General features: G+C 36.6%; 11 protein-coding genes, 1 long non-coding RNA gene and 1 pseudogene across 17 annotated transcripts; 9 read left to right on the plus strand and 4 right to left on the minus strand.

Annotated features, from left to right (window-relative positions):
• The first annotated feature begins 7,368 nt into the window (after nucleotides 1-7,368).
• On the plus strand, nucleotides 7,369-8,210 carry LOC121243296. Its single transcript, XM_041141394.1, has one exon. It carries the CDS (start codon nucleotides 7,522-7,524, stop codon nucleotides 8,098-8,100), a length of 579 nt encoding a protein of 192 aa, XP_040997328.1. The 5' UTR covers nucleotides 7,369-7,521; the 3' UTR covers nucleotides 8,101-8,210.
• A 4,460-nt stretch (nucleotides 8,211-12,670) lies between these two features.
• LOC121243294 (pentatricopeptide repeat-containing protein At1g77405) lies at nucleotides 12,671-15,134 on the plus strand. Of its 2 annotated transcripts, XR_005936099.1 has the most exons (2): nucleotides 12,671-14,186; nucleotides 15,074-15,134. XR_005936099.1 is itself a non-coding variant. In XM_041141393.1 (1 exon), the coding sequence occupies exon 1, from the start codon at nucleotides 12,748-12,750 to the stop codon at nucleotides 14,095-14,097; it is 1,350 nt and encodes a 449-aa protein (XP_040997327.1). In that variant the 5' UTR covers nucleotides 12,671-12,747; the 3' UTR covers nucleotides 14,098-14,305. The 2 variants fall into 2 exon arrangements, 1 of the variants encoding a protein (XP_040997327.1); XM_041141393.1 differs by lacking the exon at nucleotides 15,074-15,134 and having other exon boundaries at nucleotides 12,671-14,305.
• Nucleotides 15,135-20,078: 4,944 nt separating this feature from the next.
• LOC121243293 (metal transporter Nramp5-like) lies at nucleotides 20,079-27,232 on the plus strand. Its single transcript, XM_041141392.1, has 13 exons — nucleotides 20,079-20,440; nucleotides 20,639-20,717; nucleotides 20,810-20,850; nucleotides 21,041-21,119; nucleotides 21,213-21,317; nucleotides 21,520-21,629; nucleotides 24,069-24,250; nucleotides 24,607-24,676; nucleotides 24,991-25,164; nucleotides 25,274-25,378; nucleotides 26,071-26,202; nucleotides 26,294-26,389; nucleotides 26,641-27,232. The coding sequence occupies exons 1-13, from the start codon at nucleotides 20,255-20,257 to the stop codon at nucleotides 26,965-26,967; spliced, it is 1,686 nt and encodes a 561-aa protein (XP_040997326.1). The 5' UTR covers nucleotides 20,079-20,254; the 3' UTR covers nucleotides 26,968-27,232.
• A 1,328-nt stretch (nucleotides 27,233-28,560) lies between these two features.
• Nucleotides 28,561-35,167, minus strand: LOC121243297 (SWI/SNF complex subunit SWI3C-like). The gene is given in 10 exon segments (XM_041141395.1): nucleotides 28,561-29,300; nucleotides 30,135-30,271; nucleotides 30,274-30,315; nucleotides 30,440-30,513; nucleotides 30,916-31,055; nucleotides 31,502-31,575; nucleotides 31,654-32,011; nucleotides 32,987-33,522; nucleotides 34,328-34,861; nucleotides 34,973-35,167. Coding segments are annotated over 10 exon segments (2,370 nt in total). The 5' UTR covers nucleotides 35,001-35,167; the 3' UTR covers nucleotides 28,561-28,853.
• Nucleotides 35,168-47,854: 12,687 nt separating this feature from the next.
• On the plus strand, nucleotides 47,855-62,282 carry LOC121243299 (N-glycosylase/DNA lyase OGG1). Of its 5 annotated transcripts, none has more exons than XR_005936101.1 (5): nucleotides 47,855-48,680; nucleotides 59,506-59,716; nucleotides 60,289-60,527; nucleotides 60,694-60,952; nucleotides 61,649-61,890. XR_005936101.1 is itself a non-coding variant. In XM_041141399.1 (4 exons), the coding sequence occupies exons 1-3, from the start codon at nucleotides 48,007-48,009 to the stop codon at nucleotides 60,523-60,525; spliced, it is 1,122 nt and encodes a 373-aa protein (XP_040997333.1). In that variant the 5' UTR covers nucleotides 47,855-48,006; the 3' UTR covers nucleotides 60,526-60,527; nucleotides 61,941-62,282. The 5 variants fall into 5 exon arrangements, 3 of the variants coding, with proteins under 3 accessions (XP_040997333.1, XP_040997331.1, XP_040997332.1); XR_005936102.1 differs by having other exon boundaries at nucleotides 60,694-60,822; XM_041141399.1 differs by lacking the exons at nucleotides 60,694-60,952; nucleotides 61,649-61,890 and adding an exon at nucleotides 61,941-62,282.
• Nucleotides 62,283-62,562: 280 nt separating this feature from the next.
• On the minus strand, nucleotides 62,563-73,951 carry LOC121243298 (beta-galactosidase 16-like). Its single transcript, XM_041141396.1, has 20 exons — nucleotides 73,826-73,951; nucleotides 73,016-73,107; nucleotides 72,815-72,931; nucleotides 72,586-72,652; nucleotides 71,570-71,662; nucleotides 71,341-71,484; nucleotides 70,738-70,832; nucleotides 70,267-70,372; nucleotides 70,063-70,095; nucleotides 67,259-67,319; nucleotides 67,059-67,177; nucleotides 66,808-66,972; nucleotides 66,429-66,610; nucleotides 66,192-66,283; nucleotides 65,397-65,506; nucleotides 64,803-64,907; nucleotides 64,094-64,201; nucleotides 63,834-63,979; nucleotides 63,017-63,362; nucleotides 62,563-62,888 (listed from the first exon to the last, which is right to left on the minus strand). Exons 1-20 carry the CDS (start codon nucleotides 73,949-73,951, stop codon nucleotides 62,778-62,780), a joined length of 2,418 nt encoding a protein of 805 aa, XP_040997330.1. The 3' UTR covers nucleotides 62,563-62,777.
• Nucleotides 73,952-75,045: 1,094 nt separating this feature from the next.
• Nucleotides 75,046-78,375, plus strand: LOC121243302 (annotated as a pseudogene).
• Nucleotides 78,376-81,035: 2,660 nt separating this feature from the next.
• LOC121243301 (E3 ubiquitin ligase BIG BROTHER-related) lies at nucleotides 81,036-82,005 on the plus strand. Its single transcript, XM_041141400.1, has one exon. The coding sequence runs from the start codon at nucleotides 81,289-81,291 to the stop codon at nucleotides 81,886-81,888; it is 600 nt and encodes a 199-aa protein (XP_040997334.1). The 5' UTR covers nucleotides 81,036-81,288; the 3' UTR covers nucleotides 81,889-82,005.
• A 7,781-nt stretch (nucleotides 82,006-89,786) lies between these two features.
• LOC121243303 (NAC domain-containing protein 2-like) lies at nucleotides 89,787-91,727 on the plus strand. Its single transcript, XM_041141401.1, has 3 exons — nucleotides 89,787-90,053; nucleotides 90,153-90,424; nucleotides 90,877-91,727. The coding sequence occupies exons 1-3, from the start codon at nucleotides 89,894-89,896 to the stop codon at nucleotides 91,321-91,323; spliced, it is 879 nt and encodes a 292-aa protein (XP_040997335.1). The 5' UTR covers nucleotides 89,787-89,893; the 3' UTR covers nucleotides 91,324-91,727.
• A 10,744-nt stretch (nucleotides 91,728-102,471) lies between these two features.
• Nucleotides 102,472-114,859, plus strand: LOC121243304 (protein CELLULOSE SYNTHASE INTERACTIVE 3). Its single transcript, XM_041141402.1, has 8 exons — nucleotides 102,472-102,634; nucleotides 102,979-103,112; nucleotides 104,013-104,110; nucleotides 104,471-107,531; nucleotides 108,391-110,935; nucleotides 112,191-112,645; nucleotides 113,818-113,934; nucleotides 114,228-114,859. Exons 3-8 carry the CDS (start codon nucleotides 104,049-104,051, stop codon nucleotides 114,387-114,389), a joined length of 6,402 nt encoding a protein of 2,133 aa, XP_040997336.1. The 5' UTR covers nucleotides 102,472-102,634; nucleotides 102,979-103,112; nucleotides 104,013-104,048; the 3' UTR covers nucleotides 114,390-114,859.
• A 726-nt stretch (nucleotides 114,860-115,585) lies between these two features.
• On the minus strand, nucleotides 115,586-120,096 carry LOC121243305 (protein PLASTID MOVEMENT IMPAIRED 1-RELATED 1-like). The gene is given in 4 exon segments (XM_041141403.1): nucleotides 115,586-117,076; nucleotides 117,272-118,913; nucleotides 118,916-119,667; nucleotides 119,912-120,096. Coding segments are annotated over 3 exon segments (3,393 nt in total). The 5' UTR covers nucleotides 119,556-119,667; nucleotides 119,912-120,096; the 3' UTR covers nucleotides 115,586-115,965.
• A 1,675-nt stretch (nucleotides 120,097-121,771) lies between these two features.
• Nucleotides 121,772-125,115, plus strand: LOC121243306 ((S)-coclaurine N-methyltransferase-like). Its single transcript, XM_041141404.1, has 8 exons — nucleotides 121,772-122,060; nucleotides 122,156-122,264; nucleotides 122,374-122,598; nucleotides 122,757-122,856; nucleotides 122,948-123,058; nucleotides 123,179-123,262; nucleotides 124,564-124,622; nucleotides 124,722-125,115. Exons 1-8 carry the CDS (start codon nucleotides 121,871-121,873, stop codon nucleotides 124,912-124,914), a joined length of 1,071 nt encoding a protein of 356 aa, XP_040997338.1. The 5' UTR covers nucleotides 121,772-121,870; the 3' UTR covers nucleotides 124,915-125,115.
• On the minus strand, nucleotides 123,296-127,336 carry LOC121243307. The gene is made up of 3 exons (XR_005936104.1): nucleotides 127,089-127,336; nucleotides 126,856-126,995; nucleotides 123,296-123,306 (listed from the first exon to the last, which is right to left on the minus strand). It is a non-coding gene; the product is annotated as an uncharacterized LOC121243307 (long non-coding RNA).
• Between the last annotated feature and the right edge of the window lie 16,843 nt (nucleotides 127,337-144,179).

Here is a 144,179-nt window from a genome sequence, read left to right on the forward strand (position 1 = left end):
CACCTTAACATCTAAACAAACTTAAAACTCATCTTAAATGGGATCCACAAAACTCACTCAACCATCTCAACTCACTACTATTCATAAAAAACTCAGCTCAGCTCAATATCTAAACGCAGCCTTAGTATGTCCTGTATCACCACAATGGGTACACACACGTTATGATCATGCAACTCTTACTTAATAGCTAATATTTTGTGATCCAGGTTACCAATTTTGGTCAGTGGTATGATTCGATGGACCGGATACTCGATCTGGTTTAGGAATGGCTTGCAATTGTTGAGAATCTCACATTGGATTTGTGCAAGTTCTGCATCTTGCCTATTCAGGAAGATGTGCACACCAATCCTTCAACTGATTTTTTATAGGCGATATCATCATCGGGATCTTGCATTACAATCCTATCGCGATGATCCAGCTCTTGGAAGATTTCTACAAGATCACCATAATAAGTTGATAGAGGGCGACCAACCTGTTTGGTAGAAAAGGCTCGCTGATTCAGCTTAAAGAGTTGTGATTTATATGACCCATCATAGAAATATTTAGCAAGAGCATTCCAGATTTCACATGTGGTGTGCAATCGAATATATTGCTTCATAATCTCTAGCAACATAGAAGTCAAAACCCACCCCTTTACCTTTTGATTTTCGACATACCACTTCGCATAGGAAGCATCAGTAGCCTGTGAAGGGGATGTTTTGCCCATAATGTACTCAAGCTTCTCATGTCCTGCAATCTGCATTTCCATAATTTGGGACCATATATCATAGTTGATTTCAGTAAGAACAATGCTGGCTATGAAACGGAGTTTTCTGATTCAACATATATAACTGGTACTGAGGATGATTCTGGTGTAAATGATTCAGGTTTGTCATTGGTCATAGTGCAAAGAATATGAGGATTCGGGCTTTGATGATATGGTACGGGTGAGATGAGCCAAGCTTTGATACCAAGTCAAAAAGAGGTTATGATACTTTTCTCTTCTAAATGATGGCATTAAATAGCCATTGCACGAATGTCAGATTCTAAAGTTTAGGATCATGATAGACTAATCTATGAAAGCAATAACTACCTAGATACAAACTAAGAATTACAGGGATCCTAGTCTATTCTGTACAGCAAACAATATAGACAAATGTGGAGTTTGGAGTCTGGACAGTAGAGCACAATCTTGGAGATAATTACCCCAGTTGTCAATAACTAGAACACTAGGCCCTTTTTGAATAGTGAAAGTGTTTCATATCATCTCATCATTACAGCTTTTTCAAATTTTTACATAAAATATATTAAATAATTCAACTTTTTCAAATCTCAAAACAATAATAATATTAAAAAATAATATTCTGATAATAATTTATTCAACTTTTATCTCAACTAACTAACCAAACGGCACCTATGATAGAAATAGTCCCAAACTTTACTTGTCATTCAAAAACTACAAGAAACCTATTTATTTATTGTCTGATATTTCCTACTAAAATGAATATTTCTTATCAAAATAAGTCTATTCTCGTAATAAATAGTCATTTTGTCGCAAATAACTCGTTATAAATACTCATTTTTCTTGCAGTAACGACATCAAAGATTTTTCTATTATGGCTGTAGGTTCTGGTCTGCATCAAGGGTGTGTGCCTAATATTGTAACTGTTGCTATTCCCAGTTTGGTTTACATTTTCTTCTGTATATGCCTCCTTTTTTGTATGATACTTCATGGTTTATCCATGTCCACTATACAAAATCATAATTTTAGATGAGGCAGACTCAATGACTGAAGAAGTTGAGGCGTATTTGTAAACTATGTTTTCTTAGTTTCATTTAGTGAAATATATTGAGGGTGCCACACCACTTATATTCAATTGTATATAATGTCTTGAGTTGCACTATGGAAACTTACTTCAAAGTTACTAGATTCTTTATTATATGTAATTAATTTGTTTTATGTCCTGTTTGAATGGATTTGGTATGAAACTTAATAGTACCCTGACTAGACTAACTAATCAAGGTAAAAAAAAAAATGTTATTCTTAGGCATGAAAGCGTATGAAGTTGCAATAAATATATATTCTTGATGTTCGAGACTAGGAGTAGGACTGTTCATCCGAATTTCGACCAGAAAACTCGGGTATACTGGGACCAAAACCCAGGTTTCAAACCCGGGTTGGAATCCAGACCGAGTTAGCCCTAGTTAAACCATGGCTGGAACCTGGATGAATCCAGGTTTTTTAAAACTTGGATTCTGGGTTGAATATGGTTTTTTTTTTTTTTTAAACCTGGTTCTTTCACAGGTTGTCCAATAGTTTTTGTCTCGGCCAAGGTTGTTCAAGCACTGAACTTGAACTTCGATGACATTAGTGGTTACGCTCAACCACTCTTCAACGCAAGCTTTACCTTTGACCACAATAATCCAATTTTTTTATGTAACTGATCTTTTGGAATAAGATCGAAATCTTAATGACCTGTCACTCTACTTTGCATGTCTTAAGCTCTATTTTCTCTTGTACATTGCATTAAGTCCCGGGCAAATGTCTTCTTGTTGCATCAAAGACGAAGTTTAGGTCCGAAGGGGTCACTAAATCATGAAATACGCCTTCCTCAAGATTGGACACATTGACCCTATAGTTAGTCCTATGTTTCTCATTGATAGGGTTGTCTTATCGGACACAACAAGATAAGCAGTAGTCCAAATGTAGTAGGTTGTGATAGGATATATGGGTATTGTGGTTTTGTAGCAACAAAATCGAAGAACTGAAGTGCAATTGTTTCAGTGCAATTAAATATCCAGCTTTTTTTAGGACATTGCCAAGTGAGAAAATGTTATGAAGAAAGGAAACATCAAAATTTTTAAACTGAAAAAAAAGGGTACTGGGTTGTTCGGACTGGGTGTACCCGGATTTTGTAACCCAAGTTCCGAACCAAACTTGGAAAAAACCTTGCCCCGATGAACAGTCCTAACTGGGAGTGAGATGTTTGAAGTTGCATCTGTGAATTTCACACTTGGACTTCCTCTAATGCTAATATTTTGCAATTCCATGTTTTGCTGTAACTGTAACTTAACAGCAAGCTAGTGAAGAAAATACTATGCACTCTACATACAATGACTTATTACTTCATGATACGCAACATGAAGATTGCAGAGGGATATCCAATCTCTCATATGCTTCTCAGGTCTCAAAACCCCACTTTATTTGCTGGTGTTTACTATTATGAGTTGGTAGATAAGTATGTAATTAATTTAATAGAGTGCTTTTTGTCCCCAGCTACTCGAGGTAATTTTTGAGGCAGATGACATATGAGAAGGCCAAAATTTGCAAGAAATTGGCATAGTTATTTCTTTTTCATTGATCTCAGTGTCTTGTTGATGGTGCGGAGGAGTACCTGCAGCTACTTCATGATATAGCAATTAGTATGATGCGAGCTCTTTGTAACATGCAGCAAGAATTTTGCAATGAGAGCTAGGTACGTAGTTTGGAACCCTGATCTAGATACACTTTGTTGTTATCACATCAAGCATATGAAGATGATAGATCCAGCTTTGTAGGGATGTTAAATCTATAAAACGGACCAATCTTTTTTGCAACCAGATACTGATAGGAAATTTGGCCCTTACGCCTATGAGTCGTGGAGTACTCATCTTGTCAAAAGCTCCAACTTGGGAAGAGTTGTAAAGCTTAAAATTCTTCTATTTATAAGTTGGTGTGAAAGACACATCTTCCATGTCGATTATATGGCAAACATTGCAAGAGATATAAATTTTAAACTTCTCTTGTTGATCAAATCATACCAAGTCAACAGCATGGAGAACATGACTTGCAAATTGAATTTTTCTAAACTTAAAACATCCTGGGTTTGGTTTTGAGGATCTTATGTTGGTGAGTTCCATGACATTCTAAAATGAAAAAAAAAAAAAAAAAAAAAAAAAACCTCTTGAGTAACTATAGGGTGAGGAGTAATTATTTTGTGCTCTTGAAGAGTAAAAACGTTGTTCTCCTATCATATTATAAGATGTCATGTCAATTAAAGTAGAGACAATATTAATTACATGCATCTAGTAATAGGATAAGAGTACCAAATCCTTTTCCATAAAAATTTTTTTAAAAAAAAAAGGGTACCAAATCCTTCATGTACATCAAGACACCTAATAATTTTCTTAGGGTGAGGGTCATTTTCAATTGAGTGGTGGCAACACCCTTCACTCAAGGGTGTAGTTCGAGGTTGAGTCTCGAAAAGATCATTTGACATTTATATTTTTTTATTTTTTATTTTTTTATACCATTAAATATTTAAAAAAAATTATAATATCATTAAAAAAATACATTTTTAATCACTAAATAATAATAAATAAATAAAAAGGTCGAGAACCATCCTCGGGAGAACAAGCATTTACCTTGCATTAACATCAAGTTCAGGAGATGGAAACAGCCCAATCTCCCAAAAAAGGAACTAATCTTGAGGCAATTTGCTTGGGCGCTACTTTTCAAATCCACAAAGCCTTCTCACGCCTCAGAGGCAGTGTCATGCCATAATCAATTATTCAAGAACGCAGTCTATGTTTTGTGTTAGACATGATACATAATTGAAAACCAGCAGCAATATTCACTCTTGAGGCTGGCATTGAAACTACTTGTATTCATGAAAATAAAAGAGCGTTTAACTTTAAAAAGCATGCTAAAACTTAATAACTTGTAATTGCATCATCTACAAGTAGTAGTATTTATTCGAGAAAAATGATAAGGTTTCCCATTCTTTGTCACACTCTGCATGATGGCAAGAAAATGATATATATACGTTTATAGTCACACTCGTTCACGTCAGTATCATCAACCCACAACTTAAATTGATTCAAATATTCATCCTTAGATTGCGGATTAATTTAATCACAGTTTGGCCTTGAAAAAAGGACAAGAAAGAAAAGCACAAGTTGAATTTGATCATTTAGGAGCCAAATTTTATTCAAATTATTTAATTTATTTCTGATAATTATATATGATTCAAAACTTTTCTTTAATTAATGATTATCACATTCACTGTCAGGAAATTTAATGGGATTAATTTGTGTGACAGCTAGTACGACAAAATAAGAGTCCTTAAATAATTATTCACATTTCAAGCATTAAACACTTTTTTTTTTTTCAAATACCCAAACAAGGGTGAAGGAGGCCGTCGGGCATCCATTTCTCATGTCATCCGGTATCGTTTGGGTACAGAAATTATTTCAATTCATCTTATTTTATTATTATAATTTTTTTTAAATTTTTATATAAAATATAATAAATAATTTAATTTTTTCAAATCTTAAAATATTAATAATATTAAAAAATCATATTCTAGTAATATTTTATTTAACTCATCTAAAATTATCTCATCTCATCTCACTATCCAAATCAATGTTACGAGTTACAATATATATGTGATAAATGCATGGTAACTAAATACAAATACTAATGATTTAAGTAAAACAAACGAAAAAAATCTATATAAAAGCTTTACACCACACAGTTATATTTAATTAATATGTGATTTATTATTTTTGTCATTCTATCTTAATATTTAAATATGCGTGTATTTAAATAGAAAAACAAAAATGACAAATCACATATTGATTAAGTATAAGTGTCTAGTGTAAGATTTTTATGTAGTATTTCTCAAAACAATATTAAATATTTGTAATGTTGTACAAACAACTAAATTTTGTTAAAGAAATTCTATTTGCAGATCCTCCTTGGAGACTGCAAGTGCAGACCCATTATTAAATGAGAAAAAATATTATTTTAAGAGAGATAGTTTTGTAATTTTAAAAAATTTTAAAAATAAAATTATTTAAACTTACATTACAGTCTTCAAATAAGGACTATACGTAGTATTGCCCATAATGTTAAGGATATTGGAATGAGTGCTTGCACCTAGTTAGTGTGGAACAAGTTTAATTGTAAATCACATACCTTCTATATCATTGACATTGACTTATAAATTTTTTAACATGACATATAAACTATATGGAGGCTATTAAACCTCAAGGGGATGGCATAATCGTATTAGGGTGAGTTGTATAAAACGGATGAAATTTGGGGCTCGAAATTCTACTTTCACATTCTGTAAAATGGATGCGCTCAAAATTTTACATTTAGATTTTTAAGTTTGCGTTTAGATAATAAAATATTATTAAAATATTATTTTTTAATATTATTATTATTTTAAAATTTAAAAAAGTTAAATTGTTTATTATATTTTATATTGAGATTTAAAAAAATTATAATGATGAATTGAAATGAATTGAAATAATTTTAATTACCGAATGAAGCTTCAAGACTATCGAATTAGGAGAATTTTATTTTAAATTATTCAAAGTAGGAAACTCATTCCCAAGAGTATGTGCAACCCGGAGAGATTAGTGGAAACTTTGTCCTGAACAATCATAATCAATCAACTATATGGGGGCCATGTCATGTTCCAAATAAGATTTTTCTTCCAAAAAATAGTACTTCCTTAAGGATTAGTTGAGTAGTGGAGTATTTTCTCGTAATACTTTATTATTATTTATTATTTTATTATTAATTAAATAATATTAGAATCTTGCTGGGGATCTCGCTGATGTCCCTCTCATTTTTTTTTTTGGTTTTTTTTTACATAGTGATTAAGATAATATTATTTAATAATATTTTAAATTTTTTACTTTTTTAAAAAATATTTAAAAGTGTAAAAAATTGATGTGACAAAAAATATCCACATCATTTTTTAACACTTTTAATTTTTTTTTTTCACATCATTTTTTTTAATACTTAAAATTTTTTTTCACATCATTTTTTTAATACTTTTAATATTTAAAAAAATAAAAAAATTCATAATATTATTAAACAACATTTTCTTAATCACTATATAAAAAAAAAAAAAAAAAAAAAAAAGACAAACAAAACAGGTGTGAGCGGGACATCGAGATCCACCAGTGGGATTTTTATCATTTTTCTAATTAGTTTTCACATATTTTTTAATACTATTTATTATTTTATTATTATTTTATTATTATTATTCATAAAATCTGAATTTATCTCCCTATCGAAACGCAGTGTAAGGTGACATGGAAGCCACCGCTCTATTCTATGACTCAAAGTAACCTCTAAAAAAGACAATAATTTGAATCTTCCACTACAAAGACAACATATTACTTCCTTGCTTTGATCTCCACTGCATCATTGAGTCATGAATTCTTTGGCATTCTTCTAACCCCCAAAAAGTCAAAGCGCATGACTCGAACCCATCAACTGTCTCCTCTCTCTCACTCTCTTGGCCCACCAACCCTCACTTCTTGCCTCCAATCTCGCCATGACCACACTCCATGCATTCATTTTCTTCATCCTCTCCACACCTATATATATTTCAGACACTTCGGGCTGCAGTTAAAGAATGCCAACAGCCTGATCAAAGCAGCAAGAGTACTGAATCTTCATCATGCATGCATGCTAAAACTAGACGTTCAGGTTGATATTAGTTCTGTTATCAGAGAGTTTCTTTTTCTCGGGAAAGAAAAATGACTGTAGATGAGTCTTTCAAGAAACCAGGAGCAGTGCCATTCAAGTGGGAGATCAAGCCCGGTGTTCCAAAGCTCCAGCACCAGCAAAAACAGCCGGTGGTGTTATCTCCGCCGCCTCTGCCGCAGCCTCGTAACTATCACCGTACAGTACTTCGCACGCCACAGCAGAAGCTTCGGCCACCGCCGTCGTCTGGGTCGGTTTACTTTGTGCCTCCGTTGGAGTCCCCGTCCCGGGTCCGCTCTTTCCGGTCGTCCCCAAGGACCCGGTCTGAGCGCTGGAGGTTCGACCGACAAACCACCGCCCTGGTTAGGCCCGAAGTGGTTTCGCCTGGATGCTTCCTGTCGTCTTTTCTAAAGAGGAGCAAACCGGGAAAACAGAGGCTCCAGAAGCCCGGACCCGCTTCCGAACCAGACTACAGCTCTGATCTCGAGACGCTGGCCCGGTGGTCAGTGTCAAGCCGGAAGTCGCTCTCGCCATTCTCTGAATCTCCGTCGACGTCGTCCTTTTCGTCGTCATACCCTTCATCGCCCCGACCCGTGGGTGATGCCGAGTGGGCCGGGTTCGGACTTTTCTGAATGATACTATTGGGGCTTCGATTGTGTGGACTTTTTTTTTTTGGTCGCATAGTAAAATCGTAAAGAGCTCATTATATATAATATATTCATATTTTTAATTTTGATGCAAATGTTACTCTTTTTAGATTTTTTTATGATATATTTTAAGTAATTTTATCATTTCTATTTTAAAAATAATATAATATGTCATTTTAAATTTTAGGTTAACGAATATGATTGAAGACAATAAAATCTAAAATTGTTATTAGGAATCGAGTAAGCCTAACTAAACCAAACCTATATGAGGGCCCAAAACCAGGAGTGCTTCAGGCGACAGTAGTCGGTAGGCCGCCGAAGTACACATTCAAATAAATGTAATTTGAATTTAAAGATGAGTTGAGATGAGTTGAAATTGATTATGAATAATAATGAAATGAGTTATGAATAATAGTGAGATTTGTGAGTTAAAATTGATGAATAATAGTAAAATGAATTGAGATGAATTACGAATACAAATCGAGCCTAATAAGTACTCGCTGGAAGTGAATTCCACCCAAAAGTACTTGCCAGGTGTATGCATTCACGGACAAGGATTTGTACCTTGAAATACCCATATTAAGATTTGGTTTAGACGTGAAGTTGAGTTGAATTGAATTGATTTTTATGAATAGTAATAAATTTAATAGGTGAAATGAGTTATGTGAGATCTTTCTAAAATATGTTTAGATGTTAAGATGAATTTAGTATTATTTATAGAAAATTGAAAAAAATTGTACATTTTACGTATAAAGATGTGTTGAGTTAAAAAAGATTACAGTTCTATGTATAAGGAAGTTTTGAGTTGAGATGAGTTTAATAATTTAAAATTTTAATGTTTAGATGTTAGACTTAACTTAAAATTAGATTAAATTAAATTGATCTCAGTTAAATCTTGCAACCAAAACTTCCCCCATGTGAGAACTAGGAAGGGAAGCTCAGTGTCCAGCGACTCATAGCTTGGTTCTTAACAAGTGAGACAGATAAAGAAGAGAGACATTTAATGCAGAAATGTCCTGATGGCCGAAATGAGTACAGACATAAAAATTGCTAAAAATGAAAGCACAAATCGGACTGACCAGAAGCACGTAGAACAAAGATGGCGATAGTAACTCCTGTCTAGAATACGGGAGCATTTAAGGATGTCTTTAACCTTAACTCTATGCAACTGTTTCCATCCAAACCCCAAACGGAACGTTCAGTCTATGTAGCTTAGCATCACCGGGAAAGAGTTCATAACAAACAGAAAGGGGAAAGTCTAATATCTTGTTGGGGGAGTCGAAAACTGTATCAACACCAATCATGTTGGCTATATGTAGTTTTTGTCTTTATATTTGGGAAATGAGTGGCAATCTCTTTCAAATTTCGAAAAAGTAGAGGCCATGATTTTAGTGTTAGGTAGTATGTATCAGTTTAACAGGCAATTTTAGTCCAAAATCTACGCTTCTTATTTTGTCCTTTTGACTTTTCACACATGTATGCTTAAAATTTCATAAAATGTCATTTTTCTTCCGTGGTGAATATGATGTCTCGGTTTGGATATAAAAATTATTTTATTTTATTATTATAATTTTTTTAAAATTTTTATATAAAATATAATAAATAATTTAATTTTTTTAAATTTTTAAATAATAATAATATTAAAAAATAATATTCTAACAATATTTTATTTAATTTTTAATTTTCATCTCAACTTACTATTCCTACATGCAATTCCATGATCAACTGTGCTTAATTTATTTGATTTAATAAATTTAACAGAGCTTGCAATAAAATAATAGAAATATGAGAATTATTTTTTATATTTTTATTTATTTATCATTATCATCATTATCTTAGGAGATCCAAAAAGTTCTTTGCACATCAAAATTCTCCCTGAATTAATGTGAGATTTTGTAGCCCATTGGACCGACCAATTCGGGCATTGCATCGGCTATAGTCAATGGAATATCAAGCAATAAGAAAATTAATATATATTCCAACCAAAATTTTTCTAAATATTTTTTTATCAGAAAATAGAAAACTACATATATAATAGCAATTTTCCTTTCCCACCTACAAGGATCTTACTTTAAACCTCTCTCCTATCATCCTTCGAGTACATGTAGTTTTATAAAGATCCGTGGCTTCAGTTATTCAACTCGTTATTTTTTCATGAGGAGGTCCGAATTAAGCATGCATGGCAATTCTCTCTAGATTTACCTCATGAGAAGTATGACAAATATCATCAAACTTATGACCATGAAAAAAAATTCAACTCAATTTAAAACTTATAAGTTTTTTTTTTTTTTTTTTTTTATCATAACAAATTCTAGGGTGCTGTTGTTAGTTAATTCTTGGGTATATGTAATATTATAATATATATATAAATACCATGCCATAATAATAATAATAATAACATAAATGAGTTTCAATATAATGCATTTGGATATGAACTTATTAGGGTAAATACTCATTTGGTCTTCGATTTTTCAGTTTTTTTGGGGGGGGGGGGGGGGGGGGAAACCCTTTGAACTTTGAATCAAAATGATTTTATTTTTTATTTTGTTCTAAAATGTTGTTGTTGACTTTAATAATGAACCAACTTATTAACCTGTTGATGTCGTGTTTTGCAGTCTGAGAAACTTCACGGAGGCTCAATCTGTTCACCTGCAACTAGAGAGAAATGAGAGTTTCGAGGTGGTAGGGGACATCTCCAATGCTAAAGTAAGTATGAGTTCTTTAGGAGAATAATGAATTGAAGTGTTAAAGTGTTTGAATCCCTCCCCTGACTGAGGGAGTGGGTATATATACTTGGTCGGGACAAGCCTTGGGAAGGAGATGGTGGGTGTGCCGCTCTGTACTGGGATCGAGTGTCTCTACCATCTCTCTGCTGTGCAATAGACTTGTCAGACCTGATTGCGGCTGTTACTAACATCCCAGGAGGCACGTCATGGCGTGCCCAACCTTGGGATGTATTAAATGTGGCGTGACTCCATGTTATGACGTGCCCGTTTCTGTCCTATTAAATGTGACGTGACTCCAGTCAGATGTGTCCATCCTTTTAGTCTGTCTGGATGCAGAGTTCATGGATAGCAACTATCCCTGAATGTCGGTCATTAGTGGTGTCAGACAGTGTCTTGCCTTCCGTTCTCTAGTCAGCATGTGTGACTACTTCCCTTCTCGAGCCCCTTGGGCCGACCTCGCCCAGCCAACCCTTATCCTCGATCCCCAAGACTCTCGAGCCTTGTGGGCTAGGCTTACTCCCCCTGGCCCGGCCTTGAGGAATACTCCCCTCACATAACCCAATAATGTTTTTGCTTAAAGTGTAAAAAATCCAAGGATTAAATGATTATTAATTAACCAAATTAAGGAGGAGATTATAAGAGAGATATAATTTGTTGATATCCAACAAGTGTCCTGAGATGCAGTTGGGAGTCGTAGTTAGTAAAGATATAGTCGACGATTGAAGATCGACGGCTAGAAACCTTCCAAATGGAGGGTCTGTGCTACTAATATGGTCAAAAAGCAACCAATGTGAAAATTATTCTATATTTGTATTGTTGTAAGAACAATGTTACGTATAGACGTACACGTCGTACAGTATCTGAACTTCGCGTGTTTTATGAAAGGTTTTTACTTATTATCTTTATACATTACATACTATACATATTTTTATTTTATTTAATTTTTTTAAACTAATTGAATTCTTCTACTCATAATCCATATATAACATATTTAATAAGAAAAAAAAATTAAAAATTAAAAATTATATATGGTGTGTGATGTAACTTATAAGGTTAATGATTAGAATTTTTCTTTAGAAAAAAAAGAGGGATTGATTTTTAAAAATAATTTTTTATATGAATTTCAAATTTACCAATTTTCTTAAAGAAAAAGTACATGATTTGGCTACATTTGAATGTTGAGTTGAATTCAGCTGAATTGAGTTCTTAATAAATAATAGTGAGTTGAGTAGTAGAGAGAGTTATGTGGGGCCTATCTAAACTGAGTTTAAAGTGTGTTTGAATGTTAAGATGAATTTAATACTTTTGATGAGAAATTAAAAAAAGTTGTAAATCTAACGTATAAAAATATTTTATGTTAAAAAAAGTTATGGGTCCCATCTGTAATAAAGTTTTGAGTTAGAATGAGTTTAATAATTTGAGAGTTAAGTGTTTAAATATTATACCCATCTTAAAATTAAATTAAACTCAACTGAGTTTAGGAACCAAATGCAGCATTAGACACCCTAAAATTATACAAATCATTCCGACTCATGTGATATCACTCAGTCAATCAAATATTTTATTCTTTTAAAAAGAAATATTACTTACAAAAAAATTCACAAATTAATATAAATTTATAAGATATATTATATCTATTTTATAATAAAAATAATTTTATAATATAACGTAAGTTTGAGAATGAATATGAGCTAAAAGATCTCTTTTTGGTGAAAGAGCTTGTTTTTTATTTTTATTTTTGGTTTTATTCGTTTTGAATTAAGTGAGTTATTCTGCTCTTTATTTATACACTAAATATTTAATAAGATAAAAAATAAAAAATTCTGTACAATAGTGATGAATACCAGAATTTTTCTCCCTGTAAAGGCATAAATAAAACCAACGGTATCGTTAATTTTCCATAGAGATGATCACGTCGAGGCCTACACACTGCAATCGCACTTCCCTTGTGGACCAGGTATTGGCGGCTATAATCCAGAACCGACCCTTTGACGCTCGGCTTGCTGCCTCAGCCACAGCCGGTCAATCTGTATGGACCGTAGAGTCAGTTTCCGAAGTCTTGAGGTCCATACCAAGGGTCTTCTTCCAATCCCCTCGCTCCATTGGCCGCCAAAGCGGTTTCCGACACCGCGCACCTTTGAAACAGCGAAACCTCAAAGTGGAGTCCGATAAGTTACGGCGCAATGTTTTGGTTCTTGGCCCTGCCGCTTACAGAGACCCCCAGAAGGTGAGGTTGGGATTGGACAAAGCAATGGAGTTCTACTCTTGGGTTGAGGCCCATTTTGGGTTTGCCCACAATGAGAGAACTTGCAGGGAGATGGCCTGCGTGTTGGCCAAAGGGAACAGATTGAAAGCTCTTTGGGAGTTTTTGGGGGAAATGTCGAGGAGAAGGGGTGGCGAGCTCGTGACCACTGCTACCGTTACCCGTTTGATCAAAGTTCTAGGAGAGGAGGGGTTGGTTAATGAGGCATTGGCTGCATTTTATAGGATGAAGCAGTTTCATTGTAAACCGGATGTTTATGCCTATAATACGATTATTTATGCTCTTTGTAGGGTAGGGAAGTTCAAGAAGGCAAGGTTTCTGTTGGACCAGATGGAATTGCCGGGGTTTAGATGCCCACCTGATACATATACGTACACGGTACTCATTAGTTCGTATTGTAAATATAGCTTGCAAACTGGTTGTAGGAAAGCTATCAGGAGGAGGATGTGGGAAGCAAATCATTTGTTTCGCATTATGCTATTTAAGGGCTTTGTTCCTGACGTTGTGACATACAATTCTTTGATTGATGGCTGTTGCAAAACCAACCGGATTGCGAGGGCTTTGGAGTTGTTTGAAGATATGAACAGAAGGGGTTGTGTTCCCAACCGAGTTACTTATGGTTCTTTTGTTAGATATTATAGTGCAGTCAATGAGATTGATAAGGCTGTTGAGATTTTGAGGAAGATGCAAGATATGAATCATGGAATACCCACTTCCAGTTTGTATACCCCAATAATACATGCTCTGTGTGAAGCTGGAAGGGTTCATGAGGCCCGGGATTTTCTTGCTGAGTTGGTTGATGAAGGCTCGATACCTAGAGAGTATACTTACAAACTGGTATGTCAAGCATTGAGCTTTTCGGAAGAGGCCAACTTGCTTGATGATGAATTGCATAAGAGAATAAAAGACGGTGTAGTTAAGAGATATAGGCAAGTAATGAAGCGAAAACCAATCATGACCCGTAAAGGATATTTGACTGATGCTGAAGTTTGATATAGAGGAGAAACTTGTTTGTGGTCGGCCATATGGATATTTTTGTATAATAAGAAGAATTTTGGAGGTCATATATTGGCATTCTGCAGGTGAGAATTACTCTATTATTATTATTACATCATTACTTGTTTTGTCTAACTTTGTTGGTATGGATTACTACTTTCAATTTTTTCAAACTGCAATTTAATGTGTACCTATTTTAATTGTTTACTAGGCTTACTATTGTCTTCACTGATGGCTGTCATATATGTGATATTTCGTTCCGAAACAGTGATCCTGTCCATTCCCCAATGCTGTCAAGTTAATAAATTTTCATAGTTGAGGAATGAAAATGAAAGAGAGCACTGTCAATGTTCCCAAATATTTTATAATGATTCTTGTTGCATTTGAATTAAAAAATGGTTTAATAGCTTTTCTTGAATGCATGTTTATGACAAATTTAGATGGTAGAACTCTATTTTCATTCTACAGTGGAGTCATTCGGTTTTTCTGATGCTGGTATATCGGAAGTCAAGAATCTTCATTGATAGTTATAAAAAAATATGTCATGGCGGCAAGATATAAAAAATTTTTTGCAGCTTGGACGAATGCAACATTTCACATATGCAGGAGATAAAGGAAAATATATCCAACTTCCATTCAGACTAAAAGAAAAAAATTGCTTTACTCTATGAGCATGAACTTTACCAACTAGAAATTTTAAATTATGAGTTCTGCTATATATAATCACTTTTGCATATTCCTTGCGCACTCTATTGATGTGATTGGCCAAATCAGTTATTTTATATTAAAAAAAATGATGCAACTAATCACATTAGTAAAGTGCGCAAAGTACGTAAAAATGACTGATATATAGTTTTTCTCTACCAGGCTTTCCCTATTGACCTTGACTGGGAGCTTTGAATCTCATTAGCACTTTTCATAACATTAGTTATTGTACTCTACCTAAAAGTTTCTCTGTTTCTATCTGATACAGCAACATTTACCATGCCTTTGAAACATTTGATTTCAAGGGGGAAGGATGGGGGGGGGGGGGGGGGGGGGGGGGGGGGTGTTTGAAGTTTATTGAGCTGCCGGATTCAACTCATGATCATGAAGTTTACATCTATTAGCAAGTTGTAGAGAATGAGCTTATTTATTTTGTTTTTCTTGTTCTTATTGACATTTATAATGTCATATCAGAGAGTGAGTTTGTCTTATGAAGACAAGGTAACAAATACTGTTTAATCTATGTAATTCGTAAGTACTGAAATGCACTTACCGTTTCTTCTGTACTAAAAAACATCAAGAATACTTACTGGAGTCTAGCTGCAGCTTCGATAATTTTAAAAACTAGCCAATCTTTGTATGATTATTTGGGGCATCGAATCCATAAATGTTGATGATTTCTTCTAGTCTCTATCATTCCCCCGTATGATTTTTGCAGACTACATATGAGAAAAAGCTCAAGTTTATACCGCTACCATGTCTTATTTAGATCTGTTTTTGAACTGGCTCGAGTTCATCAAATAAGGTGTTTCCGAACATATACAAGAGAAACGCCTAATCAAAAGCATAAAAAGAGTAAAGAAGTCATAGAAAATAGAGAGACAGAGAGAGGAAAAAAAAAAACACACACACACACCAAACAAGCAATCATCCAATGATAAAAGGTTTTTGGAAAAGAAATCCTTGAAGCATCTTCAACTTAATTCACACTTTTGACAACTAATCCTCTATTTCCAAGATGCCAAAAGTTCCACCATGTTGCTTTGCTAGTCATGACCCAATCTTAAGCCCAACAAACTGAAAATGGAATTCCAAATAGAGCTAGCCACCTTACAATTGCAATATTAGCAAATTATCTTCATTTCCTACTCTTCTTATACATGCAATACAATCCATCGCAATAATATTCTTTTGAAGTTATCCACAAGGCAGTATTTATAGGTATCGAAGTGAACGGGTCGGGTTACTATCATGGGGATATAACACATTATAAAATGAGATTCTTACCTCCTCGGCTCCTTCTAGTCTCCGCTCTAATGAAATCCATCTTCCATTGGGAAATGTCTCTAGAAAATTACTCCTTAGAACAAACAAGCATATTCTTCAATTCCTCATGATATTTTTTTTTTCAAGAAACCTAACCCATATGACCCATTTAAGCTCAAATATTACGCGAATCATAACGTAACACATTAGTATCAATCATCTCGTAACGACGTTTGAGCATATATTGTGACGACTAAATGACCCCTTTAAATATATAAATTTCCCCATATTAACAAAGATAGATGCATTGTATGTCATTATATTTTGAACAAAATAGAAAATATTTTGATTGAGCTGTTTACGACTCGAAACCCTCAAGTTCAAATAAGAACTTAATGAATATTTTTCTTAGGATATACTAAGGATCAAAGAGAAGTCAATTGGTTTAAGATTGTGACTGATAATGATGATTAACTTTCAAAGACGTCTGCTGATCATGTACAAGTAATCCATGGTATATAATCAGTTATAAAAACTCAACTGCCCCTCAATTTTATTATTATCCTTATCCAAAACTGTTGGTGAGGATCTTAATTTATTGATGATCATAAACTATATTCTAATTTGTATTATTAATGTTGCAGGTGGCATAATTCAATTCTGAATTAAAATAGGACACAATTAAACCCGTTTTTGTTGCATGGCTGCTACTGTGAAGCACGCTCATTCCACATACCTTGGACACAATCACTAGTACTGCTCTATAATTTTAATATAACTCGATCAAACTCCATAATCAACGGCAAACAATGTCTGACATGGAAGGGTTTAATTTTTATGGTCAATGACTGCCAAATCTAATTCTTATAGCTTTGAAATAATCAATTTATAACTTTTTAACAACTATTTTATAACTCCATATGAAATGAACGACGGTTCGATTTAAAATCGAGACCTATTTTTAATGAAGTGGCATGACTGTATTGATAAAACGAATTACAAAAAAGTTGTAGCTATAGGTTTATAATGCTGACATGGTGTTTCAAATATAATATATCATGACGTGGTAATTCATGTTATGAATGCATTAATATCATGTGGATCAAGACTAATTAAGATAGATGCAAGAGTCATGCCATTGGCTAGTCTATTAGTAGTAAGCATGCATTTACTATTCGTAGGACGTTATACAATAAATAAATAAAACATTTAAAGTACGTAAGAGGGTGCGTGTAAGTTGCATTAGGAAAAATAAAAGACTCTTATTTTCATATAAAAATTATTAATTCAATTAAATATATAATATACTATTTTCATTTAGTGATCTGATATTGTGCTTATTAGAAAAACTAGAAATAAAAATTTAATTATATAAATTTAAGTTAATGATTTATATTAATTTGGATAGAGAGTTGATGACCTGGTCTCATGAAAGTCATGAAGCTCTGTGCTTAGAAAATTATTTAGTATATTGTAGATTTAGATGCTCCGATCCATGCATTCATGCATTCAATAAAATATTTATTTTATTTATTTAAAGTGGATTAGGTTTGATTAGAATGTAAAAATTAATCCTCTCCAATCTCTATACTGTCCTTAATTTAATTCAAATATAACAGAGACAATATGCAGGATGGGATGATTCCAACTTACTATAAAGTATTGATGAGTTGCTTAATCAACCAAACTTACTACATACAGCCTGCATATCATTGAAGGGAAAACACTTTTTTTTTTTTTTTAAGCTGTTAGGGCAATTAGATCTCAGTGATCTTGTGTCAATATAGATTAAATATCTAATTTTTATACTTTTTAATTGATCAGATCAGTGGTTTTCCTTCCATTTCAGGTAATGGATTCAAAAGTTAAACTGATGAGAAGAAGAACAATTTTCAGATTATAATGAGCAAAAGATCAACGTCATACAATTTATCAGAATTATTTAGCCGCCGTTTGGATAGTGAAATGAAATGAGATGGTTTTAGATAAAAATTAAAAATTGAATAAAATATTGTTAGAATATTATTTTTTAACATTATTTTTATTTTGAAATTTGAAAAAGTTGAATTGTTTATCGTATTTTGTGTGGAAATTTGATAAAATTATAATCATGAGATGAGATGAGATAGTTTCTCAATCCAAACGGTGCCAAACTGTTTTATTAGAACTATACAAATGTATGTGATCTTGTGTACCCAAATCGAATCAAAATATAGAACAGACAAAAAGATTAAATTTCCAAATATTGTAGCAGTAGTACTAGTGGTCGATCGGATGAATTAATCGTGCTGAAGTCAGTCAAAGTCACTGAACCCACCTGAAATTTTAAAATAGGTCATCATGCGACAAGAGATGCATGAATTGCATTCCACTTATAATTTACAGAAATAAATACAAGCTGGGAAATATCATGAACGGCATGAAGCATGACAATCTTAACATGGATGGCTGTTAATGTTCATGTTACACGCTTTACATTCGGCCTGCAGGCTTTCATTAACTCTTGCCATGTGTGTGTGTATATATATACATACATATATATATATATATATATACACACACACACACACACACAAGCTTAACATATACGGATGCATGGTTCATGGTTGTTTATGTCGTTGTTACACGCTTTCATTCTGCCTGCAGGTTTTCTACTCTTGTCATGTACATATATATATATATATAGAGAGAGAGAGAGAGAGAGAGAGCAAACTACTGTATATGATTCTTTAAAGGACTTTCTTCTGAATATAAAGTTCCAAATGAATGGCTTCAACTAACACTACTTGTTTCTATTTGCAATTCAATTAATAAAACAACCCGGCCATCATCGTCGTCGTCGTCATCTCTCTCTGAGCTCCAAGCAACAGAACAGACAAAAGAATATGAAGCAAGAGCCAGCCAGTTGATCTAAGTACGCACAAATTAATATAGAAGACTACTGTTCATATAGTTTTTGTTTAATTTTAAGTAGAAAAAGAAAAAAGGGGTGGTTCCATTTTCTTAAATATTTATGTCTTCGAAAAACATTAAAAAATCGAAGAAAGTGATGTGTCCTTTGGGCGACCGATCTTATTGAGGCCATTTGTGGTTCTAGCTACGTATGTAAATAGACTCACAAATTGGTTATATAATATGAGATGTTAGACTTAAAATTCTTTTATTGTAAAATAGATTTAACGTCACTACAAGAAAAACGAGTATTTGTAACTATTTTTTGTAACGAAAATGACTATTTGCGATGAAAACAAACTCATTTTATCTAAAAATAGTCATTTCGTTGGAAATAAGTACTAGTCGAAAATAAACAGTTTTCTTATAGTGCGTCTTGCATCAAGCCGCTCGAGTTTATAAATTCACTTTTATGAGATTTTTGTTTAGACAATATAATACTTCGCCTTATTTAACTAGTTATTTATAATTTAATCTTAATGGGCGATACCAATGTCCGTTCAAGTACTATAGTTCAATGAGTGATGCTACAAATTGCGCTCTTATCTCGCTTTGATTCTGTTATGTAAAATGTAACACTTTTATCATCCTTGATCATCCTTTTTTTTTTTTTTCTTAAAGAAAAGATTTACAAGTTGATAGACATTGTCACTTGATCATCATAGTAAGATGAAAGCATGGTTTATAGAATTTTTCTAATTTAATACATTGAAATACGACCTCAATCCAAAACCATGTAGTACAGTAGTTATCACGTCATTAAATTAATACACTCGCACTCGTCACTCTATGTATAAATTATTGATATAATGATACAAATAGCTAGGCCTAAATGTGATATAATTAAAATTTATTTGGAGTATATTAATTCATATTCTAATATTTCATATCAGCATATCCCACTTGCATTGTGAATTTCAGCTCTTTATATTAATCAATGTGGAAATTTAGTATAATTAATGCTATTATTATTATTATTTTTTTTTTGGGGGGGGGGGGGGGGGGGGGGGGGGGGGATTTATAATACTAGTACAAGATTTATGGAGTCATAAAATCAATTTCAAAAGACTTGAAACCATGACAATAGGATCCACTCACTGAAGCCAAACAGGGTGGTTTTTTTTCATGCCATGCATTATAAAAACAAGAGCTGTGTTTGAGAGTTTGATTGCAGGAGCTAAAGTTGCTAGAGAGAGAGAGAGAGAGAGAGAGAGAGAGAGATCAGAGAGAGATGGGAAGCTTGCAGCAGCAACAGCAACAAGGGAGTCTGGATGTAGTTCAATCATCAAGAGGTCATGGAGGGAGTAACCGCATAGCAGCCTTTGATATGGAGGGAGATGTCCCACCTTTTGTCGATCCCGATATCACTACTAACAACGATAAACAGTTTGGTCATGCTGAAGACCCTAATCATCAGGTCTCCCTCTTTTCTTTCTCTTCCATGCATGTATTAGTTTTTTTTCATCTAAATTTCTCAGTTTTTAAGTTTGGTCTTTGACCTTCTAGCAAGCTTCTCATTATTGTATATATGTTTTCAAAGCTTACCAACTTGTGAGGATAAACAATTGAGTACAAATATCATTAATGTAGTTTCTGATTGTTTTTGATGTTCCAGAAACCTGGATGGAGAAAGTTTCTATCACATGTAGGTCCTGGATTCCTTGTCTCTTTAGCTTATCTTGACCCAGGCAATTGTGAGTCTCTCTGTCTCTCTCTCTCTCTCTCTCTCTGTGCATGTATTTATTTGAAAAGTTGACATCTTTGGATATATGGTATCATGTCACAGTGGAGACTGATCTGCAAGCTGGAGCAAGTCATGGATATGAGGTAAATAAAACATCAAAAACAGTAGAGCATATACACAGAAAGATTAAGAAAGAACATGAAAACTAATTAAGTACATAGAATCTTAATGCTATCCTATTAACTAATAACTAGTAATGGAAAAATCATTTTTCCAAGAGAAAAGAAAACTCAGCATTCATGGTTGTGCTATTTGGTGGTGTATATTGTTCAGCTACTCTGGGTGGTGCTCATTGGATTGGTGTTTGCACTCATAATCCAATCCCTGGCTGCAAATCTTGGTGTAAGCACAGGTAAGGCTACAAAACAAACAAATCTCTTGAAATCTACCCAAAATAAGATAGCAAAGCAAGATAATGTTGTTTATTTGTGTATATCGATCTCAGGCAAACATCTTTCAGAATTATGCAAGGCTGAGTACCCAAAATATGTGAAGTATTGCCTATGGTTGCTGGCTGAGGCTGCTGTCATAGCTGCTGACATACCCGAAGGTCTTTTTTTTTAAAGAAATTATCCGATATATATTTATTTCTGAATCATGTCAATGATTCTATGCTTTTCTTCTATCTTATCTGTTTCTGTATCTTTGATCTGCATTTCAAAAAATGGAAAACAGAACATATTAAATAAAACAAAGAGAGAAAGAAAGAAAGAAAGGGAGTATGGCTGATATCAATTTTGTATTTATGGCAGTGATTGGGACAGCCTTTGGACTAAACATACTGTTCCACATACCAGTTTGGGCTGGAGTTTTGCTCACTGGTTTAAGCACTCTCTTACTCCTTGGTCTGCAGAGATATGGGGTAATTCCTTTTTTTTCTCTTAAAAGGACATTAATGTATTCTCTTTTGTTTTTTCAATTCCTCTCAACTCGTCTCATCTAATCATTACAACTTTTTTAAATTTCAACATAAAATAAAATAAATAATTCAACTTTTTTAAATTTTAAAACAAAAATAATATTAAAAATATATATTTTAATAATATTTTATTCAATTTTTAACTTTAATTTCATCTCATCTGCGAAAACAAACGAAGCTAAATCCATTAAAAGTGGGAATTATATTGTCTTGCTCATCAATTATATATCAAGTTCTTTTCTATTCTAAATTTTATTATGACTCGATGTGATACATAAATTGTTGTCAGTACTGCAGATAACCAATTGACTTCAAAAAATAATATTTTTATTGTCATCTTATGTCATTTTTTTTAAGTAAAAGGATTAAAAAATATGAATACAATATATATATATATATATAGTTTAATTGAATGATTACCGACATACATAGATCCTCTCTGCATTTAGGAGATGATGAAGTGCAGAAATAATGGCATGTGGTGATGCGTGGGGTGCACATATCTTTCCAGCTGTGATGAATATTGTGGCCTGTTGCAGCCATTAATTAATGATGAATGATGAACAGCCTGCATGCATCATGCTGCATGCTCTTTACTTGTCTCACTCTTTCTGAGACCAACGGCAGAGAATCCGAACAGAAAACTCAATGAGGTTTCTGCAACACACACCACCCGTCTAACACGACTTCCTTGCCTTGATTCTACGTCATTGGGTTTTTGTTTGTATTTGCATGGCCAGATTATACACGTGGGAAGGTTTAGGTAAAGGATTCCTTTATTTGTCGCCTTGTTTATTCACACACCAAATACACTATTCATGTAGAAGTTTACTATGTTCATAATATAAAAAATATATATTTATCTTTGAAAAATACTAGATACAGTCGGGCATGATTGGGCATGAGATGAGACATAAAATTTTTATCTAATCTCATTTTATCTTATCTAATCTTATTTCTAAATATAATTTAAATATAAAATTTTCAAACTAATCGTTATAACTTTTTCAAACTAATCATTATATTTTTCCAAATTTTTAAATAAAAAATAAAAAACAATTTCAACTTTTTTAAATCCCAAACAAAAATAATATTATAAAACTATATTCTTACAATATTTTAACTTTACAATATTTTTTATTCAACTTTTTCTCTCTCATATTCCAAAACCCAAAAAATATTCAACTCAAATTATTTTACTACTATTCACAAACTATCTTATTACTATTTACAAAATTATCATCTTATCTCATTTCACTATCTTATTACTATTATAATAGACGTGTCTGCAAGCTTTGCACACTCTATTTAAAAAATAATAAGATCTACTTTTAAAAAATAATTTTTTTTTATATGAATCTCATATTATATTACCTTCATATATTATAAAACAATATAATTTTTTTTTTCTTTTACAAAAAAACTAGGCGCCCGGCCTGTAGATAGAGTGGATACATTCCTCAGGTTCCATGGGTGAAGAGTAGAGTTGACTCTCTCAAACAATAATTTGATATTTGATTAATATCAGACAATTTATAATTTTTAAGATCTGAGACGTTTATCTTCTATTATCTATAATACTTTGTCAGCTTCTTTCTTCTATATTTATTTTCTTTTTCATGCGTTAATAATTATAAATGAGCAAATTACCATAATTAAACTCTAAATAGAAGCGAGGAAGAGAGTCGAATAAGTAGTAATATTGTAGCAAGAAAATTTTTTTTCATCTGTTACTATTCACCACCTCACACCTCCACAGCCTATAAAAAACACCTCCACATCCTTTGAATTACACTCACACCCTATGAAAAAATTATAAGTGTGGAGTGTGAGAGTGAATAGTGACTAATACATAGCATTCTTCATTACAGCAATAAGAAGCAATATTGTCTGGATTTTGATTCTCTAGGGTTCTTAGCCGAATTCTAATGCCTGGAATGGTATAGAGATAGATACAAGAAGTGGACTCCACACATTTATAGTTGTCCTAGTGAACTTCTCAATCAGCACTGTTAAATGCTCAACAAATGTTATGGAACTCACTTTATGTATGTGTCTATCTCTCTCCTACTCATATGATATATACTTGTATTATCCTAATGTTTAAGGAGGAGTTGCATATATGTTCTCGATGGCATATCAATGTCCCCTCAAATTCTTTCGCGAACTTGATGACCATATATTTATTGCTATCTATATAAATATTTCAGACAATATTAAATAAGCAATAAATTATGTAAGAGTAAACATTTCTTGTCACTCCCTCAATTGAAACGAGAATTCGAGAAAGACTTTTTACAATATTGTGATTGTGTTCTAATCTCCTAATTTGGAGTTCTTTTTTTAATATTTTGTTTCCCAAAAATTGTGAGTGATGAGCAGGTTAGGAAGCTGGAATTATTGATAGCAGTACTTGTGTTCGTAATGGCTGCTTGCTTCTTTGGTGAAATGGCCTACGTGAAACCTCCAGCAGCAGACGTGCTTAAGGGAATGTTTATACCCAAACTCAAAGGCCAAGGAGCCACCGGCGATGCCATCGCCCTCTTGGGTGCCCTCGTCATGCCGTACCATCCCCTCCCTCCTGTGATCTTTTATATATATATATATAGAGAGAGAGAGAGAGATACCGAAAGAAAATGTTTGGTCCACAAAAATATTTTACGAAATTGATGCGATATGGTGTAATATATATAAAACTCTTTTTATAATAAATTAAATCAAACATATCACATTAAGTCACATCAATTCGTAAACTTATTTTTATAAAATCTCTTTGTACATCTAATACTTCTAGATTTTGAATACTTGATAAAAATCTCCATGGCCATTGATTGCTGCTGTAGGAGTTTTTTCCTTCTTTTTTCTGCAGAAGTGTATACAAGGAATCATTTTCATTGCATTTCTTTCTCTGATTCGACAGGCACAATCTCTTCCTCCACTCAGCTCTTGTGCTGTCCAGAAAAATACCCACTTCTGTCCGTGGCATCAATGTAAGCTGGCCCTCTGATGCATACATACATATACATACGTAGATATATATATATAATATATATATATATATATATATATATATGAATGAAGAAGTTGTGCATACTCTCATAATTTATCTGAGAAACTTGATGCTGCCATCTGTTTTCCAAAAACAAGTAAATCTTTTGGGTAAATCATAATTTACAGTGATCATAGCAATGGTTCCAACTTATTGAGCAGAGTTTGGTTGATGAGAAGGAGTGTTAGCATGGTAAATAGAATTAGAGTAAGTTTTTGCAATTAAAATATGGTTGGTGTAATATTGTTGTTGCAGGATGCATGTCGATACTTCCTGCTAGAGAGCGGATTCGCATTGTTTGTTGCATTTCTAATCAATGTTGCAGTTGTTTCTGTATCTGGTGCTGTTTGCTCAGCCAACAACCTCACAGATGACAGTGCAAATCGTTGCAATGATCTTAACCTTAACTCGGCCTCTTTCCTTCTCAAGGTTCAAATTCATCAAATATTGAAGTTGTTTTAAGTCCATATGATCAATATATTAAGCATAAATTCTTGACAAAAAGATATCTTTTTGTTTGGTTGTTTTATGTATGTAGAATGTGTTGGGTCGGTCAAGCTCAACCATTTATGCCATTGCATTACTGGCCTCAGGGCAAAGCTCCACCATCACAGGAACTTATGCAGGGCAATTCATCATGCAGGTGATCTTAAATAATAGTGTACCTAAATAACCTCAAAGGGATTGGCCCAAGTGGTGAAGGTCTTGGTCTTGGGGTATCACTCCCTTCAAAGTCCAAGGTTCAACACCTCATGAGTGCAAACAAACCTTTAGGGCCACACTCCCTGATAAAAATAGGGGTGGACAGTAGGGTCCCGCCCCCCTATGGGCGAGCGGCCTACCCCGCATTGCTTAAGTATGACTATTGTATTGCCTTGGCTTCCTATATAATAGTTCTTAGGCCAAGGCAATCCAATATACAACTCTAATGAGTTTATATTTTTTTAAATGTATAAATTTCAATTTGTAATTTAAATTATATTATAATTTGGGTCTAAAAAAAATTTTTAGACATTGGGTTGAGCAGGAGACAGGGTATAACCCCCCCCCCCCCCCCCCCCCCGGGGTGTGGGGTGGGGAGCGGCTGATCCCTCCCCACATCATGCGGGTAGCATCCATAGGTGAAAAACTAGCTATTTAACCAGTTTCGTGTAGAAAAACTTTCGAGAGTGTGGTGCACGCGACCAGGGTTTATTCCGCAAGTGTGGGTCCAAAGGGCCCTGCCTTGGAGAGGTTCCCTGACATCAAAATTAAAAATAATAGTGTACCTAAATATATATTCTCTGTAGGAGTAACTTTGCTATTTAATTTAGTTTTATTTGATTTAATTTGTAGGGATTTTTGGACCTTAAGATGAAGAAGTGGACTAGGAACCTGATGACTAGGTGCATTGCAATTACACCTAGTCTTGTTGTTTCCATTATTGGTGGATCTTCGGGTGCAGGCAGACTCATCATCATAGCATCGGTTTGTAACTCTTAAAACTGTTATCTTTCTAAATGTTGATATCAATACTCAAATCTATACATATTGCAATGAATTTAACCTGTTTTTGCAGATGATTCTCTCATTTGAGCTTCCATTTGCTCTTATCCCTCTCCTCAAATTCAGTAGCAGTACCACCAAGATGGGACCACACAAGAACTCAATATATGTGAGTTGTTTTCTTTTTCCATTACATTGAGATGAACCACACAAGAACTCAACATATGCTCAAGTCTCATTTGTGATGTCTGGTTAATGTAACAAAAACCTCCAAGTGCAAATTTACAAGTATAAGTCTAACATCAAAGCTTTTCATTATGAAAAATGACCTTCGTATTAGATTTTGTCATCCTCAATCACGTCTGTCGGCGTTGATCATTTGTCGAAGCAGAGGATCTGAACAAATATTTATTCATGCAGATTGTAGTGGTCTCATGGATCCTAGGGCTGGGAATCATTGGGATCAACATATACTACCTGAGCACTGGCTTTGTGGGTTGGCTACTTCACAACCATTTACCAAAGGTTGCAAATGTGTTCGTGGGGCTCATAGTTTTCCCCCTAATGGCCATCTACATCCTAGCAGTCATCTACCTAACCTTCCGAAAAGACACTGCTATAACATATATTGAACCCACCAAGGATACCCCAGCAGCCCAAAACAATATGGAACGCGGCCGGCCGGGATCAGAGCTTGACCGGATCCCTTACAGACAGGATTTGGCCGACAACTCATTGCCGGAGTAGAGAAGGCCAGTTAATTTAATACCAAGATCATATGCTTCACCAAGTAGCTAGGATCTCCAGACTGTTGCCTTTCTGAAGGAGAGATATGGCTTCCCTTTCCTGCACCATTTGAAACTTTCTTCCAGTTCATCTACAGCTTTCTTCCTGCTTGTACTTACCAGAAGAAACAAAAAAGCTTTTGCCACTCCTATATATGGTAGTGTTCGGTTGTAAGTTTATCGTGTTGAACTTTCAAGTTCTTGTAATATTACTTAATGTTCAATAACCTTATAATCATCATGATAAAAACAATAGTAATTTTATTTACTCGAAGAATAATAAGAGAGAGAAAAAAAAAAGATACTGTTAATATGATATTATTAGTAATCACTGCTTAAGTTGCCGTGGATTAGTGTCTAAAACAAATGACTAAATAATAAATATTTATTTTCTTCACACTCTATTTCAATTTATAGACTTAACAAAGAAACACTATAAGAGAGAAGCTCTGTGTTTTCTCCTCTATCTCCCTATAGAATACTCCTGCCTACATCCTTCTCCATCATCATCATCATCATCACCATCATCATCATTCTTATTCAGGGCATAGTTCAGAGTTTATATATATTTATATATATATATATATCCTCCCCTTATGTGTCAAATTCCACGTCATTAATTTCTAAATTGATTTCCACATCTGCCAACTCCTTCCCACTTGTCTTCCCCAGCCCTAACTTCCTCTTTCTCCTCAAATCCAGACCAAACTCATCCCGGCCCGTTTGTCTTTCCTAAGCCTTAGCTTTCCCTTTCTTCTCAAACCTAGATCTCAGCCCTCAATCCCCGATCATCCCCCAAACTTCTCATCCTATTGCACACATCAACCCATTCCGAGCCCCTCTAGTCTAGTCCTTCAAACCCCAAACCCCTAAAACCCATACCTCCGTTACAGTTCTATCGTTCTTTCTCTCTCTGGATTTTCCACTTGTACGGCCCATCAAGATTCCACATTAATTGGCGAAGAGGTGATGAGGAGGAGAAACAGAAACGTTCGGGCAGATTGGCGTTGATGGCAGTAGCAGCGAGGCGACGGTGGAGAAAAGCGCAACAGTGGAGGATGAACACGCTGGTTGCTAGATCATGTACAAACTCTAAAAACTTCATATAAATCTCCGTAAAAAAAATAAAGATCATTTAAAAAAGTATAAAAAAATATTCTAAAATGAAAAAGATTCAGTATTTTTGTTCTCCTATAAAGATAAAGAGTAAAGATGTTCGATGCTCCAGTTCAATAAAGACCAAAGCACCATTTGTTGCAACATAAAAACTCGCTAAATGCTTCACAATATTTATAGTTTACTATCTAGAGTTTTTTCAACAATCATTAGATAGCAGAAGGTGGTAATTTTCTCTGTAATGAAGACAGGCCTCAAAATTAACAATCCAGTGTGTCATGAAATCATGACACATTTTCAAGCCAGTTAAGGCTAATAGTACAAACATATGACTCAAACACAATACATGAGATTGCAAATAGAATGAAATTGATAGCAATTTAAAGCTTTCAAATTTAAGAATGTAATCTTCATATCACTTGGAAAAATTGGAAGTAAATTCAAGGAAGAGCAAAACAGAAGTGGAATATATAATTAACACTAGTTTCATAGTACAATTCACTTGAGAAAAATCTAATTTCTATTTTTCTTCACTGTTTACAATTACAGGCCCTACATGAACTGCCCCTCATAACTTCTATGTAGATCACAACCCTGAAAATGTCGAGGCAGATAAAAATTTGATGGCTAATTTTATATAATTCTTATCCCTCCTTTTCGTTCACAATGCAGAAATGAATCACTGAAAGGAATTAGAATCATAAAATTTGGAACTCATCAAGTTATCCTTTTTCAACCTAAACCAGAGTTAGTACCAGATACTGGTCGCAGCATTGGATGATTGAGAGTAGGCTGTGCATTCCCAGAGCCACTGAAATTTGAGGTAGACGAGGGCTGCTGTATTGCTGCTATGGGCAGCCTTGGCCCCATCCCAAACATTTGCTGCCGTGGCATAAATGGCATGTGGGGATGGACTGGTTGGTTGTTGCCATATCCTGGAATGCTTGGCTGTGAAGGTGAAGCTGACATTATTTGTTGCCTACTGTTGGTGTTATTGTTCACCATAGACGGACCAGGTAGACTGGTTGACGCAACGCCAGCAGGTCCAAATCGAGTTGATATCATGCGATTCCGCTCAGCAGCATATCTCTGTCTTGTCCTCTCTGCTTGTTCACATTCTTTCATCAAAAATGTTTCCACTTCAGCAAATTGCTTCAGCTTCAGCTCTAATCTTTTCAACTGTCAGAAATTTTGTAGCAGAAAAATGGCAAAAGAAATTTTAATTTTCTTTCAAGGAGGGGTTCATACCTAATAAATATAATTTGTAGAGTTCAATTTGAGTAAATGTCTACAGCATGTAAAAGCATTGGTAAAAGAAACTACAATGGTAAACCATATACGATAACATAAATAAAAGGGTGATTTATTGGTGTGGCAATTTTGATTCTCAGAAAGGATCCAACATTTCTAGAGCATGATTTTGCACGTCAGATAATTATGTCTTGCATGGCACCACGTATAGAAGTTCAATATTCAACAAGGAGATAACACTAAAGGTAATGAATGAATGCAGGCAGATGAGAGTAATGTTCCCTTTTAAACAAGTTGATGAAAGTGATAACATTATGGCATTAGAAACACATTGGGCTTATTTGGTGAATTGTAGTTACACGACATTTAAAATGACCGATAAATACAACTCGACTCAAAACTTCATGCAATTAATTAATGATGTGAATGGTCGCCTGCAAGCCAATAAATTAAATGGCCACTCTGGTTTACAACATTCGTTTTTAAGCGAAGAAAATAAAAGATTCAAAAGTTTCAGAAAACCAGCAAGCAACCAACAGAGCCAAATACATTGCAAGTGCTTCCCCTCTAGGCTTGGTTCCAACTTATACCAAGAGATTCAACTCCAGCCACTAACAAAAAACAACTAACAGTAAACAACTAATAACCGCCAGTAACATATTAACAGAAAAAGAATAAAATGGAATAGAAGGGGAGAAAACACGGAGAAAGAGGGAAAAAGGCAAAAGTTTAAAAATCTACAAGACTTGGAAATATTTATACCTGATGGTTAATAATATTCGCAGATAGCCTCTGAATTTCCCTTTCTTCATGATCTGCAAAAAGTTTTGCTTTAGTTGCTGCAGCAGCAAGGCCAGCTTTTGCAGCAACTTTAACTTTCTCTGGAGATAATGGAACCTGCCCTCATTATGATTCCTTGAACCATGTACTCCTGAGTTCTCGTCTGGAGTTTATTCCACATGAAAGTTTAGTACATACTCAAGTTAATCATTTTTTGAAAAAGAAAAAGAAACAAAAAAGAGACAGAAAAGGAAGAACTGGAAACAGGAAAAATATATTATTCTTACCTTTGTGCTGGAATGAATTTGCAGTTTCACCAAGACGACCACCTTCTCTGCTATGTGTACTCTCGGAATTCATCCTTCATAGGTGTAAAAGAAACTTTTTTATTCTGTGTACAGAATGCATAAGCTAATGCTGATACATAAGCAATAATTTCAATGAAAAAGCCTTAAGAGGGTTTCCTGTAAGTCATAATAAAAAAAACCCTTCCTCCATAAAATTGTTCACCAGGAGAATCGAATCCACAATGCGCACACAAAATAGCAGTATACGAAACTCCCTTCATCAGGCATGTATTAGGATTTTCAGCAATGATACTCAACAATTTCTAAAACTATGACAAAAGACTGCAAAATCTTACCTCTGATAATTGCATGAGCAAAAAGCCCAAGAAAATAACCTAATTTAAAATAATGGTAGTAGAACAAGGAAAGGAAAATATCAATGCTGTGTTGTAAAGTATCAGAAGGAAATACACTACCTATTACCATGTCCAGTTCCTTCCACCGGTGAAATTCTTCCAGAAACAGATAAGCCATCATCCTCGGACAATGCAGCCAAGGATGCATGGGCACATGCAGCAGCAACTCTTGGTCCAACAGCAGAGGCCAAAAAGGCAACCTAGAAAATTTTCCACCGGTTAGATCTGTAAGAACACATGCAAGCAAGGTATGAAAATGGCCCATCTTTGACATGAATTATGATATTATCTCTCTCATTAGTCTCCCTGAATTTGAGTAAAATTCTTAAGAGCGAAAGCTTATTTTCTTAAATATCATTCAAAGCAGCCATTCACAGTTTTAACTATATTCATTCTCATTTCGCACTGTTTCCCTTTGTTTCACTTGTGCTCTCTCTTTGTGTAGGAACATCTTCTCTCCATCTTTGTACATATCCTTTCTTGTATTAAGATTCTTGTTTCGTCTTCAACGAAAATAAATTAGAAAAGAACAAGGAAAAAATGAATTCACAGGGTTGGAGTTGGAAAAGAATGATAAAACATAAGCATTAACTGAAAAACAAACATCGTGGGCCTTTTGGCTAAATAAGATAACATAGTCGCTTACCAGGGCCATAACTGGATTCCCAGAATTTGCAAAAGGAAGTCTGCTTTCAGAGTCAGTATCTTGATGACAGGATCCTACAAAAGCAAAGAAAACACAATATCAGAACAAATATCGTTACTTAAATGGTGGATGTTTTAAGTAAATAACGCCACCTGCTGAATCCCCATTATAATTTGAATGGGATCTTCCATGATCATCTCCATTTAATGAGTTGGATGGCATGCTGGGAACTTCAATATTTTCCAGTAGGCCATTCTCCATTGGTAGACGGAGAAAGTGAAGAATGCATTGTGCTTTTGATTTGGTACCAACATGTTCAGCAATTTCATTCCAATTCTCGTTGTAGATCTCCATCGCCTCAAGTAGAAGTAAGGTTTCCTGATCGGTCCAGCTTTCCCCATCTGGGTCAGCATAATCATTTGTTGAATCCACCCTTATAAAGTCTATGCTGGAATGTCCAGTAACAAACCTCCCCTCTTGAAAGCAATCAGAGCATAGTTGTGTATCAATCTATCACATGAGATGCTAATCAGCCATTATAGTTTAATCGAATAATCAGATAACAAATAATAATTTATATCAACATTCACATGTAACCAGGTTCTCAAAGTCATCGAGCAGGGTGATTAGAAATGGCTAAGCTACTTATCTGCTCCATATCAAGCAGATGTCTTGTTTGGTATATGGCCCAGGCTTGTTAAAAAATTTGCCCCATTTTATGGACTTGTTAAGTATGCAGCTAGTTTCTCAAAAATTTTAACCCATTTATCAAGCCTCGAGCCATTGGATTGATGCATGCCTGGTTTCACATGGGATATTTTCAATTCGCTTATCAAACAAATCAGAATAAGATGTGGACAATGATGCTCTCTCACTAACAAAATATAACAAAGAATTACTTTTCAATTTCTTTTAGCATAATGCAGGGCATTACTTTTCCGCACAATTACTTTCCAGACAATAACTACAAATATTAATTTTTTGACAAGAATTACTTCTCCACTTGGGAGTAGAAAAACCAAATTGGAGCTAAAACGGCGCACGGCGATCTTCATATAAGATTTTAATTTATCATCATATGAATAGACCACCTTTTGATTGAGATTTATATAAACAGATGGTCTTTGGCTTGTATTAATATTAGACAAAACATTACTTATCAAAAATTATATATATATATACTTATAAAAAATTTATAACATATATATGTATATATATACATTAGACAGAAATTTTAATTTCCTTCTTTAAGCTTCACTCGATTCAATTAAATTTCTTACTTATCAAAAAAAAAATCCTTCTTTAAGTTTACACGTGGCAGTAAAATATGGGATCACATGCTGTAACTCAGTTAACGTTCAGCACTTACTGTTATTCTTTTGGACAGAGATCCTATTTAACAAAAAACATGAATGAAAAAACAAATAATGATAGAATGATAATGGTATACAAACAAAAAGGTGACGGCAGAAAAATGTATTCTACCTCCTTCTGTGATTGATAGTACACAGTGGTAAGAGACCGAGAACAATGATTGCAGTGATTTTCAGACAGATGCTCTCGGATTCTGTTGTCCAAATCAGAGGCATCAGCATTGTGAGGTGACAATGACAAATAAACATCAGCCGCTTTAAGCCGACATTTGGGCCTGTCAAATTTGATTAAACTATCAATAGACTTTAGAGCAGCTGATGGCACATGGATATCACCATTTGAATCCTCCCTCAAGTAGAAACCACCGCTACAAGGCTCACGACTTGGTGACTCCGCACAGTAATTGATAATTCCCCAGTGATCAAGAAACCGAACAATTCGAGTCAAATCTTCATTATCAATGCCAACTACCAACCCTTGGCAATCAGAGACTACAATCCTCTTCTCCGGATTCTCCATGTATTTGGCAACAACGTAATTCCTACATTCCATGTATTTCTCTGGCGTATGGTCCGGTGATTTCCCAGAGAAAAAATGCGGCACCACTTGCCTTTCTAGCCGATGCACTGTAGCTGGTGAAAACCAATCTGCATACAGCAGAATCCCAACAAGAACAAGACAACATTACCACATGGGAAACTGAGCCCACACATATACATCCATATACAATGCAGCCACACGCACATGCACACAGAGAGATAGAGAGAGAGAGAGAGAGAGAGAGAGAGAGAGAGAGAGAGAGAGAGAGAGAGAGATTTGCATAAAACAATATCAACGCTTTGAAACGCCTCCAAGCCCACAAAAGGGGGGGATAAGGAAAGGGAAGAAAGAAAAAAACAAACAAACAAAATGTACTCGTTGGTCTTCCATGATGGTAAATCACTGGCTGATAATGACACCAACCCTAGTATTAAAGATCCAGAATATCCCAAGAATAAATATATAAGCTCTTAAGCGGTTAGAATAGAGCCTAGGAGAATTGTCTCACTCCTCTCAACAAAGTTGACCCCCAAGGAATGGCTGAAAACCACTGAAAGGAACATAAGCTTGCCCTAGAAACAGAGTTACGCAGATGAACCACTCCTTTCTTAGCAGATCACATATGATGTGAAAACAGTCAAATGTTTCTTAAAGAGGCTCGGGAGTAGTTGAAAAGTCCGTTTAGCTCAACTTCGTTTGGCAAACAAAACTAAAAATCCCAAACTGGGCTATTTATAGCATTCAAAGCTACTCACTCCCTCTCCCCCGGTCCAGCAAAAGTCTCAGCATGTAAAGAAATTCACTTTCCAGAGTATTGGAGTAGGCAGTGTGGCAAGCTCAAAACCCGGCAACCCCCCATACATTTAACATGTAAGAAAATATGTGATTGTTTACGAATAGGTAAAATCAAACCTGAATGCATTGGAACCACATGAACCCTAGGCCCAAACCGCTTGACAACACCACGCCCTTCCATGATCTGCGGAGGCGTGATCACATAGGCCGAACCAGCACCGTCCGTCCGGTCCTGATCGAACACCGGGGAATCCGCGGGGACAGCGGACAGTGCCTGGAGCTGCCCGTAGGAGACATTTTCCAAGACGGGCAGCGGAGTCTGGAGCTGCTGCTGGCCCTTTCCGTTCTCTCCGCTCTGATTGGCCCGCTCGGAGGCCACGATGGCCAGCACGGAGGAGTGGGGCCGGTTCACGGCGTGCTTGACGACGGGAGGGAAACCGCAAACGCGGACCCCACCGTCCTTGAGGACCTCACTCTCGTGGGGAGGAGGAACAGCAGCACCGGATTGGGGGTCTTCGGCCTCATCCTGGGGGTCGAGGTCGTCGTCGTGGTGGGGAGGGTCATCCTCCTCGTCGTCTTCGTCCATCTCGTGCTTCTGCCTGCGGTTAATTTGGGGCTCTCTCTTTCGCTTCTTCCATCTGGTCCTAGTTTCTGAGCCAAATACAAAACAGAACAAAGAAACAAAAATCAAATCCCGAGTGAATCAAAATCCAAATGTGTTCAAATTTAGCAGAAATAGAGAATTTAGGTTTGGGGATGGACCTGATGGTAACGAAGGGGAAGCTGGCATTGTTGAAGGGAATTGGCAGAGAGAGAGAGAGATTTGTGGGGTCTGTTGATTGGTGGAATGGCTATGGAAGGACGGAAGGATGAAAGAGAGTTAGAGGGGTGCTCTGAACTGAAGCGCCTCGACCTTTTGAGAGCTGATGTCTGCTGATTTGTGTGCGCAAAATTTTGGGACAAATACACTTTTGTCTCATTTTACTTTTTTCTTTTTTTGAAAATGTCTCATTTCACATTTCATAAGACTTAAAACTACAAAAAAAAAAAAAAAAAAAATTTTGAGAATTTATATTTTGTATAATTAGTATTATATTTTACACCCAAAACTATTAAGATTGATGCATTATATTTAATATTATTAAAATTTAGCACTTTGCATTTTCATTTTGACTCTTAAGATAGATGAAATATAAATTTTGTGCACAAAATTTTGAAAAATTGTGTAAAGTGTTAATTTTTTTTATAATTTGAAAATGCAATGCATGAGTTTGGGATGCAAAATAACAACATCGAGATAGTTTGATGGTATTGGATATATTTATCCCTGAGTTTGATCTTTAAAATTGTGCATCACTTGTTTTCATCAATCTTAATTATAATTAGGAGTAGTTCTACTCTTTTGCCCATCTACTCTACATACACCACACACATGATGAAGTGGCATTTATTTATTTATTTTTAAAACGCATGCGTTTTGGTTCACATATCCAAAACAGATTTCATGGCATTTCGAATTTTTTTCCTTCCCCCAGCATGTTCTTCCTCCCCGCTTCACCCCTCCGCCAGCTTCACTGTTTAGGGCCGCCGCTAGGTTCACTCCTCCGTATGGACTGCCTCAAACTTGAATGAGTCAATTCCGGATGTCCATCAAAACCATCTTGGAATCTTTTTCTAGGAGATGGCCATGGGACAGGAGACTTTGAATGAAGTCTGGATATGGCCATGGCCATGGGACAAAAAATCTGGATTTTATTGGAGATTTTGAATGAAGTCAGGGAAGACCCCTTCTCTAAAAAGAAGAAAACTTCCTAGCACCTTGGGCACCACCTACTCCCTCATATGCAGGTTGAGATAGTGTGAACATGGGTTCCATAGCATTATCATGAAAAACCCTCACAAGCTTCTCGCTATGGCTTAGTCCAACCACTTCAGAAATTCTTGAGTTCCAATCAAAATTTATAGCGTCTAACCGACTAGGGATCCTTCCTCTACCATGCCCAAAATTTATGGGCGAGAGCTCTTCGTGTCAACGGGATTGAGGGATTCGGCAGAGGGAGAGGGAACAAGGGGGAGAGTGATTAGGCTACTAGACCGGATTTGGGATTGACCGGGTTTGCCACCTCATAAGTGTGTGGAGTGTGATCCTTGGCCCGGCTTAGGAATAGAATTTTCCTATAATTAGAATTAGACAAAGGTACAAAGTGTAAGTATTTTTATTGTTACCACTGTATGTAACATTATTATTGTTGTTCTCCCTTTCTATGAAGGGTGAGGTTGAGTCTTTGTTTAGGTAGAGTGTTGTTTCTTGGATGCTTGTCTGTAGAGAGTATCAGCAGCAGTGAAGTTTAGACCAGTCCAGTAATGTACTGGTATAGCTTCAAATGGTTGATATGGAAATATCCTTACATATATCCGGTCATGGATGTAAGTTTCTCTTAATGAATTAATGAATTATGACATTTCCCTTAAAAAAAAAGTATTTTTATTGTTTCCCTTTTTGCTCCTTAACTAGAAAAAAACAATTATGGGTGTGTGTTGTTATTTCCTTTGTGAAATGGTGCCAAAATGATTAGGCTTTTAATTTTTCATAATAAGAATGCTTAAGATACATGTAAAGTTTATTAATAATTCTACACAGAAGCAGTGCACCCACGCACCCTCTACGTTGGCAATGAGTAAATTCTCCTTTTTGCCCTTATAGTGTTAAACATATGCTTTTGTGGTTTCGAAGTCATCCTCGCACACCCTTTTTTTTTTTTTTTTAAACGCTAGGTATAAATCTCAAATAGACAAGTTTCATACAAGTCATTTTATAAAAAAGTGGATCTCACTAATAAATAACATTTTTTTTTACATTTTTTAGGTGGGATCCACTTTTTTACAAGGGATTATCTATTTGAAACTTGTACAAATCATTTTTCTTTTTCTTTTCGGTAGTAGAAATCTATATTCAGTAACTATATAACATAAAAGGAGTGGGAATTAGAACAAAATGATGCTTTCTTAAAAACACAAAAAAAAAAAAAAAGGAACAAAATGGTACTAAAAAATAGTTTGAAATAGAAACCAAATGCATATTTAGAATCTTAAATAAAAACTGACATAAGCAAAAGCATTTGTGAAGGTGATGGTATTTTACATGTTTGCTGGATGTTTGATCATTCTTTCATGCCTACCAATCATAATATGTATCTCTATAGAATAAATCATCATCAAGTTGAGGAGTAATGTTACATACAGTTGTGGAATGCGCAAGCACCACATAATCATTTTAAAAAAGAGTGAGATTCACTATTAAAAAATTAGTTGATAGATAAGTTATTTAGACTTAGAGAATTTATTTTTGTTAAACTTTGTATAAAATCAAATCCTCAAAGTGAAAACCCGTTGATAGCATCACTTCTTTTTAAGTATGGACCAAAGGTCTAAAATTGTACAGATTCTCAAAGGCAGTTGTAGTTGTGACTAGTAAGAAATAGTGGTTTAGCATATGTGAATCTAACCAAAATGATGGTGGCACCATTGGAAGTAGTCGTAAGAGATAGTGGTGAGCAGTTTGAGGAGATTGTGATCAAGATAGGCTTTGGTAGCCCTTCATTTCCATTGGGAGAGCTATTGCACTTGTAAGTACCCATCAAAGTGACTGCATAGCACAAACCTTTGCAAATGTAGCATTCCCTTCTTTGAAATAGGAAATGAGATTAAGGTAAACTTGGCCATTCTAGGAGAAATTGACTATCAATGTAAAAGATTACAACAAGAGAGGTTTAGAACTTTAGATCCTTGCCTCTCTACAAGTATGGTGTTAACCCAATCACCTCAACTCTTACAATCTCACTCTCACAATGTATTCACACATCCAAACAAACCATGAAATCACCCCAACACCTTGGATCAAAGTTTTGTTAGAAATGAAATCCTTGTAGAGAATCCCTTCCTCTCTTTTCTTATTGTGGTCCCCTCTGACTGGCAAGATCTCATAAGTGAATAGAAAGTTGGATCTATATTGAATCTCATCTAATTAAATTCTCCCATCTATCCTATTGGGAAAAAATTTGGTTTCAAACCCCAGTTTGAACAAGAAAAATACACTATAATAATATACCTTGGATGATCCATATCTTAGGATGAGGCTCTGATCATCAAGATTTGTCATATTAGCTATACATCCTGCTATATATGCATATTTTCATATAAACTTTTATAACAAGTTGAACTCAACATTTAGTTTGTTCAATTTTTTTTAAATGAGAGCCAAACTCTTAGGCCTCGTTTGGTTAGCAAACTCAGCTGAGATTAACTTAGTTCAATTTAATTTTAAACTGAGTCTAACATCCAAACATTCAATTGTCAAATTAATAAACTCATCTCAACTTAAAACCTCTTTACACGTGAGACCTACAACATTTTTCAATTTAACACTTCTTTACATGTGAGACCCATAACCTTTTTCAACTTCCTATAATATATCTAAACTCATCTTAACATCCAAACACATTTAAACTCATCTTAAGTAGACCCCACAAAACTCACTACTATTCATAAAAAACTCAACTCAACTCAATTCAACCCAATATCTAAACATACCCTTAGTTTGACAAAAGGGAAATGTTATATACAGTCCTGAAGTATGCAGTCCCCACATACTCCATTTAAAAAAAATGGTGGGAGCCACAATTAAAAAAATAATATTTTCATGTGGGTCTCAAATTTAGCTAATTTTTTTCAAAGAGATTATGAAAAAATTATACATTTTAAGATTATAAATATCATTTTTCTTGACAAAATGGGATCAATTGGTCAGTTTTTAGGAAGAAGTAACAATTTGAAAAAAAATCTCATTATATTGTATTTAGATCCACAAACTTGTATATATATCAGGTCGTATCTCTACTCTCTCACTAGAGTCTCTCTGCACTTCATAGTGCTTTCAACCATCCCTCACGAAATAAAGAACAACTTAGTTCAATAAATCTAGTTCAGGAAACAACCCGTCAATAGAAACAAGCAAATGGAAATGGAATCCTTCGCCTCACAGACAGAAGCACTCTCGTGGAGTGCGGAAGTACTACGTAATTATTTTGGAAAAGAATAAGATCCACTATTAAAAATATTAATTGATAGATAAGTTATTTGGACTTGGAGAATTCATTGTTGTTAAGCTTTGCATAAAGTCAAAATCCTCAAAGTGAAAAACCGTTGATAGCATCACTTTTTTTTAAGCATGGACCAAAGGTCTAAAATTGTACAGTTTCTCAAAGGCAATTGCAGTCGTGACTAGTAAGAAATGGTGGTTTAGTGGATGTGAATCTGACCAGAATGATGGTGGCGCCACTCATGGAAGAGTTATTGCACTTGTAAGTACCCATCAAAGTGACTGCATAGCACAAACCTTTGCAAAGGTAGCATTCCCTTCTTCGAAATAGGAAATGAGATTAAGGTAGACTTGGCCATCCTAGGAGAAATTCACTATCCATGTAAAAGATTACAACAAGAGAGGTTTAGAACTTTAGACCCTTGCCTCTCTACAGGTATGGTGTTAACCCAATCACCTCAACTTTTACAATCTCACTCTCACAATGTATTAACACGCCCAAATAAACCATGAAATCACCCAAACACCTTGTATAAAAGTTTTGTAAGAGATGAAATCCTTGTAGAGAAATCCCTTCCTTTCTTTTCTTACTGTGGTTCTCTCGGACCCAAATCCCATAAGTGAATAGAAAGTTGGATTTATATTGGATCTCATCTAATTAAATTCTCTTATTTATCCTCAAAGTTTAGTTTCAAACCCCGGTTTGAACAAGAAAAGTACATTATGCTAATGTACCTTGTGTAAGGGATTTTCCCCCCCTCTTCCTGTCTCAGTAGGCCTAAGAAGGACAACTAAGGGGACAAAAAGCAAAGGCTCAACCCTAAACAAGTAGACTCTTCGACCCAGCCTACAAGTAGGCTCCTCTGGACGCTACCTGCATGAGGGAACGTGCTGCAGGGGGATGAGGCTCGCCGACCTGGAGACCCTTCAAATAATGTCCAGCTCTTAAGTGTTTGTTCACGTCATGGGCGGAAAGTACGGGGGACCTTCGATCCTCTAACATGGGAGGCATTAACGGACCACCAAGGATGCCAGTTGAGTGAGGCAAATCGGAGAACCATGCCACATTAATGGCACCACTACCCGAGTTACACACCACATTAATGACGTCATCGCAAAGCCACGCCGCATTAAAAGACTTGGATAAAGGAACAGTACGAAGGACACAGACTCTATGGAGCAGACATAATCTGTCCTCCGAGACTCATGGTATAAATAATAAGTCTCAGGTACAAGAAACTCTCTCTGATCCCTAGACTCTCTCACTTATTTACAAACTTTCAAGAGTCCCTAGACTCTCTCACTTACTTACAAACTTTCAAGATAATTTACTAACTTTGGAATTGGAGACTCCCTGACCCCATGGCCACCCTCTCCCAGTTGCCTTATTCTCTATTTTCATAGGCCCAAGTTCTAAAGACATAAGTTACTGGAACCTAGCACAAGGGCATACGGAACATGACATTAACAGTGGCGTCGTCTGTGGGATTCGAAACAGAAAATGGAAAAAACAAAGGGACTAGGTGGAGTAAAGCACATTCATAAAACGGACAGAGAAAAGAGGAAATCGACGTAAGGAAAAAAGGCAGAAAGACATTGGTCTCGTCAAACAAAGTCGCTAAAAGCCTCACCAAATAGTGTGGGCAGGAGAGCCGTCGGCCTGTGGGATCATCAAGAATAAGCTAGGCACTGGTGGGGTGGATCGTGAGGCCCTGTATGGCGACAGCGCCCCCTAACGCCGAGCCCTTAATTTCCTATGACAAAAGCCCCTAGGTCAGCCATAAAAAGAAGAGGAATAAAGGAATAACAGAAAAAAAAAAGACACAAAGACAAATAACTGGACACAACAAAATTAAAGGTAATATCATTGATCGTCGAAAGTTATAGCATGAAGCTGTAGAATTACAAAGAGCAAGCTACAACGTGAAGCTGCAAAGTTGCAAAGAACAAGTTACAATATGAAGCCATAGATTTACAAATAACAAAATATAAGCAAAGCCAGTTAAGTATACCAAAAAGTTGTAAGGCACGACGAACCAAAGTCTCATCAAATAAAGTTATTAAAGGCCCCAAGATAAGCGGATGGCCAGTAGGGTAGTCAAGGAATCCCATAATTTTATGCGACAAAACTCCCTAGGTTGGCCACGTAAAAGAAAAAGGAAGGAAAATCACAAAAGGGAAACAATGTAAAGACAAGCAGCCCGGTACAATCGAAATGTGAAACAATTTCATTGATCAAAGTTACATGCAAGAAGCAGGGCGACGACGCATGTGTATATACATTTACTAAAAAGAAAATAAATAGAAGAGAAAATAAAATAGCAGCAGCGGCACCAAGAAGCTAGGGCATGGCGACATCAGACCTTAGCACCGAGAGTGCCAACCTCAGGAATGTCGGGAGCAGAATCACTGGGCTCGGAAGCAAAAGGCTCGGGCACGGCTGGGAAAACAGGACCCGTGAAAGCATCAGGGATCTCTTTCCTTCCCAACTTGCGGCTGAATGCGAAAGCCGCTTTGTGGATAGTGATCTGGGCAAGGTTGAGGCCTCGTAAATATTTCTCGAAAGTCCGCGAATGTAGCTGCGGACTCCCCAGGAGGTGGTGCATCAATCTAAGACCCTCAGCTCACCCGTGCCCCCATGCGAGATAAACTTGGGACCAACTTCAACTACATGTTGCCCTGAAGATCTATAACAAGTTGCTCCATCCACTGGTCATCTTCCTTCGCTTCCCTCTTGAGCCTTTTTCAGCTGTTGTACCCTCTTCAACTCCTCTTCCAAGGCAAGTCGTACCCTCTTCAACTCTTGCTCCAGTTGTTGTTCCCTCTCTTCCCTATTGTTGCGAGCACACTAAAGGGCGGTATGGGTCATCGCTCGAAGGTCCTAGTTTTCCTACTCAACGGCCTCCTGGCCGTCCAAAATAAAAGCCGCCAGCTAAAAGGAAACCTAACAACAAAAGGGGTCGACATGCAACAATCAATAAAGGGAAACTAGAAAATAATGAAAGAAAGGAAAATGACGAAGAAAGAAATCGCCGAACCTCATAGAAAAAACCGAACAAACACTTGGTGACCTGGCTGATAGTTTCCGCACGGCACTCCTCCATTTCCAACTTAGCCAAATGAGGGATAACTTCTACTGAGCCCTCAGCTTCAGATGCTTGTGCAGCTGGCTCAGCTAGATGAGCCCCGTCGACAACTTCTTCAGGATGCATTCTTGTCTGGGCAGGTAGATCTTTGCATGGATCTCTCGGACCTGAGCCAACTACAACATCCAGAAGGGGACAACCTTTCGATTGGTGCTCTGCCTGGGCAGGCAGATCTTTGCACGGACCCCCCAAACCCACGCCGACTATAACATCTAGAAGGAGATCACCTTCTGCTCGGTGCTCCACCTCCACGACACGGCTACTGGAAGTAGCGGCCACCACCCTCTTAATGAAGACGTCCAAGCCTCCAAGCAACCCAAGATCCTCCCTATCTGTCGTGAAGCCAAGATCTCCTGAGCAAACCTCGACCTCGCCTTCAAAGGAGTGACTGCCGACAGCAGAACAAGCTGAAGAAGGGCATGAGACCCTCGAAGAATGCTACTCCACGACAACCCGCCTAAGAATCTCGACCGCAAAAACTCCTTGGAGTAGGGCATTAATTTCACCCGTTTCCGGAAGCACATCACCAGAATGAGTCGGTGGGATTGGTAGGGCAACACTGCGGGAGCATCAGCCAAAGGGTCTCTCGTCGATGTGCCCAAGGACTCCAAAAAAAAAAGGTCCTACCGACACTTCCATGCCAGTAGGACAGCGGTATGCCTCCACCGGTGTCACTGGAATGGCAGAACAATGGACCTCAAGCGTAGTCGACGCTCACCCTTCAGGAATCAGGGCTCTAAAAGAGGGCTCGTTGTTGGCCCCGGCCCCTTCTAAGCGAAGTTTCTTTCTCTTCCTCAAGGGAGAAGGGTTTGAGGGACACTTCCAGGAAGGAGTGACCGGAGACTGGGTAACAGTCACCCTGTCATCAAAAGGAACATGGCTAAGGGGAGGTAGAGAAACCCTTAGGCTCTCCTAGAAAAGGTGGGCTTCTGAGAAGACACTACTGGAGTTCTTCTGCACCCAATCTCGAACGATGGCAATACACCACGATTGGCAAGGGTAGCCGTCAGACGCAATGCCTTGTCTTTTGGAACCTTTACCCAATCCACCTGGATAGGGAACTCACAACAACTCACCTAACCCACCAGAAACTCTCACCCACGGCCAGACACAAAAAAGAACTTTATAGACCAGTCATTCACCTTACGATACTGTGACTTTAGGTTGATGAGGGCATGCATCGCCCTGAAATTGCAGACGTTCCCCTTCTGCTATAGCACCTTGTGAGTAAGAAGGAACTCACGACCGGTAAGGTCGGTCTGCTCCGGGCCCAACTCTAGCAAGGCACACCTCCAGATGATGCTGCAGCAAATCAGGAGCCTCCATGTGTTTGGATGAAGCTGAGATGGGGTTAGACCAAGATGGTCCAGCAAATTGCGAACCGGGCAAGGGAAAGGAAGTTTCAGGCTACACGAGAACATGGAAGGAAAGAAGGCAACTTGAGAAGAGTGGCCCTCAGTGTCAATGACACCTTCATGAAGGCCAGGGACCTTGAAGAGCATCGATTCCAACACCTGGTAAGTAAGGGCCAGTAATGCCAGCATCGCCGCTTAAGCATTGGAACTCCATCTGCTGCCCCAAAAACATGACCCGACATCGCCAACCTCTAGAGTGTCTCCTTCACTGGAAGCCATGGGTTGGGTGGATTTCTCAGAGGCCATCGACAAAGAAGTAGAGTGTAGTGGAGAAAGGAGAATAAGCGAAGAGGAGGAGAAGTTGGGAGAGCAATGATGACAGGAAGATTACAGTGCGGTGAAAGGAAAGGAGACTCTAATCCAGATTGCATTTATATAAGGGGAGGCAACAGTTGATCTCCCACGCCTCGTGGCAGAAGGGAAAAGTATGAGATACTTTGAATCCCAGGAAATACGCACCATGAAGCGACGTGAAGGCGAAGAGTCACCTGACACCCTCGACATTGATATAACTGAAAAGATGCCATCAAAATTATCAAGAGACGCGCTAGCAAAAGTGGAAAGGAAACGATACCAAGGTAGCCAAGCGACGAGAACCTTTCCAAACTTTAGAGCCATGTACACATCAGCAGAGGGATCCTAACCTCAATGACAAGGTGAGTTCAAGATTAATAATAGAGTAAAGTTACACAACCTCCCCATTTTATCTACACCGCACAAATTTCTGACATTTTTTTTTCTATTCGTTCCCACCCAACCCTCCCTCTCTCATTAGTCGTTCCCCCCCAATATGTTCCCCTCCCTCTCTCTCATTAATGGTTCCCCCCAACATGTTCCTGCCTTTGTCACATTTCTCCCATCCCCCGCGTCCCCACCCTACAGTCCTGAATCCCACCCACGACATTTTCCCCTCCTCCCCCGCATCCCCACTCCCTAGTCCCACCCCCGAAATTTCCCCGCCTCCCCTGCATCAAACGGAAACCCCCTGCCTGAACCAGTCCATGCGAGCTCCTCCCCGCTGGTAAGTTTGTTGTGTTGTGTTTCATTTAAAAATACATTTTATGTGCTTTGCTTTTGTTAAGTACTCACTAGGTTGAACTAAAATTGATTGTAAGAATAGATTGATGATGAGAAAAGTGTTATGTGTTTGCATGTCTGAATTTATGGCTCAACAAGTTGTTGCCTTTGCATTGAGCGTAATCTTTTCTGATGGTGTTGGGGTAATATGTGCATTCAAACCATGCTATTTTTCATTTGAAACTTTTATCATTCTTATAAACAGCATTTCTCTTTATAAAAAATGCATGAATTCTTGCAAAAAAAAGCCATACAAATAGCACAAATATTCTTGATCTTTTTCTATGCTAGCTACTTGATATAATTAGCTCAGTTATGTTGTCGAACATGAGTACTTTGATAACCAATTAAGTAATTAATTCTATTAAAAGTCTGAAAATAAATACGAGATTTAACCCTAGCTGTTAAGGCAGAAGGATCATGAAAACACCAAACCATCTTGTGTAGCATGATTGAAATACGTGTCAATTGGCCTTTGTTGAGAATGGATTTTGTCAAGAGAGTTATGATATGTTTAGAAAGATTTTAGCAAGTAAAGAGGAATTGCATTTCCCTTTTCATGATATCTCCTTGCTTGCTTCATTTTCATAATAAGATGGAACCAAGTTTGTAATATTATTATGTAGAACTTTATGTGTTTGTTAAGCTTATTTATGAAGCTTGCTTAAAAAAATGTTAAATCAATATATATATATATATATATATATATATATGAATGGCCAGCTATTTTGATAACAAATTTTCTCCATGTGGATGTCATGGTTTAACTTTTGAGCAATGGCACTATGACGTTGGTTAGTTGTAAATATTGTAAGGTTAGAGAAGAATAGTACAAGATGGAAGGCACAAAAGAAGATAGAATGTCACTCATGCCTTCTACAATGATTTCACCAATCCAGGTATACTAAACGTTTGTCATTTGGATAAGTTGTCATGTTCGTTGTTGTGTCTGATATTTCCAATTATTTAATATATTGTTTATTTGTGTATGATATGGATATTTTGGTCCCAAAAATCTATACCACTCGGCGTGTATGATAGGGTACCGAATAGAAGCATGCTTACCAGCTTTGAAGGAAGATGCATGGGTAGGGAGAGGGGGTAGATTCGCGCAGGTTTACAGTTCATGGGGCATATAGAAATATGGGAGAGGGTGGGAGGGCGTATGGGAAAAGAGAAAATCTAGCTTTATTGATGGGGAAATGGATGGTGGTGGGTGAGGAGAAAGAGGAAATCCCCCGGGGGGGGGGGGGTGGAAAGAGTAGATTGGGAAAGTTGGGGGGGGGAGATTGGGAAAGTGAGGGGTGGGGGGCAGATTGGGAAATGGGGCAGCGGGAGAGCGCACAAAATTTTAAACTGGGTAGATTTATTCTTAAAGAAAGAAAAAAAAAATTAACACGTGATTTGTGTGGTGTAGATAAAATAGAGGGAGGATGAGTATATTTATTCTTAAAAGAAAAAAAAATTAACACGTGATTCATGTGGTGTAGATAAAATAGAGTGAGGCTGAGTAGATTTATTCTTAATAATAATTCCCATCGTACTAGTCCGGTGAGAATTAGCAGGGTAACTGTAAGGAGTTTCCCCCCCTCTGTATCAACAGGCCTAAGAAGGGCAACTAAGGGGATAAGAAGTAAAGGCCCAACCCAGAACAAGTAGACTCTTCGACCCGACCCACGGGTAAGCTCCTATGGACACTACTTGCATGAGAGAACATGCTGCAGGTGGGACTCGCCGACTTGGAGATCCCTCAAATAGTGTCCAGCTCTTGAGTGCTTGTCTGCATAATGGGCAGAAAATACAAGGGACCCTCAATCCTCTGACATGTGAGGCATTAACGAACCACCAAGGACGCTAGCAGGGTCAGGCAAATTCGGGAACTACGCCGCATTAATGGCACCACTACCCAAGCTACATGTCACATTAATGACGTCTTCGCAGAGTCACACCATATTAAATGACTCTGACAAAAAGAATAGTATGAAGGACACAGTCTCCATGGGGGCAGACATGATCTGTCCCCCCAGACTCATGGTATAAATAGCAAGTATCAGATACGAGAAACTCTCTTTGATCACTAGACTCTATCACTTATTTACAAACTTCTAAGAGAATTTACTGACTTTGACATCGGAGCCTCCCTGGCCCCAAGACCACCCTCTCCTAGATGCATTTTTCTCTATTTTTACAGGCCCAAATTCTGAAAACCTGAGTTGCTGGAACCTGGCCCAAAGACATACGAAATACGACGTTAACACCTTGGATGATCCATATCTTAGGATTAGGCGTTGATCATCAAGATCTATCATATTAGCTATACATCCTGCCATATATGCATATTTTCATATAAACTTTTATAACAAGTTGAATTCAACCTTTAGTTTGTTCAATTTTTTTTAAATGAGAGACAAACTTGTAGTTTGACAAAAGGAAAATGTTATATACAGTCTTGAAGTGTGCAGTGCTCGCGTACTCCATTTGAAAAAAAAAAGTGGAAGCCACAATTAAAAATAATAATATTTTCCTGTAGGTCCCAAATTTAGCTAATTTTTTTCAAAGAGATTATGAAAAAATTACACTTTAAGGCTTTAAATATCATTTCTCTTGACCAAATGGGATTAGTTGATCAATTTTCGGGAAGAGTAATGCTATATTTAGTCGTGGAATGCGTAAGTGTCATGTAGTCACTATAAAAAAGAGTGAGGTTTATTATTAAAAAATTATTTTTTCATGTAAACCCAATATTTATTTACTTTTCTCAAAAAAATTACACGATACTTATACACCTCACAATTACAAATATTATTTTTCCTTTGAAGAAAGAGAAACAACTTGAAAAAAAAATCGCATATTTAGATCCATAAACTTGTGTATCTGACCACTTAGGCCCATATAGGGCCCAGAGATGGTGCATATTGATCCAAGCCCGCACAACATCAACGATCCCTCCTGAGGCCGAGTCCCGATTGAAGCATTCCTCTCACTTTCACACCCCGGGAGGTGCCTGACGCCGCCGGTAGCGGAACCGAGAGAATCTCTCATTCGGTTGCCGCCATTTTAATGCACTCACCCAGACCGAGCTCTCTCCCAATCATGAAGAGGTCCAGACCGACCCCACCACCCACACCGCCGCTTTCCACTGCCAAATCCACCGCACCCATCTTCAAAAAACCCAAATCCAAAGCCATGATCCCACCCAAATGGGTTCCACTCGGTCTCAGCCAATCGGAGCTGTCCCTGCCCCTCACTTTCCCTACCGGACAAACCTTCCGGTGGAAACAAACCGGTCCTCTTCAGTACACCGGTGTCGTCGACTCCTACCTCATCTCCCTCAAGCATCTCCAAGACGGTGAAGTCTCCTACTGCTTCCACCACCACGCCACCACCGGGGATGAGAACAACGCCAGGGTGGCTCTGCTTGATTTTCTCAATATGCGTATTTCGCTCAGTGAAATCTGGGAGGTCTTCTCGGCCTCAGACCCGAGGTTCGCCGAGCTGGCGCGCCACCTGGGCGGGGCCCGGGTGCTCAGGCAAGACCCGCTTGAGTGTTTGATACAGTTTCTGTGTTCCTCTAATAATAACATAACGAGAATTACTAAAATGGTGAACTTTATCTCATCTCTGGGGAATTGTCTGGGGACCGTGGAAGGCTTTGAGTTCTACCAGTTCCCAGGGCTGGAGCGGTTAGCGATGGTTTCAGAGGACGAGCTTAGGGAGGCCGGTTTCGGTTACAGGTAACCCTGTTCTTAAGCTGCTAATTATTTTTTTGGCATTGATTGTACATCGTGCGTCTGTTGATCGTCTCTCTGAATTTAACGTTTTCTGGTCAAAATTCTGAGTATAAGATTGTCTATATAAATGTTTTGGAACGTAAAGTTATGCTAGATGCGGATGAAGTAGATTGGGGGCAGAAGTACGCCAGTTGGTCTGTAATTCTTTTTTGTACACATTCTCCGTTTCCGGATGCTTTGTACCTTATCAAAATGAATAGATACGGGTGTTACCTTGCTCGCATTTCTGCTGAGTATGTTTTACTTGTAGTCTAGCTCTTGAAACTATTATTGCAATCTAAATTGTTTCACAAAATAAAATTTAACTCAAAAAAGTTTGTTAGCATTACCGAAATATGATTGTAGGAAGTCTACATATTCATAATACCCATTGTGCGTGTATGCACATTTCTGAACTTGTTTCTTGAGTCATGATCTGATATACAAGTTTGGAAAATTATTAGGCACTCCTAGAATATAGATGACAAGTACTCCCATCCTGTAGCGCCCGTCCTTGTGGTGAGACTTTAGAAAATAATTTAAGAAAATGAGTCGGGAATTATTGACCCTTTTAAAACTTTTTCCCTTTCATTCCCAGGATATAAAAGATTCTATGTTTTAAAATTAAAACATGCTCTATAAATTAAAAAAGAGTTTACAGCGGAAATCATTAAATTAAATTAAAATTCCTTTTATAAAAATCTACTTTCATACATTGTATAAAAACATGCCTAGGCTTTCGTCACTCTTCCCTTGGGCCATGCCTGTCTTGACTCTTCTTACTCATTTTGTTCCTGAGATGGGGAGAGACATACATAAAAACAAAATGAGTCGAATACTGAGAAGCATTACTTCATACTGTCAAAATATACTAACATAGGTTTTCATTCATGCATTCATCGTTCCTCTACATACTTTACGTAAGAGATTCACTTTCTTTGAAAACATTACAAGGTCGGGTTTTTCTTTAAAAATGTTTTACTTTCTCATAAAACATTCCTCACTTTCTCATAAAAATGTTTTACTTACCCGGCATTGCAATCTGCACAGTCCATTGGTACCATCATTCATTCATAACCGTTACATATTTTCATACATTAAAACATTCATTTCTTTCTTTTCCTTTCATTCATTTATTTATTTATTTCAGTCATTTTCTTTTCATTTCTATTCATTTATCAGTCCATTCATTTCATAAACATCATTTAAAAGCATAAGTGTAAACATCATTCCATAGCATTCTTTAAACATCATTTCATAGCATCATTTAAAATTCATTTCATAGCCTCATTTAATTACACTTTCATAGCTTCATTTAACTACAAATTCATCGCATCATTTAAAAGCATCAAGCATAAACCTCAACATTTCATTTCATAAACATTCATTGAAAATAAAGGCAATAGCTACTACATATAACATTCAGTCACATGCATACAACTATTACTTTGGGTGCATAAATAGGAGCTACCAAAGAAGCTCTCTACATACGTATACCATTTAAACCTGAATACTTAGCATACTTTCATAAAACATCATTTCATTTCATTTCATAAAGCATTATAAAGAGAAACATTTTTTTTTCATTTCACATCATTTAGAAAACTCTATAAGAGTATGAACATAATACTTACTTGGACTACATGCTATTCTCATTTCTGTAACACCCCATTCCCGTAGGATAGAGATATTACCAACATTTAAAACATAATGCCCGGTAAAGAGATTCATATCCTGAATTACCTCATTTATTGAAATTCATCAAAACGTTAAAACTGAATTGAACATGATTGTTTTGGAAACTGAACGAAATATAAAGAAACATAAACTAATCCTATGCATGACATAAAAGAAATCTAATTCTGGTGATAAAATCACTTATTCATTCCTAAGTCTTGGTACTAGATCTATTCCTAGCCATCCAGCTCTTCATCATCATAGACATCATCTGCGAGAATCAGACATGGAAGAAAACAAGAAAAACACAAAAATAATGAGTTGAATACTCAGTAAGTAGTACATCGTATCGTAAAATATAGTCCTTGCCTAACATACAATTCATTTCTAGGATACCCTTCAGAACGTACATACAACTTCATGAATTTTAATCAAATACGTAACATGATCTTCTGGAAGACTTTACATACATATATCATCACAGATTTACATGGCACACATTTTCATTATTAACATAAGCGGAAGCATATATAATCAAAACATGTCATTGTGAATGCATAACGTCCTAGTTATCTTGTATTAACATGAAGTGAAACACGCTTGTGTCCGTGTTTCCACTTATCTGGCATAACATGGAGTGAAACACGCTTGAGTCCGTGTTTCACTTAACTTGCATAACATGGAGTGAAACACGCTTGAATCCGTGTTTCACTTAACTTGCATAACATGGAGTGAAACATGCTTGAGTCCGTGTTTCACTAAACTTGCATATCATGAAATGAAACACGCTTGAGTCCGCGTTTCATTTAACTTGAATATCATGGAGTGAAACACGCTTGAGTCCGTGTTTCACTAAACTTGTGGTTGACCACGCTTGAGTCCGTGGTATCGTTACATTTCTTATCTTTCTTAATGCATGAGATTTGCTTCATGAACATCTCTAACATGGCATAATCTTGTACATGGTATAGCGTAACATGACATGGCATGGCATATTCTTGTACATGGCATATTCTTGTATGATTAGCATGGCATATCTTTGTACATGGCATATTCTTGTATGATTTAGCATGGCATAGTATAACGTGATATTACATAACATGCTATGAATGTTTTATGACGTTCCAAGGCATACATGATCCAGGTACTACTTGAACATGGCATACATGGTTTAAGTATTACACAAACATGGCATATATATAACCTAAGCATTTCATGAACATGGCTTGCATAATCTGATATTACATGGCATACTTGACTTTGAACTACTACTTCAACATTTCATGTCTTTCATGTGAATTTAGTAACATTAAATCAATCAACAATAAATTCATTCACTCAAGTATAATCTCATATTTCATCAAGATCGAAAAGTAAACTAACCTTGACTTGCCTCTTAGTGTAGCGTAGTTAACAATCATAAGCACATCACATTTTTTTATACATAATAATAATATTCACAATACGCATTTATTAATATGATCATACTATTTACCTCTTAGCGCTGCTTCCTGATTTCCAACTTGTAGCGCGTTACCTAAACGAGATTCTAGACGTTAATAACTTCCTAGCAAAATGTGTCGTAATACTCTACGTAATTAAATACGTATAAGGAATTTAACTACTAATAGACTCCAACAAATGCTTTGAAATCCTTTAAAAATCTTTTATAAAAATTGTGTCTAAATGCTGATAATTGTTCAATTAGATAAAGCCCATGTAAAGGTAATGTATTTTCTGAAAATATACTAGTCTTCTTTAAAATTGTAAACCAGTTTCTGTCGACCCAGAGATTAACCACTTAAAGAAAATACTATCTGACTGACTTAAGGCCCCAAGAAGTAGAGGCTCGGAAATTACACCCTCACGGGTCAAAAGGGCATGCATGGAATTACAGAATTAATGGGGGGCTTTTTGGGAAACTGAAGCACACGGAATAAAACAAGAAGAAAGAAAGAAAAAGAAAGAAGAAAGAAAAGAAAAGAGAAAGAAAATAAAAGAAGAAGAAGTAAAACAAAGGCTTACGGGAGAGAGAGCTGTGCGATGCTCACCGAGGGAGAGCAGAGTGCGTCGGCGGCTCTAGGTGGCTAGAAGTGACCGGCGACGTGACTGGGGGGTCCCTATGGTGGTGCGACACCGAGAGAGGGAGAGAGAGAGAAACAGTGAGAGTTTAGAGAGAGGTGGGTTTGAAACTCAAACAACCGAAAGGGAGGAAGGTGGCGCGCGGCGGCAGGGGCTTACCTGAGGGGGTGGGTTCAACGGGGTTGAGTTGGCCGGCATTTTCTGACGCCGTGGGTAGGGCTCCGACGTCCCGGGGTGGTTGACGATGGTTGGGCAGAGGTATGGTTTATGCGGGAATGTTGTTTCTCTTGATATATCAACGTGTGAATCACAGAGGCTTGAGAGTCTTTTATAGGCGATGGGAGGAAGCAACGTGAAGAGATTGGCTGAAATTTGAAATTGCCTAGACTTTAGGAACCTATTCTCACGTGGATACCGTTTCTGAGAGAGTTTGAAAAGTTTGACTTGGAGTTGCTCATACTCTGGAAACCGAAACTAGCACGGGGACTAAGTGGATAGAATATTCGAAGTTTTAAAAGGAAAGGAATCACTAAATCGATCTATCTGTTATCACAAAATCTAAAATAAATAAATAAATATAAAGAAAATAAAATACCAATAAATAAATAAAATACTAGTTTTAAACCCTAAATTTAGACCCGTATGTTACAATTTCATGCAGTCCATTCATGTGCGTGTCAGATGACAATCTATATGCATACATAATCTTAACATTATTTCCTTTTCAAGTGCATATGTAAGTTAAACTTAGAACTTACATAATACTAATATCTACTTAAACTTCCTTCACTTAGACATACTCTAACATTCAAGTCCATTTTCTATGCTTTCCTTTATCACTTTTCACTAAACTCTCAAACCCATAGCTTGGGATCCACTTGAGGTCACATTTCCAACACATAGTATTCTATTTCAAGTTCTTATCCTTTAAAGTGAACCTCCATGATCCACTTTAAAGTTAAGACACACTATTACCTTCATCATACTCTTTCTATCAAACCATTCATTCCAATGTATAACTTGAACCGACCAAGTTATACAACTCAACCCTAGTCAATATACACATCTCTTCCTCCATTCATGCATAATCTAATCAACACTTCATCAGAATCCAAACCAAGCATAATACACAACTTTAAACCAACATTGAGGCTTAACATCGTGTACTCATGCTTAGTACAAACTATCCACTACATATGGTAAATCTGTCCAGCACATGCGTCCAACCAAATTACACATGTATTCTACCTCTTTTATTACCTAAGATCAACATATAATCCACTAAAATGTCCGCTTGTATAAACAAGCTTCATACACCCGACTCAAACCTCCAACTCAAACCCATACAATCATCACGCTTCACAGTCTTCCCCAACTTTCACAATCCCAACACTTCATTTGACATCATGCCACTTCACAAATTATACAACTATCCCAACACTTTTCACAATTCTCAACCACTTCCAAACTGCACTGTGATCCCATCACTTCACATGGCATCCGGCCATTGCACAACTACCCAATCATCCCATTCTTCTCACATCACAACTCTACATTTAACCCCTGTCACTTCATAGCACACTGCCATAACACCAACTACGTCACACCTACACAACAAACCTGTCACTTCAAACTCAGTCACATCACAAACTACTCCACAACACCGTTCACAGTAATCCCAACACTTCACATCAGCTATCCACAGAACACTCCACAACTACGCAACCACCCCAACACTTCGTAACACATAACACACTTCACATTAATGCCCATCACTTCACAACTACATCACATAGCACATCACAATATAGCACACAGTTCACAATTCACAACACCATCAAACTTCACAAGCATAATAAACTATCAAGGGAAAGGAATATCGTCAGGGCTGCCTTGTTGCATCGCTTGCTGTCTGGCAAGGCCCTGTGGCGTCAAAAGCCACTGATTTCGGCTGTGACTGCCCCTTGGTGGTCACTGTCGTGACCTAAAACAGGGGTTGTTTTGGAGGGGGCTGGAGCTAGGGTTTCTCGAGTGGGGCATGGAGGTGGAGCTCAGGGCGGCGTGAGGTGGCTGAGCAGTGGTAGTGGAAAGGCCGTGTGGCCATGGGTTGGGGCTGGTGGTGTTGAGGCAGTGCTTGGAAGAGAAGGGCTGAGCCCATGGGTGAGGAAACAGAGAAGAGGGAGAGAGGAGGGCCTGAGGCTGGTCATGGAGGAGTAGGGGGAGGCTCCGGTGGAGGGCTGGGGGCCTTAGTGAGGCGTGGTGGTGGCGGCAGCTGCAGGCGATGATATTGGGATCGAGTGAGATTCGAGAGGGAGAGGGAGAGGGGGACAGAGACGTGGGGCTGTTGGGCCAATGGATGGGAGGTGGTGCTGGTTGCAGGGCTCAACGGCGAGCTCATGGTACCCATGGCGGCAGCTAGTGGCGCCGTGGAGAGGAACCAAGGGAGGAGGGAGGGAGGGAGGAGGGGGAGGGGCTACGGGTGTGGGCTTCGGGGGAGGAGAGAGGGAGATCGGCAGGATGAGGGGTGATCAAAGGTGGAGGGGGTGTTCGGCAACGTCGTGAGGTGGTCGACGGCCACAACGGTGGGTGTGTTAGGGACCCTGGTCTTGTCCCTAACTGGTGTGCTGTCACAGGCAACCAAAAATAAAACCTATACTCCTAAAAATACATGTAGTAGTGCAAGTAAGGATCGTTCCCACGGAGAGTATTTAGCCTAGTTTTATGCTACGTGAACAAGGATTGGGGGGGGGTTTGAGTATAACGAAAACAATTTTAAGAAGAACAACTAAGAAACAATTCTAATTAAAGTATCAAAATCAATCAAAAGAACAAATCTTGGTCTAAGTCAACATCCACCATCGGAATTTTACAACTGATCATCGATGCAAATATATATTAATTCATATTTTGAATATTCACCGTTGGAATTATTTTCCTATCTCTCCTTAGTTGCAGTTAATTAGAAAATAAGCGATCTAATTAACCCTAACTTCTAAACAACCTAAGACAAGCGCTAAAGGTTTAATCTAGTAGCCGCCTTAAGAATTAGAGAGATCGATGAAGCTAAACAATACAAGTACAAGCGGTTGCATTTAATTTTGTCGAGCGTTCTTCATAAGATCTAATAATTTCTGACGCAGCAAATCATCAAATCTTAGTTGCTTTACAAATTAGAGGGATCAAACAATTACGGATTTGATATCTAATCTAGCAATAGATTGCAACGAATAATAAACTGGTAGGCCTCCTAGTAATTAAACAAGACAATCATGAAAATAGGCATAGAAAAACATTCGATACTCAAAACATAAATTGAACACTAAAAACAAATCAGATCTCACAGTTTTATTGATTCCGAGGTTTCCGTTTCCTTCGACCAATTATGAAACTTTAGCCACACAAAGCCATCATGAAAATTGGAAGGAAAAGTTAGAGAAGAGGGAAGAGAGATGCCCTAGTATGATGATTTTCCCATTTTACACGTCCATGCCCCCTTTTTAGAATCCTCCCAAAATCTCCTAAAATATCCTAAACATTATCTTCAAATAATCATATCCAAATCTGATTTAATTAAGGGAAATATTAAAAATAAAATAGAGTCCTAATATAACTAGGAAAGTGGAGTTTTCCAGCTGTAACTTTCGTGCACCAAATCTCCAAAACATCTGCAATTAAATCGCATATTTGAATTGCACGATAAGGCCGAACGTTCTGAAACGTCAGCAGTGCAGATGCGTCAACTTCAAGCCCGATTTCGACCTTTATGCAGCCAGTATCTTTCAAAACTCAAAACATGAAATTTGTAGATCTTTGTCTTGGGGTTCCATAGCATCTTGAATCATCTTAATCGGAGCTCGGATGAGAGAGTTATGCTCAGATTACGAAGAAGTGTCAAAACTGTCCAGAACCGCCCAATTAACTTCATTTTGCATTAAACGACTCCATTTGCTTCCTAAATAAAAATATAAGAATAATGAGTACATTTAGGCACCAAATAAGTATAAAAGACTAAACATTAAGGGAGAAAAATATGACACTTTGCATTCTCATCACTAACACTAAGGACCACGAGCTTGCCTTGGTGAGGATGATGACCGAGTGACCTTGCCAACTTGCATGGCCTTCCACAAAGCGTTGGTGTTTGGGTGATGGAATGATAAAGATAATGATGAACTTAGGTAGGCTAAGTGTTTAGGGAGGGCAAATCAATGTGGGCGGCTTGGGACTTGTCCTCTAGTGTGGCGTTGAGATGATGGGGCTAGGGTTGGATGAGTGAGGTGAGGTTAGGGTTTTGGATGATCTAAGTGATGATTATAAGTGTTTGAGGCAATGTGGATGGCTAGAAGGGTGCCCTTGGTGTTTGGGCCACTTGGATGGTATTAGGGTTGGTATAGTGAAGTGTAGTTAAGGTTTTGTGGGGTGGCTAGGGTTGATTTCGAGATTGGGAAGAGATGGACTAGGGTTGGAGTCTTGGATGAGATGCTAGGGTTTGGAAAGTGTTTGAATGAGTCTAGGGTTGCTCCTTGACTTTAGGGTTTAGGAGATAGAAGATAGGATTTGAATATGGCGAGATAGGATTGAGATCTTTGGTTGACTTGAGTGATTGTAGGGAATGAGAGATTTGAGGGTTTGAATATGGTAGATGAGATGGAGTTTGAATGAGTCAAGGGTTGTTCCTTGACTTTAGGGATTGACTAGGATAAGATAAGGAAGATAGGATTTGGATTTGAATATGGCAAGAGGATGGAGTCTTTGGTTGACTAGGTCTATGGAAGGAGTTGAGAGATTTAAGGAATTGGATGAGTGATTGGAGTGAGTCAACTTTCCTTGAATTAAGGAAGTTGTCAAATGATACTCTTGAAAGATGGCTAGGGTTTGTGGGAGTGGATGGAGGCAAGACTCCTAAAAGGAATGGATTATCTTATAGGGACTTGAGGTGGACGGCTAGGGTTTTATGGTTGGGAAGATTTATGGGCAAGCCAAGCATGGTAAGTATGACTCATGGCTAGGGCTTAGTTGGATTGGATGAAGGGTATTTTGGGATATGACCGAATATGGAAATTAAGGCAAACACATGTGGTGGTTGAAATTTGTGTATGGGGTGGATCAAAATGGATGCAAGGAAATATATGGATGAACAATATGAATGAACACGTATGAACATTTAAGAACACAATGATGAATAACTTCACCACCAAGTCAAGAATGCACAAAGATGAATGGACTCAACAAAAGAATATGAAGACTCTTTTTGGTTTATATGAATATTTAGATATGCAAGAAAGTGTAGATGAACAAGATGGAAAATAAGATCAATGAAGATAATGGATAAACAATGGATGAACAAGATAGCATTTCAACTATTGATTCACGGATTGCACAATAGTTGAAATAAACCTCATAGATTGATAAACTTGAAAATAACAAAGATAACACAACTTGGATTCATGAATTGCACCAAATTGCAAGAACAAGATAAGTTGAATCACACCTATTCACGAATTGCAAGGTGATAATTCTCTACTTGGGATTCACAAACAAAGATAACACAACTTGGATTCACGAATTGTACCAAATTGCAAGAACAAGATAAGTTGAATCACACCTATTCACGAATTGCAAGGTGATAATTCTCTACTTGGGATTCACAAATTACACCCAAGTAGCCCAAGTGCTAAGCACCGAAGGATGATCTCAAGAACAAGTCTACCTACTTAGGGAATTTGTCAAAGGTTCAAAAGATGTAAATTAAATGCCTAAGAGTCCTATTTATAGAGAATACAAAGTGGAAACCCTAATAGGTCTCTTGATAAATATAAATAAATAAAATAACTAAATAAATAAATAAACAAGTGATAGTGGTGTGGAACCCATGGGGCCCACGGCATTGGCCCTTGGTGGCCTTGGCTGGCTCATGCATGCTTAGGACCATGTCCTAGAGCGGTTTTTGATGGAGTCTTGACAGGGTGGCTATGGTGGAGGCGTGAGGGAGAAGAGGAATCAGGGAGAGAGAGATGGCGTGGCTGGAGAGAGAGAGAGAATGGGGGAGGGGGATTAGGGTTTTGGGATTTAATCCTAACCCTTCATCTAGGGGTCTCCAAATTGATCTAACGGTGGGAATTAAATACTAAAAATAAACTAACTAAAAATAGAAATTAAAATAGAAATGCCATAGGATTAATTTAAAATCCAACTTTGATCCTAAACATATAATCTTTCATCATAAAATAAAATGATGAAGTTTACTGAATATTTTTAAGAGAAATAAAATCATCTAAATAAGTAGAGTTTTTAACATAAAATAAAATGATGAATATTAAATATTATTGTTGAAGGGTGGGAATGTCCATGAGTTTCTATCTTCTTTTCAGCTCACTATAATGTAATTAGGTGTCTCACTTTGTATACTTCCTGTGTACTTGGGCTTTGTCTAGTTTCATTCCATTCAATAAAACTACTTATTTACTTATAAAAAAAAAATTAAATATTATTGAATATTAATAAAACTTGGCGAAAATGTTGAATATTAAATAATATTCTCAAAGAAATAAAATAAAATCATTTAAATAAAATGATTTTCTAAAACTATATTATTTTTGGGGCTCCAAAAATATGAAGAGACTTACTATAAAAATTGGGCTTGGTTCAATAACACTAAAAATACCCCATTTAAAATAATTTTGGACATTTAAAATATTTTGAAGATTTTAGAATACTCGGCTCGCTTTAAAATTCATATGCTAAATTTAAAACACAACATCACAATTTAAAACGCAAAGGCGAGACTCATGACCAATCAAGAGAAAAAAGAGTGGTTGGTCACACATCCTATCATAAATTGTCACGCCATTAAATTTGCTTACCTAAGCTTAAGTTTATAATGAGATGGCATCATGTGATCGGATGATAATACCATATGTCTGTACCACGGGCCTACCTACTCTACAAGTTTTTTGTCATATATGTAGTGCTTGCTTTTCTGGTTTGTGCAGTCTTGACAATTTATTTTGTTCACAATTGGGATGTGCAGGGCCAAATATATCATTGGCACTGTAAATGCTTTGCAATCAAAACCTGGTGGAGGTACTGAATGGCTTGCATCTCTTCGTAATTTGGATCTTCATGAGGTTATCGATGCTCTCTCTACTCTACCTGGAGTTGGTCCTAAGGTGGCAGCATGCATAGCTCTCTTCTCTCTTGATCAACACCATGCCATTCCTGTTGATACACATGTGTGGCAGGTATGCTTCGTGAGGTTTACATATCACCCATCCCTGGAATGTGGCTTTTATGGTATTACCACCAAAATAATGATTTTGATATGATTTGAAACCTTCACCTTCTTTTGGATACAAGATACTGCTATCTAAAAATTTTACTCTTCCAACTTTCTGAAAAAAATATGGTAAACATGGAAAAGAAGACGCAAGCTCAAATATATCGGCTTGTATGATTTGTGGGTTTGTCAATTTCCAATCATGGAATGCTTCGCTGTGGATCTTCTTGGTGTTTAGTTTCTTATGTTCTCTTGTAAGAGATGGAAAGATGGGGATATTTTTAACTTCGGTCTCTGTAGATATATTGAGGAAAAAAAATTAGAAATAATTGAAAGGTACGAGTTGACAAGACTCCCCTATTTCTCCCTCACCCGACCCAAAAAAAAAAAAAAACAAAGAAAGAAAGCTGGCTATGACAATTTATTTCTGCTTGCTTCAGCTTTAGTTTGAATAACTAACTGCATCTTTCCAAGTTCTTTCAAGATTTTTAGTTGATGAAGTGCTGATCTGCCAATATTTTTCTTCTTTTGGGCAAGATTGCTACAAGATACCTGTTACCGGAGCTTGCAGGTGCCCGTCTGACACCCAGGCTCTGCAGCCGTGTGGCAGAGGCATTTGTGAGCAAATATGGCAAATATGCTGGCTGGGCTCAGACTTTGCTTTTCATTGCTGAATTACCTTCACAGAAGGCCCTCCTGCCATCACAATTTTGTAGTATCAAAGAAAAGAAAGCTGCCAAGAGTAAGAATGGCAAAACGTGCAGTGCTAATTAAAGGTGAGGACTTATATTCTTTGGGGAAACCAATTGTAGCCATTACTAATAATTGGCAAAGCTTTATGTTTGTGATCATGATTTTTAAGTTTTAACATACTGGCCTCCTTGATGATAATAACTTTGCGGGCTTCCTCACCCCCCTTCCCTTTCCTTCAATATTTTATAGATGTCAAGATCAAAATGCAAGGGTGTTGTCAGAAATAACATTTTTCATGGTTAAGGCATCTGGATGTTGAACGATGGTGTTATTTGTCTCAAGTGGAGAGAGGATGAAAAAACTGCATATCTTTTTCAGGTTACTCCTGTAAATCATACGGCATCTTCCTTCTTAAATTTCTTCAGGTTTACCCTTTGTGTTTTTGGTTTCCAAGGATGCTCCTTTAGGTACTTTCTTCATTACCCATAGCAGGCAGCAAATTCTTGAGGTCAGGAACTCTTCTTCTCATTCTCCTTCTTCATTTATCAGTCTAAGGGGTATGTGCAAATTAGTTCAACCAGGTGGAAGAAGAATAGATTATAAAAATCGTTACAGTTTACAAACGGGGTTGTTTTAATTTGTTTGTGCAAATTACTCGTGTCAATTATATCTGAGGAGTACGATAATAAACCAAAGCAAGAGTTACTCCAACTGTTACTTATAGGGAGATTACACTTTTCACCCACAAAGTACTGCTCATTTGCACCCTCCCTATCAAAAAAATTTCATTTTGCACTCAAAACCACAAAAACTTTCAATTTGCATCCTAAACTACCACTGAGTTTCAGTTTGCACTCTCTATTCAATCTAATCATTAAGACTATTCTATGGCCAATTTTTTCTTCCATCTTAACGGCCATATCTTAACCCAGGGTACAAACTGAAAAATAGGTGGTTGTTTGTGGGTGACAAATTGACCACGACCACATTGCACAATCCTAATAGTTAGATTTTAATGGAGGAAAAAAAGTGAAACTTATTGTTAATTTAGGGTGCAAATTGAAAAATAGGTAGCAGCTTGTGGGTGAATATTGTAATTACCCTTTGCTTTCATTCCTTGACAATATAACTTCTTTTTTTCAAATTCTCTATCTTGATCTTTGTGCATTAAATAATGCAATGTTTATATGGTGCTTGATGGCAGGTTTATGAGCACATGTAACTCTAACCTCAATCTCCTTGTATTACGGCCTATCCGGTTATACTGTGAGCTGGACATTTGAAGTTAGGCATTTAGTCATTCTTTATCATTGTATTCGAATGATGGTATAATTTTGACATTATTAATTGTTTAAAGATGTGTAAATAATATGTAATTGTTGGTGATTGTTTACGGTTCACTTTGGTAAAACTCTAATGATGACAAAATGCAGGATAAAAGAAAAACACTTCCTCGTTGCATGATCATAAAAGTGGTCATTTTCGTTTGTAATTAGGCAAAGGCGCCTTAATTATTTGGCTCGTCGTTGGAAAAAGAAGAAAATCATCGTATGTTGTCTACCCATTTTCCCCTTTGCAAATGGGGATTGGAAAAGGCTGGCAAGACTTCATAATCCTGAAATTAGAGCTCAACCAAAGTTCCTTGCAGTGCGAATTCAGAAGCACGCGAACTAGCAAGACGGCTTGCATCTGCCTCTCGAAGACAAAAGCTTACTCGTTGCATCGCCAATTACTTTCTCAAGATGATTCAATAGATGGTTATCAATAAGTTGACAGGGTATCACCTATTTTTGAAAGAAGTTGGTTCCATAGAGAAAAAAAACCCCACTGATTTCCATAAAGCAATACATTTTCTCTTTTGTGTGTGATATATATAGTTGAAATATACCTCAAATTCTTCTTCTTTCCTTCATTTTGTTATAATGTATGATTGATGCAACAATTCAGAGAAGACCAAAACATGAATGGGCATGTTGTTGTGGGAATATTGCTAGAGAATCTCATCCTTCGCCATAAGAACATGAGAACTCTTGGTTTTAGGCAAAACATAAGACTTAATGGGATGGTATAGATTGGGAAGGATCTGGCTTTAGACTACTCCATAGAGGCCTTCATGACTCTATTGACGCATGGCGGTGATCGGAGTGGATAGATTGGGCATTGAGAAAAACATAGGTGAGGAATATGTGGCTGTTAGAGTGGAGGCCACATGTGGTTAGAGTGGTGTGGATAAAACAAAAGCTGATAAAGATGAATAAAATATTAGTTCAAGTTACATAAATTCTTATCCATCCTAGACTCAAGAAAAAAAAAGGTTCAAAAACAGTTAATTTTCATGCACATTCTGCATCAACCAGGAGAGCTTTATGGACGCCTGGACAAGGATCACCACCAAAAGTTGTGCTTGACACGGGGATGGTACATGTCCTCCTCCCAATACAGGCCTGAGAAAGACACAGCATCATAACAACTGAGATTTCAAGTGCATTAACAAAATCATACTGCTATTGTTTAAATATCAGTCTTCTGAATCCAACCAAGAACATATATCAATGGAAAAGGAGAAGCTTACCTTTTCTACAACAGCACTTGAATTAGAAGAGTGACAACTTCCTATTGTGTAGCTTTCACAGTCACCAGAAGGGGTTCCAAAAGTTGCAAATAAAATCCCGGAAATGCTGCTTTCTGGAGGACAGCGAAGCTGTAGTTCTGGCCTTCCGTCATGTTTTGTTATAGTTTTGCTTTGTCCCACCACCCATGAAATCACTGGGGGTGGATGTGAAGTAGCCACATTTCCACATACTTTAACTATTGAAACAGTGTCTATTGAAACATCAAGTGGGTTTCCCTTTTCTTCTTCTTCAAACAGAACTAATAGGTTTCCTTTAGGCTTGAGGAAGTTCCGAGGTACATTGTACCTAAAAAGGCAAAAGAATTAATATAATGGTTTATGAGTACACTGCCAAATCAGCACAGTGAGATGGAAGTGGGATGCTAGCTTAGTGTATAGCATAACTCTTCTTAAACAACTTTTTTTGCCAAGTAACTAGAGGGCAAAAGAAGTAATATAATGGTTTATGGGTACACTGCCAAATCAGCACAGTGAGATGAAAGTGAGACGTCAGCGTAATGTATAGCATAACTCTTTTGAAAGAACTTTTTTTATAAGTAATTAGAGGGCCAAGATAATCCCTTTTTAAGCTTGAAACCCACAGAGAAACTTAACATGTCTTCTGGCTATAATTACTCAGTGAAAACGTTTGATGTATAGAATCACTAAATACTTACATAGATAAGAAGCGTTCACACAGAAGGGACAAATATATATATATATATATATATATATATATATATATATGTGTGTGTGTGTGTAAGTCTTAAGGGCATACCATGTTTGTGAAGGACTCCCTTTAGAGGTAAGAAATGAGACCCAATATCGCCCAATACTTTGTCCATTAACCCAAGCTTCTCCCTTTCCCATGGAACCAAGATTTAAAGCAACAGGGTCTTGTCCAGCAGGTGCATCAAATAGTGTCTGCGGCCAATCCATGATGTATTATTACAAGGAACTTGGGGGAGATTAAGAATGCAGCAAACTTAAGCAAGAGTCAACATATGTGACAATGCAATGGCAGGGTTTAATTTATACCTTATACCATGTAAGTGGTTGATGAATAGAGTTTCCAAACCTAGTCCATTGAACAGTACTTGCACCAGGTTCCTTGTAAATTTGTAATTTCTCACCCAACAAGCCAACCTTCATGAAGTTATTGCATAGAATTAGTCTAACTATGATCATAGATTCATAATCCCATTAGTTCTATGGAAGCATGGCAATATGAAAGCTCAAATGGATATCAATGGCTATTTGCAGCAGTTATTTAACAAGGATTATGCATTGCTAAATAGGATGTGTGAAGAACTATGTGAAGGAAAGGTAGACCAAAAAATGGGTATGAAAGAAAAAAATGGTAATAACAAAAAAAACAAAAACAAAGAACCAAGAAAGAAGAAAAACATGATAGCATGAGTAAATAATCAGGGAGAAGCATAGAAAAATCTTGCAGAACATACATTTTGTTGTGCCAGTTGAATCTTGAAACATTAGGACACTTTTATCATCGAATTACATTGAAATAACCTAATAGTATAGCTATAGCTGATTAAGTTGGAAGATATCCCATGGATTAGATGAATCAGTTAAATCAAATATACTTTTACAGAAGCTCTTGAGCAATCCATTTAGAACTTTCTGGGAAGAAATTTTCTGACTACAAGTACTAGAAAGAGTACCAGAATTGTGGTTTCCCAAAGCTTTACAGATTGAAATAAGAAGTTGGTAGGCATAAGACGCTAACCTGATATCCCCATGAATAGTTGGTGAAATCATTGAAATCATCTTTGTCTTGAATGCTCACTCTACGTAATCCAGTAACTCTACTCTCAAGATATGCTCCGGAATCCTTCATGCCACAGATATAAGTGAATTCATAGTGTTTGTTTTTTTAAAATTTGAAAGCATGATACGATAAATGCTGCATAATATATGCTAGTAAAGACAAAATCATAAAGACATGGCTGGCTTCAATTTTGTGAAAAAATGGACCATAAAGAAGCTAATTCATTCTATAAACAGATTACTGTTACATGTTGAACATATATGCTTCGTTTTCTAAGGATATTTTAGAGATTTACGAAAAGTCTAATGGGATATGTGAGGTAATATATATATATATATATATATATATATATATATATTTATAATATTTATAATATTTTCTGTCCCTCTCTTACAGAAGTGAGGGACAGAAAATATAATTCACCTTTTAAAAGGATTTGGATCCCTTAAAGTTCTTGGGCTTAGAGTGGGAAAGAGATAGTGGAAGTTGACTTCTGGTATTAGTGCATCAAAATACATGAAGAAACATGAAAGATAGAAGATTGAAACTTACCGGTAATCCAACCATTACGCTGAGCAAAGAGACATTGTTTGTCCCGTTATTTAAAGAAACAATTTTCTTTAGGGAAAAGTTTTTATTGTCGTGTTTTCCATGCTCAGATCCTAATTGAAGACAGAGTAAAGTCAACACTAACGAAGAGATCAAGCAAAGCAAGCAAAAAGTAAGAGAAGGATAAGAGGAACGAGCAGTGATCAGAATGTTAATTACAGAATCATTAATGTTGGAAAAACTTGTTTTTCTCTGACTGGTTGTATACAAAAATTTGAGTTGCAAGTATGACATTCAGAGAGGTTGGAATTGCAATGATCATGCAAGAGCTATCACTAAAGCCAGCAAAATGGCAGCCGATTTTAAAAGACGCACATTAGATTACGCCCCGGTTGGATTTTGAGCTGAATTGAGTTATTGATGAATAGTAGTAAGTTGAGATGACGGATTGAGTTTTGTGGGGCTCACTTACAATGAGTTTAGATGTGTTTGAATGTTAAGATAAGTTTAGATATATTTAGAGAAAGTTGAAAAATGTTGTGGGTGCCGTGTGTAAAGAGGTGTTTAGTTGAAAAAGGTCGTGGATCCCACGTGTAAAGAGGTTTTGAGTTGAGATAAGTTTAGTGATTTGAGAGTTGGGTGTTTAGATATTAGACTCAGCTTAAAATTAGTCTGAACTGAACTTAGTTCAGTCTAAGTTCCAAATGGGGCTAGTCATCATATTCACAAACACGTACTTCTGATCCATTTTTTAACCACCATAAAATATATGAAGGGGATTAAAGAGCTTATATATACCTACAAAGTTTCCATTTATGAAACAATGCAAAACATGTCCAAGGGATTTCACATTGAGTACAGCTCCATTGTAACTAGAATCATGCTGAAACCTACATATATACGCAGAGACCAAATATATATAGTCGAATATTTCAAGAGTAAAGAAAATTGAAGAGATAGTAAATAAAGATGCTGTTGAAGTCCAATCAACTTTCAGGTCTACTAATTTAAACTAGTACTTCCTCTGTTAATTACCTGAAAGTGTACCAAAGATAATCAGATGTATCTTTAGTTGTACTCATCTGCACCAGTAACATGTTTGTTGTCAATGAAGAGTCGTCAAAGTTGGGGATGGCTTCCTTATATTCTTCCCATATATCAGGTGAATCAAACTTTCGGCCCAATTTTATTAATCTTGTCCCATATTCTGTGCTTATCTGTTCGAGAAGCAAATTGAAACATAATTTATGAAAGAATCGATAGTCTCCTAATTTTCTATACCTTTTGAAGATCACAAGTGCAGAGAGGTAATAGAAAATGTTCCACCAGAAAACAGATTCAACAAATTGAAATCAGTAGTCTCCACAGAAATGAATCAAATAGGAGTAAGAAGTAGCCTAGATGTTATAGGAACCTTTGCAGTGTTGAAGGCTTCGATTTTGCAGTCTGGTAGGATGCTAATTGAAACTGGAGGCAATTCATATGAAGAATTCCCAAAAATAACTGTAGCATTGCTTCTCTTGTCATTGTTTACAAGAAAGGCAGCACATTCTTCTGATTTTCCCTTAAAAACATAGGCCTGCAACAAATTATTTTTTACAGGTCCAGTTCATGCTACTAAAAAACATGGTTAACAAGAAGAAATACAACTTAAGATGTCCTCACTTCTTGTAGTTGGCCCAAAGGGAAAGTAGAATTTACTCCAGAAAGTAGAGGCTTTAAGCACAACTTTATAGCAGCATGTAATTCCTTGAGATGACCCCACTTTGGTTGGCTGATAAAACCTGAACTTGTCAACTCAGCAAGTTAAAATCTTTGAAACCATGTATTTTTTCAGTACAGAAAAAAGCAAATATCAGACATACCATACTCATCCAGGGGGGCTTGATCATAATAACTCGTCAGCATATATTGTAACACCCCGTTCTCGAAAAGACATTTTAAAATTTTTAAAGTGCCAGTGTGCTACTACTAAACTTGAACTTAAAACTTCTTTTCTTTTTAACAATGCACCAGATGCGAAAAATTTTCATAAAATAACAAACTTCAATAAATACTGAAAATCCAAAATAAGGTCTGCGAAAGCACTTATGAAAAATAAGGAAGTCTCATGTGCTTATCAAAATAATTTATTTAAAACTTAGAACCATAAAAATAATCATAACATAATCTGTCTAGGCCTCTGTCTCGCCTCCTTGGGTCAAGTTCTGTCCTGCAGTCTCGTCTTCATAAATGTCATCACCTGGGATGGTTTAAAAACATAAAAACAAACTAAAATTATTCGAATACTCAATAAGCAGCACATCATATAATAAACATAATAAACATAAGGTTTCTTAAAAAACGTGCATATTCATAAATACATTCATAAATAACATGAACATAAACATTAACTTATCTTTCACTTGTCATAGGCTGTTACCCACTGTTGACCCCCGTGAGTTAGGGTTAGCGAATCTAAATAGATTCCGATTCCGCCCGTGGCCGCGGGTTGTGGAATCCATACATAAGGAAGACAATACTGGGTGCACTACCAGCATGCACGACCTGGCAATGCAATATGCCCATAACATAGGTACCGTTTTCATATCATAACATAGGCCGTTACATATTTTATCAAATCATACTTGCATACTTGTCATTTCATAGATTTCAAAAGAAATCACATACATATCATATCATAGATTTCAAAAGAAATCACATACATACTTGTCATATCGTATCATAGATTTCAAACGAAATCGCATTCTTTCATAAACGTCGTGATACATGTTTCATCACATAAAATCATGATTTTTCATAAATATTTTACGAAATAACTCCTTCATAAAATCATGCATTTCCTAAATAATTGTATGAATAATCTTTCACATAAAATCATGCATTTAATAAATAATTTCATGAATAATCTTCCACAAATAATCTTTCACATAAAATCATGACTTTTTATAAATCTGTTGGTGCATAATTCATTTCATAAAATTATGATTTGTCATAAATAACTTAATGCATAATACTTCACATAAAATCATAGATTTTTCATAATTTTATCATGTGTTGGGTACGTAAAAAGGGGCTTCCAATGAAGGGAATACATGCATAATATCTTTTATAAAAAGACAAGTAGTTCACCGTACATATGTGTAAAGATATGATCATGCTACTTACCTTGCAACGCTAAATCACTATTATCGGCACGAACACGGTCGCCTATAAAAATAAACACGTAATTTACATAAATTTCTAATTAAACAAGAGATTTTATCGAAAATCTAAACTATAAAAAATATCCTATATTTTCTAAACCTAAAATCCTAATTATTCTAAACTGTTAATCTTTATAACAAAAAGATTTAAAGCCCGTAAATAAGAGTCCACGTAAAAATAAAATTAAAGCTTAATATAAACTATAAGTTCAATACGTATGCTGTTCGGTGTATAACTAAGGGACAAAAATGTAATTAACAAGAATCTACCATTCTGTAATTGAAACCGACAGAAACTTAAGAATTCATTTCAACTTAAAGACAGGTATTTTTCTTGAGGGGAAATCTAAGCCGTACGATATCCTTACCAAGAGAGGAAACACGCGACGAAGTAGAGGCTGAGGAGAGGGTGGCGAGTGAGGCGGCAAAGATGTGAGAGAGAGAGAGAGAGAGAGAGAGAGAGAGAGACGAAAAGTGAGAGAGAGTTATGAGAGAGGGAGAGTTTACGGGATGAAAGAGAAGGAGTTCTGTCAAACCGAAAACAACCTAGACAAAGAGGGGGACGACGACGGTCGTGGCTTACTGGGACGGAGTGGGTGCCACTGGGTTGTGCTGGTCGGCGGTTTCTGTGTCGTCGGAGAGGGGGTTCGGCGCCTCTTGAGGTGGCTACCATGGAGAAGGTGACTGCATGCTCTGTTTCGGACGTGCAAAAACAGTGGTGCGTCCGTGGCTGCTACGGCGTGCCTTGGCGGCTGAGGGTGGTCCGATGTATTCTATGGTGGCCAGTGGTGGTGTCGGCGTGTTCTGTGGCTGAGGGTGGCTGGGCTGTGGCTCACGGTCGAAGAGCTCAGTGCTCTGTTTTTGGGTGTGGAAAACAGGGTGCCGTAAATGGTTGACGTGCGTGTGTAGTGGCTATCACACGGTGGCTGAGCAACTGGAAGGGGTTGTGGCGGGATGGCGCAAGTGAAGGCTTGGCTGAGCGAAGGTGGTGGAGGGCAGCGACGAGGGCTTGTTGTCTGGGTTTGCGTGGGGATATCGTGAGTTTGCTGTGTTTAAAGGGGCTAAGTGTGGTTGTTCACGCTGGAAAGAAATTGGCTCCGGTTGGACGTAATGAGCCTAGCTCTATATATAGACCAAAGAAAACCCTAGTGACGAAGGAGAAGAAACGTACGTGCATGGAAGTGGATTAAATTTTGTGAGTGTTTGAATTTTAAAGAATCGAAAACCGGTAGCTAGGAGTTTGACTATGAAGAGGAAATAAGAATAGGAATAATGTGTGGACTCTAACACACACGTGCTTGGAGGGAATAATAATAATAATAATAATAATAATAATAATAATAATGGAGACTTAACTCTAGGTTTAAAAAAAAATCATCTGATAATTTGCTTTAACTCATAAAAAAATTTTTATCTGTAATCTTATTTCTAAATACAAGATCGGGTCGTTACATATATGCAGCAGCTGTTCTTCCAAAATTGGTTCCTCCATGATACTAGAATAGAATTATAATGTTAGGAGACACATTATATGGTGTTGGATTCACCTACATTTCTATTTGCAGTTACATTCTAAATAACATAAACACTGCAAGTTTAAATCCAACATTACATATTAGGAGCTTTTATACGACTCCGTTAAGATCATCTTTGAGAGATTATCATACCATATAGTAATTAACAAAGCTTCCTGACTTTGCAATGAACAGTGCAACACGAAATGCTATGTTTTCTGCTGATCTCGTGTATGGTTCGCCTCCATGTACTTGATAACTTCAAAACAAATAGAAGGCAAAGTTCGATGGGTTTAAGCTCTTTTATATTATTCTCATTTGTAAAAAATGACATAATTGACCATTTAACTGTGTGCCACATTAAGTTCAGACATTTTTCTAGAGTAGTACAAGGTATTGGGGCCATATCGTGGTTCACTGTTTTTCAATTTTACTAGGAATCTGCCGCATCAAAAACTGATAGTACTTTGTCATGAAACTGCCAAGAGAATTCAATTGAAAAAAATTGTTTAGTGCAAGTAAGGAAAAGATTATCATGGGAAGGGAAAAGGATGACTACTATTTTGGGACAGCTATTTCATCTGTAACATAAAAACTTGTTTAGAAAAATTATTGTATACATTCAAGCTTGTCCAATTCTCTGTCCATATTGCTGGCTTATTTGGCGAGTTGGGGCCTGCAAATGTTTCTCCACATCTCAACCCATTGCATGCATTGATCTGTAATTCATGATCATGATCTTGGATTAACTAAAACAAGAATAAAGAAAATATTGAAAAAAGCATTCGCTCATGATCAATTTCATATCCCAAACCCCAAGGAGTTGGCCCAAGTGGTGAAGGCCTTGGTCTTGGGGTATCACTCCCTTCAAGGTCCAAGGTTTAACCCTTCTCATGGGTGCAAACAATCTTTTGAGGCCACACCTCCCGGTGAAAAATCAGCGATTTAACCAGTTTCGTGTAGAGAAACTTTCGAGGATGTGGTGCATGGGACCGGAGTTTACTCTGCAGGAATCGGTCCGAAGGGTCCTGCCTTGAAGAGGTTCCCCGACATTAAAAAAAAAAAAAAAAAATTATATCCCATTTTCCAGAAGAAAACAACTTGAGAAAACGTAAATTTTAAGGACTCTCCAATCACTAGCCCTCTAAAAAATTTTGAGTGTGATATGGCCCTGCTAGACTTTAATGCTAGTTTCCTCCTTGATTCTAAGAGAAGACCATGACTGACCACAGGATCAGGAGCATCGTTTTGTTGACACATCACCCGAGGCACACCAGTTTGAAGCTCCACAGCCATGTTTGCAGCCCAACGAACATAACGCAGACCTTCCTCATGAAAAGTTCTTTCTATCCTTCCATACTCATTTTCAATCTACACATAAACAACTTCCAAGTCATGAAAACACAGCAGATAGATATATGCGGTATGCAAAATTTTGGCTATGAAATATGTTTACCTGTGAGAGAATAATTGGCCCTCCTTGAGAAGCATATAAGCTTTCCAGTTTTAGCATGTTTACTATCTTGGTTACAAAATTCGCCATGTGATACTGCAAACCATTAACAAAATGAGTAGCAGTGCTAGCTAAATGTGCACACCATGCGTACGTTAATATATTTGAATAATCTATTTGCGAACCTGTTTATTAACACGCTAAAGGCTTACACAAAGGCGCTGGTGCATGCTTTAACTTTTTCTTTTAATGAAGATAATGGATCTTACAGTAAGTGGTGTTACACACTAAACTTATATATATAGTATAACCCTCTTCTTTCTTCAGGGGATTAAATAGATCAATTGCCCAAATGGTGCAAACTATTAAAGATAGCTGATGTATGTTGCCGAGTCTTGAACCGAAAAGCTTCACTTATTTCGGTTATAGTGTGCTAAGAATATAATACAAATCTATCTCTTCTCGTCAGCTTAAGTTTTGGGACAAGTGATGATTTCACTTGGTATTATAATAGAGGTCTTTCGTTCGAATCCTAACTCTACACTCTATTATAATTAATTATATATTCCATGTGTTGGTCCCGCTCATTGAAAATGAGTCTGGCACACATGAAAGGGAGTGTTAAAAATCTAATACAAATAATTAAATCTATCTATTCTTATTAGCTTAACTTTTTTGGACAATTGATGATTTCACATATTTATGAGAGCCTTACAGAAAAGAGTTACTATATAAATAGTTAATAACCTATTTCACTTATTTTTTCATGATGATAAAGTGTTATTATATAAATAGTTGTAACACCTCAATAGAAAACCAAATCACATGGCCTGTATTTTAAAAGGACTAGTCAATGATATAATTGAAGCCTTATGAGAACTTTATAAAGAGCAAGAACTTTTTATTTCCAAACAATGTAGGATCTCATTCACCATCTACTATTATCCTTATTGGTATCACAATAGTTAATCACTAAATTAATACAAATTCTAAATTCTGTAAATATAATCAATCAATACCTTGAATGGCTCATTATCAGATCGAAAAACGATGCCAGGGACATCACGCAACCAAATTGGTAGACCCCTGCAGCCCCCCCCCCCCCCCCCCCCCCCCCCCACACACAACACTTATATATGGTAAACCAACATGTATATAGCTATAGCAGAACTCATTGGTGAGACTATTAAAAGGAAAGTGTGTGTGTGTGTGTATATATATGTAATATATATATATATATATTTTTACCCATAATTCCATTCAGCCTGAATGAAAGGTCCAATCCTAAGGCACACATATAGTCCCTGTGCTTGGACTTCCTTGATGAACCTTAATATGTCAAGCCTTCCACTGAAATCAAACTGTAACAACACAAATAATTAATAAGTCCACATATGTATTGGCATTACAATGAGAGAAAGAGAGAGAGAGAGAGAGAGAGAGAGCTGTCCAAACTGGGGCTCATGAAGGTTCCAAAAAACGTAGGTGTCAATGACGTCTAGCCCCCCTTCTTTGGCCTTGGCTATTAAAGATGGCCACATCTGCATTAGAAATTGAAGAGGCCATTGAATTATATCGTACAGATTCAGGTTATATGGTCGGAATGTATCTCTTCGTTATTAAGATATAAAATAAATAATAAAATCTACCTCTTCTTATTAGATTAAGTTTTTTGTCAAGTGGTAATTTCCCATTCATTCCATTTGAAATAGATCGTATCTTATATTTTATATCTATTTCATTTAATTCTTTACGAGAAATTAGCTATATATATAACTCCAAGAAGCAGCCCAATCACAGAATCGAGCCACAATAAGATTCAAACCAGTTCCTTGGGCCAGCCGCCCACTTTGGAGTGGTTTGGAATAATGTCAACACATCTTACAACTACTGCTCAGGCCAAAAAAATAAATAAAAGGCTGCATTTTATAATGCAGAAGAAGAATCATCAGCAAAGCAAGATTTTATCGGTTGTTTGGATTTGTTACTTAATTGTTAGGACCTTATGGCAATGTTTATTGAAATAAACAGAGAAGAAGAATCCTGGGCATCCATGTTTCCATGAAGATCAGCAATTCTATGCAAATATATATATATATATATATATATGAGCAGTAGTTCATGTTTTGATGATGTTTCTTTGAAGTCCACAACTTGTGCCGTTTTTACTTGTATATATTAATTTACTAATAATAACATATATAGATAAATGAAAAGAAAAAGCGAAATAAAAGAGCTAGCTAGCTAGCAAAATAACACCTCAGGAGTGCTACGAGGATAGTGGATTGAACCAGAGAAGAGGATCCTGTGTTGTCCATCGATTATCAAAGACCTTCCATCGTATGTCACGTTGCCTGCATGGCTGCAGGTCATGCCGATAATCATCGACAGAAATGCAAACCAGCACAACCATTCCATGTCCATTGATCTCTGATCTTTTCTCTTCACCAACATGAATGCTTAATCATTACAGCTAGCTCTCAGTATTCTTCTTTCTTGTATATATATATATATATAAGAAGTAGAAAAGAGATGACTGAAGTCGGCACAGAATCATGGAGGAAGTTTTCCATGGTAATATGGATCTGTTGTTGTGCTTAATTTGGCAAAACATCGGGAGTTTCTATGTGGATGCACGTACGTACACTGATGACTATGGAAAACTTTATCAATATGACAAGCCAGACAAACAAAATTAAAGACAACCAACCAAAAAAGGTCATATTAGACAGCCTTTCTATTTTTTATTTTTTTTTTCCAGCCTTTTTCTTTTCTTTCTAACAAGGAACCTACATTAAACCTTGCTATATTTTAGATACAATTTTTGGAAACTCTTAAGAATTTTGAGAAATGCTTACTGTAGTTACAAAAAAAAAACTTATAAAAAACTTCATTCTCCAGTTAAGGATTATGAAATTTGAAATTCAAAAACTTAAATTTAAAAAAAAAAACTGATAAAATGAATTTTGTACGTAAAATTATAAATATATATAATACTACTCAAAAATTCATTTGGTATGAGGGCATATTCAATTATTAGATTGGAAAATAACACTTTTGATCATACATTTTGAGAATTTTTTTAGAAAATGATATGTCGCACAATAATCATATGTGATGATAAGTTATTCTATTTTCACACCGGTGTGTAAAACATAACATCCACATAATTTAAATGGAAAGATTTAATTTGTAAAATTTAAAATTTATCTTTTAAATCAAATTATATCATATAAAAATTTTATTAAATATGCTTTGTTTGAAAATATAATTTTTCTTTTACTATTAATTCAGAAAAGTGTTCCAAAGTTTTCAATTTTCATTAAAAAAATAAAAATTGGGAAAAAGATGTTTACTATTGTCCCGTATGATTATCAAATGAATTTGGGGCCGTCGATTTGGAATTTCAGCCCAAGAAAAAGCCCAACCCGTTGGTATCATGGGCTTCGTCCTAACAGGTAAATTTGTGGCCCATGCGAATTTTTCCTCGAAGAAAAACAAAGGAGTGAGCTCTGAGTGGAGTAAACCCCCAGCAATAGCCTTCTTCTTCGCCAAGTCCTCCTCCAAGCTCATCTTGCTCTCTTGCGTACACACACAGTTTGTAATTTCAAAACCTAATCATGTCTGTAAGTATCTCTCACTCGCTGTTAGTCTCGCTTTGTACCAATCTGAAACCAAAATCACTCTGTAATTGCAATTGCGCATATGTATATAATCGTTTGTGTGCATGTATGTGTTACATCTGCGACTTACTTTCTTTTCATTCTCGTGGCCCAGATATTTGAGTACAATGGATCTGCTCTGGTTGTGATGGTGGGAAAGAACTGCTTCGCCATTGCCAGCGACCGCAGGCTCGGAGTTCAGCTGCAGACCATCGCCACCGATTTCCAAAGGATTTATAAAATTCATGATCGCTTATTCCTCGGTCTCTCCGGACTCGCCACAGACGCTCAGACTCTGTTGCAACTCCACTTATTGCTCCCCCCACCGGTTCAATTTGTTAGTAATTATATTAACTATCCAATCATTTTGGGTGGGTTTGATGAATAGGTATCAACGACTGGTGTTCCGGCACAAGCTGTATCAGCTTCGTGAAGAGGGAGACATGAAGCCCGAAACTTTTGCAAGCATGGTCTCTGCTCTTCTTTATTAGAAAAGGTAAAGTTAGGGCTTTTAATATTTTTACAATGAAATTTGTTGTTTTTGTTTTTGGATCTACCATTGGATTTTTTGGTGCTATATTAATTCTCTAGAATTGTGTATTCTTCATATGGGCATGCCGCAGGCCCGCAATGTAGTAATTTGAAACTGACTTGACTTATAAAAATTAAAAGAAAAAATTTGAAAATTACTTCCCTTTATGAATTATACGATTCATCTAATCGTTCAAGTCGTAAGAATGGCTTTGTTCATCAATGCCATGTACTTTATCTTCCTTGAGGGGAACAACGATTTAGTTTTTCCTTCCTGACACCATATAACCCGTTTATTGTATAGAATTTAGAGTATGACATTCCCTTTATCTTCACCTTTTCTGTTAAATTTGGGGTATGAGATTTTTCTGATCAGTAAATTTGGGGTATGAAAAAAAATTTAGAGTATGGCATTCCCTCACTAGTGCTTAGTGGTTCTAGGGCATATTTTGTGTATTCCCTGTGTACTTGGGCTATGCCTTTTCCTATCAATAAAATTTTACTTTTACATATAAAAAAGAAAAAAAAAAATTGGGGTTTGAAATTTCATATCCTCAACGAAGACTTGTATAAAGATTTATGCACGGCATCTATAACCTGCTGCTACACAGCATACAGATTACTCTTTTGTTTCCATTTTTTTTCTTTTCTTTTATTCTTCCCTTTTGCAATTTAAATTTTCAAATATGAAAAGAATAAAGATGGAGCAGTTTCAAATTTAAGTATACAAGCTAAGTGTATCTACTATATACTTCCTGTGTACTTGGGTAGTACCTTTTTGCTCATTAATAAAATTATCTTTAAAAATATCAATTGTACGATAATGCATTTTCTATCATTGGTTTTAGCTCTTGAATGGTTATGAAAATGCATTACAGTTTAAAACATTTCAGTTTTGTAGTATAAGAATGGTGAAAGATATCTTACACGTACAACAACCTATAGAGTCAGTGTGGATATTGTGTCAAAGTTATATCTCTGAAACAACCTAAACCTATTATGTGTTTTGAAGTGTCTTTGATAATTACTGAGATGAATGGAACCTCACTAAAATCTTTACATCTTAGGGCAGTCCAAGATTATTTTACATGTGCCAATAGTGCATGTGCAAGCTCCAACTACCCCTCCCATGCTCTTTCTCCTGTAGAACTAAGAACCTATTACTTCACTACACATGAGCTAAATATCAATGTGATTTCTCTTTTTGCTTTGTAGGTTTGGTCCATACTTCTGTCAGCGTGTTATTGCTGGATTGGGAGATGAAGACAAGCCATTCATTTGCACTATGGATTCAATCGGAGCCAAGTAATTTTTTGTTTTCTAAACTTTAGATAAATTTGATTCATATATAAGGGAGTGTAATTCTGAATTTTCTATCGTGTCGATTATGTGCAGGGAACTAGCAAAGGATTTTGTTGTTGCTGGCACTGCATCAGAATCTCTCTATGGTGCTTGTGAGGCGATGTTCAAACCTGACATGGTTAATTCCCCTATTGAACTCTTGACTTACTATTTTGGTAGGAAGTTAAATTCAATTGAAAAATTGATAACCCTCGCATGTCTAGAGTATGAGTTGCTACTTCATAGAGATTTTTATGCCTATTATCGCCATAATATTTGATACGTCAAAATACAAATATTAGAATAACCGGAATACTCTACCTTGATGAGAGCACCCTGTATGAGCATGATTTATTATATCATAGAGGCGTGGATAATTAAGATGCACATATCCGTTTGTTGGGCTGATTTCATGGTCAGGATGAGTACTTGTTTTCCAGGTAGAAATCATTGTGCTTTTACTTGCTGCTCTGACTGCTAAATGAAGTAATTTTCACTAATTATTTGTTTAATATTCTAGTCCAAGTTTGTTTACTCCCTATGTACTTGGACAATGCCTGTTCTCTTATTTTCAATAAAATTTTATTTTACTTATAAAAAAAAAAGAGTCATTCTAGTTCAAGTTTAGTAACTCTTCGCTTTGTCTACTCAGGAAGCAGAGGAATTGTTTGAGACCATATCCCAAGCACTTATCATCAGTTGATCGAGACTGTTTGAGTGGATGGGGAGGGCATGTCTATGTTGTGTAAGCCCTTTATACCTTTCCTTCTTAAAACTTTCTTCCTGGGAATAATTTCTTTTGAACAGTCATAGTCCAGTTAGCATTTTCTACACCATCTTGGAAAACGTTTTTTTCTTTGCCAACTTATTTGTTATCCATTGTGGTGCTGTGTTATGTTACAGCACTCTTCGTCTTTGTTCAGTTCCTCTACTTTCTATTTTTATGCTTAGTTTCTATTTCTTGCTCGGAACTTTCAAAAAACTCGCATTAATAAGATATATATATATATATATAGGGTAATTTATTCTCCCATTTATAGAAGGGTACTTGGTAACATTTTGACGTGTTTGTTCTCATTGTAACAGAACACCAACTGAAGTAAAGGAGAGGATCTTGAAGGGAAGGACGGATTAACCTACGTCGTTTCATGTTTATGTACCTTGCAGTTACGGATGAGTTATATATCCTTAACACTTATAATTGATGGGTTAGAGAACAGTAACTGTTACCGTTCTGATGAAATGTCTGGAATTCAAATGTGGTTTTGTTTCATATTTTGGTTAGAAAGCTGTTGAAATTTTCTAAGGCACATGCTTTTATTTATTTATTTTACACTCAGGTTCTGTTTTATGAGGTATACCTGATAGTTTTGTAATGTCTTCATTTCCGATTCACTAAAGTTGCTATCTAGGGTGTACTCTAGCTAGCAGATCTGATAGTAAAAATGCTCGTGTGGTTAATATGTACGAGTCTTCTCTACTAATTTCATCATATGAGATTTTAGTTTTGTTTTCAGGTTCTGAAAGTTGACGGATCTCATTCTAATGTTTCTTGCCAAATAGGAAAGGAAATAAAAAAATAAACCTACGGGGAGAAAGTGGAAGGTCAGTCTTCAGTCTTAATAAACACTTTTGCATGCTATATATAATTTGGAGTTTCAGGTCAGGTCAGTCATATATATGCAATAATTTCTTGGGGTTATAATTTAAAGAGCCTCAAAGTCATTCCTGCCCTGTAATTGGACAATCTTTGAGGGCTTGGAGTCTGGACAGTCTATTAGCCCACAAGTGTCTTGCCAAACTTTCTAGTCATGGCTTTCTTAAATTTCAAATTGAGAAATATTTGGACGAAAAAAGAAAAAATGGCTAACTCAATAATTGAAGTTTGTTAAGGAAACAGGATCACAGGCTGCCATGAGATAAAAGATCTTCATTCTATAGACATTCAATTTGGAACTATTATATATATATATATATATATATATCCCTTATATATTACAAGCGCCTATAAGCATATGAATAGGAATGAATAGTATTTTTGTTTGACACTTTCTATTCCACTTATACTCCTGTGTAATTGATTATTATTAAAGTTATGCCCTTGAATGCTCTGTACAAGATGAATAGTATTTTTTTCGTCCAATTTTACACTCTGTTGTCTCAAATTCCCATCATTTTGTGTTTTTCTTTCCCTCATTGACTATGGAAAGTGTGTTTTTACAGTGTTTCACTTGTCTCTTTACAGCTTTCTTTTTATCCAAAGGTTAGCCAAAATCTCTTTCCTCTCACTTTCTCACGTTTCCAATATCTTTTACTCTCCACTTTCTTACACAAACTTTTGAGTTCTTCGGCATTGGAATTTCTCTTCTTGCCTATGAATCTTGCCTTTACATGGGTATGAGTTTTTTCATCTCTCTTCTTAGTTGAAGCTCTTTGGATTTTTAGAAGCTGTATAGAAAACTCACATGTATAATCTGGGTTAGCCTTCATTCAAAATAATGATATCAATAGACATGCATCAACTTGGATAAACCAATCATCAAATTAGACGAAATAAACACTATATAATATCTGTTTAGATCTAAAAAAAAGGGCAATGAGATGATTTAACTATTAACAAACACCAAATCGGACGAAACAAGTATTATGTAATATATGTTTAAATAAAAAAAAAATGGTAATGAGACGATTTAACAAACAGAAAAAAGTGAGATCTGAGAAATCCTTACACCGACGCATTGAAGCTTACACCGACGCATTGAGGCGGTATGACTAAAACCAAATTTATGTTAAAAATTGTGTTTATAAACTTGGTGATTTTGGCATGCAACTCTCACAAGCTTTTCAATTGAATGATGATTTTGTATGTTGGCTCATTTATGCAAATAATGGTGTTTTTAATTAGGAGTTATTCAGAATCTGTTTTAAAGAGCTTTTATTTAATGAATTGTTACTATTATATGCTTATGTGAAGAGATGTTACGACTTTTTTTACTTCCAACCATACGCTACGTACCAGGGCATACGTGCCTTACACGTAGCCCCCATGCTAGTGTGTGTATATATATATATGTCCATGTTTTATGGAGGTGCTCCTCCATTCATGGTGGTAGAGAAAAATTAAAATCTTATAAAGCACATGAGTTTCCCCATTTTGATAGTGAAATTGTTTCATCTCATCTCAATTCATCATTATAATTTTTTTAAATTTTCACACAATATAATAAATAATTCAAAATTTTCAAATTCTAAAATAATAATAATATTAAAAATAATATTCTAATAATATTATATTCAACTTTCAACTTTCATATAAAATTATTTCATCTCATCTCACTATTCAAACTATACCAAAAAAGTGTGTTGAGTTGGGCGATATTGAGTTATTTTGTGTTAATGACTTATACTACATCCATCTCACTCAAAATTAATGTCCAAACTCTTTCGCATGAAAATCGAGTGAGCTACATGACAGCCTACAGCCCTCATTTGTTCATGCAATGCAGCAGCTTGGTAGGAATTTACTATGCATCAACTATTATTCAATCTTATACTCTACATCTATAGTGTTTTCATAGGGTGTAGGGGTGTTTTTCATAGATTATGGAAGTATTTTATAAGATGTGAGGTGGTAAATAGTGGTTAATGAAAAAAAATTTTCTATAATGTTATTCTTTTCAAGTTCCGTCTATGGCGGACTCAGATTCACATAAAAATCTCCTTTTCATTTGCTTCACATCTTCATGCAAACAGATTCGTACATATTTGCTGACGCATAATCCTTAAACACCCTTGGACTGGTGGATTGGGGATTGCCCATAAGTGACGCAAGGAGCGCCAACATATCTTGGTTAAGTTTGAATTTTGGACGAAGTTGTTATATATATATATATATATAAAGTTCGATTTCCTTGCAGCTCGAAAGCTGCCCTCTTCCTAAAGAAAGCTAAAACCCCAGCTTTTGGATTTGCGTTCAGGCTTTTAAGGTAACATTAGAATTTGAAGTAGGAATCTGGAATGTTGAAATTGAAAAGAGATGGTTTCCCATTGCTTGCCGTGAAAGTTGGCTTGTTTCCAAGGAACTCTTAACTTTAGGTCATGACCCTTTTCATCCCCTTCATATAACCCCAAATGAATGGATCTGTTTTGCATGCACGTTGCTAGAAGATATTGTGATCTGTACTTTCAATGGAGAAAGAGGAGGAGACCAAAGAATGTTCCGAGAGAATCATCCCCTTCACCCCGCTTGAACAAGTTCACTCGGATTTCGCTTTAGCAATCACTTTGCAGGAACAGGAGAGAGCCTTTGCAATGCTCACGACCATCGAAAGTACAAGTGAAGAAGACGAAGAAGAAGAAAGTGATTTTTCTGACAGTTATCATGATGATATTGAATACCTTGGAGCCGAACTTGAGTTCCCTGAGGAAGAAGATAGCAACAGCGATGAAGAAATGGATGAAGATGATGGTCTAGACATAGATGAACTATCTTATGAGGATATGATAGCACTAGGAGAGTTTATAGGAGAAGAGAAGAGAGGCTTATCGACGAGCGAAATCCCCAAGTGCTTAAGTGCCTGCAAGTATCAGTCTATGGAGATCAAAACCGGCATTGATCGGTGTGTTGTTTGTCAGGTTGAGTATGAAGAAGGTGAAACCCTAGTTGCTCTTCATTGTGAACATCCATATCATGCAGAGTGTATAAGCAAATGGCTTCAAGTTAAGAAGATTTGTCCAATATGCAGCACAGAAGTTTCACCAGTACCCAACATAGCTAAGACAACCTAGCTGATCTAGTTCTTTAATTGTAATATTTTATTTGCACTGTAAAGATTGTTATGGTTTTAGATTTGTTTTATAGCATTTGAATGCATGGATTAGTAGGAATAAAAAGAACTATATATACAAGCTTCAAATGCACAAATTAACACAGTTCTCCTTGTTACATGCATGAACATCGATCTCCCCCAATCTTAATGTCCATTAAATTCCCAAAAGAATACAAGAAATATATATATATATATATATATATATATATATATTATATATACACACACACACAAAAATGGGAATGTAAAATTTGGCAAGGTCGTGCTAAATATGCTAACGTTTTGCCAGTAGGAAATGAAAGGAGTATCTTAAGGACATTAACTTGTAAGTCATAAACACATGAGCTAGCTAGACAAAACATGATATACATACGAAGAGCTGAGAAATTTCTTCCTTAATTTGGGGATTAAAGATTTATGAAGAAAAAAATTGATTGTGTCACCTTTAGGATACCAAAAATGCTAGAGTACTCACCGAATGTTGGGTCCCGACAATTTTTTTTTTTCTTTTTTACTTAGTGATTAAGGAAGTATTTTTTAGTGATGTTGTGAATTTTTTTTTTAAAAAAAAATATTTAAGAATATGAAAAAAAATTAAAAAAATATTTTTGTTCTTATCGGGACGTCTCTCGTGCACTGCTCTTAGGATACATCACCTGCACTAGCTAGGAGATCTTGATCATTATGTTTCTAGGTTAGGATCATCTTTTTAGATTTGAGTCATCAATATTATTAATTAATTCATGCATGCACATTTGTGCTTTGTGCACAAGCATCTTGTTGATGTTATAGGGTTATAAACTATATATTATATTCATAACAAAGAAATTACAAGGATCAGAAAAGAAAAGAAAGAAACACAAAGCACCAGAGAACCATTTGCACGATCGACCTGTATATTATTTCACTCTTTTATCATGTTCTTTTGTTTTGGATCTTGTGATACATTAATAATAATTTTAAGGGAAGGCATGCATGCACTGTACATTTCTTTGAAAACCCAGCTTGTTTGAGCATTATTGCAGGGCTAGCTGTGATCAGTTGCATGCTTAATTGCAGCAGTTTCAAAGAAAAAAATATATATTGGAGAGATCTGTACAAAAGCTGTGATATAAAAACTGATCAAAAGGTCATGAATCAAGATAATGCTATAGTTGCTTTTGCCAAACTGAAAGGTATCTGAACAGCATGAATTTGTAGGTTACCTGTGCATGTAAGAACAAAAGCAGCAAAACAATAAAACATATATAAAAGAGCCCAATAATATTTTGGCATTTAAAAATCAACAAAAGATTCATTGTGCCACCTTTAGGATACACCTGCCCTAGCTAGCTCCAAAGATCATTAGATTCGGATTGCAATTTTTCTTTTTAGCTAGAATCAATATCTTCTTTGAATATTAGTTACACCGATAAATTATAATTGATTTTTAGGTAAAGTATTGTAATTATTTGTTTATTTCAAAAGATAGTGCATGCGCATGTTCATGTGCACACGCATGCATGCCATTCATCATCATCTTTAGCTAAAGCACAAGATCAACCATATACTAATTAATGTTATCATTTTTCAGTTTGGTCCCTTTTTATGTTGGATTATTTATATTATATTATAGAGAGAGAGAAGGAGGGAGAGGTTTCAAGGTTTAGGTTTCATTTAGTTCCTTGACCGAATTCAGCTGAGCTCAATTTAGATTTAGATCTATTTTAACATTCAAACTTCTAACTCTTAAATGATTACTAAATTCATCTCAATTCAAAATATTTTTACACGTGAGACCTATAACATTTTTCAACTCAACACCTCTTTATTATATGCAGAACCCACAACCTTTTTCAACTTCTCATAAATATATTTAAATTCATCTTAACATTCAAATACATTTAAATTTATTTTAAGTAGACTCTACAGAACTTTCTTCATTATCTTAACTCATTAATATTTATAGAAAATTCAGTTCAACCTAACATCCAAATGTATGACATCTTTAGGATATATAATATGCCTACCCCATGTGCGCCTTTTCACAAACGTAGGTTCAAGATTTGGACATGGTTTTCAACTTTTCAACTCACCCAACCTTAAAATATACCAAGTTGGTGGCTAGAGTACTACTAGTGGATAGGAATGATGCCTTTGTATTTAGTGCATGCATTGGACACGGTTTTGTCGCATATGGAAAAAAAAAAAACATAATTAATTATAGCTTAAGTAAAAGGCCAAGGAAAACTCCTCTCACCGCAGAAAATGAAACATTGTCCCACCATTATCAATTAACGTGATAATCCAGCTAGTTTGGACTGATGTTTGAGACCACCTTGGAGATGATGGTGTCGACAACAACAAAGAAAATATTGGACAAATTGGCGGCTAAAGAAACCTCAATTACTTCCACCCACAGATCGATCATATTATATATATAGTCAAAAATAACAAAAGAAAGGACAAAGAAAAGTGAAATGTTCAGTTCACTTGGACAGGTTTCTTTGCCAAGTTTTGGAATAAAAGTCTAATTTGCCAAACCCCACTGGCCTTTATCTGGACAGGATTATTGATTACTATTTTCCATGTTTCCTACTCCCAAAAAGAAAAAAAGGAGTCCTCCTGCCCCAGCATGGGTTTAATGTGCTCCCTTTTGATTTTTTAATACAATATTATTTATTTATATAATCCAGTGGCTTCTGATATACATTTCAACCCAGATCTATGATGATGATCATAAAGTAATTGCATTGCTGCATAAAAGTATGAAGTCTCAGAATGTTTACATTGTTTGGGGTTTTGATTTATTACTATATGGAAAAAGGTTGTTGAAGACGTATTTCACTCATACGCACTCTCGACCTCCTGCAATTAAAGAGTACTAAGAGGGCTTAAGGGGTTGAAGGGGAACTCTTTGCTGCCTAAGTCAATAACGGTATGTGTAATCTCAAAATCTAAATATTCCAAGAATTTCATTAGCGTACCTAAATCTTTTAAATAGAGAGCTTATATTCTTGAGACTGCCTAGATTAACTGTCTTGCCTACTATTTGAAATTTGAATCCTGGGTCCTTCGAGCTATCCACTTGTTTCGAATGAGTGAATATACTAATGGTCTCTTAATAAGTGAGTGGGCATTTCTCTTAACGATTGACCTAAATCCTATTGGGTCGGCGGGGGGTTGTTTAGGCTTTGAGTGACTTGTTGGGCCCCATGGCCCAAGGCTCAGGGTGGCATTAAAGCCCTTCTAGTTATCCCGCGAAATCTCATTACATACGATGTGATGGGATTTTATATTAAGTGTCTTTAAGCCCTCTTGGTTAACTTAATTCGTGCCCCTCCAAAGGTATTTGGTGCTCTATATATAAAAGAATTCTTTCTATTTTTTCTCCAAATAATCTGCATATTCTTAACTGGAAAATGTTATTTATATTTACAATTTTATTTATGTGACCATACATGCTAATGTACCTGTATACGTAGTACTACTCTTTTTAATTTCCTCTGACTTCATTATGAATTACCTGATAAAATCTAAAAAAAAATATATATTGAGAAAAATGAATGGAAGAAATATGAAAGCATCACGAAATTTCCAAATAAAATTTCCACTAAAAATGCCAAAAATAAAGAGATCTAGTATTGAATTGACATATACGCATGTATGCATGCATGGTTTCCCTTTCATGAGTTTGGAGGAGTTGTGGAAAAAATCCATCCAATTTCAAAGATTAATTGATGTCGTAGAACACGAAGAATCGACCAAATGAATGTGATTGATTAGTACTTGTGAGCTGATTTAAACCCTTAACCTTTTTTCAAGATTTGATGTCAAATTATAGCTTTCGGTTACACCAATAGGCCATTGATCACGTGGTGTTTTGATCTATCCACTTTTCTTGAGCATGTTCATACATGACATAAATATCCCACAACTCAGCAGGCCTTTTCTTTCCCCTAAGCAATGAACTATATTTTATTAGAAAAGATGATATAAGAAGAGGAGATGGAATTTCTCAACAAACACTTCATAACAATAATATCAGTACAAAGTGGTGAATAAAAAAGAAAAAAAGTAAGTTTTTACGACCAATTTCTTAATCTTCACTCATGTCTTACAAAAAAGACGCCGTCTTAAAAATGGAAATAAGTTATTCGCAAAAAATTACGAACAATAGAACCACTTTTAGTAGCAATGAAACCTTCGCTAAAAGCGGTGAGAGTAGCTGGTGTACTGTTACTTATTGTCTTGAGATGATTTTTGGAGAGATCCACAATCTCTTCTTCGAGATCACAGATTAGAAAAAGCGATAACATAGTGAAAAATTTAACATCGAGTGGACTGATCTATTGAACATCTGTATTCCTGTGCTCCTGTGATAGCGCGTGGTAGCCACACGCAGGTGGGATGGAGATGGGGTAGCCTAGATCTGGAAGATCTCGGCGAGACAAAATTGCTTGTACAACTCGTGTAGCCATCGGAAACGTCGTTGCACGGTGGCGTGTGAGGAACACGCACAGAAACAAGCCGCGCCTGAGGGCCACATGCCGAGTTTTTTGGCATGACTACTCTTTGTCCCAGTAGATCAGTGGCTATAGGATGGGGTGGTGGGGCGCGTGTAGGCAGATAGCTGTCGGAGAGCAGCAGATCTGACTAAAGTGTATACAAAGTGCAGAAATGGAAATGAGAAGGAGAGGAGGGTGAGAAGCACAACTCCATCCTCCTCTCTGGCAGCAGCTCTCACTAATCCTATCAACTCAACAGGCCATTTAAATAGTTATCACTAATCCTATCAACTTCAAAATTAATATAAAATGTGTGCCTTTTAATAAAACTAATTATGTTAAGTTATATGTAATTCTTGAGACATCTGAGATTGTTATCACGGTATTTCTTTATTATGAATAAGGGTTATTTGATAAGATTTTAGGTACTATATTTTTTTAAAAAAAATTATTTATATTAATCTATACATGAACCCCTTAAACATATTTAAGAAAACGTGTATTTATTTGTTAAACATTATAACATCTCATTCTTATAAGGACAATAGAGTCAATTACCTTTTGACCATCACTCTCAAACGAAACATGTCATGGCTGATCTCAGCCGTTCCATTCATTGACTTCTTCTAAGACCAAAAAATACCATGATTTGATTTCCATTCACTCAAGAAATCATCGGAGCCAATTAAGACATTATAATTTAGACTGACCCTATTTATTGTATTGACTAATCAAATCATAAAAAATATTAAAAAATGGGACCATATATATTAAAAACATTAATACTGGTCATAGGGCAACCATTTTCACATGCATGACTAAATAAACATTGTGTATATATATATATATATATATATATATATATATATTTGATGAGATATGCTAATTATAGTCGTGAGTGTGTAAATATTATGTAATCACTTTAAAAAAATAAATAAATATAAAATTTATTAAAAAAAATTTAATTTTTAATAATAAATATCACTATTTTTAATTTTTTCAAACCAACTGAATGAGAATTTCATACTTCATGACCTAAGGTAGCATTACTAATGCTTCATACTATGTTATTTGAGCGAGTCAAATCACGCTACGTGCCATCGTAGAGCTCATGCAAGCTGGAGTCTTGATTAGGTTACCTAAGGTGTCATTGTGCACGCGTGCAAAGGCCTTGGACATTACCCAACTTGGACATTATATGTCATGGATGACGTGGTTGGTATCTATCAGGAAGTTTCTCTGCAATTCCCCGGGAACCACGTCGTGGCGCAACGTGATTCGGCCGTCATGCAAACTAAGAATATTTGACTGTGATAAGATGCCACAGTCCACGCATAAATAAATATATAAAAAATAGTTTTAATTTCGGTGGGTTTTCTGCAAAAGTCTCCACGAGTGTTATTTTGGCGGTTTTAGCGCTTGCCTAGTACCTTCCTTTGGTCCTTATCCACGCATGCAAGATGTTCACACTTTGACACATGATGTCCAATATGTTTATTTGTTTACCTAATTATTTTTAATAATAACGTGTAAAACTCCATGACACAGATGGATTACTACTCGTAGGTCCAACATCTAAATTGTGAACAATATTTTGAATAAAAAATGTTTTTAAATTTTGTCCATATATATAGATATATATTTGGTGTAGCTCATTCTTAAGTGGGTTTGAGTTTACATGTTTCTTTTCCATTGTATTTTATCTTACTCTTATAAATCAATACTCAACAATCAATTCTCAATGAAAATGTTTAGAACTAAGCTCGGGTTTATTTGGATAGTGAAAGTATTTTATCTCATATCTTCTTCTTATTATAACTTTCTCGAATTCTCATATAAAATATAATAAACAATTCAATTTTTTTAAATTCTAAAATAATAATAATATTCTAATCATATTTTATTTAATTTTTATCTAAAATTATCTCATCTTATCTCACTGACTAAATCGTATCTAATTAAAGTAGATTAGGGTTATTAACCGCACCCTAGGTGGATAGGTACTACAGCCCTCTCACCCCCTCTGCCACATGAGTTTCCTTGGCCGGACTTGGCCATCAGGCTGGTAGGCTAGCCTGATACTCGCCCAAGCCCTCAACTCTTTCCAATTTCACACGCATGCAGCGTAGATTATAATTCAATTTCACAAACTAATTTCAACAAAATCATCTCCACCAAAATAATGTACAAATAGATTAGGTGCATGCATGGCGAGTATCATTCGAGAGAACTTGATTGAGGGTTTGATAGAAGCTTGTCACGATGTGAGCTTCAATTTGTAGATCTTGTAAACAGCATTAAAATTGCAAGATAGACTAAGGTTTCGACTTTCAAGAGAGATAAAGAGAATATATACTTACAAGTGGTGGTTGTGGTAACAAAGACATCAACATAAGACGAAGGAGATCATGGAGGCCGATGCATGAGAGAGAGAGAGAGAGAGAGAGAGAGAGAGAGAGAGAGATTGTGCAAAATATGTGAAAATAAGTGAAGGATTTTAAAATAATAAATTCCGTGTATCAATAAATAAGTTTGCAAATATCATTTTAATTTTTTTTTTTTTTAGTAGAACTTAGATATTTCGGTTGACTTTCACTGTTTATGCCACGAATGTTCGTTGAATAATGTTTTGGACATTGACATGGATTATTAGCAAAGTATTAACCTTTCGTGATATGAATTGAAATGATTTTAAATAAAAATTTAAAATTAAATAAAATATTATTTTTAATATTAATATTATTTTAATATTTAAAACAATTAAATTATTTATTATATTTTATATAAAAATTTGAAACAAATTATAATATTAAGATGATTTTTTAATACATTATAAAATTGAGAAAGCAGCAGGGCAAGAAATATCTAAAAAGAATAATATTAAAAAGTTATAAAAGAAAATTTACAAAGAAAAAAATATAATTTGTATTGAAAAAGTATTTAACATTTGTCTTTATTCGCATAGGAATCTTGGCTCGTGCGATACACGTGGAAGCAGCTCAGGCTGACGTGTAGCCATGATCCCACCGTTGAACCGTCGACTCCAAAGCACCGAGAAAACGAAAACAGCCCACACGGGGGGGCCCAAAGGACAAGTAGGCCCCGACCGACTCTAGAAACAGTCCAAAACACAATACGTAAGCAGTGACAAAATCACCTCCATGTGGGTAATCGACACGCACGCACTTGGCTTCGTCCTCCGCCACGTGTCCCGGCTGCGTTCAGTACCAAACGTTAATCCCCACACATACATAGCGCGCAGGAAAATAAAAAAATTTAAAAGAAAAAGCTTATCGCCCACGTGTTTTCTAGAACCCACCGGCAGTTCTCGACACGTGTCCCCCGCCTCTCTATATATTCATTTCTCTCCCTTTCGTTTTAAGTTTCAAGCGCCGCCGAAGTATAAACCCGCAGTTGCACAGCAGAGCGGAGCGAAGAAGAAGAAGAAGAAGAAGGAGTCGTTTTAAAAGACTGAAAATGACGTCGGAGTTACAGTTACCGCCAGGCTTCAGGTTCCACCCGACGGACGAAGAGCTTGTGATGCACTACCTGTGCCGGAAATGCGCGTCGCAGCCAATCGCTGTGCCGATTATCGCCGAAATCGACCTCTACAAATACGATCCTTGGGAACTTCCCGGTATATATATGTATATATTTATCTGATTTATTTGTGTTTAACCTCTTTCGCTTCTTTTATTTATTTTCCAAATTTCTGGTGCTTGGTGGAAATCTACAGGTATGGCGTTGTACGGAGAGAAAGAGTGGTACTTCTTTTCGCCTAGGGACCGGAAGTACCCGAACGGTTCAAGGCCAAACCGAGCGGCCGGGACGGGCTACTGGAAGGCGACCGGTGCCGATAAGCCGATAGGTCAACCGAAGCCAGTCGGTATCAAGAAGGCTCTTGTATTTTACTCCGGCAAAGCACCCAGAGGAGAGAAAACGAATTGGATTATGCACGAGTACCGACTGGATGTGGATCGCTCCGCTCGCAAGAAGAACAGCTTAAGGGTATACCATCACCTTCATAACCAACATTTACCACCTTCATAACCAACATTCACGGTTCTTTATCAATCGATAGGGATAAAACGGACATTTCGATGCATGATAAGTTCAGAAATGGACAGGCCCTGGTTTAAATGACCATATTGCCATAGTCATAACGCTGAATGCCAGCTGGGTCTCGTCTGTAACTGTTCTGTTCAGATTTGGTTGGCTATTTAATGCTTGAAATGGACGGTAGAGATGGACCCTTTTCTTTTAATCAAAGATGGGGACTTTTCGTTTTCGTGACCGTGACATGAGCCTGTCATGGTAGAAAAATTTATCAAATTTACCTTATCCAATTAAGGAAAAATATTCCCTCTTTTATCTCTATATCTGCCATCATATGAGAATAGTGAGGTATTAAGCCTAATCATGATCTTGATGATATGATGTAACGGCTCTGATTTTGACAGCTGGACGATTGGGTTCTGTGCCGCATATACAACAAGAAGGGCAGTGTCGAGAAACAACAACAACAGCAGGCCGCTATAGTAGACAAGAAGATGACGATGATGAACGACCAGGAAATGGAGGACAAGAAGCCGGAGAATCTGACCGTCGGAGGGACCGCATCGGCGATCCTTCCCGCTCAGACGGAGAAGGCGAATGATTACATGTATTACGACACGTCGGATTCGGTGCCGAGGCTGCACACGGATTCGAGCTGCTCGGAGCAAGTGGTGTCGCCGGAGTTCGCGTGCGAGGTGCAAAGCGAGCCTAAGTACTGGGAAAAGGCACTGGAGTTCCCATTTAATGGCATGGATACCGCCATCGACGGCGGATTCGGTTCGCAATTCCAGAGTAATAATCAAATGTCGCCGTTGCAGGATATATTCATGTACCTTCAGAAACCTTTTTGATGAGATGGTTCGGTGCCGAATGAGGCCGAAACGTCGCACATTTGTCAATGAATGCATGCATCCCGCGGTAACTCGAGACAAAAAAGTCTATGACTGTTCCCGTGCTCTGCTAAGAATTAGAAGAAAAAAAAAAGAAAGAAAAGTATTTGTGGGGTCCTGGGAGAGGGGCAAAGACAAACGTGTTTTTTTTTTTTTTTTTGGGGGGGAGATGTTCGATGTAATGATGGTGCATGGTGGATGGATACATACATTTAGGACACAGTGGTGGTATGCTGCATCATGTATTTGTATATCATCATGTATAGATGATGTGTCAAGTGTACTGTATACATGATGATGATAGTTTTTGGGAGCTCATTTTGGGCTTCTCCAAATTCTTCAACCAGTCGTAGTAGAATTTCTTCCTTCTTAGTCTGATGCTTTTTGTTTAGATGACGATTTAAAAATATTTTAATGGTTTATTTCAAGAAAACTATCTTTGAGGGCTTTTAAATGAAAGAAATATTAGAGCCATTCGTAATCTCCTAACTATTCTTTAACTAAAATTTGATGATTAAGTTTATTTTTTAAAATTTAATTAATTATTTTTCAACAACATTAAGATTTCGTTTTTTTTTTTTATAATTATTTTCATTTTATCTAATTATTATAATTTTTTAAAATTTTTATACTAAATAAAATAAATAATTTAATTTTTTTAAGTTTTAAAATAAAAATAATATTAAAAAATATATTTTAATAATATTTTATTTAACTTTTAATTTTATCTTAATTTTTAAAAAACAATATTGAATTGTGAAGATGTGAATGAAAAGTTGTATGATACTGAATTTGAGCGGTAAGAATATATTATTATAAAAAAAATTATATGGCCGGATATATTTAGTTAGTCAAAAATTTTTAAGTTAAAATTACTCATCAGTTGATGAGAGTGTATTTTGAGGTTAGATAGATAGATAGATATTGGCTAAATTTTAACTATTTTTATAAGTGCTGATTTTAAGGATCTGGATTATTTTGTTGGGCATTTAGGCCCAACAGTTGTATCAGGTCCGGCCCAGAAGGCTTCCATCCAGCCCATGGTAATGCTTTTTGATGATTCAGAAATGTCCAGGAATCTCTCCCCCAACCCAAAGAGAATGAAAAAGAGAACCGACGTGGGAATCCAAATTGCACACACCGTTTGAAGTGACATCTGTCAGATCGATATGCCACGCCATTCTATGAGGTTTGTTTGTCTTGAAGGCTCATATGCAGGATGGGCCCCAAACGCCAGAATTAGTTAGTCCGTCACATCAAATATATAGCCACTTGAGGCTGCTCTGAAGATCCAGCATCAACGGCTTTCATTTGCATGAGCCATGTTCTACCTAAATTATTTTTCTTTTCAAAGGATAGTAACTAGAATATGAGGTAATATTTTCGCATTTTTTTTTTAAAAGAAAAAGTGAGGTTATTATTAAAAAATTAATTTTTTGTTTCGCATGAGTCCTTATTTACTTATTTTTATTTTTTAAAAAATATTACATGTTGATTGATACTCTACGAGTATAAATATTATTTTCCTTAAAATGATAATCGAGGTTCACTAATTTCACCCTAACTATTATATGTGTAAATATGACATCTGTCTCCCTTCCAAGCTTTACTCGTACAAGCATTTTCAACCGGTATAGAGTAAGAGAAATTTTTTTAAGTTTTATAAATTTATAAATTGATCTAATTTAATGTGATATATTAAATTGTAAATTTTTTTTATTGTATAATAAATATAACATATCGTATAAAATCACGTTGTTTGTGAGTCTATTTTTATAGAGACTCATTTATTTCTATAAAAAGTCTAATAGAAAGAGTGTGATAATTAATTATAAAGTCTAGGATAAGTTTATTCCTAAGTCTTGTGAGACTTCTCAATATGCATCTTCACATGTGGGTCAGTATTTCCGGTATATCATTGTGGATAGGTTGTAAGAGCCTATAATCAGTTATAGGTTAACCTGCTCTGATACTATATAGAGTACTCATTTCTCCCATAAAAAGCATAATAGAAGGAGTGTGTTAATTCTTTATAAATCCTAGGATGAGTTTATTTTTAAGTCATATGGGACTTCTCAATAATTTTTATAAAATATATTTGTAACTATTGCATTTCTCATAAAGTAATGTTAAATATACAAGTTTCATACATATAGGACCTATCGTAGAAAGAGTGAGTGATTTTATACAGATCTCACTTTTTTCCAATACGAGACACACTCTAAACCTATACAAATTATTTTCCATGCGGATATTATGATCACAACTTAATAAGAGATTTTATCATTTTGGTAATGTGTTTAGAGTGTCATATTAGGCCCCGTTTAGGACTTGTACAATTTAATTTTAAATTCAGTCTAACATCTAAATATCTAACTCTTAAATCAATAAACTCATCTCAATTCAAAATCTATTTACACGTGAAATCCATAACAATTCAACATCTCTTTACACGAGGATCTACAGTTTTTTTCAACTTCTCATAAATACATCTAAACTCATCTTAATATCTAAACACATATAAACTCATATTAGGTGGGCTCTATAAAACTCACTCTACATGTCAATTCACTACTATTTATAAAGAATTTAGCTCATTTTAACTCGATTTAATATCTAAACGAAACCTTCTAACTGTAGTCGGACTAAAACGAAGTGAGAATTTTTTTTTTAAAAACAATTAATGCTAACTCGTACGACTCTAATATATCTTATAAGTATGCATCCAATAACATCACTAAGTTTAGATTCTAACATTTTTTTTAATAACAATAATCATGCCATAAAAAATCATTACTCTGGAAGTATTTGATATTTGTAATATATAACAAGACATCGAAGACTCAAGTCATTATATTTATGTGGGGCTAATAATTATGCCATAAAAAATCTTTTTTTTTTTTTTTTTAAACCAGTACTATAGAGTTACTTTATGAGATATTGCTCTTTTTCTTTTTAATTTTATATTATATATGCATTAATTTGGGTATGGTCTATACAAATACTTATATTTATTAATGTGGATATGATAAGAAATCTAAAAATTTCGGTGGAACAACTTTTTTTTTTTTTTTTTTTTGCAACTTCGGATAATTTATCATCATGTGTATATTAGTTGAGACTTTATAAAATTTAATAGTTTTTTAAGGTGTACACGTGGCTGTCGTACTACCCAAATAACCCACTCTTCGTTCTTACCTGCTAGAAACCAGATACCATACCCACTGAAAATGATGGATGTCTCGTCCTTAGCACCATATGTAGGCTCCACCTAATTTTTTTCAAGTGGTCAAGGCTGTGTTTGGCTACTATACTTACAAAATGTCTTTTCCAAGTCACTTCGCTTGTTATCTAGCAAAAGAAAATAGGAAACGTTTGATACAATCATAAAAGTGAACAAGTCATGTACATTTTCTTAAAAAAAAATAAGAGTTTATTATTAAAAAACTATTTTTTTATACAAATCTTAAATTTATTTTTTATTTTTTAAAAAAGAGTGAGTAATATTTACACCTTTTGGCTTTAAAACTTGTTAGTGAGGCTTCAAATGATAAAGCTTTGAGTCCTAAATCAATATTTAAACATGAGTTAATTGTTTATAATAGGAAAATGAAGATTTACTCAAATCTCAAGGGTTTTTATAATGTCATTTGGCTGCCTGTTTTTCTAATCCTGCATTTCTCAGTGTATTTGCACTGGTGATCCTTTCCTTCTCATCTATTGTTTTATCGTTAATAGCTTGAGTCCCATCTTACCTTCCTGCCTATACCGCTCATGACCTTTCTCTAAGAATAAAGGAATTCGAGGGCTGCTTGGGATTGGACTTCCAAGTTTTTGAGTTTGTAAATTCTTGTGGTAAATTTTAGGGGTGTAAATTCAAACCGGAAAATCGGTCCGAATCGGACTGGTTTTACCGGTTTTGAACTGGTCCGGTCCGGAACTGGTTTTTAAAATCTAAAAACCGGCCGGTTCCGGTCCAGTTCCGGTTACAGGATTTTTTGGACCGGACCGGACCGATTGATTAAAAAAATAAAAAATAATATTTTTCTATATAAGTTTTATACAAAATATTTTATATATATTAAATATTAATATATATAAGTTTTATATATAATGTATAATTATAAATTTTTATGTGAAATTTTTATATATAATATATATAATTATATATATTCATATATGAAGTAATTTCTTGTTATAATTTATAAATTATTACATAAAATGTTAATATTAAATCACTAAAAGTTTATAACTAATACTAATATATAACTTATAACTATACCAATAGTCTAATATTAATACTATTATATAGTTTAATATATTAATAAAAGTATAAAACAATTGTTTTTAAATCAATTTTTTTTATAAACAAATTTTTAATAACAAATTATGAAACTTACATTTTAAAAAAACCGGAAAACCGGACCGGACCGGACCGGAAACCGGTAAAACCGAAAGTACCGGTTTAGGAGGATAACTGGTGCGTAATCGGTTTTGAAAAATACAAAACCGGTACATACCGGTTCGATCCTAAATTTTATCCAAAACCGGACCGAACCGGACCGGTTACACCCTAAGTGGTAATTCGATTTGATGACATGACCCGATAATGATTCATTACGGGTTTTTGGTGAATTTTCAACAAGGCTTGGGCCATGAAGCAGGCTTATGACTCGAGAAATGTCAGACAGAAAGTTTATTCGATATTCGCACTATATGTTGTTCAAGTGAAATCCAGACAAAAAGTTTGTTCAACATCCTATAAATATATAATTAATAAACAATATGGTCATCTAGAATAGTGTATTTTTGTCCCCAAAACATGTTTTGTCATTTCTCAAGAAAATAAAATCATTTACATCTCTGTGGACATAGGCACGTTGTTGAACCATGTAAATATTTGTGTCATGTAATTTTTTTTAAAGAATCGAGGTCACATGTCTAAGAGTGACCCCTACCCACTTTTATTAAAAACTCTCACTTATGGCGGAGGAATACCATAAAACAAAACATCCCAAGAAGACTTAGAAAAATTCCCCAAAAATAACACTACACGAATGGCCCAAAAATCCACCAAAAAATAACATCCCACCCATACCAGCAATCTCTCAATGTCTAAGATAAGGGATTCTTAGTTTATCCATGCGAATCAAACCCCGAATCAGTCCTGGGAAGAGATCAACGTCACAAAAATCTGAATTCATACCTCGAGTCTCTTACTTTGCCAAACAATCAGCCATCATATTTGTTTCTCTAAAAATATGTCGGAATCGAACATTTAACTCACAAGCAATAGCCTTAATTTACTTCCAAAAATTCCAAAGAAACCAACATTTGCACACACCTGAAGCCAACCAACCTACTAAGATCAATGAGTCCGTCTTTACTAATACATCCCGCAAACCCAAATCTCCACAACTGAAGCCCATCAAGAATAGTTCTACATTCGGCAATGTTGTTTGTGGCATGACCATAAAAATACATGAACCCTGCCACTACTCCCCTTGATAATTCTGAATAATACCTCCCCCACCTGCATCTCCTGGATTCCCGCAAAAGAGCCTCCATCTACATTTAGTTTTACTTGCCCTCTCTCTGGAGGTTGCCACGCAATTAATCTCACTCGCCTTACAGCAAAAGGGACAATCAGACAAGCTAACACTTCTATAATGGCCCAATCATTAACTCCCGTTCTATGAAAACTTTTAATCTTATTGAAGAGATCTCTAATTAAGCTTTTAACAACAAAAATAATATTATCTGAATTAAAAGTAATATCTTCCATTCTTGCCGCGTACCTAGCTCGTCAAAGCGCCCAAGAAATCACAAAAGGGAGAACCCTCCGAAGCCACCCCACCTGTGTTGACAAGGATGCTCTTTGCCACCAAAAACTCATCATTCATTCCCAGTTTCGGATCTGTGGCATTCTCATACAACATGCCTTTGCAAAATATTGTCACACTTTCTTAGCTCTTTCACCCTCACATAATATATGCTGAAGAGATTCTTGTTTTGGTTGGACACAACATTCACACTTCGAAACAGGAGGAATGTCTAAAAGTTGGATAATGTCATCAACCGGGATTGCCCTCTTCATAGCACACCAAACAAAGAAAGATAATTTTTTTGGAATCCAATTCTTCCAAAGCCATTTCTTCCAAGGATATACTTTCCCATGTTTTCGAATTAACTCCCAAGCTGATTTGGTACTAAACTCACCATCAATCGATGGTTCCCAAGCACAAATATCCACTCCTTACCGTAGACGCTCGCCAGACTCTTGAATTTTGTTGCATGTAATTGATTTCTTGTTTTACTTTACTTTCTTACTTCGTTTTCACAACAGAAGTAGGTCGTGAGAAGTTAACTAAGTCGTATATCAAACTCGTAGGGCATGGTTGGGCACTTTAGTATTTTAGAATTTTGTAAATATTAGTGAAATAGTTTGAGCGAAGATATTTTTATTGAATTTTAGAAAATGAGAGAGAAAAAGTTGAAAAAAACATTATAGAGTTAAAAAAACTTGAGTATTATTATTATTATTTTTTGAATATTATAGAACTTGTGTTGATTTTTGTATTTTGTTTTAAAGTTTGTAAAAGTTGTATTGATTTTTGTATTTAGTAATAATTAAGTAATGATCAGATAAAAATATTAGAATTTTGAAATTGAAAAGTATTTTGTATTTAAATAATGTTTGGAAATGAAATTATGAAAATTTTTAAGAATTTTTAAAATTCTCATAATGTCCAAATTTGCCCCAGCTATTTTTTTTCTTTTTTCTTTTTCGTCAACTATAATGTGTCCCAATGAGATCTCTTTCAACCCTTACAATCAATGCGGCGGACAAAGCATTGGCCCAATAAATATTCCCAATTCTTGCTTTTGCTTGGTTGGAACAAGAATTCTTTCATGTTCGTGGTCACAATAGACTATTAGCTCATACATCTACCTTATTATAAGATGTTGTAAAATTAAATCTATTTACATAACAATCCGTCTATAATTACGTGTCATCTTGTGATAGGGTGTATGGGAATAGTAGAATACGACGTATCTATATTTCGAGACTAACTAATATAACTTAACATATGTTACTTAACAAAGCTCAACCATTCATTATAATCTCACTTGATATTTAATATATATATATATGAGAGTATTATAATTATAAAAAAATTTTATAAAAATAAATTTATAAATTGACGTGTCAGGACAATATTCAACAAATATTAGTCATGTACTTCAAACCAAGAAATATTTTTTTATGCTGTCCTGTACTGTTGGTTGTTAGGCATGACAATATCCTTAATTGCTGGGTTCCACAGTTCCACTGATGCTTGACCAAAATGTCTGGCTAAGATCCACATCTCTTTTTCAAATGGACTTTAAACAAATAAAAATAAATTGACAAGATCTAAAATTAGCCTATTACCATCAAACACCTGTAAGACAAGATTCCTAAGATCAGGATTTCGACCATGATTAGGTTCAACATGACCTTATATTAATAAAGGTAAGAATAATATTTAAACAAATGAATTATTATATTTTGTACAATAATTAATTGGTTTCAATATGCACAATCTCTAAGATACGATCATTAAGATTAAAAGTGCAAATTAAAGCATATTGATGGTTTGAAATCATCATGTATATTATTACTTTTCATAATTTAATAAAAAAGAGTGATAGAGGGTGAAAAGTAATAAAGTATAATTTCCCTTAATTAAGCTTTTGGATTTTGAAATAAATCAAATCTGAGATTCACATTCAAGATTTAAAAAAACATATCTATTAATGTTCGATATAGTCTTAAAGTGTGCAAGTTTTGCACACACCCATTGAAAAAGGTTGAGTCTATCATGAAAAAATAGATTATTCACGCGGATCTTAAATTTATCTATTTTTTACAAAATTAAAATGAGTACATAGAATTTGCACACCTTAAAACTGTATAAATATTTTCAATAAACTTAATTATCAATCCATCTCGATCTACAAGTTAACAAATCAAAGTCGAATTAGAGTGGGATGATCATTTTTCTTCTTTGGTTCTTTGTTTGGCTAATCAGTGAAATAATGTCGAATGCAAGTATGTAGCAAACTAAGAAGCATAGTTTCTCATTCTATGATGTTTTTTCTTCTTTTAAACTCATAAGGGAGGCACCTAGCCAATTTTAAGTGTATATTACCTTTTTTTTTTCCTAAGCAAACAAGTTTTCATTCAAATAAGGAAAAGATGAAACATGTGGAGTATGGTTCCCTAACAAATGTCCCAGTACAATAACTATAGTGCAAATGTGGAGGAAAAAAAGAAAAAAAAAAGGTTTTAGGACCAATTTCTTGGTCCCCACCCATGCCCTACAAAGAGGGCGTCGTCTTAAAATACAGTTTTTAACAGTATGCATAGCCATGCGAACTGTGCAACCACTGTTGAAGGCAGTGGAAGTTGTGGGTGTACTATAGTTTGTTGTCTTGAGATATTTCTTGGAGAGATCCGTATTTCCTTTTTCAAGATCATTGGTTAGAGAAAACGATAATATAGTATAAAACATTGTATCAGATGGACTGATTTGCGGCAGAGCATCTGTCTTTCCGCACACCTGTGGTGGTGCAGACCACACGCTAATGGTTGGGAGGTGAGGTGGGGCAGATTTGAAAGATCTTGAGGTGGGGGATCTATTGGTGCTGCGAGTGTAGCCAATGGGCTCGTCAGGGTGTTACGGTCCGTGAAGGCCGCACGTGGAAGCAAGCTATGTGTTAGGGCCACTCACCGGGATTTTCACCGTAGTTCCGCATCGTCCCAGTAGATCAGCGTCTGTAGGGTTGTGTGGTGGGACACGTGTCGACTGTTGCTCGCTGGAGTACGATAGATTTGACAAAAACTGAACCGGTGGAAGGGAGAGAATAAAAACACTACCATGAAAGCCAAAATAAATACACAAAGCGGTATCGAAAAGGGAACGAAGAGGAGATGAGAAACACAACTCCACCCTTCTAAACACTCAAAGAGATTTGAGTTTTCTAGAGAGAATTGAGAGTTTCTCTTTCTAAAACCCACGGAAGGCCAGCTAAGCGTATATTAACTTAATTGTAAAGAAACACACTCTGATGATCCCAGGACCTATTAAAAAATGGTCTTGCATAGAAGAGGAGTTTGCATGTATTTGGGAGAGGCTAGCCAAGACTATACTAGTAGAGAAGTTGGAGTTAGTTGCAGTAACTATGAGAAGTATATGGATGCGCAAAACTAAGTTCATTTTTTAGAAGTCCTTTGTTAGTCCAAGTTTGTTGGTGCAGTCAGCAAAGAGGAACTTAGAGGAATTTTAGCAAGCTCAATACCGATCCTTGATAGCAGTTGAACCTCGAAGGGGTATGAGAAACCAGGTTAGGTGGAAGGCACCAGAAGACAATAGTGTTAAGCTAAATTGGGATGCAGCTCTAGACTTGAAGAGAAACATAATCAAAACAGGTATAATCATCAGAGACTCTAAGGGGGAAGTGCAAGTTGCCTTGTGCATGAGCAGATGAGGAGTCTCCAACCCAGTGGTTGCAGAAATGTTGGCACTATGGAGAGCTATGGGGCTATGTTCTGAACTAAACATTACTGATGTAGTTTTTGAAGGGGATGCCCAAGCTGTGACAAAGGTAGTGAGATGTAAGGAGAATGACTGCTCGTAGTATGGGAACTTATTAGAAGTTTTTGAATGCTAGGAAAGGATGAAAGATTCAACATGTTTACAGAGAGGGAAATGAAGTGGCTCATAAATTGGCAAGAGTTGCTCTGTTTAGGGTAGAATAGGTTGTTTGGATTGAGGAATGTCCAAACTCGAATGGAAGTCTGTAGAGAATATGCATACGATGAACTTTGTACATATTGATACATCTGATGAATGATAATATACAATACCTTACAGTAAAAAAAAAAAAAAAAAAAAAGAGTAGTATAGATGACAACACTTTTTTTCCTATGATTATTCATAAGTTTTCAAAATAGCAAATACTACCATGTTTTTATGCTTATTTTTCCACATAGAAAAAGTCACAATGTGGCATTAACACATGCACGAGATTTACTAGTGTTCCACTCTTTGTGGGGATAGATCCATTGAAAACGCAAATCTTTATCTCATATTTCAATCTTTATCTCATACTTCAATCTTCTTAACTCTAAATGAAAATATGATTGCAAACAATTTCACCCAACCTTCTTTTTTTGGTAAATAATTGGTTAGAAAGTATAATAATATTTTACACTAGAGAATAATATTAGATATAGTTTTAGGATTCACAAATTACGCACATTCATTTTAAAAAAAGGTATAGTTTATTATCAAAAAATAAATTTTTTCATGCGAGCCTAAGATTTACTAGCTTTTTTTTTTTAATGAATGCATAGAACTTACATATTTAAAACTATATAAATCATTTCCATTTATACTGAATGTCAAAAAGAAAATCTTATAAGAATTTATCTAGTTTTCTAAAATTGGGTATTATATATGAGTAAAAATTATCGAAAATATTATCCAAATTGTAAGATTTTAATATGAAATCGGGATGGACAGATGAATTGTATCCTCCAACATTTATTGAAAACTAATATTATCTATAAAATTTATTTTGAGAAAAATAAAGATTATTAAATTTATTTATTTATGTTATAACTTACTTATCAGTTAATTTTGTTACACAAAATTAAATTATCTCATATCATTTTATTTTATATAATTATTACAATTTTTTTAAATTTTTATATAAAATATAATAAATAATTTAATTTTTTTTAATTTTAAAATAAAAATAATATTAAAAAATAAATTTTTATTTAATTTTTAATAAAATATCTCATTTTATTTTGTTTTATTTAAATTGCTTACCCAAACGGGTCTGAATCTCTGATGATGAACATGAAAGCAGGGAGTTGAAAAAATATATATATTAACGGACAAAAAGCCAGAAAATGCACGAATCACCAGAAAACAGGATTACCTTATCACAGTATGTATCGGCGATTGGGGCCCTCTAGTCTTCAGCCAATAAGAAATATGAGAAAATGAAAAAAAATATATCGTACTATTTATTTTTTCAGAAAAAGAAAGAAAGAAAAAGACGGACATGCACACATGGGATGGGAAGGCCGCGAAAGGACTCTCTCTCTCTCTGTCTGTCTGTCTGTCTCACAGTCATCACTGACATGCTAGCTCTGCTTCTATCTCCATTGACGTAGCTCTCTCGTTTGGGTATTTGTCGTTCTGTGAATTCCCAGGTAGCTTCTTCTTTTCTTTTTCTTTTTTATTTTTGTGTTCATTTTTTGGGTACATTTTTCTTTTTCCAAGTATAATTTGGTTGGATGACGGATTGAAAAGGACGTTTCTCTTGCCCTAGATTCTGTGATGCTCTCTTCGATCTGATATCTGTACTGTTTCGCAATTTTTTATTCATTTTTGTCAATATTTAATCATTTGATTATACTATATGTGCGTGAAGATCTGAATTTGATACAAACCATGATCGCTACTTTTGTCATTGTTAATTGGGTTTGATTCGAAGGCTGTTGTGGAAGCTGACACTGTGTGCTTTCCGTGCACTATTTGCATTGTTTTTAAGCAGAATTTGTTTCGAACTCCCTGCGAATTTGGATTGGATGGAGAGGAATTGAGGTGTTGATGCTTCTCAGGCGGAGAAGTTGGGTTTCCGGGAAGTGACAAGGAGGGAGTTCTTGGGCATTTGCTGTATACGGCGAGGTACGTTCTTTTGCGCGATTTTTGATTCTTAATGGATGTTGTCAATTTTTGGATGGCTGTCATTTTTATATATCTTATATGTATATATTTGGATGATTTGTTGTTTGTCGTGTTTAGAATTTGGTTTGTGATAATGTTTTGGTAATTCTCTTTAAGTTTTTTTCTTTGGATCAGTGGTGGACAAGAATTTGATGTTGTAAAAGGTGGGTTGAAGTGGCTTCTGCTTTGCGAGTGCTTACCAAAATTTTAGATGTTACGAGGTGCTGTAATCAAATTGTGCTACTGGGAAAAAAAATGCTTTTTTTTTTTTCCTTCTCCTTTTTCCTTGCTCCCGTAATTTGAACTTGAAAAGCCCATAGGAAATAGTTCTCAAATCCCTCTCCCCTTTAAATTGTCAGTCAAAGATCTGCATGTTGGGCGGTGTTTGGAATTCAGATTTGCAACTTTGTAATAGCCTGAGAATACTTTGTTCTGAAGACTGGAAACAGTTGATTTTTTAATTTTTTTAAATGTGTCTGTAATTGAAAATGAAAATTGTGAAATCTGCTTAAATAGTTAGACTTAGCTGATACTCTTGAATAAGCATCAGACACATCTTCACTGTTAGGATACAACCTTTTTAGGTATATGATATGACTATAATCTTAAGTTAAATATTGAATGTCTTATTACACTGTTAGGGCTGAACTGTACATCTGGGATGCTTCCAGGGTTCAACTGTTCCCCTTAATACAACTATCAATCGGATTCGTCAGAAACTGATATTTACAGACACACAAATAGCACTCTTCCTCTTGAACATTTATCTTGCTTCTGAAGACTTCTCGTTTAAGCATATTAGTATTGTCCTATCTACGATCCCTTAATTTAGTAGTACTGATTGGTTAGTTTGACTTGCAGGTGGCCCAAGAGAGCTAAAGTAGTGTTTTGGTGCAAATGTCGAAGTCTCCCTCCCCTGAACCACGAGAGTTCATATCTTCTTCTATTTCCCGGCGCAGGTTAACATCTCTCTTACTCTCTCTCTTGGTAATTGATACCTCTTTTTCATGTCATAGAAAGTGAATTTGTTGCATGCCTTTATCAACAATAAATTGAAAAAAAAAAAAGAAATTACAAATAAGCTTCTCGCTTTTAATAGCTATGCGTACTTATCATCATAATTTGTTTAGGATTCCCATTTAATTTTTTTTTTTTTTCCTGATAGGTGAAAATCTATAATATCAATAAGCGTAGCCAAGTACAATTCCCTTTTAAAAGTTCAAAGCAATGGTTCATTTATGGCCATGATGTGTTAGATGCTATAAGTTTTTTGTATTACACTCTCATTTTGAATACCGTATTTTCTCATTACCATCCAGGGAATTAAATGGAACAGAAGCTATGGATGATTCAGAATGCACTATGGCTACCGTTGCTCATTTTATTGAGCAACTGCATGCCAACATGTCCTCACAACATGAGAAAGAACTTATTACAGCACGTTTGCTAGGTATTGCTAGAGCAAGAAAGGATGCAAGGACACTAATTGGTTCCCATGGCCAAGCAATGCCATTATTCATAAGCATCCTCAGGAGTGGCACCTCTGTAGCAAAAGTTAATGTTGCTGCAACTCTTAGTCTTCTATGCAAAGATGATGAATTACGGTTAAAGGTGCTTCTAGGTGGGTGCATCCCCCCATTACTCTCACTCTTGAAGTCTGAATCAATTGAGGCTAGGAAGGCAGCAGCAGAGGCTCTATATGAAGTTTCCTCTGGTGGGCTTTCAGATGATCTTGTTGGTATGAAAATATTTGTGACAGAAGGTGTCGTACCAACCTTGTGGGACCAACTCAATCCAAAGAACAGGCAGGACAAAGTGGTTGAGGGATTTGTTACTGGGGCTTTGAGAAATCTTTGTGGTGATAAGGATGGTTACTGGAGAGCAACACTTGAGGCTGGAGGAGTAGATATCATCGTGGGTCTTCTTTCTTCGGATAATGCTGCTTCTCAATCAAATGCAGCTTCTCTGTTGGCCCGCCTGATGTTGGCTTTCAGTGATAGCATCCCAAAAGTAATAGATTCTGGAGCTGTCAAAGCTTTGCTTCGTCTCGTAAGCCAGGAAAATGATATTTCTGTCCGTGCTAGTGCTGCAGATGCTTTAGAGGCTCTTTCTTTCAAATTAACCAGGGCAAAGAAAGCAATTGTTGATGATAATGGTCTTTCGGTTCTTATTGGAGCTGTAGTTGCTCCTTCTAAAGAGGGTATGCAAGGTGAGTGTGGTCAGGCTTTACAGGGGCATGCAACGCGAGCTTTAGCAAATATCTGTGGTGGGACGTCTGCTTTAATACTATATCTTGGGGAACTTTCACAGTCCCCTCGCCTGGCTGCACCAGTTGCTGATATAGTTGGAGCACTTGCCTACGCTCTGATGGTCTTTGAGCACAACTCTGATGTGAATGAAGAACCTCTTGATGTGACACAGATAGAAGATATTCTTGTAATGCTACTAAAGCCTCGAGATAATAAGCTGGTCCAAGAGCGTGTCCTTGAGGCTATGGCTAGCCTGTACGGCAATGTCTATCTCTCAAGATGGGCAAGTCATGCAGAAGCAAAGAAGGTTCTTACTGGACTCATAACGATGGCTACTGGTGATGTGCAAGAGTATTTGATACTGTCTTTGACAAGCTTATGCTGTGATGGGGTAGGCATCTGGCAAGCAATTGGAAAGAGAGAAGGAATTCAGTTACTGATATCGTTGCTGGTGTTATCCAGTGAGCAGCATCAAGAATATGCTGTTCAATTGCTTGCAATCTCAACTGACCAAGTTGATGACAGCAAGTGGGCCATCACAGCTGCTGGAGGGATTCCTCCCCTGGTGCAGTTGTTAGAGATAGGATCTCAGAAGGCAAAAGAGGATGCGGCTCATGTTCTGTGGAACTTGTGCTGTCACAGTGAGGACATTCGTGCTTGTGTTGAAAGTGCTGGAGCAATCCCAGCATTCTTATGGCTTCTAAAAAGTGGTGGATCAAGAGGGCAAGAAGCCTCTGCTTTGGCACTTACAAAGCTTATCCGAACAGCTGATTCTGCTACCATTAATCAGTTACTGGCTTTACTCCTTGGAGATTCTCCTAGCTCAAAGGCCCATACAATTAGAGTTTTGGGCCATGTACTCATAATGGCATCACATGAGGATCTTGTGCATAAGGGTTCTGCAGCAAACAAAGGTCTGAGGTCTCTTGTCGAGGTTCTTAACTCAACAAATGAAGAGTCGCAAGAGTATGCAGCTTCCGTCCTAGCTGATCTGTTCAGTATAAGACAAGATATTTGTGATAATCTTGCAACTGATGAGATTGTTCATCCTTGCATGAAGCTTCTAACCAGCAAAACTCAAGTTGTTGCAACACAGTCAGCTCGGGCATTGGGTGCTCTGTCCCGTCCAACTAAGACTAAAACTACAAACAGGATGTCTTATCTTGCTGAGGGGGATGTGAAGCCTCTAATCAAGTTGGCTAAAACTTCTTCTATTGATGCTGCTGAAACTGCAGTTGCTGCGCTGGCTAATCTTCTCTCTGATTCCCATATTGCTGCAGAAGCCCTGGCAGAAGATATTGTTTCGGCTTTGACAAAAGTACTTGGAGAAGGAACTTCACAAGGTAAGCAGAATGCTTCACGTGCTCTCCATCAATTGCTGAAGCATTTTCCAGTGGGTGATGTACTCACCGGAAATGCTCAGTGTCGCTCTGCTGTTCTAGCACTTGTTGACTCTTTAAATGCAATGGATATGGATGGTACTGATGCTTTAGAAGTAGTTGCACTCTTGGCTAGGACAAAACAAGGTGTGCACCTCACTTACCCTCCATGGTCTGTCCTTGCCGAAGTTCCCTCAAGCTTAGAGACTCTTGTCCACTGTCTGGCTGAGGGGCATGCTCCTGTGCAAGACAAGGCAATAGAAATTTTGTCTAGGCTTTGTGTGGACCAACCAGTTGTGATGGGTGATTTGTTGGTTGCAAGACCAAGAACCATTGGTTCACTAGCTAACAGGATAATGAACTCATCCAGTTTAGAAGTGAGAGTCGGAGGGTGTGCATTGCTCATTTGTGCTCTAAAAGAACACAAACAGCAGTCAATGGAAGCACTGGATGTATCCAGATATTTAAAATCACTTATACATGCTTTAGTGGAAATGGTGAAGGTCAATTCTAATTGTTCATCTTTGGAAATAGAAGTTCAAACTCCTAGAGGATTTATGGAAAGAACTGCATTCCAGGAAGGAGATGGGTTTGATGTTCCTGATCCAGCTGCTGTCTTGGGGGGTACTGTTGCCTTGTGGTTGCTATCAATAATTGCTTCCTTCCATGCTAACAACAAACTCATTGTAATGGAGGCTGGTGGAATTGAGGCTCTCTTTGAGAAGCTTTCAAGCTATACTTCCAATCCACAGGTATATCCTAATTTATATTCAATTGGTTTGGTGCTCTGTCTTCTCTCTCACCAGAGGCACTAGGGTGCCTTTTGTTTTACTCTCTCTTTTGGGACTTTACTATTCTATGGGATGAGGTCTGTTAAACCTGTAACCAGCCAGTGATTTGCGCTATAAAAAAATACGTTTGGCATGAGTTGATAAGATCTTTAAAAAGTGAGATATAATCGTATTGAATCTTACCAAAATAGATGCTGATGATTTCTATCTATCACTCTGCTTGAATAAAAGGGTTACTGGTCCCTCTTATGTGGATTCTTTTTTGGGTGGGGGTGGGGGCAATGGTGGTGGTTGGGGAAGGTGTCTTGTATGTGATCCTATCCTTCAACATCTTTTGCGTGAAGTGGCTGCTTTCAAGATTTGATTCTCCAACTTGCATTTTGTAGCCTGAGACTTTACAGTGTTGCACCAAATAATGGACCAAATAGAACTTTTATCATACAACTTCTGTAGCATTTTAATCCTTTTTTCACCGTATGCCTTATCCAAACTAGTGGCCAATTGCATGTACTTTGCATGTTGAAAAGTAATCGATGGGCCCTATGACTATATCCCTGCATCACTTAGGGAATAGCATATGTTTAATAGGTTTATTATAGTAATGGAATTAGAACCTTGAAAAATGAGTCTAAGATGTAACAAAAAGAATTATTGCCTGAGGCAAATTTGTTCCTTCCAGAATCATGCATGTCTCAGATTAGAAGTATTAGTTTCTGATTCTTTTCAACAGTTTTTGAGCTTTTATTGCATAGTTAATACATGCTAAATATTGTTTGAGAAGGCTTTCGTGGCTGAACCTACCAAGAAACTTCATTGGCAGGCAGAATATGAGGATGCAGAAGGTATATGGATTAGTTCCCTGCTCCTGGCTATTTTGTTCCAGGACCCAAATGTTGTTTTGTCTCCTGCAACTATGCGCATCATACCTTCATTTGCTCTTCTTCTGAGATCTGACGAAGTAATTGATAGGTTCTTTGCTGCCCAGGCAATGGCCAGTCTTGTTTGTCATGCAAACAAGGGAATAAATCTTGCCATTGCCAACTCAGGTGCTGTTGCTGGGTTAATAACCCTAATTGGGTACATAGAGTCAGATATACCGACTCTTGTTGCTTTATCAGAAGAATTTTTTCTAGTAAGAAACCCTGAACAAGTTGTACTGGAACATCTTTTTGAAATAGAAGATGTACGATTTGGGTCAACTGCACGCAAATCTATACCTTTGTTGGTGGATCTCTTGAGACCAATTCCAGATAGACCAGGTGCCCCTCCCATAGCTGTTCAGCTATTGACCTGCATTGCAGATGGAAGTGATACAAACAAATTAATTATGGCTGAAGCTGGAGGTCTGGATGCTCTGACGAAGTATCTATCTTTGAGCCCTCAAGACTCAATGGAGGCCACTATATCTGAACTACTGAGAATATTGTTTAGCAATCCTGATCTTATTCGATATGAAGCATCAGCTAGTTCCTTAAATCAACTCATAGCTGTTCTGCGGCTGGGGTCAAGAAGTGCTAGATTCAGTGCTGCAAGGGCTCTCCATGAGCTTTTTGATGCCGAGAACATCAGAGATACCGAATTAGCCTGGCAGGCTGTTCAGCCATTGGTTGACATGCTTAATGCTGCATCAGCGAGTGAGCAAGAGGCTGCTCTTGTTGCCTTGATAAAGCTGACTTCAGGAAGTCCTTCTAAAGCAACCCTGTTGACTGATGTTGAAGGAAACCCAGTAGAGAGTTTGCAAAAAGTATTATCATCTTCCTCATCCTTAGAATTGAAGGGAAATGCTGCACAACTCTGTTCTGTTCTTTTTGGAAATACTAAATTCAGAGAAAATCCAATTACCTCTGAATGCATACAACCTCTTGTATTGCTCATGCAGTCTGATTCAATTACAGCAGTAGAATCTGCAGTTTGTGCTTTTGAAAGATTGTTGGATGATGAACAGCAGGTGGAGCTTGCAGCAGCTTACAATGTCGTAGATCTCCTTGTTGGCTTAGTTTCTGGAACAAACCATCGGCTTATTGAGGCTAGCATCTGTGCTCTCATAAAGTTGGGAAAAGACCGGACTCCTCTTAAGTTGGATATGGTCAAAGCTGGCATTATCGATAATTGTCTTGAGCTACTCCCTCTCGCACCCAGTTTATTATGCTCCTCTATTGCAGAGCTATTTCGCATTTTAACAAATAGCAATGCAATTGCTAGAGGCACAGCTGCTGCAAAAATTGTAGAACCCCTTTTCCTGGTTTTACTTCGTCCTGATTTTGACTTGTGGGGCCAGCACAGTTCCTTGCAAGCACTTGTAAATATTTTGGAGAAGCCCCAGAGCCTCGCAACTTTAGAACTTACCCCTAGTCAAGTCATTGAGCCTCTGATTTCATTCCTGGAGTCCCCATCTCAAGCCATCCAGCAGCTTGGCACAGAGTTGCTTGCTCATCTTCTTGCTCAGGAACACTTTCAGCAAGATATTACGACAAAAAATGCAGTTGTGCCTCTTGTGCAGCTTGCGGGAATTGGTATATTGAACTTACAGCAAACAGCAGTAAAAGCATTGGAAAAGATATCCACAACTTGGCCAAAGGCAGTTGCTGATGCTGGAGGAATTTTTGAGCTTGCAAAGGTTATAATTCAAGATGACCCTCAGCCACCTCATTTATTATGGGAGTCAGCTGCTTTGGTTCTCTCCAATGTTCTGAGTTTCAAAACTGAATATTACTTTAAAGTTCCTCTGGTAGTTCTCGTGAAAATGTTGCACTCAACTTTGGAGAGCACGATCACAGTGGCCCTTAATGCCTTACTTGTTCACGAAAGGAGTGATGCTTCAAGTGCTGAACAGATGACTGAAGCTGGTGCCATAGATGCTTTATCGGACCTTTTAAGATCTCACCAGTGTGAAGAACCAGCTGGAAGATTACTTGAAGCCCTGTTTAACAATATGAGGGTACGAGAGATGAAGGTTTCCAAATATGCAATAGCACCTTTATCGCAATATCTACTTGACCCACAAACCAGGTCAGAATCTGGCAGGCTTCTTGCAGCTCTTGCTCTTGGGGACCTCTCACAACATGAAGGACATGCTAGAGCTAGTGATTCTGTTTCTGCTTGTCGTGCATTAATAAGCTTGCTTGAAGATCAACCGACAGAAGACATGAAGATGGTGGCTATTTGTGCATTGCAAAACTTTGTCATGCGCAGCAGAACCAATAGGCGAGCTGTTGCAGAAGCGGGAGGCATATTGGTGATTCAGGAATTATTGCTTTCTCCTAATCCAGAAGTTTCTGGGCAGGCAGCGTTGCTGATCAAATTATTATTTTCTAATCACACACTCCAAGAATATGTGTCGAATGAGCTCATCAGATCTTTGACAGGTGATTCACAATTGGAAACTCAAATCCCATATTTTTTTTTCCATTGTAATGTGCTAACATATGATGTTACAAACTTAGTCACTAGGCAGTACCCATTTTTAAGTTTCATTTTTCCATCAAGTTATATGCATTTATTAGTTGATGTACGGGTTAATCTCTTAATGGCTAAGATTGTAGTTTGTAGCAAATTATACTGCAATCCTTAGAAAATCACTGTTTGTTTTCCCTTATTCCTTGTGGTTGACCCTGTTTAGGAATAAGAACCATGATTTCCTTCAGGGATAAAATACGCCCATTCCTTGAAAATATACAGTATCTAGCATCTTTTAGATTTCTATTTTTTAACTTGCTAAAAAAACTGTTGGAAGGTGGAATACCTATGCAGAGAGTAAATAGGTCAGGGCACAGTTCTTATTGTCAAGCGAAAGAAAAAAGTAGAACTAAGAAGGCGTCTATCATGTAATCAACGGGAGTTTGAAGAACTCAACATGGGAAGTAATTTGTAGAGTTGTCTATGAGGGGAATCACTCAAAGAGTCAGAAGATTTACTTCTGGAGAGGAAAGGCTTTAACAAAGATAACTAGAACATGCTTTCTAATCCTGGTAGTAGGTCTGGTCCCAGGACCATGCCTTTAAAGTAGTAGCCTCATGATAGAACTTGTCTGGATTATTCATTGAGAAAATATTTTATAATCTTAGAATTCAGTCAAGAGGAGTAGTTTTTATGTCCAGTAATCTATTCTGTATTTGTCCAGTTGGATGGGAATCATGGAGTTTTGCTTTTCCTTTCTTTTGGGTTTGCTGGTTCAGTCCATGAAAATCTACCTTGGTTGGCATTAGAAATTTGATAGAAAAGGCAACTGGGGCAGCTTTGGGAGCCACTCCTTTGTGCTTATTTTGGAGTATTTGGTTGTGTTAAAATGGCCAGATGTTTGAGGCATGGAGAAGAGTTCTCGAGCTCAAAAGAACTTTACCATGACGCTTTAATATGTGATTGGTGAAAACTGACTCTAGTTTGGCCTGTTTTAATTTTTAATTTTCTTGGTTCATTGTTCTTTTATTTTGTTTTTCTTTTGACACAGTGTCTGAGGAATTAATCAAACCATGGAAATTAACTACAGGTATAACCATATAAAAAGTAGCCCAGAAATAACAACCTACCCAAATGAAGCATTTAATCTTCAATTAGAGTAATTTATCAATTTTCCATTTCTATCCCTTTAAAATTGATTTCTGTCATTTCCTCGTTTTGCAGCTGCACTAGAAAGAGAATTGTGGTCCACAGCAAATATCAATGAAGAGGTTTTGAAAACCCTAAATGTGATATTTGCAAACTTTCCAAAGCTACATACCTCTGAAGCTGCTACTCTATGCATTCCTCATTTAATAGGAGCACTTAAATCTGGTAGCGAGGCAGCTCAGGAATCTGTACTGGACACCCTGTGCTTGTTAAAGCATTCTTGGTCAACAATGCCGATTGATATTGCAAAGTCGCAGGCCATGATTGCAGCTGAAGCTATTCCTATCCTGCAAATGCTCATGAAATCCTGCCCACCAAGTTTCCATGAGAGAGCAGACAGCCTGTTGCACTGCTTACCGGGCTGTTTGACAGTTACTATTAAGCGTGGGAACAACCTAAAGCAGACCATGGGAAGCACAAATGCCTTTTGCCGATTGACTATAGGCAATGGTCCTCCAAGACAAACCAAGGTATTTTTACACCTATTTTACAACTCATATAATTATGCTAATTCCTTAAAAATTATTTCAGTTTTATGTAACTATTCTGAATTTGGAATAAAGTTGCAAAATAGTAGTAAAAAAAGTTAAAGTTTATTATTTTCCTATATTATATTATATTATATTTTCTCTAATCTAGCCAAAGCTTAGAGACCAATAACTTGGTAGTCTTGCGGTACCTCTTCTCATTCAAGAAAGAGGTTTGAGGTTTGACCCAAGGTGGGTGCAAGATTCATGGGACTATGCATTCTTTTGATGATTATAAAAACTAAGTACAGAAAACCCTTGAGCTTGGGCAGCCAGGATGCTATGCTTCCATCACATGTATTTTGCATTATCTTTGTGATCTCATGTTTTATGCTCCTAGGACTTTATTTCCCTAATTTCTCTCTCTGTGCAAAAATGTTTAATGACATGGCATTTTCGGATTGGTTACAGACTTGGTTTTTATTGATTGGTTACAGACTAGACACTTTGATTTTACACTTTGAGCCTGACCATGAAGAGGCTGTATATTTCGAACTAAACTTTAGGGAGGTTATGTGTTTTATGATATGAGCTAACAAGAAGGGATTAAAATATGTTATCCACACATACCATTCATTCCTTTCAAAGAAGTCCTCGTACGATGTTATGCTTGTTTTCCTGAATCTTCTTCATGTCATGTTATATGGGTCTATAATTATTTAAAAGCCTATGAAGATCACAATCACGTTCTTTGCTCACACACACACATAATGTCCTTTACTCCCATATGACATTTGACTTTTTCCAAAGCGTGTTACTTAAAACCCCCAATGGTTTGGAAAAGATTTTAAAAAATAATCATTATGCTCTAAAGATATATAATTTGTAGCATCTGTGAATTCCAAAGGTTAACTTGATTTCTTACTGCTAGTTGATTATCCAACATTATGATAAAAAAAGTCGATGAAATTCGTAAGGATATTTTTGGAATATTGATTCTTTCCAAGTTATTTCGGATATATTTTCTTCTTCTGATCAGTTTGACAATGGTTATATTTTGCATATTGCAGAGTTACAGAACTCGTACTCTGCATTGCTTGATATATCAAGTAATGATTAGATCTAATCTGTCAATCAACTTGCAAGATAATAAAATGGTCCTTTATCGTTATCAGGTAGTGAACCACAGTACCTCTCCCGAATGGAAAGAAGGGTTCAAATGGGCATTTGAAGTACCTCCAAAGGGACAAAAGCTCCACATCATTTGCAAAAGCAAAAATACTTTTGGGAAGGTAATTAGTTACTGTCCTTATCATCAGGCTGAGCCACTCATTCACAATGCTGTCACCATTGCAGTCCCCTGAACTACTGAAAAAACATAAGAAATTTATTGTAACCTTTGATTGCTTTGGATATTACTGTGCCCCTTATACCTTCATGTGGCAAGCTGCGATTGCCACTATGTGGAGCACAATCCCCTCTTGGGCAGTGTTGATTTCATACTTTTTTTTCCCTTTCCTTTCCTTTTGGATTTGGGTAAGTTGTTGCTTTCATATGTCTCATAGAGAATGGCGGCTTTTTTCAGACAACACTGGGAAGAGTGACCATCCAAATTGACAAAGTTGTGAGTGAAGGACTATACAGCGGATTATTCAGCCTTAATCATGACAGTAACAAAGATGGCTCATCTCGAACGCTTGAGATTGAGATTATCTGGTCCAACAGGACATCAGACGAGGACATGTAAAAGGGTGCAATAAGTTCATATTTGCAAAGCGAAGGGCAGGTATAGCGAGAGGTATTTAGAAAGTTGAGATCAGAAAGCACTGGTGGTTGTCCCAAAATGGGTGTGGAAGTTTGGTTTGCGTGTAATTATTCACATCTTTTGCAGGTCCAGTTTTGTAGGCCGAAAGATTAAGCTGCTCCAAGTTAATTGTAAATTTTATTTATTAATTTGCAGAGATGTTAAAGGATTAAACAGGGTTCCCATAGTGTAGGGAATTTCAAAGCTGATAAAAGTTTGTTGTACAGGTCAGTTTGTAGGCACTAGCAATTTAAATATACTAGGGAGGAATGGCATCTAAAGTTGAAGGGATTGAGCTTTTTCGCACCAAGTGCTGCCTTTCCAACATTTAAAATGGGCCATTCCTGTACCTAGAAACTTCAATTATATATATAAAGCTGGAAGCCTCCATACAAAAAGTACTTCTGGTAAAACTCTTACTAGTTGGCACTGCTTGTTTCTTAGGGCTTTTGGATCTAACTTGCTATGCATTCTTCAAGCAATCATCTTTCTTTTTGTCATACCCATTCTCAGATATGCTTGGAGATCCAGCTTCAAGATTCTATAGAGGCATCTTTTCATCCTCCAACTACAATTTGTATTACTGTTGTTGTTTCTTTTTCTTTTTGTTCATGAATTCTCAGCTCATGAACAACATTTCCTCGATCTCTTGAATGAGAAAGTTACATTATGAAGGGAAGCCACATTCATCCAGAAGGCCAGACCCCAAAAGTTCTCCACAACCAGATAACATTGACTGGTGTACTATTCATGAATGATATGCAATTGGGCATTAGGGATAAAGAAGAAGACTAGGAAAAAAAAGAAAAGACACATCAATGAACGTCTACATTCCGTATGAAGGAATAGATGAGCTACTGAGGTGAATGGAAGATCGAAGTAGCTTAGAAAATTTCAGCTAAAAGGGCTAGAGATATGATCGAGCAGAGCAGATGTCAAGTGATTCAAATGGAAATTCCCTAAACAGTACAACTTGAGATCCCCTGCCTTCTTGGTGAAAGTTAATCTTGACTGATTCGAACAATTGCAAACTTAAGACCTTTACATCCAAATCTGGAGCCAAAATCAAACCTCATATAATCTTGAGATTCTGTCTACTTATGTGCCCATCTTATTCACTTTCGGAGGTAATGATCAAATGACAAAAAATAGAATCAGATTTAGAATGAATTGTTGATTCATACATTTTTGGTTCCATTTTGCACCAACAATTTCCCTATACCTGACACATAGTTCTAGCTAAATAAGATGGCATATATCTAGAGTTTACCACCACAGAAGTGGATTTAAAGAGAGCTTGCCCGTCGTATTAAATAAAAAATCAGGCATCAGTGTCAGAATACAGATGTTAGTTTATTTTTCAAAGGCTTCATGACGTTTTTTTTTTTTTTTTTGATGGATTCGTGACGTTTATTTGTATGTGTAGAAAACATGTGTCAACACACTGGCAAGTTAATATGCCATATGCTGTCTCCTGTGTTCACTCTACAAAGAAAGTACCGCACCAACTGCAAAAGCTTCAAGAAGAATAGCTAGAAGTTGCATGCTGCAAGTGATGTGACCTGATAGTTTCATCCGGGAAGATGACATTAGGATTCCGAATAGGTGAGTTCGTTGACTTACTTCTCATGCAATGCACTCCAGATGAGATGCTCCACAAGATATCCCCTGACTGCCTTGCGCTCCTCACTAGTGGCGATGATATTACAATTTCCTTTGACTTCGAAACTGGTTGCTTATTGCTCTTAGCCATGCCATTGGAAAGCAACCATCGAGATCCTGACTGTTGCTGTGTGCCGGTACCCCAAAATTGGCACTTGCCTGGCCCAGAACTTACACCTGCAAGGTGGACTTCAGCAATTTTGAATTGAGAGTTGCTTCCTTCTATGACTTCATTTTTCTCTACTGCATTCATGTCACCAAACCCCTCCAATACGTGTCTGGGGTCTTCTTTATTGTTGCTGACCATGTTATCCACCCTTTGTATTGGAGGTACAAACATTCTATCCACTTGAAGTAGAGCGAGCATTGGGAGACCGACAGGTTCATGGTTTCGGTGGGGATCTCTAAGTTGCAGCATGAGAGCAACTATGAGATTGTTCCCCAACAATCCATGCTTTAGACCAGATCCTATGTCCCATTTTTTGTCTCTTGTTATCCACTCATCAACAAAATCTGTGCATTTGGCATGATGGGCTGTTAGGATCTCCAAAATTTGTTCATTATCTTTATCTTCATCATCAATGATTCCAGCATCCAGCCTCAACCAATTATCCAATGTTAGGGACATATCCATTAATCTTGTAACATCACTGCCACTACCTCTGACATCTAGACGTTGCAATACTGCAGATCCTTCAGACCTGTGAAACCTGCTAAAAGCAGAATCTTTACTTGAAGGCACCTCTTCATCAGACATGTTAGTCTGTATTCTCAGTCCTTCTATTAAGAGGGCTTCAACCCTATCCATTGCCAAAGGAACAAGTTCTTTTAGAGATACATGGTCCAAACCACTGGTCAAATCTGAGCTCCAGCTTTGACAAATCCAACCAGATGGACATTCTTTAACTTCCTCCCCTCCGCCATATGCATCCAGCCAAAAGACTGATTCATGCTGCAACAGAGCCTGCCTATAGCAGAAACTCGATAAATTTGTTTTGATCAGTAAACAAATTTTATTGATAGAAATAGGGATAGCCCAAGTACACGGGACTGAAACTCGATAAATTAGTTATGTTTCAGAAAATAAAATAGAAACAACCAAGGATTTGAAAGTTAGAACTATATAAATTTCTTAAATGAATGAAGTTAAGGTGCTTACACACCTCCCAGGCACCACCGTGCTAGATGTAGCATTCCCCACTAGCTCTTCTATCATCTTTCCTGTAAGATCCACCAAAGGCATTAATTGATTTGTCAGCAAAGACATCTTTTCAGTTCCAATCGATGCCAAATGCTGTAATATCTCCATAATATCAAAACCCATCGCAGCAGGCAGCACAACTGGGCTAGAAACTTGCACGATTAAGCTCCCACCATTTTTTGCATTTCTGAAAAGTGCGGGACTCATGGACCGCAGAAAGCCTCCACCTTTTGTCCAAACAAATGGACCCAAGCCTACTCCAAGTGGAGGTAACTCAAGTGGCTCTTTGGGGGCTAGTTGGATTGGACTTCCAAATCCACCAGAGCAATTTTGTGGAGAGCTCTTAAAGTCCTCCTCATTTAAGCCCCATTCTCTCATCAAGGCTTCGGTTTCCAAGTCTTCAAGCATTTTGGCCTTCCTTCTATTTCTCGGTAACTGTCTATCCCTGTTGTGCTCCTCTTCAGCAGCTTGAATAATTGAAGACAAATCAGAGTCCTCAAAACACTCCCCAAAGGTAGACCAAGGTGAATCACTGAAAGAAAAATCCGACTGCTCTTCCATTGGATCAAAATAAATATTGAAGTTGCTAGAAGCAAGAGAATCATTTTCAAACTGCCTTAAAAGACACTCTCTAGGAGACTCAGAATCAATTTCGGACGACCAGCGAGATGAGCCATGTTCGATCCCCAGTAACTTTAAGAAATCCCTAGCTACAGTTTTAGTATCATCATCTAAGGTACTTGATTTATTGAGAATTTTTTTATCTTCATAACTTGATTTAACCTCCATCATATTTTCATCCTCAAGGAACTCAGATGCAGTTGGTGGAGGCTCCAATTCTGCTGATTTAGAGTTCCAAGGGTGATGAAGATCTAATTTTGTCTCTCCTACTGTTGAATCTCTGGTAGATAAGCTCTTATCCTCATATTTGTGGTCCTCCACGACAACCTCATTTAAGTAATCACCAAAAACGTCATCCTTTGAATTACAGTTAGTCTCCTCCTCATCAATGGATATGTCATCATCCTTGATGACCTCATCCACACTGATAGTTTCAATCACAGACCGATCAAAAGTCTGAACAGTGGCTTGATCAGATTGCAACTCTTCCTGCCCAGGAATTTCTATCCCCCTCTCAATAATGGTAAAATCAATGTTGTCACACTCATATCCATTATTTTCTTCAGATAACTCAGATTCCATATCACGCTTAAGCTTAAGCGGCTTCACATCTTCAGAATTTGACCTTGCTGAAATAAGCAAGTTTTCCTCACCAAGTTTCTGATATAGAAAATTTATTGACGTGGAGAGCTCCAACCCTGGATCAATAGACTGCAACGACAACACAGATGTAACATTCAAATTATTTCGAAGGCTCCCAGCCTGAGGGAGCATACCATTATTACCCGAAAGGAAACCTACACTGTTTTCCATGGTTTTTGATCTGTTCAATCCAAAGTTTATATGCTTTGAAACATTCATACTATCACTCATTTTCATGACGTAATCTGCCATGACTGAATACCCAAAACTAACACTGAGACTAGCACCATCAGCCTTGCCTTTGAGCTTAAAGCTTGTCATCCATTTACCAGAAATTTTCTCCCCTCTAACTCTTCCATAGTAAGTGGTAAAAGCCTTGTGAGATCAACCCAGTGCTTCCCAATATCAAGCCCTGCCATCCCAATTACAGAAACACTGATCAAGGAAAGCTTGGCATCATACTTCGCCGAATGGTGAGCCCCACTTTTACTACCATACACAGAACATCTATGCATCAGAGTCTCATTAATTTCAACCATTCCCTGACAAACCCTCGACGGATGGGTCCGTAAGACCTCATCCTTCCTTTTCCAATTCACGCATAAATTAAAGCCATCAAAACTCGTAGGCAACCCTTCTATTGAATGGACATAGAGGTAGAAACAGCAACTGAATTTTCGATTCCCAATATGAGTCAGGCCTTTCAATGGCTTCTTCCAATTCCATGATAATGATGATTTCTTGTCCCTATACAACAACAGGTCATCCCTAGGAAGCTTTGGGTTTGAGCTTGATTTCGATTCCAGCAAACGCATTTTTCCAGCTGATTGGGATCGAACTTGGGATGGGGGACGCAAATCCTCTGTAGTGGTTTTATGCAAATAAAGGGCTCTGCTTATTTCCTCAATGTCACGCAATAACTGAGCATTACTGGAATTTCCGGCATCACTATCTTTTCCAGACTCAAGTTTTGACAACATCATACGTGCTCTATATAAAACACAATCCAACAAATTCAACCCAGTTTCACCATAGAACTCCTCAGCTATCCAGTTTTTCAGAAACCCTCTTCGGTCACCCGGTTGGATCAGAAAACTAGAACAAAATAAAAATAAGACGTAGATTAGGCTCTATCAAACCAACACCCTCCCCCCCCCACAAAAAAAAAAAAAAAGAACAAAAAGAAGCGCAATCCAACAACAACAGCCACACCATTTCAATCTTAGATTATCACATAAAAAGCTTACATTGACGACACATATCCTATGATATCTCAGCAGCCAAAGAGACAACGGATCCATCCAACTCAAAATGAATCAAGCAATTGCGTTATACTTACCAGAGTTAAGAGTCACCACACTCCAATGCTGCTTTGTCGATTAAGTTAGCGCGGCCTTTGAATTCCACGAAGATGACATCGGAAACCTCGTTTGGAAACTTTTTCGACTAAAGACTGTGCGGTGCGGTGCGGCTGAAGAGATTATGTTTTGTCTTGTGAGGAGTGTGTCGGAGTTGGTGGATTGTGAGATGGAACTTGGGACGGTAGAGTCAGACTTCTCTGTTATCATAGAATAAGGTCAAGTCCATTGTAGTTACTTTAGATTTGCCTCTTCAATCGTTGGATTGTTTTTTTTTTTGTTTTCCAAGTCAGCGTGGACAGTGGATATAGCTCGTTTAGATAATAAGATGAAATGAGATGAGATGATTTTAGATGAGTCAAATAAAATATTATTAAAATATTAATTTTTAATATTATTATTATTTTGAGACTTGAAAAATTGAATTGTTTATTATATTTTATATGAAAATTTAGAAAAGTTATAATGATGAGTGAAATTAGATAAGTTGAGAGTGTTTCTATATTCAAACATGACCTAAATGTTTACGTGACATAATTTGATTATGAAGACAAATTTTAAATTTTAAATATAAATTAAAGCTTACAATTTAAATAACCTGAAGGGTGTACCGCTTACAATAATGGGTAGTGATATGGTTACTATCTTTTTATTATTTTTAGTATATTTATTTTTTTATCATTTTATTTAAAATATTTTTTTAACATCTTTAATCATTAAAAAAATTAAAAAATATATAATTTTACTAATAGTCACTTCCTTAACTATTAAGTAAAATAAAAAATTGAAAAAAAAATATAAAAAAAGTAGTAAATAGATAGTAAAAGAGTAATAACCTTATCATTTTCCTACAATAATTGTAGAATTATTATACGAGTTTTCACGTTTTTACAAATTAAAACATAGAAATACTTTCGATTACAAAAAAATTATATAAAATTAAATTCATAAAATAATATGATTTAATGTGAGAAGTTAGATTGTAAAGTTACTTTTTTCATAAAATAGATCGAATAGATCATATGAAGTCACGTCGTTTTATAAAATTATTTTTAAAAAATATTAAATATACTTAAAAAAATTTGTAAAAGACTTACTTCTCCTTGATATGTTTAAAATTATAAATTAAAAAAAGATAAAAAAATAATATTATAAGTAAAATTATAAATATAAATATAAATATATGTAAAACTAGTCGTTATTTTTATATAGTTCTTTTTGTGTCTACCCCGGTCCTCGCTTCTAGTTAAAATTACAGTTTTCATCAAAATACTCCAAAAATTGCCACTACTACCACGTTCTAGTTTTCGAACAGCTGACATGTTTTTATAACGAGTGGTTAAAACATTATCTAATTAGTTTTTGAAGCCATAATAGCCAGATTATTTAGTTGAGTTAAAATGAGTTGAGTTCTTTATTAATAATAATAAATTTAGATGATAAAATGAATTTTATAAAATTTATCTAAAATAAATTTAGATATATTTAGATGTTAAGGTGAGTTTATATATATATTTATGAGAAATTAAAAAAATTACGAGTCTTACGTGTAAAGAAAGATTGAGTTGAAAAAAAGTTATGAATCTCATGTGTAAAGAGATTTTGAGTTGAGATGAATTTAAAAGTTAGATATTTAGATGTTTGGATAATGAGATGAGATGAAATGATTTTAGATAAAGATTAAAAATTAAAAATTTAGAAAAATTATAATAATAATAATAATAAGATATTAAACACTTTCACAGGCCTAATTCAGTCTAAGTTCGGTGCTAAAAAGTCAGGACCGTAAGGCTCGCGGCAACGACACGACGGGACTAGCCATAAAGATAAGACGTTATAAAACCACTGGGATCATCAATGTCGTATATATTTTCACAGCGGGAGAGAGAGAGAGAGAGAGAGAGAGAGAGAGAGATACAGGGTAGGTTTGCGGAGTAGTAATGGAGGGTGGGCTACTGCAGGGACCATACGACGCCACAGTGCGGCTGATGCTAGCTTCATTGGAGCGCAATCTGCTACCGGACGCTGTAATCCGGAGGCTCACACGGCTGCTCTTGGCCGGCCGCCTTCGCTCCGAATACAAGCCATTTTCTGAGCTCCAACTCTCCCACCTCCTCCAATTCGTGCATTGTAAACCCATCTCTCTTTCTCCCTCTAAATCATCATTTTTTTTTTGTTCTCTTTTAATTTTTGGCCGTTCCTAACTTCTAAACGCTTACTTGTAGCTCTAAGAGAGATGCCCATAGCTATCAAGACTGATGAGCCAAAGGCTCAACATTATGAACTACCAACCTCCTTCTTCGAGTTGGTCCTTGGAAAGAATCTGAAATATAGGTTAATTTTCTGGGCACCAAAGTTTTCAATCTTGTTGGGTTCCTGTATGTATCTGAATATCAAAGGTTATGGTTAGCATAAATGTTGTTTTCAATATTGTTTTGTGCAGTTGTTGCTACTTCTCTGACAAGTCAAAAACTCTGGAGGATGCTGAAGAAGCAATGCTGGAACTCTACTGTGAGAGGTCACAGTTAAAAGATGGTCATGCTGTTCTTGATGTTGGATGTGGCTGGGGATCACTCTCTTTATACATCGCAAATAAGTATAGAAACTGCAAGGTTACAGGGATTTGTAATTCAACGACCCAGAAAGCATTTATTGAGAAGCAGTGTGGGTATGCCACTCTAACCACCCGTATGCCTTATGACGACCACTCACACAGATGCATACCTTAGATTCTTTTGGATTTAAATCAGGTTGAATTATTTAATACTCTGTATTTTGCTAAAGCAATTACCTTAGGTTCTAAATCATTCCAGCTGTCTTCTGTAGGGATCTTCAGCTGCAAAATTTGGAGATCATTGTTGCAGATATTAGCACATTTGAAATGGAAACTTCCTATGACCGAATATTTTCCATCGAGATGTTTGAGGTAACTTCTTTCTCAAGCCGTGTGCAAATGCCTTTGTCACAATGCTTTTGTTGAGAAATGATTCAAGAACTAGTTTTACCCATTGACACAGCATATGAAGAATTATAAGGATCTTCTGAAGAAGATATCCAAGTGGATGAAACAGGATAGCCTTCTCTTTGTTCACCATTTTTGCCACAAAGCATTTGCCTACCACTTTGAGGTACATTGATTTTACTCTGTTTAAAACTTTAGACAGCCATTGGTGTACATTGTCACTTCTGGTTTTGGCTTTGCTTCAGATGCAGTGGTAATGATACTGTTTGGTCACTTTTTTGAGTAGGACATAAATGAAGATGACTGGATTACTAGATACTTCTTTACTGGAGAAACAATGCCTTCAGCAAATCTGCTTCTTTACTTTCAGGTGAGATTCGTTTACATTGCCCTCTCAAACTAGTTATAATTGTTCTCTGATATTATTGCAATGTCTTAAAAAATGGCCATAAACTGTACTCAGTGTGTGAGACAATGAATGAATCCAGGCTATTACATGTAAGAAGTCAAGAGTTCTGGTTGTGCGAGGGGGGGTTGGTGTTCTAATGATGGGAGTGGGGCTTACGGGGTAGGGTTGTGGAAGTATATAAGGCCAAGGGTGGGGGGATTACTTGAGTAACACTCGGCTGTGTTTGGGGGATGGCAACAGAATTAGCTTTTGGGAGGATGTGTGGGTGGGAGATTTGGCTCTTAAGGATGCTTATCCTAATATTTTCAGAATTGCTCGAGATAAGGAAGTTATGGTGGCTGATGTGAGGGCAATTAGTCAAGGTTCACAGGTGTGGGATATCAACCTCACTAGGGAGGTACAAGATTGGGAAGTGAGTCTGCTGGAGGAGTTCTTTAACTTGCTGTACAACATCATTGTTGGGGTTCCAGCTGAAGACACGATGGAATGGAGACTTTCTAAGAAAAGGAAATTCTCGGTTCTCTCTTTTTATGATATACTTTCAGCTCAAACTAGGCCTAAATTCCCATGGAAGAACATATGGAGGAGTAAAGCACTCCCAAGGCTGCTTTCTTTGTTTGAACAGCAACTCTAGGGAAGATCCTAACCATTGATAATCTAAGAAGGAGGGGAATTATTATTATGGACTGGTGTTGTATGTGCAGAAATAGTGGGGAATCGGTAAACCATTTACTACTACACCGTAATTTTGCAAGGGATATATGGAATTATTTCTTCAGCAGTATGGGACTAGCTTGGGTAATGCCAGGAAGGGCGGTGGAACTACTAGCTAGCTGGAAAGGGATCGCAGGGACACCACAGATTGCAGCAGTATGGAAGATAATTCCTATTTGTATTTTCTGGTGTATTTGGAGAGAACGGAATGATAGACTTTTTGAGGATTATGAACATTCCTCGGAGGATTTTAGGAGATTTTTTTGGAAGACTTTATTTATGTGGGCCATTGCTCTAGAGTTAAATGGTCTCAGCTTCCATAACTCTCTTGTAACAGTTTCTAGTTCTTAATTTGGTGTACTCATATGTATACCTCCGGTGTACTTGGGTTATATGCCTATCTCTATCAATACAACTACTTTCCTTTTTTTTTTTTTTTTTTTTTTTTTTTTTTTTTTTTTTATGTGATGTGATCATATTCAAACCAAGGAGGTAATTTAGAGTTGGTTTCACTTATCAATGGCTTCTTGACAATGGTTTACATGCAGGACGATGTGTCTGTTGTTGATCATTGGCTTGTGAATGGGAAGCACTATGCACAGACAAGGTAAGGGTGTTTCTGTTTATGGTCTTTATATTTTCTATCCCAGACTATAAGTAGAAAAACAAATTAAGAACTCTTTTTTTTTTTTTTTTTCCTTTGCAGTGAAGAGTGGCTTAAAAGAATGGACAAGAACTCAACTTCCATAAAGCCGATAATGGAATCAACATACGGCAAGGATTCTGCTGTCAAGTGGACTGTCTACTGGAGAACATTCTTCATTGCTGTCGCAGAACTCTTTGGGTACAATAATGGAGAAGAATGGATGGTTGCACTTTACTTATTCAAAAAGAAGTAAAAAACCAGAAGCCAAAGCTCCTTAGTCCTTTCAGTTGGTTTACTTCTCCAAACCACTGTTTGCCTAGTGCTCAAACTTGGCAACTGACGCCACAAATAAAATAAGTAAAAAACCACTTTTCTCGCAATCGTTCTGATTATGTATGACTTGCTTTATGCGAAAATAAAGAGACTAGTGCATGTTTGGGATTACAGTCGGAAATATAGTTTATAACTTTAAAGTTTATAGCTTATAGTTTAAGTAATAAATTCTACTATTAAAAATGTATTTACTGTTTGGTAATTCTATGTTTAAAATATTTTCAAACATGTTATATTTGTTTGGAAATAATTTTAAAAAAGTGTTTTATGAGGTAGAAATGACATAAAAGATTATTTGATTTTTTAAAGAATATGGTCATATCTTTGAAAGTTTGAAAGTTGTAATTACCTTTAAGTTGCATAGATATTTTTGCTCATTGATAGTGTTTTTAAAATTAGAATTACATTCCGCATTATTTGGAAAATGACATTTGAGGAAAAACATTAAAATCAAATGAATTTTTTTAATTTATTTGAGAATATAATATTTTAATATGTAACAACCATATGCTAGAAGGCTGGGCAGCTACTATATATTATACTTTGCAGGATAAATTTTGATCGAACCACTTGCTTGTTGTGTCATGAACTCGTAAATCATTATACAGGTTTGGTTAGATTGTAGTCTTGTCCAGGAAATTGCAACTGTTAATTGTGTTAGTAGTTGCCAGTAATGCTCTGTCTTTCACACCACGAGGTCTTATATAAACTTGAAATCCTTGTCTGATCTTCCACTTCTACAACTGCATGACTGACCATATATGTACGTAGTTGGCAGTTAGAGCTGCATTTCTCATGTGTCACATCCGGTGACTTTTATCATTTGTAATCTTCTATGGCCTGATTGGAGCTCTGTGTCTGCATTCCATTGTGACAAGCCCTAAAGTTGTCTTGCAAAGTTTGTGCATAAAAAGTCATTGGGCCATGATCAAGATGAATTGCCTTGCCCCCTTTAAATGAAGTATGAACACCTTGTTGCCATTCTTATTTCTAGAACCATTACCATACTTGAGCAATTTTTTTCGGATTATAACTCAAGAATTCAGCATAAATTCACAATACAATGATAGTCAGTTAGTAATCAAAGTGATGCCTTTTTTGTCTAGGCAAATGAACAAGCTTATGGATATTGTAGAGATGAAACCTTGGTTCTTTTGAAGGGTGTGAGTTGGCTTTGGTTTCTGCTATCGAGTTTTCTATAAAAGTCAATGAAGTCTTTCATTCAATATTATGTTGTATAAGCCAAAAACTTGTGACCTGATTAACATAAACTTCCAGTCTCTAAAATAGAGGTCTTGGGTTCGAAAACCCCCATCCCCAAATGTATCAAAAAACATTATGTTGTATAATGTCGAGGTTTGTTACGAGGAACTCTTTTGATCATGAACCATCTTTTTCATTTTTGATGGCCTTTCCCATTATTGATTGCAAGCTGCCATAATTTTTCCAATTCAGCACACTCATCATGTTCACAAACGAGATTGACTAACTAGATTTAAACGTTAGTTGGGGTTCCACTCTCTAATGTTGATGTGTAATCATGTTATGTTCCAAAATCACTTCAATAATTCGTTTTGATGAGTGGTTGAATGATTTCGAAATCCCTATTTGATCTGCCGAGGTTCCACATGTTTCAGAGGAAAAGTTTGCGTCATTATACAGTCTATATGCTATTTGCAGAAGTAGATCGCTTCTAATTCGTAACCAAAACACCATTTAGTAAGTACTTGCAACTAATTTGTTTTTAATGAGAGGAGAACCAATCCTTTGATGCAGTGAGAAGTGCCATCCTATAAAATTGAGAGTGAAATTAAGATTTTATCATCATGAGTCTCTCTATATGAGTGAGCAGCGAACGGACATTTAGGCTAATATTCTTACCTGTAAAGTGAAGGCCGCCGTAGCAATTATTGATAGAGCAAGAGAGCATGTCTCAAGAATATTGAAATCAAGATCCATCTTAATTCCCATAATCCAAGCTACAACCACGCATAATCCAACCTGAAATATTAATTAGGCTTTTAATGTACTTTTAGTATAAAGTAGTTTATTTTCAAAACTTGGCAAATTAAGATAGTTTTTTCAAATTCTCACCACAAACATTGCAATTTGAGTTGCAGACCCTAAAGCAACACCTAAAGTTATCCTTCAATGTTATAATATACCCAAAAAAAAAAAAAAAAGTTAAATCCTACAAACATTAATGTGCCCAGAATTTGCCCTTATAATCTTCTTATTACCAAATAAATTAATTGTCAAGACAGAAAAGCAGTAGAACCATATATATAATTGCTAGTACTCACCAACTTGTTCTTGAAAACAAACATGATTGCTCCTACATGCTCTGCTGCATAAGATTATGCTAAGGAAGCTGATAGACAAACCCAAGAATCTGATACATCCTGAAATCAAGGGATTGGAGTAGTGATCATGAGTGTAATGCATGATGGTATAAGCTAAACAAGCTGTAGAGACGTTTTTGTCTGATCTAAATAGATAGTACTGTTCAACCACACTGTGACATGACAACATCATGTGTACGATTACTTGCCTCAATTGTAGCCACGGCATACTCAAACAACAAAGCTATGAGCAGGGTCATCCGAACCAACCAAGTAAATCCACTCCAGAATCCTATCACAGCCGTCTCTGCCAAACATGAGTACTAGCAATTATTGTTTCCTTAATGTCAATTATATATATAGAAGTTACGATACATATACGTCAATCATCCATACAGAATCGTCCGAAAATTGTCGAAAATACTAAGCTTCGCGGAAGCTGCATGCGTACGTACACATATATGCATGTGGGGGCTGCAAAAATTTGGAGGTTGAAATATGGTCATGGTTAGATGTCAATCTAGCCGAATTGGGATGGGGCTGTATATCCATCATCCATGTGGGTTTTGTTTTGGATCACTTGAGTCATAGTGTACTGAGATATAAATTGATCAAGCCTGCAGCATCAACCACATCTGCACCTCAAGCACTGTCCTGCACAAGGTCTTGCACTGAATCCGAATCAAGAACACTCGAGAATGGTCCCAGCAATCCACGTGTAACTCTCTCCCATCATTTCCTGTAAATTCTGTTATAAAGAATATTCTGTTTTCTGCTTATAAATACCATCAATGTACTGAAAAATATAATGAGAAAAATCATCAGATTATTTTCCATTCTTGCACAACATGCTTTATTCTAGTATGGTATCCAGATAGCGCCAGGTTAAAGACTAGCGTCTAAAATGGCAGCCTCAAACCCGCAACCTCCTCCCACTCCTCCTCCTACTCCTCCACCTCAACCTTCCATTATTCCACTTCCGTCCTCTTCACATTTAGTTACTGTAAAACTAAATCATGAGAATTATCTCTTGTGGAAGGCACATATCATGCCTTACCTTAGAGGGCAAAATTTATTTAGTTTTGTAGGTGGAACCATTGCTGCCCCCCACCTGTTTGTTGTAAGTTCTACGAAACCCAATCTTGATTTTCTAATTTGGCAGCAACAAGGCCAAGCCATTATGAGTGTCCTTACTTCATCATGATCTGAAAATTTGATTGCTCATGTTTTAGATGTAACTACATCTCGTCAGATTTGGGTCATTCTTGAAGATCTCTTTGCTGCAAAATCTCAAGCTCAGACCATGCATGTACAATATCAGCTGGCAATGCTCAAGAAGGGATTTGACTCCGTTGCTACTTACTACCAAAAAGCCAAGCTACTTCGTGATACACTTTTTGTTGCTGGTAAACCTTTGTCACCTTCTAATTTTATCACATTTATCTTGGCTGGTTTGGGATCAGATTATGAGTCCATGGTTACTTCTATTACTACTTGAGTGGATGCTCTTAGTCCCCCTCAGGTGTACAACCACCTACTTACACATGAAGCACGATTATCTCATCAACATGCTGGTTTGACTGCTGCTACGGAATTTTCTACCAATGCCACCTACAAAAACCAACAAGATTTTTCCAATCATGGCCGTGGGATGTCTCAAGGCAGAGGTAACTATCGAGGTCGAGGTAGAGGTCGTAATGGAGGTCGGTTTTCTCCCACTCATTTATCTCCCAATTGTCCAACTTTTCAAGTATGTCTCAGATTTGGACATACAACACTCACTTGTTATCATAGATTTAATCATGGTTATCAATCTCCTCCACCCTCTTCTCTCTCGGCCAACTTCATTGCTGTTCCTCCCCCTTCTGCTTCAGTTTCATCTGTTGACTCTAGTTGGTACCCTGACTCAGCCGTAACACACCATTTCACACATGATTAGACATCATCAACATGCTGGTTTGACTGCTGCTACGGAATTTTCTACCAATGCCACCTACAAAAACCAACAAGATTTTTCCAATCGTGGCCGTGGGATGTCTCAAGGCAGAGGTAACTATCGAGGTCGAGGTAGAGGTCGTAATGGAGGTCGGTTTTCTCCCACTCATTTATCTCCCAATTTTCCAACTTGTCAAGTATGTCTCAGATTTGGACATACAACACTCACTTGTTATCATAGATTTAATCATGGTTATCAATCTCCTCCACCCTCTTCTCTCTCGGCCAACTTCATTGCTGTTCCTCCCCCTTCTGCTTCAGTTTCATCTGTTGACTCTAGTTGGTACTCTGACTCAGCCGCAACACACCATTTCACACATGATTTCTCTAATCTTTCTCTAAGCCAAACATAATACAAAGGAGAAGATCAAGTGTGTATCGGTGATGGCATCTTCCTTCCTATTCAGCATGTCAGCAGGTGCACAGTACCCTCAAGCAATGACAATTTTCTTCTCTCTAAACTTTATTATGTTCCTCCATTTCTAAAAATTTAATTTTAGTTAGAAAATTTTGTGTTGATAATAATATCTTCTTTGAATTTCATTCCAACTTTTTTTGTGTGAAGGACTCCCTTACTCACCAAACTCTGCTCCAAGGCAGCACTAAGAATGGCATGTATGTCTTTCCTTTAGTACCCTCTTCCCCTCAAGCTTACATGAGTACTCGAATTTCACCTCAACAATAGCACATACGGCCTGGACATCCTTCTATGCAACTTGTTCGTAGGATCATTTTAAAAGTTTCTCTCCCAGTGAAGTCTTCCTCCATGCCAGACTTATGTTCCTCTTGTTGTCAAGCCAAACTCCATCAACTTCCATATAATTAGTCCATCTCTTGTTCCACTGCTCCACTTTAACTTTTATTTTCAGATGTTTGGGGTCTTGCACCAGTTCTTTCTCGTGGCGGTTTTCGCTACTATCTATCTTTTGTAGATGACTATAGAAGATTTACGTGGCTATTTTCTTTGAAATGTAAATCTTATGTAACATCTATCTTTTTATCTTTCAAGCGTCATGTAGAGACCCTTTTTAATACTAAAATCCGTGCATTACAATCCGACTGGGTGGTGAACATAGATCTTTAAATACAAATTTGCACTCTTTTGGTATTTCCTATCATCTTTCTTGTCCATATGCTCACTCTAAAAATGGGTCGGTCGAATGCAAGCATCGACACATTGTTGAGACTGGTTTGGCTTTATTTGCTCATTCATCCACTTCAAATTTGTATTGGTCTGATGCCTTTACTACTGCAGTTTTTTTGATTAATAGACTCCCCTCATCCGTTTTATATTTTAAATCCCCATTTGAAATATTATTAAAAGAAGCACTTGATTATACATTCTTAAAATCATTTGGTTGCATTTGTTGGCCTAATCTTAGACCTTACAATAAACATAAAATGGATTATCATTCACTTCCTTGCATTTTTCTGGGATATAGTTCGGATCTCCATGGATACCTTTGTTTTCATTTACTAACTGCACGAATGTATATCTCTAGAGATGTATTATTTGATGAATCGAAATTTTATTTTCCTACTTATGCACACAGTGAGAATGCCAAGTCCCAGCCCATTCCGTGCGAAACTTTGCGTCCAACATTATCTCCAAACACAGCCAGCTCTACTGGATCACCATCATTACATTCTCAGCCCAACTCATCATAAGCCTCCCAAACCCAACAAACCCATTCACCAACAATCACCATTTCACAATCAGCCGCATCAAGCCCATCTCATTCATCTACATCTAGTCCATCCAACTTCTCCGACTCTTCTTACTTCAAACCCTACACATTAACACCAACATCCAGCCCACAATCTCAAACGAATATCCTACCTAGGGCATCGTCTTCTCCTTTCCCAATCCCCCCCATCCTGACGCCTTCACTCAATGTCCATCCAATGCAAACACGTTCCAAATCAAACCTTCACTTCCTTAAGCTTCGAACCGACAGCACCATTGCGTGGCCTCCTCCTCAAGCTCATGCTACCTCTGCCGAGATACTTGAAGAGCCCACCTCTGTGATCGAAGCCACAAAACATCAGGAATGGCGCATGACTATGCAGCTAGAGTTTGATGCTCTTTTGACTAATAATACTTGGACTTTGGTTCCACCATCTTCTAACCAAAATCTTGTAGGTTGTTGATGGCTATTCAAGACTAAGCATTTTTCGGATGGCTCAATAGAATGAAGAAAGCTAGACTTATAGTTAAGGGCTACAACCAGCTTGAAGGGATCGACTATCCAGAGACCTTCAGTCCAGATATAAAACCCACATCCATCAGGTTGGTTCTCTCTATTGTTGTGTCTTATGGATGGAATATTCATCAGTTAGAAGTGCAAAATTCATTTTTGCACGATACCTTGGATGAACATGTATATATGTCACAACCACCAAGATTTGTTCATCCACAATTTCCACACTATGTTTGCAAGCTCAACAGAGCCCTATACAGTCTTAAACAGGCACCTCGTGCCTGGTATGCGCGACTTAGTTCCCATCTTCTGGAACTTGGGTTCAATGTCTCCAAATCAGACACATCTTTGTTCATTTATCATCATAATTTTGTGACCATCTATTTTTTAGTCTGTGGATGATGTTATTCTCACGGGGTCACATCCGACTGCTTTAGCTCAACTTCTTGAGTTGTTGAGAGCGGATTTTCCTCTTAAAGATTTGGGAGCCTAACACTATTTTTTGGGCATTGAGTGTCATCGGGACTCTACTGGCATCACATTATCATAGCGTAAATATATTCTTGATTTGCTAAAAAAAACTAATATGAGCAACTATAAATCTGTGAGCAGCCCTATGTCACCCTCCACGAAGCTTTCAGCTTTTGACTCCACCTCTATGGAAGATTCGACTATTTATAAAAGTGTAGTTGGGAGCTTACAATATCTACTGTTTACTAGACTAGACTTGGCTTTTTTTGTGAATAGGGTATGTCAGTTTATGCATGCCCCTTATTTGTCTCATTGGCAAGCCGTTAAGCGTATTTTACACTATCTCAAGCATACTTTGGATCTTGGTTTGTCTATTACTCAATTCTCTTTTGCTGCCTTAGCTGCTTTTTCTGATGCTGACTGGTCCGGGTGCCCAGATGATAAGGAATCTACTGGGGATATTGTGTTTTTTATGGTAAATATTTGGTTTGTTGGAGTTCCAAGAAGCAATCTACCATTATCCGATCTAGTACCGAAGTTGAATACAAAGCTTTGGCGCATGCTACATGTGAAGTAATATGCTTGCAGGGTCTTTTATCTGAATTGGAAATTTTTCTGTACAAGCCTCCTATTCTTTACTGTGATAATTGGGAGCCATGTATTTGTCCGTAAATCCTGTGATGCACTCTCACACAAAACACGTTGACATTGACTATCATTTTGTGCGAGATCGGATTCATGCAAAAGCTCTTCAAGTTTCTTTTCTTTCCAGCAAGGACCAACTTGCCGACATCTTCACAAAGCCCTTATTAGTTTCCAGATTCTGTATCATAAGGTTGAGCCTCACTGTCCTTCCAAGACTGTTGGGCTCACAGGGGCATGTTAACAATATCAAGCCTGCAGCGTCAACCACCTCAGAGAATTCACCTCAAACATTGTCTTGCAACACGTCTACACCTCAAGCAATGTCTTGCACAAGGTCCTGCACTGAATCCGAATCAAGAACACTCGAGAATGGTCCCAACAATCCACGTGTCACTCTCTCCCATCATTTCTTGTAAATTCTGTTATAAGAGCATTGATATTGAATTATGCAAATGCAAATCAAATGGATAACAACTAGCAGACAGAAAACACAAGAAGAAAATATCTCCAACACTAGCTACTTGTTGATTTCCAAATTGACCAAAATATGTGGAAAAATCAACATATTAATTCCGCCAAAGACTATTGACCCAACCAAGAGATCGACTCGAAAAAAGGCCAGGGGATGGGGCCAGCATATATTGCGCGTATCAATTAAATAGGTATATACTTTTTTGATTTAAAATAGGTATATACTTGGTACTAAATCATTCATAAATATTTATATATATATATATATATATAACTGGCCTTAAAAGGATCCTCAAATATAAGCAGTTACCATACCCGCAAGGCGTAAGCACCAATGCCTTAATTCGTGAGCGTGGAAAGCTCAAAAGACTTCTGTTGCCAAATTCACATCCATAGCGAAATTTGGAGTGGCAATTATATGTATAGACACCAAATGCTGTATGATCATTAATTCCTAGCTCCTAAACAATAATGCCAGCAATTTTGTTCTTTTGGAGTTTCTTCGATCAACATTAATGGAGAACATATTATATAGGGATAACCGTCTGGTTTTTGTATGGACCCGCGCGCCAAGTTTCCACGAAGGTTCCCCCATGCTTGTCACAGTACGGAGGTGAGTTGAATGCTCTCTCCTCGGACTGTATATCTTCGAGGCATAATTACGCAGAGAGCTAGCGAAATTGCGATAGCTAGCGCTCTGTAAATGCATGTCTTGTACATTCGTGCAATTTTAATAACCCTTTGTCAATAACACAGCCATGGGAACACAAGCTCCTAGTCATGATCATGACTATTTTATTTCCGGCGTTTGGCAACACCACAGGACAATTAATGGAAATGGTGAAAATGATTAAACTCTACTCATAAACTGACCAAACACGTCGATCACGCTCCAAGCTCAATATATTCCCGCATATATATATATATATATATATATATATATATATATATATCAATAAGATCACAGTACTGATCAAATCAGTTTTTTTGCATCTTGGCTCAAATTCTTTCCACCCAACAAATTAAATTACCAAGCTAAATTATTAAATATGTGAATATATGTAAGACCATAAAGTCAAAAAGTATATTAATTTATATAATTTCTGGCCTTCTCATCATGCAAGCAAACTATATATGGACCAGATCTCAAAATCAAGCATTGTAATTAATTATAGTTTGTAACCAATCAATTAACAGCTAAATATATTATATGTCAATTAGGACCGACGGCCAGTAGCTAGAACCCAAGCAGCTTAGAATGGCACAACCCTGCATGCATGTTTTATCGAGCTTAATTAAATATTTGTAATAGTTTGTAATAATATTTAGCGTATGGATGAAATGAAGTATGAAGTAAATGCTTATAAAATCACCGTATTTATACACATAAAGACTATACATCATCTCAACTTGGACCAGAAATTTACATCTCATTCTCAACTAACTTATCTGTCAAGTACCCCTCTGTTTGGCATCACGGGATTTTAATTTCAATCCCTCTATAAGGCTTTGTATATTCCAACACTGTCCCTAACATTGGATAATTGGTTGAGGCTGGATGCTGGAATCGTTGGTGATGAAGATGAAGATAATGAACAAATTTTGGCGACCCTTGATAGAATGGAGACAAGAAGAATTTCTGAATATTCCATTTTACTCAACATAACCATTACACAGAGCCTCATGGCTTTATATAGGCGTACAATAGATCATATTTTAGTTTTTTTCTGAGATGTGAGTAACACTAAGCTATTGTTTGTATCTATTTTAGATCTTCGTAAAGAAAGTAGGCATTTAGCTGATCATATGGGTTCTAATGTCATAACATTGGCTCAGGTAAACTTAATTTATTTTCTTCAAATTAGAGAGGTGATGTGAAAATGTCAGCTACATGCTTAGAATTGTTGAATGCTCATAACCAGTTTTGGGTTGCTGCTCATAGTTGTATAATTTTTTATTTATTTTAACGAATAACTAAGGAACCCTTGTGTTTGGTTCGTGCTTTTTAGTCTAACCTTCTCCATTATTTGTCTCTGCCATTGTTGTTCTGCTATATAGAAGACTGGCTCTTACCATTGTTGTGGTTGTCATGCTCTTTTGGGCATTTCTTGGATTTTTCAAGTCTTTTGTGATTTTATTGAGTAGAAGAAGAATATTCTTATTATAATATACATATATTATATATAAAGGTCTATAATATGAAGTATAACTTGGGTATAGCTCATCAGGGTTAATTTTGTAGATTTTTTTTTATTATTTTGTTAAATATATTTTCTGGCGAGTAAAATTTGCCAGAAATATTTCTTTGCAAATTAAACTTATTTCAAATACTTTTTACCAACCTTTTTGTAGTATTTGTGGCGAATAATAGTCGCTGCAAATAGTTTTTCCAGCGATTTAAGTTAGTCGTTGGAATAGAGCTCATTATTAGCGGCTATTAATTAGCTTTTAGCGATGATGATAATTCGCTGCAAAAAGTTTCTCTGCAATTTAATAGACAAACAAAATGGGTATTTGCAACATTTTATTTGGGATTTGCGGCGAAAAAAAATCGCCGGGAAATATAACCTTTTAGCTGCAATTTTTGACTTCCGTTAGGTAGATCAGAAGCGGAGGGATAATGCCGGTGAACGTGCAACGATTTTTAGATCGCTGAGAAAAGTCAATGGCGGTGATTTATAGGACTTTTCCCAGTGAAAACAATCACCGGGAAAAGTCACTTCCCTTGTAATGGATCATGACATTGAGCGATTATTTGAATTTAGTTTTTTGACATTGATTCAGCACTAGATCAATTTGTTGTGTTATTATTCCAAGCCCGAGCATGCAGGAGCGTAGGTGTGTCGAAATACTTCAAGGAAACTGGCTAGTTATTTTATGTAAAAAATGACTATTTTCTATTAAAATAAATTTATTTATTTGAAAATAATTATTTTCATCGCAAATAATCCGTTATAAATACTCGTTTTTCTTGCAGTGGCGTAATGAAAAAGGATCGAGGTGAAAAACATCTAAACCACGAGGAAAAACTTTACTTTTGAGTTTATTGACACCCAAATAAATCGTTTATGCTATTAGGGAGTTCAAACCGAACCAAGAATACATTGTAATTCCAAGTTACATCATCAAAAGAAAACCAATTAGCTATTACTGCAGTCTTCCATAACCGACAATCTTAAAGACAACCGGCGCAGTTCTCATAATAATCAACCCTGTTCTTGTCATTGAGCAAAACTGCCCTAATCTCAGCCATCTAAGCCTATCGATCTCCCTGGGAACTTTAAACAGATCAGAATAGCATTCACAAAAAAAGGCACCTTCATAGAGCAAAGAAATTAGAATGGAACATCAAGAAGATTAGTTGAAATGAAGGCTGATAGCTCTCAAGTCATTGACGAGTAGGTAGGTACGTTCGCGTACGTCTTCTACTTCTTTTTTATATTCTTTCATCCAAAATTTTCGTACTTTTGACTCATTGAGAGAAACCAACCGGAAATAGAAGAAAATGAGTTCGTTCCGTAGATTCCTTGTCTAAACACTCAGCTCCGCCGCCGCCCATTACCAGAAAAGAATTCTGGAGAATCTCGGTGTCACAGCTACAGGGATTGTTCCTCCCCTCACAAAAAAGTCATAATCTTTTCGTTTCTGTTTGTGCTTGCTTTCGGTTTTTCCTGTTCCTCCCCAAATAATCCGTCACAATTAAGAAGTACGAGATTCCCACCACCAATTTTAGCCAAGTGGCTGATAGTTCACAAAATGGATCGACGTGAATGACCTGCATTAAATGCGGTTTGCATGCATATATGTCGCTTTTTAAAACGTCGGACTTCCAGTACACATAGAAGCCCATCAAGCTCAACGATATTCGGAGGAGGAAATTAGAATAAAAACCAACAGTTAAGAAAAGGAGTATCAAATTATCAATCGATTTTTTTTCTTTTTATTTAGAAAATTTTTAAATACCACTCACGTATCACTTTATATATATATATATATATATATATATTTATAACGATGTGACATTATCCATCAATTGTGATATTTATTCTTTAACAAAATAACAAATTATCCAAATATGATAAAAGTACCACATTTTACATAATTTTCATTAAAAAGGCATAAGACTGGAAAATCCAAAAGCACCATATATATGTTGCCAATGAGCTTAAACGCCGACTCGTTTTCTCTCTCCAGCAAAAAGGCTCTCCAGAAAGATCAAAAAATTCTTACCTTCTATGTCCAGCCACCCTCCTCCTGTTTATATAGTCTAGATAATGTTATACTGTGTTTTTTTTTCAATTTTTTCTAAGTTTTTCGACCATAGCATAGAGAAGTGCCGATCTACTGCTTTCCGGCCTCCTAAGACCTCCACGCACCGCACCAAAAGACTGGCCGGTCGCCGATCCTTTGGATAGCAGAAGAAAAACGTTGAAAATAGTGGCACGTAGTCCTTACGCATGGCCCAAACCGCGCATGAATCTCACACGCCGCCACACCACGGCAAGTCTACCGCCAACACACGCGGTATTTTTGGGGTTAACAGCCTCAGATCTCTTAGATTCGACCAACGTTCAGTCTCCTAGTGTGGTGCGTGGTCCTCACATGCCACCACAATTTCTGGCTGTCTTGTGTCGGTGATTCGACGCTTCTCTAACTTGCTATCTTTTTATGTTATTGCTCATCCTAACCAAGGATCGTGGGAAAAATGTAGTGAAAATCTTCTTCGGTCAATTCAAACCAGCAACATGCAACACAGATCTCTGTATTATGGTCCATTTATCGGACTGTATCAAAACAGCATCAGGCGGCTTCCCTTTGTAGGAAATGGGTAGGGGTCAAGTCCTTGGGCCCTAGATTCTTTTTTTTTTTCCTATGTTGTAGCAGTTGGTTTGGGATGAATGTCGGGGCCTCCCACCCTATTATCTCTTATATCCTATAACTGTTTTATATATCTATAATATGCTTGATTAGGAAAAAAAAAAAAACCATGCCAATGATTTCATTGTTTTGGTTCTCTATTTTAAATTCGTGTCAGCAGTAGTAGGGTTTCGTTGTTCTATAAGAGCATTAGCATTGGTTTCTCTATATGCATATGCAAAATCACATCTTTTAAAAATTAATTTCGCATATTAAGAAAAACTCCCACATTGGATTATGCATCTTTGAGCCAAATAATAAAAAAATATTATTATTTTATTTTTATTTATTTCCTAATTCTTTTTTTATATTTTGAAATTAGCACCACTGCAAATTCTATCATTTAACACCCATTAGATTTTTTTTTCCTAAAATTCTATCAGTTGGTGGAGAGAAGGGGAGGAAAGAGAAAAAAAGTAATAAAATACGATTTGGAGAATGAACACTGCATCTTCAAATTTGTAGAAACATTATTCATAGCTATGCAATTTTTTAAATATGCATAATCCAATGCAACCCAATTTAAGGTCACATTATGCAAATATGTAGATGCATAATCCAATGCTTGTGCTCTCAAGAGACTAAAATATCCCTTTCATATATGGAAAATGCTACTTAGCTCTCTCAATGTTATCGCTTAAAGTTATTGCTCGAGTATTTTAATTTTTTTTTGTTTAATAGTTAAAGAAGTGACTATTAGTGAAATTATATATTTTTTTTCTTAATGATTAAGGATGTTAAAAGAATATTTAAAAAAAAATACATTAGCAGTACGCTCAACGTTCCAGTAGTAGGGCTTATTTTATTGCTTATTTGTGGAAATAGGCAAAAGCATCCCAGTGTTTTGACTATTTCACTTAAAACCTAACTCCACATTGGATTATCCATCTAATAAACTCTATATAATTGTTAATGTCGTGTTTTGTACAACTTTGGGCTAGGTTCCAACAACTTGGGTCTTGGGCTTTTCACCTACACACTTAAGAAAACACAGAGAGTGGGGACCTTGGTGGAGGCCAGGGAGTCTCTGATACTTAAAGTCAGTATATCTCCTTAGTAGTTTGTGCGTGAGCTTTGAGGAATTAGAGAAAGTTCTTCGTACTTGAGGGTCGACTTTTATACTAGGTTTCTGGGGTGGGACATCTCATACCTGTCATTGGGGAGTCCATGTCACTTCAACTGTTTGATTAGTCAAAATATTTTAATGCGGTGTGGCTTCTAGGCTGCGTCATTAATGCGGTGTAGAGTCTGACAGACGAGACGAGGCTCCTTGACTCACTTTACCCTACAGACTTTCCTTTTTAAGCCCCCTCCATGCCTGCTGTCAAGAGATCGAGGGTTCGCCCGTATTTCCCGCCCACCTGCCTGTGCAGGTTCCCGAGGATTAGGTGTCATCGACGAGGTGCTTGGGCGGCGAGTCTCATCTGCCTTTGCCGTCTGCTTTCCCCACATGTGGGTTGTTTCATGAGCGAGTTCTGCTCATGGGTCGAGTACTCTGTAGAGGCCCACTGACTCATTTCTAAAGGAGGGTCGTTGGGCTTGACCAGACTTTCCGACTCACTTCCCCAGTGATCCCTCGTGGACTTTCTATATGGGCCAATTGGAAGGGAAAACCCCTTTATTGTTACCCCACCAATTCTTATCGGACTAGTCCGATGGGAATTCTTTTTTGCCTTCATCTTCATGCTATTATTTTCTCGCAGTCACTACCATTGAGATAATCTTCCCTAGAAATAGGTGGTTATTACTCTCTCTGCTCTACTACGTGTTAGGTTCTGGGCTCTAGGTTATGCTCGTATGGTTTTTTTGTCATTTAATGATGTAGGCTTATTGGAACGTTTTCTGACGGTTGGATTTTGCACTTGATTGCGACCTTCCAGTTCCCTCAGCATTGATGGTGTCGGGCGGCTCCTTCTCTCCATGTCGCATCATACAATACATGCTGCGAGATTCTTGCACATCTTGCCAGCTTCGTGGGGCGCGTGCGTTGTAACGCCCCAATCCCAGATGGGTCAAAGAGTTACCTTTTAACACTTAATAACATATCTCACTGTTCAAATATAAATTCAAATCCCTCAATTACTCATAGACCTTATTGTTTTAAACCAATTACTCCAAAATAATTAACTAAGAATATGACAAAATCTCAAAATAAATGCCAACTTTTTCAAAGTACTACGTCAACAGAATAAAACAAAACTACTAAATAAAATTCTCTAACAACAAGCACCCTCTTGTATTTAATAAACTATGCTCACATAGTCTTATCCATGCTTCCTATTCTTGAACTTTTGCTGAAATATCCAAAATATCTGAAAAATATTATGAAAATAAGGGGTCAGTTATCAACAACTCAATAAGTAGATGCCATATACTAGCGTGTAAACATGAACACTTACAAAGTACAATATGTAGAACAAAATATATTTTCAAACGTAACAGAGCAATGGTTTTAAGTCACATAAAATCCAAAATACTTTGGCATAACATAATCTGAGTATCATCATCACATCAAAACAGAGCATCTCACAGAGTAGAGACCATGTTTCACCCCCGTGGTAGGGTTGTGCTAACCCTGGTGGCCAAACCAGGCAGAGATAAAGGTGAAATCATTCCCTTATTACTCTTGGAGGCCCGAGTGTGCACACAGAAAAGACCACATCAAAACCACTTTGTTTCCAAAGTGGGTGCACTCAGAGACAGAGAAGTTGGTACCAATCCAAACAGAGCAAAACAAAACAGAGTAGAGACAGAGTCAGATATAAAAATTCAATACACCATGCCAAAGGTTTTCAGATGCCATATCAAAACAAAACAGAGTACCAAAACATAACCAGATCATTCTCACATACTAGAAAACTGAAAGTTGGAGCATCTTTCTAAATCAATGCATAATTTTTCAGATTCTCAATATCGCTCTCTTTTAGATCTTAGAGATAGCATGACAAAATTTAGCTCATGTCTACACAATGCATTCAGAAACATTTTTTTTTCATACAGATTTCATGAGTAATGCAAATAAACAACCAATGTTGTTTTTTCCAAGTTCTCATTTCATAACAAAACATGTAAAATTTCCTGAGCCTTGACTTCAGGAGAATAAGCGATGAGAGAATTCAAGATAGAAACCTAGTCAAGAAAATCCTCCCCTTTGGTAGGACACTTTTCGGATGAGGGCAAAGGAACCCTATTGAGATCAATGTCAGGGGACGGGGGCACTATCTGGAACTCCCAAATAGGATGGTTTAAAAGAACCCAGAAAAATCACAAGGAGAGAAACTCCTCTCCGAGTGAGAGTTCCACAACCCCTACATTGCCTAGCGGGGCCAAAGAAGAAACTTCTAAGGCAGTTGGGGGAGTCCCCCTAGGATGTGTAAGAAACATGCTAGGGTATACAGCCACTTTCGACACGTACCCTTCAAAATCCACCGCGCCTCCATTGGGGGATGGCACCTCAAACTCAACGATGCCAAGCACCTTGTAGGTTGACTTCAGCAACCCCAACTCACTAGGAGTCATCACCAACCACCACGAGAACCTGTCGAATCTTTATGACTCAATACGGATCTAAGGAGGATCTAGGCCCCCGAGAGCCTTCAAGGGACCAGAAGGCTTGACAGGCTTAGGGTTTTTTGGAGCAGGGCGTGATTGGTTCATTGGAGCCATGTGAATGGAAAGATGGAAGAAGAGAAGGTAGAATACACGTAGAGAAAAATTTGAAGAGAAAGGAAGAAAGCGTGAAGAACTTTGAGGAAGGAGAAGAGAGCAAAGTGGGCTCCAACGACGATGGAGGAGATTTAAATAGACCCTAGCGATGGTTATTATCCCAAAGTCATGGGAACACACGCACTCCACGAAGATGGCAAGATGTGAACGAATCCCATAGCGTGTACTATATGATGCGACGTGGAGAGAAGGAGCAGCCTGATACCATCAATGTTGAGGGAACTGAAAGGATGCAATCAAGTGCAAAATTCAATCGTCAAAAAAGGTGCCAATAAAGTCGGGAGAGGAGCCATCGCCTAACAACATTTAATAATGAAAAAAACCATACGAGCATAACCTATAGCCCAAAACCTGACACGTAGTAAAGTCGGGAAAGTAATAACCACCCATTTTCTAGGGAAGAGGATCGATAGTGATTGCGGGAAAATAATAGCATGAAGACAAAGGAAAAAATGAATTCCCATCGAGCTAGTTCGATAAGAATTAGCGGGGTATTTGTAATGTGGTGTTTCCTTCTTATTGGCCCATATAGCAAGCCCACGAGGGATCACTGGGGAAGTGAGTCAGAAAGCCCAGTCAAACCCAAGGACCCTCTTCTAAAAAGATGTCAGTGGGTCTCTAAAGAGTACTCACCCCATGAGCAAAACCCGCCCATGAGGCAACCCACATGTGGGGAAAGTGGACGGCAGGGACAGATGAGACTCGTCGCCCTGGCACCTCCCCGGTGACACCTAACCCTTGGGAACTTGCGCAGGCAGGTGGGAGGGAAATATAGGGAACCCTCGATCTCTTGATAGTAGCCATGTGGGGGCTTAACAACAAACATCTGCAAGGTAAAGTGAGTCAGGGAGCCACGCCGCATTAATGGCGCCACTCCCGGACTCTACGATGCATTAATAACACTGCCGTAGAAGTCATGCCGCATTAAAGAATTTTGACTAAGCGAACAGTTGAAATGACATAGACTCCCCGAAGCTAGGTATGAGTTGTCCCAACCCAGAAACTTACTATAAAAGCCAACCCCTAGGTACGAAGAACTCTCTCTGATTCCTCTAAGCTCACACATAAACAATTAATGAGATATACTGACTTAAGCATCAGAGACTCTCCGGCCTCCACCAAGGCCCTCCACTCTTTTTGTTTTCTTAATTGTGTAGGTGAAAGGCCCAAGACCCGAGTTACTAGAACCCGGCCCAAAGGTGTACAAAACATGACATTAACAATTATATAGAGTTTATTATATGAATAACCCAATGTGGAGTTAGGTTTTAAGTGAAATAGTCAAAACATTGAGACACTTTTGCCTATTTCCACAAATAAGCAATAAAAGAAGCCTTAGTACTAGACGTATGCTGGGACGTTGGGCGTACGTGATTTCAAATGTGTGAGCTTCAAATATAGAAGTGTTAAGTTGTACCAAGAATAAATCCAGGATCGTATTTCACAACGATTGACTTATGTGATAAAGAGAAGAAAATTAAATAATGAAAACAAATATTTAAAAGGAATGATAAAATTAAAGTAACAAAATATAACTAGAATAATAGAATAAATTAATATGGAGAACGACTAAGGTTTCGATGATCCGTCTAATAATTTAGAAAATTGTTTCGAATCAATTTAGCTCAATTAAACTAGAATGATTATTCCATCTAACTGGAAGATTTAATAGGTAAGCTCAAGAAAACTAATCACTAAAGATTAAGTTTGAATAATTGATAGTAGAAATATTCACAAACCCATTTGAGTACCACAGGACTCGTCAAGCATCCAATATATTTGGAAATCACAATAGATCAAGATAAATATATAGATAATCAAAGTTTTTAATAATAATACCATAAAATCGATCAAACTCACAATATAAACTCTTTTATTAATCCAAAATAACATCTAACTCATTAGATTTTACCTCTAACATGTCTGCATTTTGGAGGAAGGCTGGGCAGCGTTGGGCTGTCAAGCTCTACAACCGCACTGCCCTGCTCTCCTCCCCCAGACCAAAATGCTCTCTTTTATTCCACAAACTAAAGAAAAACTAAAATCAAAACTAAAAACCGACTCTGATCAAAGCTCACTAACCGATCTGATCCTCTCCTAATATCGTCCGTTTCCATGCCCTGTATTTGAGCCAAGATGCAGAAAAACTTATTTCAGTACTGTGATCTTATTGATATATATATATGCTGGAATATATTGAGCTTGGAGCGTGATCGACGTGTTTGGTCAGTTTATGAGTCCAGCCTCCCCTGTCAGTATAGTCTAGATAATATTTTATTATATTTTTCAAGTTCTTTCTAAATTTTTCGATCATAGCATATAGAAGTGCCCATCTATTGTTTTCCGGCCTACCCGCGTTTGAAGAGTTGTTATATGCAGTACTCCATATAAAGCATATGATCAGTACTGCCAAGAGA

This window comes from Juglans microcarpa x Juglans regia, chromosome 8D, assembly GCF_004785595.1.
Source record: "Juglans microcarpa x Juglans regia isolate MS1-56 chromosome 8D, Jm3101_v1.0, whole genome shotgun sequence".
Classification (NCBI taxonomy): Eukaryota; Viridiplantae; Streptophyta; class Magnoliopsida; order Fagales; family Juglandaceae; genus Juglans; species Juglans microcarpa x Juglans regia.

Excerpts from the sequence above, each read along its gene's own strand:
- LOC121243296 (XM_041141394.1), top strand. The coding sequence starts at position 7,522 with ATGACTGTAGATGAGTCTTTCAAGAAACCAGGAGCAGTGCCATTCAAG.
- LOC121243294 (XM_041141393.1), top strand. The coding sequence starts at position 12,748 with ATGATCACGTCGAGGCCTACACACTGCAATCGCACTTCCCTTGTGGAC.
- LOC121243293 (XM_041141392.1), top strand. The coding sequence starts at position 20,255 with ATGGGAAGCTTGCAGCAGCAACAGCAACAAGGGAGTCTGGATGTAGTT. Across the intron at positions 20,851-21,040 it reads GAGCAAGTCATGGATATGAG|CTACTCTGGGTGGTGCTCAT; the intron begins GTAAATAAAACA and ends TATATTGTTCAG. Across the intron at positions 26,203-26,293 it reads GACTCATCATCATAGCATCG|ATGATTCTCTCATTTGAGCT; the intron begins GTTTGTAACTCT and ends CTGTTTTTGCAG.
- LOC121243299 (XM_041141399.1), top strand. The coding sequence starts at position 48,007 with ATGCACTCACCCAGACCGAGCTCTCTCCCAATCATGAAGAGGTCCAGA. Across the intron at positions 48,681-59,505 it reads GAGGCCGGTTTCGGTTACAG|GGCCAAATATATCATTGGCA; the intron begins GTAACCCTGTTC and ends TGGGATGTGCAG. Across the intron at positions 59,717-60,288 it reads TTGATACACATGTGTGGCAG|ATTGCTACAAGATACCTGTT; the intron begins GTATGCTTCGTG and ends CTTTTGGGCAAG.
- LOC121243298 (XM_041141396.1), bottom strand. The coding sequence starts at position 73,951 with ATGATTATCGGCATGACCTGCAGCCATGCAGGCAACGTGACATACGAT. Across the intron at positions 72,932-73,015 it reads CTTCATGAGCCCCAGTTTGG|ACAGTTTGATTTCAGTGGAA; the intron begins ACAGCTCTCTCT and ends ATTTGTGTTGTT. Across the intron at positions 67,178-67,258 it reads AGCCCCCCTGGATGAGTATG|GTTTTATCAGCCAACCAAAG; the intron begins GTATGTCTGATA and ends TGACAAGTTCAG.
- LOC121243301 (XM_041141400.1), top strand. The coding sequence starts at position 81,289 with ATGGAGAAAGAGGAGGAGACCAAAGAATGTTCCGAGAGAATCATCCCC.
- LOC121243303 (XM_041141401.1), top strand. The coding sequence starts at position 89,894 with ATGACGTCGGAGTTACAGTTACCGCCAGGCTTCAGGTTCCACCCGACG. Across the intron at positions 90,054-90,152 it reads CGATCCTTGGGAACTTCCCG|GTATGGCGTTGTACGGAGAG; the intron begins GTATATATATGT and ends GGAAATCTACAG. Across the intron at positions 90,425-90,876 it reads GCAAGAAGAACAGCTTAAGG|CTGGACGATTGGGTTCTGTG; the intron begins GTATACCATCAC and ends TGATTTTGACAG.
- LOC121243304 (XM_041141402.1), top strand. The coding sequence starts at position 104,049 with ATGTCGAAGTCTCCCTCCCCTGAACCACGAGAGTTCATATCTTCTTCT. Across the intron at positions 110,936-112,190 it reads GCTCATCAGATCTTTGACAG|CTGCACTAGAAAGAGAATTG; the intron begins GTGATTCACAAT and ends CTCGTTTTGCAG. Across the intron at positions 113,935-114,227 it reads GCAAAAATACTTTTGGGAAG|ACAACACTGGGAAGAGTGAC; the intron begins GTAATTAGTTAC and ends GGCTTTTTTCAG.
- LOC121243306 (XM_041141404.1), top strand. The coding sequence starts at position 121,871 with ATGGAGGGTGGGCTACTGCAGGGACCATACGACGCCACAGTGCGGCTG. Across the intron at positions 122,265-122,373 it reads GGAAAGAATCTGAAATATAG|TTGTTGCTACTTCTCTGACA; the intron begins GTTAATTTTCTG and ends TGTTTTGTGCAG. Across the intron at positions 122,857-122,947 it reads TTTCCATCGAGATGTTTGAG|CATATGAAGAATTATAAGGA; the intron begins GTAACTTCTTTC and ends CCATTGACACAG.